Source organism: Lissotriton helveticus, chromosome 5_1, assembly GCF_964261635.1.
Source record: "Lissotriton helveticus chromosome 5_1, aLisHel1.1, whole genome shotgun sequence".
Taxonomy (NCBI): Eukaryota; Metazoa; Chordata; class Amphibia; order Caudata; family Salamandridae; genus Lissotriton; species Lissotriton helveticus.
In genome coordinates, this window is record NC_136065.1 from 655,646,549 (window position 1) to 655,790,727 (window position 144,179).

Consider the following 144,179-nt stretch of genomic DNA (forward strand, 5'->3'; position numbering starts at 1 on the left):
TAAGAATGTAACTCCCATTATAGAGTCTTTGAAAGAATGGTTCTATTTCTGTTGCAGGTGCGCCTTGCTGGTGACATGAAAGGTTGTATGAATTCCCTTCACAGGCTCCATGCAAACTAATTCCGTTACACAGAAGTGTGCCACTTAGTGACATCGCACAATTGTTGCCACTGAGAAACACTTTCTGTCCTTTATTACTGACACATGCATGTGAATAGGGCAGGTTCCATGTTGTTTTAAGGTACCCCTTTCCCAATTTTTCGTACATGCCAGCCTGTATATATTTTTGGCAGTATTGAAACCTGAAGGTTGAGATTGGAATATTTATTATCCCATGTATTATCCATTCACTGACAGGTCGTTCTGACATTGTCATTGGTAATCTTTCTAGTTTTTCAATGCTCAAGATTGTATAATCAGCACCCTTTTGTGCCATACCGATTTGTCTATCAGTAAGGTTAAAGATTTGGAATAGTGACGTTGTGTTGATTAAACGCCAAGGCACATAGCCTGAACGCAGATTTTGTAACGTCCAGCCAAGCTGTACAATAGAACGCAATTGAGACTGACCGTGTTGTAATAACAGTAAGTCCTGCGATAATATGTCGATTGCTGAAGACACAATGCTGTCCAAAGAAAAAATTCTGGAGGACAGAGTCATTAACCCATTGTCCACTACAGAAAGTGATTTTTCCAAATTAATACGGTCAATTTCCCGTATTCTCTCTGCTGTTTCAATTTGAGTAACCTTCCAGGCCTCATTATATGCTGCATATACAGAGGCTGCTATGAAACGCTTTTGACGCTGTTTGCGTGGTCCCAAAGTGAAATCACGCAAGTCAGCACCATCAGTAAGTAAAGTTAGGTGTTGCTTAATTTCTGCCAGTGTGGAAGTTTGTAGCCACTGAAGGCATAATTTGCCCACACTGTAGGTTGTTATTATCCCTGGGTGATGTCTTTGAGGATGTCTAGGGTCTGGCCTGGTCATTTTGAACCCCTGGGTTTTGTTCAGGAATCTGTCTTGACAGTTATTAGTATCTGTTGGCCAGATCAACCACTGTTTCCAATCAGGATGTGTTCTGTTTTGGTTTAATATATGGTTTACGTCTATCTCTTCATCTGTAGAAGTGTTGCTAAACATTGTTGGCTTTGGAATAGACGGTTTATTTAAATCTTTGATTTTGGCTAAGCCAAGACAGGTGGTTTGTTGAACAGTGTCATTTAAAAATATCATTTGTTCTGGGATCATGCAGGCTCTAAACAAAGCTTCTATACCCTGTACTTGCCATTCTTTTGTACCCCAAACACTTTTCAATTCAACATTTTTGTCCCAATAATCAAAACCAAAAGTATTCATTTTTTCAAAGAATGAGTCTGAATATAACAATTTTGTGTTGGTTATCATGGTTTTGGTTCCTGTTTTGTTCGACAATTTAAAATAAAATGTTTCAGCATTACTTGTGTTAAAACCTGAAAAATATGAATATTTGTCGTAAACGGTTCTTGAGCTCCCTTTTGGAGGTGTTGCACAATGTTCCCATTGATTATAATTTAAAACATTTCTAGGTTGTGCAGATCTATGTAAAAAATGGTTACCATAGTGGTTATAGCAATACATACTATCATAATTTGTAGAACCCTGCAAATAATCATGTTTGGTAAATTTAGCAGACATTACTAAGTCAGACATCATATTATTAATGCTTTCGAAGTCCCAATCATCAGCAAATGAGTTTGGTTTTGCAAAGTCACTCAAGGAGATCTTAATTTGGTGTGGATATTTCAGGATCTCGACCGGACCATAAATTTCATAGTCAGTGTTGTCCCAGGCTACCCCACCAGGTATCGGATTGGCTGTGAAGTTGGCTGAAGAAAGTTCTCTTTTCTCGACGTGTGAAGATGTGTGTGGTTTGAGGATCAAGTTGATTTTCTGACTTGCTGTGTCCATTTTAGCATATTTTCCCTCAATGAAGCGTCCCAAAGTAAGTACCATGATGAGCCAAAGTATGAGGATAAATGCACCAAAACCTACCCAAAATTCAACCCATGGAGAAATCAGATATGTTTCTTTCAGTTGTTTCAAAAGTTCCTTAGCTTTATCTTTAAAGGTTTTTGATGATGGCTGTGTCTTTGATTCACTGAGGCTTTCAGTGGAATCATTGAAGTTTATGAAGTAGCCGGATGCAGTTCTGTCAATTGTTCCAATTGGTTCAGGATTTTTGTTTCTTGCATTTTCACTTGGTACTTCATTGTAGATTGGTGTGTCTCTGCTAAATGTTTTTATTTGGGTTTTCAGAGGTCTGAGTTCTATTGCATTGTTGCATAGTCCTTGTTGTTCTTCTGTAGGCGTTTCGAATGTGATGAGCCTCTTTGTTAGGACCTCTGTACTGGTAGCAAACCTTGGTGTTCTGCTACTTATTGGGAGTCCACTTGGCCTACTGTTTGTTATCGGCCACATGTTGTGGTTTTACCAGGTCGATGGATACAACTCGGTTCTCCTTTTTTCCAGCAAGTGGCGGTAGTACAACTGATCTTGTCCCGTTGACAGACAAGACAGGAACTGCTTTTCTGTAAGAAGGCCCAAATTCCTTCTTTACCGCGATCTTTTCCCTGACTAGATCCCCGACTTTTGGAATCCAGACAGGTCTTGCTGGGACAGGTGGTGGTTCTTCAGTGGTTGTTGGCTGTTGTTTCAACTTTATGTTGCTCAGGTCTTTTCTTGTTTTGTTTAAGTCCTGTAAAATAGCCAAACGGTCTTTGATATCAAAGCTTTTTTCTTTCACCACTGAAGTCTGACTATCAATGTCAGAGATCATCATCCTAGTTCCAAATAATAATTCGTACGCACTGAAGCCCTTCAGAGAATTTCTTGGCAAGTTATTGAGACTACGTTGGACACTTATTAGATGTTTGACCCACCCAGCTCCCGAACCTAATATCCTTTCCGTTATAGATTGCTTTATGCCTTGGTTTTTTCTTTACACCGTCCCGTACCCTCAGGAAGGAAGTGAGAAGATTCCCGCTGGACTATGCTCATTTGGCCATGTTTCCCCCCAGGCTGGAGGGCCTGAGTGGAAACAATAGTCAAACGTAGCATGCGCTTAGCGTATATGCCATTTAGACCCGCAAATCTTTGTATAACAGTCCGGACGTCAGCCGAGTGCTGGTGATCTACATTATAAGTGGAACTAGCCTGTATATGTTAATCGCAACCCTTCCTTTTTACTCCTGATTTTTCCTGGAGTAGAACGACGAGGTATTAAACTGTTTCTCTCCCCACTGCGATCTCTGTTGCAGTTTGGGCAGCGTTTTACAAACATGGTGTGGCGCAGGCTCATGCCTGGCCACCAGTACCGTGATTGTAATTCTTCCAGAGAATCTTTTAGTTTGTGGTGTCTGAGACCCTCGCCCATATGTGCGTCTGCGATTAACAAGTTTCTCCTGTCCATGTTTGGAATCACTCTATCCCCCACTCCAGGGATTCGAGCAAAAGGGACGGAGTTTGCATCGATTATGTATGTATAATTGAGTGGATAGTTGATCGGTAACGCTGAGCAGTCGCCTTTTGATGACGTATTCACCGCCAGCACTGTTTCACCGTCAATGTATTTTAATGTACACTTTTTTCGAACTACGGGAGCCGATTTAGTGGCTGCCGCGCTGGCTGTTTCAGCCAATGAATTCCCTACAACGTGAACGCCATCACGCTGATGACTCAGTGAGTGTGTCACGTGAGTCTTTGGTAGTTCTTTTTGTAAAAGAGCTATTTGTTCCCAGAGCAGTTTCTGCTTTATTGTTGCATCTGTGTCATCTTTGTAACCGTTTTGAATCCATGTCTGCAAATCGCTGTTATATGATTTGACGCAGTAATATGAATCTGACACTATAAGTGTCGGGAATTCGCGATCCGCATTATCCAGCGCCATTTTCAAAGCTAATATTTCAGTTTGTTGTTCTGAATTACTTTCTACTGAGTGTGTTTTTGTTAATAGAGGTCTTAGTTTATCTCCACGCCACACTTCTTTTGTAATCTCACATGTGGGGTTGTATGCTTGTTCTCCCCAAACGGAGGGTTGAGCATGTCCGTCTGTATAGATTACACAGGCGTAATGTCGTAAGGGCAGAATGTCGATTGGCAGAGGGTATGTTTTTTCATATTCTAAATTTTCCATTTCTTCTAGTTCTGGATCAAAGTAGTAGTATACTTTGTCCGTCGTGATTGAATTCACCCATTGTATCCATTCCGGATTCAATGTTGTTGTTGGTAAATTACACGGTGTTGTTAATGCCTCAAAGGCTGATTCAGCTGTTCTGACTGTGATATGTCTACCGTCTGCTTGATCTTTCTCTCTAGCTATTGCGGTTTGAACTGCATGAACAATTTTTTTCTTTGTTGCTGAATTTCTGTTCAGCTTCTGTGTACAAGTGTGATTTGAATGCAATTGGTACCTTTTCTCCCTCATTAGAGGTCAGGTATGTGAATCCGCATCTCCCTGGGATGACTCGAATCACAAGATTGCGTGTGTTATCACGTGTTTCTAATTTTGTTTTGATTAGCATGTCTGTTTGTAAGGATCTCAAAATTTCTGTGTGTATTTGAGTCCAATTGGATCTTTTAAAATCTGGTTTAATTAGATCATAAAGGGGTTTGACCCTTTCTGCGTAATTTGCAATGTATGTTCTTCCGAAATTTAGGAAGCCTAGAATTGACTGTAGGTTTTTTAGTGTTCTAGGTGCTTGGAGTACGGCACATTTCTCTAGGAAATTGTCAGCCAGGCTTTTGCCTTCACTTGATAATTCATATCCTAAGAATAGGACTGTCAGATGGGCAATTCTGGATTTTTTAAAGTTGAATTTGTAACCCTCAGCTGCGAACCCAAGTATTATGGTGTTTACTCTTTTCAAGTGAGTCTCCAAGTCATCATCTGTTAAGTAAATGTCATCGACATAAGATAATGCTTCATCATCATATAGTTGTAGTAATTCTGTTACTCTCGCTGAGAACACCCCCGGGCTGTTCTTGTACCCCTGGGCTAACCGACAGAATTGTTTTTGAGTGCCATTTACTGAGAATGCAGTTAAATATCTGCTCTCTGGTGCTATGTTTTGACAAAAGAATCCATTAGAGATGTCTAAGGTTGTTTTGTATTTTTTGCGCACTATGTTATTCATTAGTGCAGCACTGTGTGAGTTTTATTTATTTATTTATTTATTTATTGTGACTTATATAGCGCACTATAACCCAGGGGTCTCTTTGCACTGCAAAAGTTTTGCAACATGTGTTAAGGTGTCGGTAATCCAAAACTAGACGATATGAATTGTCTGGTTTGGAGACCGGAAACAAAGGGTTGTTCATTTGTGAGGTGCAAGTTTCAATCACCCCCTGGTATTCTAGCTGATCTAGTATTTCATTTACCTGTTTTTTAGCTTCTTGCTTAATTGGGTACTGCCTTTGTGCAGTTGGTTGTGATTTTAACTGGATTTTGTGAGGAGGAGAGTCCTCATCCCATCCCACGTGATTTTTATATAAAGCAGGAGCTAGAGCTACTGCCCACTTTCTGGCAAGTGTGTATTTTTTATGAATTGGAATTTGATTTGAGAAGGCCGGCATAATTATTTCTTCGCCATGAGGGCACTCCCTGACAAACTCTGGTGGCCAGTCTTTTTCAGCTAGAAGGATGTCATAACCCTCGGAGAGGTTATCCCAAAATAGTCCCCTTAATTTCCTAGTCTTATCTCCCTCTATACGTAATGTTATCTCGTATATCTTGTGAGGTTTGCTAACCCTGGTGTCTGCAGTTTCCACTTGAAGATATTCATTCGTGTCCACTGTCTCCAGATGATTCATAAGGACTTTGCGAGCTATGCTCACTTCTGCTGCGCTGTCTAGCATTGTCTGAGCCCATTCCCCGTTTTTCAGTTGTGTCCTCAGTATTCTCGGCATTGTTAACTACCTTGATACTGGCTACCTTCTTTTTTGGAAATTGTAATTTCTTTTTTAGTTGAGCAGGTTCCTTGTCTTTGGACTTGGCGTGCTCTTCTCTCTGTTCTGATCGTCCTCTTCTTTCCGATTTCTGCGAGGAATTCTGAAAAGATTGAGAGGGACGTGTATCAATGTCTTGATATCTATCAGGTTTTTTTATATTATCCCTATTTCTAAGGTTATATCTTTTCCCAGAGGGGTCACTCTGGGGTGACCTGTGTCTTTGGTTCGGAGATTTTTCTCTTCGCCTAGGAGACCTTCCTCGGGACTGGAATTTCTTTTCTTTAGGATTGGATTGTTTGTTTCCATCCCAGTTCTTTTTTGGTGAATTATTATTAAAAAATATTTTTTCTGGACTTTCAGTCAGTTGCGGTTTTACTGGTATTCCACCTAAACTATCTCTACCTAGTTCCTCATAGGATTTTTCTATGATTCTGGCAATTTCAGCTGGTTGGTCTGCTATATCTGTCTCTTTTAACCTCTGGCGGATCGCCACATTTGCTGCTTCTCCTTTTATGTTGGCTAATAGTATAGCCGAGACCTGCTTGAAGTCTTTTAGTAATTTCATACCAAGAGTTAAAGCGGGTTCTGGACCATATTCGTCTTGAATTTGTTTTAGCACATCTGGTATCACCGAAATGGATGGAACACCGTGCGTTTTTGTGTAGATGGAAGCAAAGACTGTACCCCAAGTGTCACAGTCCTCAATGTGTGGTGCGATTCCCATTGGAAGACAGATAGTCAGAATCCTGTGTTTTTCTAGCGGGGTGGTGTCAGGAAACACCGCCTCTATTTGGGTAATTTTCTGTGCCAACCAGAATGGTATTTGTTCCCGTTTAGCCGGTACTTTACCTAGGCAAGACTGGATGTTCTGTGGTGTAATTTTATTTGTGTTCCCCTGGTGAGGGGTCAGCTGTGGAAGTTTAATCGCTGGCTGAATTGTTGAAGTCCGCATCACATACTGTACTAATTGTCTATGAATTTTTATTAATTGTTTTAGCTGTGTTAACAGCTCTGCTACAGACATCCCATTGATGTCTGGATGTGGTGTGTATCCGGCTAGGACCGGCCACGTTGCTCCTGGTCTACCTAAAGGACCGAGCCTGGTGATGTGATTATTGTGTTTTAGGGCGCCATCAAATAAGAGCAAATGCTCTTGGAATTTGAGTGGTACTTCCACCTCCTCGAAAGGAGTGTACTCATTAGGAGGTTCCTCTATTTTGTAATAGTGGAAGTACTTTGTTACAGCATTTGCTGCTGGAAAATGTATCCATGAATAATATACCTCTGTCTGCCGATATTCGTGTGCCTCAATTACGAATATGACTGTGCCACCTCTAGGTGTCAGTCCATTTTCTATAAGTTTTAGAGTTATAGATCTCCTTTTGATGACCGGGATGAGTATTATATCCCCGTCCGCATCTAGTGCTGCAGCATCAGCCGCTGCGAGTTCAGCTGCTAATCTAACTGCCTCTCTTTCTTCTTCATTGTCTGACATTTTACTGTCCTGAAGATTATTTTGTTTGTTTGCAGATCAGGTTTCTTATGGAAACAAAGATTAGATGCACAATATTTTGGAACAGTGTATCCTTCAACGTTGACTATACCAAGAACCATACATAGGAGTTCCCTCCTGCGAGGTTTTGGAGGATATAACCTTTCACCCACTCCAGACGTCTTTGGAGTATTTGGGAAAAGGGGTCTGAGTGAGAAAGCACGACTGAGTTACTCTAAATGTCTTACGTTAGTTTTATCGCCCTTTCCAAACGCGTTGGGCGCCATGTAGTGTAGTTCCTATCATCCCAATAGGCTCTGCGCATTGGAATAATACCTACAGCAGTAAAGGCCTAGGCCAGACGTTAACTAGGTCTACTACTGTCGATACTAGACTTAAAGTTTTGGGTTTGCCAGCTTAGCTCAGAGTTCACTAGAAACTTTCTCGAATGTTCAAGGAGGACTTAACTTCCCTGATTAGACAAGAAGGGATTTAGTTTCTGACAACCATAGAACATGACAACTTTGCTCTCCCCTAATCAAGAGTAAATCTCGAGAGTCGTGTGAACAAAAGGCAATTTATTTTACTCAGTCAGTACGTGCATTCTTAGTCTCATCAGAATGTAGAGAAAAGGAAGAGACGCGCGTGTTCAATAAAAAGGTGTTATTTATTGATCAGTCTCTTTTCTCATACAAGAGAAATGGATCGATATTATTGCAATACTTATAGCTAAGTAAAGTGCATACATTAAAAGCAATAGTATAAAGTAATACTGTAAAAACATTGATATGGTTTCTAAGCCATATGATGTTTTAAAATGAATAAAATATATTACATACACATATACATTTGACTAAACGTACTCAACTGGTGTTTCTAAATACGCCTACCCCGTGTACCTGACCTAAGTCTAATACGAGGGCGGGAATAGAAAGTTACAGTTTAAGTTAAGTTTGTTTTTTGCCAAGTGAATAACTAAAGAATTCTCTGTGAGGGGTTATTCAGTTCTGTACCTGGAAGTTAGGATGAATGAGGAATGGTATCTCTCTCTCTGGTCTCGATATTCCAGGCTGCCTGCGAGGGCTACCCAGAAACGCCGGGGCTGGATTTCTCGGCAGGAGAAAGCAGCGCGTCTCTCAGCGCGTCAGGAAGGCGGGGCTGCTGCCAGCGGGGTCTGCTCTGCTCTTGGCTTCGGCAAGTATGGCTGCTCCGTCTTGTCACCACGCGTGTGTTTGCATAGGGCAAGATCGGTAATATTTATACCTTTAAGGTGCCGAGATTGACGTAAGGATGGACATAGATACGTCAATAAAGATGTCATACGACTTGCTCGTTAGCACATTCTTTTACTAAAGTTCTCGGTGAAATCAAAACAATGGCCGCAGGGTTTTGCCCAGGTTGTCATAGGTTTGATTTGTTATGAGAACTCCGTATGCCTTATCAGGGACTGGAGGAATATCGCTTGTCTAATTAGATCGCAAGCGTTATGACCTAATCAGATAACACGTTCCTGTGCCGTAGTGTGACTGCGTCAGATAACGGTATCTGCATCATGGGGGTTTTCTGCCTCATGGGCTGACTGCTAGTTAACTTGTTGGTTTGTTTAACTAGAATAGGGTCAGGAATAGGGGGATCGATTCAGGACCTATAGGAATACATGACAGAACCTTTCTTTCAGAATCTGTGAAACTGGATGAGAGTAGCAGCTTCAAGCCATCTGCTTGAAGGCTTTCAACTTTTGTTTGCAAGGGTATTCCTCATGTGCAGTTTTCACAGACATGATAGCCAAAGCTATATCTGCATAATTCCCATTTCTTTTAGTAGAATTACAGGTATTATGGGTGACAAAAAGTTTACATTTTCACTCATTCTATTCCCTGTGCATCGAATGTGTAAAGAGAATTGTCAAAAACCTTTTGGCACAATGCATAGTCATCTTGTGTGTCTGTGCACAGCAACTGAAGAGGCTCCCAATACAAACAGCATTGACAATAAGGATACTCCCCTTGCCGACTGAGAATACAAATTGCCATGGTCAACCCCAGTGTCCATTGCTGCATTGCTCCCTCTTAATAAAGGACATGAGGTTTCACAGCCATGGATCAATCAGAGAGAAAAAGTTCACAGCCAGTGAGAAGGGAGAATCTAAGTGCACAGAGCTAGTGAGAACTGAGCACTGAAGAGTTCACAGTCTGGAAGTGTTGAAAGGCACAAACTACTAGGTGTGCAAGAGTTTAAAGCACACGAGCATTTAGCAGTTAAATACTAGTGCTTACTGAGCATGCCTAGATTCATGGCCAATCATCCCTATGCTCATAGGGGATCACAGCCAATGAGCATGTAAGCACTCCACAGAAGTGACCAATGCACGTGTGATAGCTATTAGCCAAGAAGCACTGAGGGGCTTATTTACAAGCCCTTTGCTCCACTGGTGCATCACTTTTTTTGACGTACCAGTGGTGCAGTGTGCTGGCGCATATTTACAAGGGCACGCAAAGCCACCTTGCGTGGCTTTTTATGGCCTTGTAAATACAGCCCCTTTTCACGCATCAATTTGCGTGAAAGGGGTGTGCTCTGGGTGTTGCTCTGGGTGTTTCCACGCAACACCCTTGGATTCTGCCGCATTCCCAGATTTATAACATTCCATAAACCTAGGAATGCATCAGAATCCTAGGCCTCCCCAGGGGAGGCGGTAGGAGGCGCAATGAGGAGAAATACTTTTTATTTCTGGTTGTTATTTCCTCTTTTTATGCATGCTGCATTCTGCAGCACACATAGAAAGAGGAAAACGCATTCAATGATTGTTACTGTGCACAAAAACAATTATCCCTGCAACGCATTGGCACAGGGCAGCCAATAGTGCGCCAGTGCAGGGGAAAGCACAGGGATGTGTCATATTGTTGCAAATATGATGCATCCCTGTACTTTTAAAATGATGCAGCTCGACACAGCAAAATGGCTTGCAGTACTGAGCTGTGTCATTTTGTTGGTAATGTGGCCCTGAGTTTGTGTGATTTTATGCTGTCTTTCTCGGTTTCTAACTCTCCCCATTTTAATCTCCATTCAATGCCTGGGCTAGGTAAATGAGTCTAAGGCAATCTTCTTTGTTGTGACAAAAAGTAAAATCAGGCCAAACCTCAGACATATGGCAAATCCACACTGTTAAACGTCTTCTCAGCATCCACTGGTCTGAGACCGGTATCAATATTTTCAAAAGCTCACAATATCGATTTATCAGTGAATGGCATCTCAGATATTTTCCAAATTATATGTGTATGAAATGGTGTTAGAACTGTACCATTGAATATCTTGATAACTGTGAGGTAACCAGTCCTGTTGTAAGGGATGCAGGATGCTCAAGATGCTGAAGCATGCTGAGGAGACTGATCCAGTGATTGGGGTCTTCCTGGGGCCACAAACATGGTGGGTTGACTTTGGCCATGTGGGTCAATGTCCGTCAAAGTCCGGGTGAAGTACAGCCACAAAACAGTTGCCATTTGTCTACTGATCTCCAGTTACAGAGAAACCAGCAGTTCCCTTTAAGTGGTGATAATTTCCTTGCTGGGCAACCTAACTGCATTCTGGCGACTCTCCCAGGTGCAGCAGACTTGGATGCAACTTTTGAGGGTTAAAACTCTGTTTCACATGCTGCACCTCCATGATCAGCAGCTGTCAGACGCTCTTGGCTACCAACTCACTAAGGCATGCTTCTTCAGCTTTTGTGACCCTGCAGCTGTAGCTGGAAGTCAGTCAACTGTCTCTTGGAGTCACTTTTTCTGTCTGAGGCTTGGAGATTCGTTTCCCTTGAGCACACCACCAAAGACACAGTCTTCTCCTTGCAAGACCAAGGAGCAGCAGGTGCAATAAAGTCTTTTGGTGCCGTCTCCCTTTTCTGGGTCCAGTGATCAGCAGGGCAGCCCTTCTTCTTCTTCGGTCCTCTCTTCAGCACAGATTTGATTAGAGGTCTGAGTGGTAGGGGTGCCACTTTTATGCCCAGCGTGTGCTCTCAGGAATGTGGCGACTACTAGCCAATGAGCTACCAGTTCCCTTCTGCCTAGTGAAAGCTTCCTCTAAAGTGTGGCATCTCACTAGCCCAGAATGCACTACTCCCATCATGTCAGTACCCTTGTGTTGGTGAGTGGAGCTCCCTAGCCCATCCCAGAGGTGTGGTTTGCTGGAACGCCCATGGAAAAACTGATTTGGCAATGGCTTCGCCATCTATGTCCCCAATGCCAACCAAGTCTGCAAGAGTTGAAGACCAGCCCCTCTCAGGGGTGTGTCCACCATTTGCCCTTCAAATGCAGCTCTGAATCTGAAGCTCCCCTTTTGGGCTCACACCCTCTTTGGCCTTCCTGCCAGGGAGAAGTGACACCTGTGCCAAGGGCAGGCCCTTTGTGTTCCTTCCTGAAAGTTGTTGTTCACACCTTCCCCCATGAGGGCAGCTACTGCAAACGAAAAATGTTAGGCAACATTGTGGCTACTTACTAAAGTTGCAATTTGTGCAAAGGTTACATGAAATCTGACTTGAGCATCAAGTCGGTTTGATAAAAGATTATTTTGATACCTTGAAGTGCCATATTTAGTAGTCCCATTCAGACGTTAGCACTGCTGACTGGTCAGGGTGTAACCCCATTTTCGCCAATGAGGCTACTGTCCTTTATACATTAATAATGGCAATGCAGGAATGTTACTGTAAGGACATATAAAGTTAAGAACCACTTGTCCAACTCTTTAATATATTGCACACTGCCTTTAGGACTCAGTCGGCCTGCTTAGAGGGGACTTATAAATATTAAAAGAAAGGTTTGGGCTTTTCTAGTTCTTTGAATGGCAAAGTCGAGTTAGCAGTCAAAACCCGCTCTGCAGCCAGCCATACTTTGCTTTGTCACACATATGGTGGCACTATATGTGTTGCAGTCCATAAGAGACACTTTAACTCACAGGCCCAGGGTACCCCTGGAACCATATACAAGGGACCTATAAGTGAGTTAACTTAGGCTAATTGTTGGTGAACCAATCAGACATATATCTTTTTTTTTTTTTAGTTCAACAAGATTTTATTGAGAGAAATAAGGATCCAAATAATAGCAGTCAAAATACAAAAAGGTGATACACTCCAATGTGAGTAGAACGTGAAAAACCAAACATGGATATCATTTGATCAATAATTCAATTATATGGAAATAAAATTAGAAAGAAGGGAATCAATAAGAAGTTACTAATATAAGTCAATAATGGGTATATCGTGCAGAACGTGGAACATATCAGCCTCTGAGATGAGGGAGGGGGGAGGGGAAGAAACAAGAGCAAAAGGAGGAAGGAAGGAAAGAAAGGGAAAAAATAGCAGTAGACAGAAAGAACGGGATGAGAGGACAGGAAAGAGGGAGAAAGAGAGAAGGAATCCCACAGGAATAGCCCAATGCAACGTAACTAGTAGACCAAACATTAAGTAGACAAACCAACAGGAAAACGAGGGACTACACCTTGCAAGGAGAGGTCCATGTATTCATCCAATGATGCCCAAATCCCACTTGAAATGTAAGGCGATAGGTGTGCTAGATCTACTGAGGTGTGAGCACTGCGTAAGAAGGAAACCCATGCCCACCACGTATGGTAAGAGACTGATGAGAAGGATTTCCAATCCATAAGGATAACCTTTACCGCAATAGATAACAGAAGATCTAACAGCTGTAGTTGTAACAAATCAAGGGGAAGGGGCGTAGGAGCAGCCCAGGGACCTAATATAACTAGAGGAAAAGAGAGCTGGAGCTGAATGTCAAAGATAAGAGATAAATGTTGCTGAATAAGGTCCCAAAAAGGTTTAAGTAAGGAACAATTATAGAACATATGAGGGAAATCCCCCGCCTCCAGGCCACAACTCCAACAGAGATCATCTTCTTTAAGGTTGAGAGAATGAAGACGTACAGGTGTCCAGTGGAGTAAGTGAATCGAGAAAAACTTGGACTGTATAAGGGAAGGAGCTATTTTGTTACGAAGCGCAAATTTGCTAATGGATTGCCAAGCTTCAGAGGACAAATGATCTGTAATATTGTGATCAAAATGACGCATCCATTTTTGTTGTGCAACCGTCTGGTCAGGAAGCGAAGTAGAAGATAGAAACTTGTATATGTGGGAGGCAACATGACCAGCTTTGAGCCAAATACAAAATAGCGAGACGGTAGGGGAGGAGGGGTGAAGACGAGTTTTTGAGATGGCAACCTTGATTTTAAGAAAGGTATAGAAGTCTAGATTAGTTAGAGAGTGATTGAGCGCTAAGGTAGAAAAAGGTAAAGGCTCCCCAGAGTCACTATACAGATGTTGTACAAGAGAGACACCTTTCGTAGCCCAATATGACATGAGGGTGGGAGTGATATTAAGTTTAATTTTGGAATTACGCCAAATGGAAGACCATCTAGTTTTGTGCAGAGGAAATGCCATCTTCCTGTCTACTCTCTTAATTGCGGAAATTGTATCAATAATTATAGAGCGGGAAAACAGAATGTGGAAAGTGGAAGTAGTACAGAGAGAGGCAATTGGTAGAGGTGCAGCTAAGTCCTGTTCTATGTGTAGCCATAAAGGAGTATGATGGGATGGAGGAGAAAACCATAAGGCCCCCTGAGAGGCCAAGAAAGCCGTCTGATATTTTTCCCAATCCGGAAAATTACACCCCCCCATATCACAGGGTCTACGTAAATATTTATATGCTAACCGAGCGCGTTTACCATTCCAAAGAAATTTGGCGGTGATCCCATCGATTTCCCGAAAAAAAGAGTCGGATAGTTTCATCGGAATCATGGATGAGACAAAATTAATAATCGGCGTGATCATCATTTTTAGGGTTTGTAGGCGACCCCACCACGAAATATGTTTCGGAGACCATGTATCCAGAAGATGACGAACCTTAGTAAGAGTTTGAGATTCATTATAGGCAACCGTGGTATGTAGCGTGGAACAGAAATAGATGCCGAGATATTTGAGATGGGTAGATTGCCACTTAAAGCCAGCCGAACCCATATGAGCAGGGAAACAGTAGGCATTTAAAGGAAACATTTCTGTCTTATCTCTGTTTAGAGTGTATCCGGATACTTTAGAGAACAAAGAAATGGTTTCAGAGATAGCAGGGATGGCCAACGCTATATCATCTGAGAAAATGAGAACATCGTCAGCGTAGGCAGCCGTTTTAAGACAATGAGGGCCAAAGGAAAAGCCTTTGATATCAGGATGTAAATCAATCAGCCGAAGGAGAGGATCGATAGATAACAGAAACAAGAGAGGGGATAAGGGACACCCTTGCCTCGTGCCCTGGCAAAGATTAAAAGAAGAAGAAGTAGCACCATTAACTCTAATGTTAGCTTTAGGTTGGGAGTATAGAGACATAACCATGTTAATAAAAGAGTCTCCGAGGTTATGTGCACATAAGACAGCTCGAAGGAAAGGCCAAGAGACCTTATCGAAGGCCTTTTCCGCATCGAGGGCTAAGGCCGCGGCAGGTAATTGGGACCGCTTAGCCGCTCCAATAATATGACAGAAAGTGCGGATATTGTCTCTTGCCAGTCTACCCTTAACAAATCCAGTTTGGGAGGGATGTACTAGATTAGGAATAAAAGATTCTAGACGTTTAGCCAAAATTTTAGCAAAAATCTTCGCTTCCATATTAAGAAGCGAAATAGGGCGGAAATTCTTAGGATCTGAATGATCCTTACCTTCTTTCGGGATCACTACTATTGTGGCATCAGCAGCTGTACCAGAAACAGAACCATTACGAATGAAAGTGTCAAAGACAGCTTGTAGCTTAGGAACAAGTAGCGGAAGAAAGGTTTTATAAAATAAGATCGGGTATCCGTCTGGACCAGGAGCTTTCCCCGAGCGGGTGGCCTTGATAGCAGCCGCTATTTCCTCCGGTGAGATAGGAGCATTCAGAGTAGAGCGATCTCCTTCTGAGATTGATTGAATCGGAATTGATTTTAAAAAGTCTTGGCAATTGTCAAAAGAAGCCTGGTTAGAGGGGGTGTATAATTTATTATAGAAATCGCGAAAGACTTCAAGAATCTCCTCAGTTTGGAATTTGGTAGAGCCAGTGTGGTCTTTAATAGAAGAGATCTGGGAGGACTTATAGGAAGAGTCTTGGAATTTTAGCGTGGCAGCCAAGAGTTTCCCAGCGCGATTCTTTAAAAGTAACTTTTTGGACTTTTGCGCCTGGAAGCCGATATGAGCTCTGTTAGTGACAATAGTATTATATTTGTATTTTAGGAGCTTAATTTGTTGTAGGTTAGTCGGATCTTTAGTATGTCTAAAGGAGGCCTCCAGAGTTTTGATGTTAGAAGATAAGTCAGTAAGTTCCCTCTTAATCGTCAAGTTGCGTTTGGACATGCATGCTAAAACTTGGCCCCGAAAAGTACACTTAAAAGAGTCCCATAGAATTATTGGAGAAGATACCGAGTCCTCATTTTCACGGAAAAAAGTGTTTATGTCCGTGGAGAATTTATCCACTTGATCAGAGTCATGTAACACTTCCGTATTAAGCCTCCAGGAACGACCACGCGGTTTCGGCGCAAAGGACATAAGCGTAAAAGTGACCGCAGCATGATCGGAAATGACAATGGGATGAATCAGCGGAGAGGAAGAAGCTGAGACAAGAGAGGAGTGAACCAGGAGATAATCAATACGAGAGAATGAGGAATGAGGGGAAGAAAAGAAAGTAAAGTCACTGCCAGTGGGATTATGGAGACGCCAAATATCATGTAATTGAGCATTGGAACACATGTTAATCATCTGCTTATGTGCTTTAGGTGGACGAAACTGGAATGCAGAGTTCCTGTCTAATAAAGGATCCATTGGTAAGTTAAAATCGCCACCAACAATGAGATTGCCAGCATGAGGGGTGTCATGCAATTTTTTAGAAATGGATTGCCAAAAGGCTGGGTTATCCACATTCGGGGCATATATATTCATAACAAACAAGTCATGTTGTCCATCCGACAATTTAGATAGAAGCCAGCGACCCTCAGAATCATGTTCAGAAGAGACGATTGATAATCCTGACTTCCTTGAAACTAACATAAGCACACCATTGCGTTTACCAGAAGCATCAGAACAAGACACATCCGACACCCATTCCTTCTTTAAAAATAAAGCTTCTCTACTGGTAATTTTAGATTCTTGAAAGAGGACTAAGTCTGCCGAGAGCGACTTACAGTAATCCAGGATTTTAGATCGTTTTACTGGATGATTTAATCCCTTAACATTAAGGGATAATACATTTAAACCTGACATGGAACAAAGGGGGATACAAACGGAGACAGCATTGATGACAAACAAAAAACGGGGTGCAAACAAACAGTGGGCCAGCTATTAAGCAAAATAGATGTTACTGGAGCCACCATGTGGGAGAACCAGGAAAAAAGAAAGGCCAGAAGAGAAGAAAGACAAGAAGAGAAAAAGAAAAGAAGCAGAGGGGGAGGTCTAAAAGAGACCCACATCATGCAAGGGAGAACGTGGAAAGGGCGAGTAGGGGACCGTATTAAGAGCAAAAAATTGGTAAGGAGAAACAGCCCAATTATTAGAAAAAATCTCACGAAAATAAATAAACCACATGAAGAAACAGCCGAACTCAGTGCAAAAACATTTTGAAAATGAGGAGCTGAGACGCTATAAGAGGAATAACACACTTCAGGGTAGATGAGCGATACCATAACATGAACAAGATCATATAATGAAGAACAATTGAATCAAAAATGCAAAAAAAACTTAATTACGCAATAAACAACCTAAATAATATGTAACTTTACATAACTATAGTGACGAATAGTCAGCTACTTCACATATTAATAATAACAAGAATTACATAACTATACTATAGAGTGAAACCGTAGAAGGAGAAAAAGAAAAAAAAAATAAGTGCAAGAGAGGAGCATGTAGAGACAAGGAAGAGACAGATATGGAAAAGGGAAAGGAGCAGAAACCGAAAGGAGAATACTACTTCGCTATACTAGCACAATAACTAGCATAAGGTAAAAATGTGAAGAAAAAGTGCTAGTGAAAAAAGAAATAGTATATTAAATACAAGCAAGAAATCTGCACCCAATAACTATAACAAGGCCAGTATCATGCAAAGGATAGACCAGAAAAAGAGGCTGAGAGGACCGAATTGAGAAGGAAGAAGAGATTCAAGAGTAGTATGGAGAAGAGAAAGAGAAGAAGAAAAGTACAATAGCAGAGAGGTAAATTAGCGTGTAAAGACTACGAAAAAGAACGAAGAGGGAGTCATCTTGAAAACAGTACAACCACAAGTATAGAGATAAACAGATCAGGTCACTGAGGCCCCAGGAGCCTGTGTTGTTGCTCTTTGAATCTCCATCTCTATTTCCTCCTGGTTGTCTAAGAACGTTGTCAAGTCTGCCGGTTCATCGAAGATCCTGGTACGTCCTTTATAAGTGATGCGAAACTTGGATGGACCTGAAAAGGAAAAAGGAATGCCCAGATCGGTGAGACGCTTCCGAAGATTCAAGAAGCCTTTCCGTCTTATGACTGTGTCTCTGGCAAAGTCTTGAGAAATGGAAATGCGATGACCCTCCCAGTTGAGTTGTTTAATCTTGCGCATATGAGACAGAATCAGTTCAGTGTGTTGATGTCTTAAGGGTTTAAAAATAATTGCTCTTGGCTGGGTGGCTGCCTTAGAACGAAACGTAGGAACACGGTGTGCCCTTTCAATCTCAAAATCTCTGTGAAAAGATAGTTGGAGTGTATCCGGAATCCAATGAGATAGAAACTCAATCATAGAGGAGGATGATTTCTCTGAGTCCTCCGGCAAACCAAAAATACGGAGATTGGATCTCCTATTACGGTCTTCCTGCTCCGTGAGGTCTCTGCGCAACGCCACCATAGAACGCTCCAATTGAGAAAGGGACCTGGATTGCTTTTGCATCCCATCCTCTGCAGAACTTATTCGTGTTTCCGTCGCTGATACACGAAGAGAAAGGGCTTTAAAATCATTCCGGATAGCAGACACTTCCACTTGCAGTAAGTCAGTGTTAGTCTTTGTTGACTGCGCAATTTCATGAACTTCATTCAGGCGCGCCAAAATGGTGTCCAATGTGGAAGCATTGTCTGTCTGAGGAGATTCAGGCGACGGAGAGACTGACTTAAGTCTTTTTAAAGATGCGCTCAGTTCCTTAGAGTCCCTGCTGTTCAATGGTCGACTCATAATGACAAGTGACGTAACAGGAGCCTGAGAGAATACACTGGAATAGGCTGGAACACCAAAGTTGCGCAAAATATGTAGACTCAGTGTAGAACAGTGACAGTTTGCGCTCAAAACACGCAAAGCAAGAGAAGCTGTTCAAGTATGAGGAAAGTTGCGCAGGAAATCACTTCAATAAAACAGAGCGGACACCTCCATGAAGAATGTGAGAGAAAAAATAAAAGCGAGCAGCTCAAAAGACCAGCCAAGAAGCAAGAAAGTAACATTCAAGGAAAAAGCATAAATGTTACCATTTCAGCCGTCGTGAGTAGAAACCCTCAGCCAAGCGCTGAAAACCGCAAGTTTGTATCCGCTGCAGCGCCTCAGAAGCCCGATGACAGGAACGTCATGCGCGACAAAATGGCGGTCGCTCTTCAGGAATGCGAGCGCCTGTGAAGAAGAATTCAGGAAACATGTCCTCGGTGGCTGATAACGCGGAAAGAACAGCGTCGTGAAGGTCACCGCATGTTCCGCCGCTGGTACGTGAAGTTTCAGGTCGCAAGGGCACGAAGAAGCGGAGAGAAACGCTCTACGGGACCAACTCACCCCGGAGCTCAAGCGCGGCACGCCATGCAACAGCGGCGCGCAAGCCACGCCCCCCTCAGACATATATCTTTTAAGTGTCAGAGCAATGGCCCTGTGGTCTGTTTAGCAGCCTCGGTGCAACTTCAAAGTCACAACACCAGCAGCATCAGTCCAAAAACATGGGAAAGATCATGCAAAAGAGGCATTTCCTTACAATAGCATTTTATATTCAATCAGTATTGCATGCCAAAGATGGACAATATGCTGAGAGTGATATAATGCAAAAACAACAATTGATAGACAGAAGGCAGAACAATGTCATATATTCACCCCAGTACAGCTATCCGGGCTTAAATCCATATTTTTTTTTGCTCCCCATGCCATTCCCCATGCCATTCCAGGTTGAACCTAGCCATATGCAAATCAGTCTAGACCCTGCTCCCAATGGAAACAGTCCAGCCCGAACTGCCATGCAAGGTCCTCCCTGGACTGGAAACAAGAATCCTAGGACTGGTTTCGGGGTTTCACCCCTCATCAGCCAGGAAAGCTTGATTCCAGTGGCATGGAGAGCACGGGACCCAAGTCTGGGCATACCTGTCCCACTCTGAGTGACAAATGCAAAAACAACAAGTGATGGACAGAATGCAGAACAATGTCATACATTCACCCCAGTACAGAGATCTGGGCCTAAAGTTTTTTTGCTCCCCATGTCATTCCAGTTTCAACCCAGCCATATGCAAATCAGTCTTTACACTGCACCCAATTTGAACAGTCCAGCCCGAACTGCCAGGTCAGGTCTTCCCTGGACTGGAAACAAGCATCCTAGGACCAGTTTCGGAGTTCCACCCCTCATCAGCCAGGATAGCTTGACTCCAGAGGAATGTAGAGCAAGGTACCCACGTCTGGGCACACCGGTCCCACTCAGGGTGACAAATGCAAAAACAACAATTGATGGACAGACTGCAGAACAATGTCATCCTTTCACCCCAGTACAGAGATCTGGGCCTAAATCCATCATTTTTGCTCCCCATGCCAATCCAGTTTGAACTCAGCCATTTGAAAATCAGTCTTGACTCTGTGCCCAATGGGAACAGTCCAGCCCGAACTGACAGGCCAGGTCCTTCTGGGACTGGAAACAAGCATCCTAGGACCGGTTTCTGGCTAACAGCCCTCTTTAGCCAGGCTAGCTTGAGTCCAGTGGCAAATTGAGGCTGGCTGCACCTGCCCCCCAGCAGCCCTTTGCAGCAGTGGGAAGTTTTCTACTCCTGCAAATGTAAGTAAGTAAGTAAGTAATTGTTTATTATGCATGATTAATTAAAACCGTTACATACATTAAATAATCTTTAAAATCAATATCCATTATTGTAAACATTTGACCAGTTAATAAAATAATTCACTGTTGCAATAGAAAAATTCATCAACTTTAAAATGATCCAGTCTGTATCTTACATCAATCTGTACAAAATGTAATTAATATTCTTGTCAGGATAAAAGTCTGTCTCATAAAGGTTATATTATTGAGCAGTTCGCCCACAGATTCCGTTGTTGAGAGTTTTTTTATGCAGTATGTTAATGTCTTTCTCCATGGAGTTCCCTTACCACTCTGGTTATTCGAGGCAACAAAAGCAGCATTAAGATGTCACTGCTGGAGTGGTCCTAATGTTATGCTTAAGTTATTAAGGTTAGCTTTCCTCGGCTGACTAGTTTAGATCCGAGGACCATCATGTAGGACTAGGCATAGGTTAGTACAGATATGTTTTTCGGTCTCTGTTCAGTGAGATCAAAGAATTTTGTAAGGCGGTAATTCAACTGTGTTGAAGTTGAATTGAAGCACAGGATTACCACCGGTCTGCAGGACCTGATGCCATGCTGGTTGAAAAATGGCTTTAATAAAGTTTTCCTTATATCTTTTTGTTTGTTGCAGATACAAATGATATGGATGAGGTTCTCGACTCCACGAGCACATAGCCTGCATAGTTGATCTCCTCCTCTACTTTCCCAAGGAGGTAAAAATGGATTAATTGAACCAACTCCCAGGCGAAGCTTCAGAAATTTAACTTAATTTAAATGGCAGATTTTTATCTTACTCACCTGAGCCAGGCCTGGCAGTTCATGTTGGATTGCTCACATTGGAGCAGGGTCAAGTCTGATGTGCATATGTCTGGGTCCAAAAAGAAGTGGCACTGTGTGCAAAATAACGATGGACTGGGGTGCGGCACAGAGTAATTACCAATGGCTGAGATTAATTCAAAAATTCCATTCATCACCTTTTTGTATACTTAAGTGTGTCATCCCATGTGGGATGGGTATGCCCAATAAATGGATTATATGCACACTGTGTCACCGGAACCAAACTAGGCCTGGCTGGTGATCCCTAACTAGGGCGAAACTGGTGCTGGTTGCTTGTTTTCCTGTTCAGGGAGGACCTGGCCTTGCAGTTCAGGCTGGACTGTTGCCATTGGAGCAGCATCAAGACTGATTTGCATATGACTGGATACAAACTGAGGTGACATGCTGTTCAAAATAACAATGGGCTGGGATACAGTCCTGAGTAATTACCAAGGGTTGATATTAATTCAACCATTCCACCCATCACTTTTTTGTGTACTTTAGTCTGTAGCTTGGCAAAGTACAGAAGACCAAAACTGTTACTGCCCAGATTGATGAATGATGATTCTCTGACCACTGAAGAAGGATCTTCTGGGCCAACACCCTCATCACACAACCAAACCCTGTGGTATCAGAGTAAGATGAGTCTGTCTCCCGGAAGAGAAGCAAGAACCAACCTCAACTCTAGCAGATGCCCTCCTACTACAATCATATGCTTGCATCATAGTGAAGTTGGAGATCGAAAGTGAGTACCAGCAAATCAAGACTTGATGTACATTTAGTCAGGACCATAGCTGATGCAATAGGATGACATGAGCTCCTGAACAGGGTGCCATGTCCAAGCCGAAGTCCGTGAGGATGTGCTGTCCATGGAGAAGAGCTGCTTACCACAATGTGCTCATTTTAAGGAGGCACATCATACAATTTACAATGAAAGGTTCCTTATCAACCACATACATCAGAAAAGTACAGCAGGTATATCAGGAAGAGTAGAAAATAAGAGAGTACAGAAGACACCTACAGTCCTGAATATTTAAGGGGAAGGATGAGAGAGCCAGCCCTACAGTATGAGGCAGTACCATCCATTAGGATGGATGCCCAAGTGACATTTGGATTGTAACCTCAATCAAAACCAGATGAAGCAATGTCAGGAGAACAAGTAATAAAGCCTCCAGAAGGTTGAGGGAGACCCTAGAGTACCATACGGGCTCTAGCAGATGGACCCCTTATTTGCCTTCCTTAAAAAAATAATGTCTGAAACATGTAATTTCCTTGTGGCTGAACACCATCTGGGACAAACATGTGTCACAAATGGAGATTATGAAAAGCTTCCTTTAGTAACCACGTCCTGTTGTCTATTTCTACGGCCTGTGCTTTGTTGTGATGTTGTGCAATGCCACTGAACTCAATGATATATCAGCTGGACTATGGAAAAGACCCAAGAGTCAGACAAGAGTGCCCCTTCTTTATGGCAGGAGCAAACACCTTTCAGGAAGCAGGGCTGGAGGTACTGCACACCACTTAGTGTGGTCTTCCAAATACACTCACACTAGACTACTTTCAGCAAAGGGCGGATTGGTGGGTGGTTTTCACAGATTGCTGGCACTGTCTGGACTGACGCTGCATGTACGCAGAGGATGCAATGCATGGCAGCATCCTAGCAATGCCTAAAATGCCATGAACTCTGTTGTGTTCTAGAAAGTTGGGACTATCTCAGATAATCAAGTGTAACTCTCCTTGTGGTTCATGGTGTCCTTTGCTAGTCAAGATGAAAAACACTTGCGGTGTTCCCCAGGGCTCCTCACTCTCCCCCACTTATTCAATCTATACCTTCTCTCACTGATCCATGCACTAAAAGAAAGGAAAGTCTAAACCTTCAACTACGCAGATGATTTTCAACTAATATTCACGATCAATAACTCCCCCACCACTGCCCATGAATTCCAGACGGCAATGTTGTTCATCCGCGACTGGATGAACAGCAGCCACCTCAAATTAAACCCGGACAAAACGGACGTCATCCTCACAGGTGGCCACTCGAACCCCTGGAGCTGGGACAACCCCGTCCCCTCTACTTCTGCTAAAACCTTGGAGGGTCATAATCAAAAATGACCTGACCATGAAAAATCTAATTGGATCTGTGGTCTCAACATGCTGCTTCAAGTTAAGAAAAATAAGGAAAATCAGCAGGTTCCTTAATCAGGAAGCGAAAATACAGGCAGTTCTCGCTATGGTAATATCGCACATCGACTATGCCAACTCCTTTTATTTTGGCATTCCGGCCTACCTCATCAACCGCCTTCCAATGGTTCAAAACCAAGCGGCCAGGCTGATACTTCAAGAAAATAGGCGCCAACATATTACCCCTCTGCTGAAAAAATTACACTGGCTCCCAATAACCCAGAGATGCGCCTTCAAAGTGGGATGTATCATCTTCAAATCCCTGAATAACAAAAACCCCAAATTCATCAACAGCTTGATCAATAGGTTCACCCCGCCCGCAACCTGCGATCTGCCCATATGCATCTCCTGATCACACCTCCTTTCAGGCTAAAACGCGAAGGGGGGACAAGGTTCGCCACTCTAGGCCCCAAATACTGGAACTCCCTGCCTCTGGAGATCAGATCCTCCACAGACCTCATGAGCTTCCTCAACTCCTGAAAACATGGCTATTTAAACAGGCATACTAGTAACACCTTAGTCTAACACCTTCAGAGCAGTGCCAAGAAACCAACCTGGTGTACGTGTGCTCTACAAATAAAGCTTAACATAACATAACAATCGTGCTACAATAGTACTGTCAGGATTCTGAGTACGGAACCGACTGAAAGGCCCTGCCAACCCTTAGGTACTTTAATGGTGAACAGAGTGATAAGTATCACCCGACACAGCAATCAAGGGAGCAATAGGGAAAAGGGGCAAGAGAGAAATCCAGGACTGGAGCTCACTCAGTGTCTGTTTAAAAGGACAGCACAAGTCTGCCTTCATGGCTTGAATTTTGGATACAGGTCAGGGGTTCAGAATAGAAACCAGCTAGAATATAACATACAGGTGACAACTGAAACAAGGTTATCGGATGCAGGAATGAATGATGCTATGAAGGGCCTGAAACTGGCCAAGAATCAGACGAAGGCCCCAGGATGCAGCTGGACACAAACGCTTGAGACTATACAGGAAACCAAAGTTCACAGGTAGACAGCCAAGAGTACAAAACTAAGGAGAGTATTAACAAAGGGCCCAAGGGAACCAAAAAGAAGAAAAACAGCAAACTGTGAGGGACACCATAACCATAGCGAGGATTGGAAAAACAAGTTGTTGCCAGGCACCGAGCTAAGGATTCAGGAAGTGTAAATAGGGCTCTATCCCTCCTCACCTGGAAAAGACCTTAACCCAGGAAGTGAGTGAGTGTGCATTTCAGGAGAAGCAGTCTAGTGCTCCTGACTATCTAAGATTCCATCCATTCTTCACTGCTTCCAGCACTTCCGTGCCTGTCGCTTAACCCGATTCCTGGATTTCCTTGCAAAGAACCATTGCTTTTTAAATGATTGTTTGTAGTGAACAACTTGATTACAGAGAAGTAGCCTTAAAGTTGTGTTGATGAAAACAAACAATCGAACATGTATCTGGACTACTAAGAATGGGGATTATTCTACTAAGGTTGCCCTGCAAAGTAACAGAAAACACTCTTAGAATAGATTATTGAGTGTGTGAATACAGGAATGTTATGTAACATGTATTAGAGTTCTAGTAAACACAATTGCTAAGAGTAGGGAACAACATGATGTAACCACTACTGTATATTTTGCAGCGTGAACTTGGACTAGCTGTTGTCAAAATGGAAGAAGACAAACCTCAATCTGGAGTGGCTAACCATCATCAAAATGCTGCATGTGATGACATTGATATATACAGCAAGATATTTCTCAAGGGGTGAAGGTCAAGACAAAGGGGCACATGCATCATTGTAAATTGCATTCGCAAATGGTGTGAATCGCAACATTCGGCCATTTGCGAATGCAATTACAACTTTTGGGATGCATCATCATTTTTGTACTTTTCGCAATTTAAGAAATTGCAAAATTGCGATTTCTTAAATTGTGATTGCATTTAAGGAATCTCAAATTGAGATTCCTTAAATGCAATGCATCAAACTTAAAAAATTAGCGATTTCGCTGATAAGGGGAGCAAATTACCATGAAGTTGACCTTCATGGTAATTTGCGAAAACTTTGAAAAATGCACTAAAGTGCATTTTTCAAAGTTCCATTTTAACACACACATGCCCTTGGGGCATGTGTGTGTGCAAGATGTACTTATAGGCAGATTTCAGGGGTGCAACAGTGTGTCCTTTGGACACCCCTGCACCCTTGAAATTGCATTCTCCATTTGCGATTCTCAAATTGAGAATCGCAAATTGAGAAGGTCTTCCCATTCATTCCTATAGGCCTCTAGGCCCATAGGAATGAATGGGGAGGTATTTCTTAATTGCGATTCTCAATTAGAGAATCGCAATTAAGGAATTTTAAGAAATCGCTATTTTTTTAGCGATTTCTTGATGCATTGCATTTTGCGATTCCTTAATTGCGATTCCTTATTTTTCGCAATTAAGGAATCGCAAAAAGCAATATTGATGCATGTGCCCCAAAGTGCTACAAAACATAAGAGGTATCAAAGGATGCATACTGACAATAACTTTTTAAAACATATATGTAAAAAAAATACTGAAAAACTCAGAGGAGCCAGCAATGATATTGAATGGAACCTAATATTTTTCAAATACCAGAATGGGCAGTCAATTACATACTAATGCCAACACAGAGCAGTGCTGTTCAAAACCAAACTCTATGGGATGCAAAACAATTGTCTCAAAAGCAAGTTAAACCAAAATAAAAAGGAATCTAAAATGATGCTACAAGTATCCTTCTCCAAAATACTGCACTCGACTTGGCCATCAGGAAATGGGAGTAATGTAACAAGGCAGCAGGCACATCCTTTAGTTTTGAGCCACTAGTAAAAAAGTGGAATAAGATGGATCAAACCAGACTCCACTAGATCCATAGCCATTGATATAGTGGCAGAGAATATGGAGGAATGGCTAGATGTCAGCAGTATGGTTCTAAAATATCGGCTGAGTCCTGTAGCCATTCTAGCCTCTGAACATTTCAGTGCACCTAGGCTTATTGCCAATGCCAGAGCGTCACATGTTCTCAAAATCCCTACATTTTAAGAGCCTAACCATGCTTAAAATGAACAGGAAGTTCCTGCCAATTGATTATACATCACCACCAGAAACATCACAGGATCATTGAACTTTCAAAATTGCTAGCCGAACCTGAACCTAAAGGTGTGAATCCAATGATAGAGAAAGGAACATTGTCTACAATTTGCTTTATTTACCACCATGCCCTTGTAACGGTGAATATAGATTCTGGTTAGCCCTAAATATTTACTATTCTTGGTGGAGGTAAACGCCTTAGGATAATGTAAAGAGTATACTTGTGATGTGTATTCTACTCGTAATGTAAATTTCACCCAGGCTTGGTATAATGATCACCCTGACAATACCCTATTGCTGCCAAAAATTACTCTCTCTCTTTCCGGTGCCTTTTTACGCCAGCATTGGCGACCTCACTCAAGGGGGCACATTAGTATGGCGGGTGGACTTTGTCCGCACACCATACTAGTGGGAAATGGGAGCACCCACAATGCTAGAGGCGGTCCGGCACATCCCATTAGGATGCGCCCACCACACTGGTGGGAGCATCCCGCATTTTTAACATTGCGGCGGGCGGTGCTGGAAGCACCACCTGCCACAATGCTAAAAATGCATGTTGTGCTTTTCAATACACAACCTGACAGGCACAACGTGGTGCCTGCCACGTTGTACATTGAAATCCAGGGGGTACCATAGGTACCCCCCCCATGTGCACCCCCCACCCCCCCCGAGTCCCAGGGGGCCCGCAACGGGCCACCGCAAGAAATCCCCGCATGCCTTTCCGTGGCGGCAATGCCGCCACGGAAAGGCATGTCACCACCCTCATCCTAATATGGCTGGCGGAGTCCCACAGACACCGCCACCATATTGATCCCTTTCCCGCCTGTCGACTTGTCGACCGGGCGGAAAAGCCGTCTGCCGTGGACCCCCCAGCCATGGTAATATGGCGGGGGGGTCTTAGCAGCAAGGATGGCGGGTGGAAAGCCCCCGCCAGGCCGGCGGGGGGCGATCCGCCCGCCATCCTAATGGGGCCCAAGGTCTCTAACCAGGAACTCCTCATCTTTTCCCCTTGTCAGCTCCCCATACTTGAGGTAAGAAAGTGAACTTAAAATGCTGTTTCTCCCATCTGAATTCACAAGGTGTCCCTGTTTTTTTCCAAAATTCACCAGGTGTCCCTGTTTTCTTGGGATCCTCTGCATAGATGATGGTTGCCTGTATTTATCAACCTGGGCACCATTCCTTGTCCTGCCAATTATCCCGAAGCTTGGATGCTGTGGATACATTTGGACCGACAGTGAGAGAGTGAATTATGATAGCAACCGGCCCAGCCAAATCCGTACCTTGTATTGCTCCTTGGAGAATTCAGAGCCACCTTGAAATAAGTTCCGCAGAAAGTTCCAGACGCGTCTGTCTGATGGAGTGCGTGTCGCTCTGACGTCGCTCGTGGCCTCTGCTAAATCAAGATACAGTGGCGGTTGAAGGCACAAAATATAGAAGGCCCGCGCAAGCGTCGTCTTTTTGTTCCTTTCTTGCTGCTTTCTGTTTTTTTACTTTTCCACATACACCTATTTTTGCAGCCACATTTTTTTCCTTTAAATAATCTGCCTGGTCTCGCTGAGCGTAGATATAGCAGGGCAGAAATTTCTCTAAAAGTCATGGACTCCGTCAGTCATGGATGAAAGGTTAAAAAGCCCGTGTCAACTGAGGCGAGAAACAGCTATAAATGTGTAAACAACAACGCCTCAGGAAAATAATTACAGGGGGGAAAAAAGCCACTGAAGTTTTCTTTAAAAAAAAGTGCTGCAGCAAGTGCTTTGGAAGCGCGAGAGGCAAGAATTAAGTAAGAACAACAGGTTTCCGACCTTATCATTCATCTTGTGCCTTACCCTGGTCGTCATTTCCAGGAGATGTTGGTGGGATCACATTTGCACTCTGTCTGTTTCATTATTTCGGCCTACCCTTCCGACGATGCCAGACACGAAGGTACACACGCCTCGTTTAGCATTTGCACAAACATATCCGAAGAGAAGCACAGTCACCGGGCACAGGCTGCTCTAAAAATACGGATATACAGCCCAAAATTGGGTAACATCTGAAAAACGACCAGTACTCAAAATTGTACTTGTGCCAATTTTTCACATTGCCTAGAAACGCGATTCACTAACAGTGATAGTGCTTTTAATGGGCAGGTACTATCTGGTACTGAGTACCTATACTTCAGTTTGAAATGGATAGTACCTGCACCTCTCAGCACTGCTGCAATGCATTTAATGAGTGAGTACCATCACTTTACAGGAGCAAACAAATACTGTGAATAGTGAGTACCTGTACTTCTATATTTCCACTAAAAGCACTGGTGATAGTACATATTGTGCTAAAGCAGGTGATGTATGCAAGTCACTGAGTATTGAAGCATGTAAATATATGCAAATGTAAAAAAATATGCAAATGCTTAATGGTGAGGACATATGCGCACATGCACATGTTAACAAATTTCAAAAGATTTTACACAAGCAAATGAGAAAAACAAAACCACCAACAGAAAGTGTTTCTACCACACGTGCATTATCTGTGTGGTGATAAGAATAAAAAACTACTGCCACTCGAGTTGTTCCACTACTCCCGAGATGAAGCATGAGATAGAGGTTCATGAAAGAGGTCTCTCGTTTAGATTTTTGAAAACTAAGGTAAATTGGAAAAACTACTTTAAGAGAACACACATAGATGACAATATTTAGACAGAAAGGTTTGGAAAGATGTCAAAAGTTAAGGAATACTCTTGTAGTCCAGTGCCAATCTCATGCTCTACTTGCAAGTTAGGACACCAATGGTTGATTGCCGTAAACCCCTAACCTCTGTCAATATTAGAGCCTCACGTTTTAGGAGGCATCAGTGGCATACACATATTATTTTAGGTTTTCCTGGTGATAAGTCAGGCAATTGGATACCTCAGGAAACCACATACATTGTGCCATATTAGATCTAGAGTTCACAATCACATGAAGCCATTAAAACATGTGTTTCAATCCAGATCAATGAATCCAGGATGGACCGCTTGCCATCCACACGCATGATAAAACACACATGATAAGACAATCTTAACAGTCAAGATCAAAATTAGGAGCAGAAAAGGGACATTTTGGTAGTCAATGAAAGGCAGGCTTGAGGTTCTTAACCAAAGCCATTGCACATTATGATGGGAGGTAGGAGTGTGGAAAAACGCCAAAACAGACCAAAATGTAGTGGTATTATGCAAGCTGGTACTTCCTAGTTAGCACACCAATATATAATGCACTTCATCTTGGAATGCTAAAGCTGGTCACAAGACAACCGCAGGTACAGAACGCCGTAGTTTTAACAGGAGTGCGATGACATCGATTTCCACATGCTCTCCAAACACTACCTGAGCAAGACTGGATGCTAATAACTAAATGGTCACACTTAGTCTACTTGCTCAATTGTGCAACAAGGCTGTTTCATGCACTGTCCACACATGCGGTTGCCTATGGTGCCACCTGCAGGGGCCACCACTTATGAGCCAAATGAATAGGGATGTGACATCATTGGTAATTCCAAGAAAAGGAAGAGCTTCTCCTCAAGCCTTGATACGACCTTGGACCACAAAGCCATATAACTGCAGGCCCCTACATCTGAAGAGAAGGGTTATGGAAGAATTCCCCTCAAAGCAAATTACAATAAAAAACAACCATCAACTGCACATATAACAAAAGCAGAGTGAGTGAAAGACCACTTAGTGACCCATGCACAAAGACTTTGCCGTGATCTATTTTTTATGGTACTCATGTTTTAGTAATGTATTCTAGGAATAAGCCAGAAGAAAGTCAAGAGTATCGCTAAAATTCAGGAGTAGTCACGAGTAGGACAAGAGTAAGTCACACCTACTCGCAGCAAAATCTTAGTGTAGTGGAAGCAAAGGCACGAAATATTTTGCCAAAAAAAACTCAAATAAAATATTTTAGCTAAAGGAACTCCAAAAACCATCTGTTCTGAATCTGGAACCCCAGATTAAATGGTGTGTTTGTGCTGACCCCAGTCTTTCCCTGAATTATAAATTGTACAGATAGTGAAAAAACAAAATAACATATTTACATTGTTGAGTACAAGGACAGAGTACACATATAGAAACCAAAAAAGACACATGGAACAACATTCAGAGACTCTTTGTACACATGTTGATGATGTCACTGACAAATAAATGCCGAACATGTGCATATGTGGGTAGGCTTTGTGCTGATTCAACTCTTACTACTGTATCATACTTACAGACTTACAGAGCAGGCCGATGACTCAAGACAAAATGAAGGACAGGCTCTCTGGCGTAGGTACATGGACCGAAACGGTATTATATCTGCAAACATGAAGTTCAAAGAGCCATGTTTCAGGATCAAGCACTTTTTCATATGTACGGTTAGCTTACTTCACCAAAGTTCCTCCAGTCACTCTTGGTGGTGAGCAAGGATGAAGGTACTATTATGTATAGCACCCCCTGGCCAACATGTTGTTATCAACTCTAATGATGAAAATGATAGCAACCTGACAGGATCTTATGCACCATCCATGGCAAGAGACTCACAAGCGGCAAGCGCAACTTCACAGGCAAAAGTAACCTCATCCAATAGGGTGAGAAGCTTGTTTAGGGTCAAGCCGAGTAACAAACATAAAGAAAGGATGTCACTCATATTGACAGCTAAGAGGATACCTCAAACTTTAGGACAGAGGTGTTGGGAGACACATATCACCTCATAATGAAGATGAAGAATGCGTATCTTACACAACTTGCAACCACACTGGCCATTCATGTCATGACGTAATCGATGAAAGGGACCATGTGGCGCGGGTCACTGCAAGGATCCGTTGACCAAAGAATGTAGTGCAACTATGAATGTCACATGCAGGGATACTATGACCCAGGATGTCACTAGTGATGGTGTTAAGGAGTGCTACGGGTATACCTTGCAATTGAAGTTTTGTCTGTGTGGACCGAAGACCATGAAGAGCTTGTGTCAGGGAATGGCGACGCCGACTATGGACTGGAGAATGAGCGGTATGACTACACCAGGATGCTGGACCTATGGCTTCAATATTGGTGAGTGACGATAAGTCTACAAGTCATTTAATAAATGGAGAGCCTACATATTGAAGTCATGCGTCATAATAAAAAAAAGGTCCTTGTTTGTATGTAACTATTCATAATAGTGTAAGCTAAATGCACCTTAACTTTATGTACCCTCTCTGTATGTAGATATGAAACATATTTTTATATTTTGTATATGGGGAGAGGCTAGGGCGGTCGTCCTCAAATCTGCGGAACTGGGTTCGTGTCCTCATGTAACTGGTGCTGTGTAAAGTGCCCTGATACCCAATTCGGGTCAAGTTCGCGCTATATAAAACTATGTAAAAAAAATGTGAACCTTCAGTGTATGATCAGTGAGGTGCCACAAAATGATGGGGCCCCCAGCAGAATGTGATGAGGGGCCCCAGAGTCTCCCATTTCTTAGAGATATTCATTGGCCTATGGGTGAATAGGGGCCCCCTTGAAGGGTTGGGGCCCCTCTACGGCGAAGGGGCTGAAGGGGACTGCGTTATGCCCCTGTGGATGCACTCAAGGGTGCTTCCATTTCATTGGCTGTTTCCAGGTTGATGTGAAGCGAGAAGCTACAGTATCACATGCCCGCCTACTCGGCTGAATTAGTCATTCTTACCCATGTGTCTTTCTTGCTAGAGCTTAACGAACAGTGTGATACTTATTTGTCTCTCATCTCATTGTTAGGATGTTTGGCTGCGTAGTTCTGTGACTTTCTGACTGCGAACACATTTGTGGTTGGTAAATAGATTGTTTACTTTCATTGAATCCCAGGGTCCTCAGGTGGTGAAGGTACTGGAGGGGTCACTGCTGCAGAGATATTTGGTCTATGCCAGTTTTAACCAAGACTGGAGATGCATTTACCTAGCAAACCCTTGATTTTTGCAACATATTAATGCTTTGAGGAAATGCATATTTAATAAACCGTGCACGCTTATGAAATATACACCATGCTTTCCTGGGAGATACTCTTTAGATTACATTAGGCAAATTACATACTGCTTGGATTTTCTCTGGTATCTAGAGAGCCATGTGTGCAAACGTTTATAGAGGTCCCGTTCCCCCGACGTTTTCTCATGCTTGTTGCACAATAGAAAGTTTTATTTTGGAAGAAATACACTCAACCGAAATTTACACTGACTGTATTCCTAAACGTAATCCTATATAGCGGATTTAATCATTATATGATGGACAAGTTCACATTTGACTTCATCCCTGTATCATCTTATTGTCTGCCAAGGGACACCATTTGCAAAGCTTGTTGGCCATCAGTTGCCAGAGAGGGCCTTGGAGGAAACCCATTATTCACAAATGGAAATGTCCATGCATGCTCCAACTAAATCATTACAAATATGAAAATGAGAGTTCAAGTAAAGCAAAATGTCAAATGTGCACAGGTTTTTCGCTGCAAAAATGTCCATTGTTGGCTCTTTGAGAAATTGCATTTCTCAAGGCCAGCATGTAGGCCACGTTTTCGGGACATACAGAAACCACTTGTCCAACAATCGGTCAAGTGTATTCATGCCAGTCATGAGTGGATATTGACTTGAAACCAAGTTAAGATGACCACCTATTTTAACTTCCAAATAAATTGTCCTGTGATAGGTCATAGGGCGGGCGTCAACAACAAGGAGCGTGAACGTATACACCGTAGCTCTGTAATTGTCTGTCTTGTTGATATAGCAATGTGCCATTCAACTCCCTTTTGCATCAACACTGGTCACATAAAAATACAACAAATATTAACAGCTTTTTCCCATATTAAAAGTGACGCACTGGCAGCGCAAGGGGCTTGTAAATAAGCTCCTTAGTTGTTACCCTAAGGTGCTATCTCAAATTCCTAGAGCTCCACTGCTGTGCATTGTGGGATACCAGTTGTGGCATGCCCAGAGGAAGCGCTCAAAAAGGGGCCGCGAAAAGGAGTGCTCAAGAAGGACTCCCACTTTTAACGGTGGAGGAAAAATGGAATTGTCATAGCAGAATGGATGAACTGTACGCAGTTTTTCTTTTGCGCGTGGCAAATAATTAAGATAGATGGGCAGATGAATTAGCTGTCCCGCAAGGTCAAAAGTGGATTGCCTTATTACTCTATTATTTCACTGCTGTGGAGCTATCACCACTAACACCTTTTTCATGATATTTTGTACATCCGCGGCGAAGAAGAAAAAAGAGATACAAATTGATCGTTTGGCGGTCAGATCAGTCTTAGTCATTGCCGGCAGTGCCTGGATTAATGGGATTGAAGGCTGCTGCAGTTTGCGGCAGAGAGACGGGCTGAGAAAGAAGAAAAATTGGTTTGGACCCCTGGGAATGGAACTGATGTAAAATGCACGAAAGCCGGTCGCCTGGGATATTTTGAAGCAGGGTTTGTGGATCATGCTCACAACAAGCGGTATTTGTTTTGCCTCCGCTGGGTGTGGGCGTGTTGGTTTTGTTGGTGGGAGGAGGGATTAAGAGATCCTCTAAGAACATGATTTTAACCTCTTAAAATCAATCAAGAGCTAGAGAGCGCTTCTTTTTCCAGTCAGACAAGGGCTTTCTACAGTTTATCAGGGAAGTTGCATTGCAGGCCCACTTGATGGACTCTATATGGCTCCTTTGAGGAAGGCAATAAACAGAATATATGATGGTTGCAATCCTGTATGCCATGTTATTCAACGACACTCTTTTGGAGCTGAGAGGGCTATAAGTGATCAGAAACAGCAGCACAATGGGTCATACATTGCAAATGTGTCTGCAGATTAATTAATGGATGCCATTTTGTAGATCCCATGCAAAAAGAACAATTGATGAACAGAATGCACAACAATGTCATACATTCACCCCAGTACAGAGATCTGGGCCTAAATCCATTGTTTCTTTTGCTCACCATGTCATTCCAATTTAGCCCCAGCCATATGCAAATCAGTCTTGACCCTGTGCCCAATGAGAACAGTCCAGCCCGAACTGCCTGGCCAGGTCCTCCCTGGACTGGAAACAAGCATCCTAGGACCGGTTTCAGGCTTTCAGCCCTCATCAGCCAGGATAGCTTGACTCCAGTGGCATGGAGAGCACGGGACCCATGTCTGGGCATACACGTCCAACTCGGGGTGACAAAGGCAAAAAGAACAATTGATGGACAGAATGCAGAACAATGTCATACATCCACCCCAGTACAGAGATTTGGGCCGAAATCCATTGTTTTTTTTGCTCACTATGCCATTCCAGTTTGGACCCAGCCATATGTAAATCAGTCTTGACCCTGCGCCCAATGGGAACAGTCCAGCCCGAACTGCCACGCCAGGTCGTCCCTGGACTGGAAACAAGCATCCTAGGACCAGTTTCGGGCTTTCAGCCCTCATCAGCCAGGATAGCTTGACTCTAGTGGCATGGAGAGCACGGGACCCACGTCTGGGCATACCTGTCCCACTCGGGGGGACAAATGCAAAAAGAACATTTTGTAGATCCCAGCCAAAGAGAGAGGCAGCAAAAAGGCACACAGACAGTTAAGCATAAAGACCGTTTTAGAATGCCAAATGTTTGGAACCACCATGGTGGGGAATGTGCGGAAACCAGCCGAACTATGATTCGGGCTATACAGTTTATTACACCAAATTCTAATGAACGGTTGCTATGTGGTGTCTCCTTAACACACTAGTTCTTGAGCATGGGCGTAGGCACAATGCTTTATTAACTGACAGGTGTAGTAATAGGGAGGCATGCTGAGTCTAGAAGACCACCTTGGTACGGGGATGCTGATGCTGTATCAGAGCATTATTTAAGCTATTCATTGTGTCACTCTTTTTTTGCACAAACCAGCAAGGGCTTAAGAAAGAGGCGCAATATGCATTAAAGTACCTTGATAGATTAGAAAAGCTATAGAAGTGTCCTATCCTGCAGTTAAGTGAAAATGGATTCTGAGAGGAGAAAAGACCATGGCATGGCTTATTAATCCATAGGCCTCTGTCTATTATCAATGCAGTGTCAGCCATGAAAATATGCAATTTGTACATTGACTTTTTCGCAGGGTTCCAGGCATGGCATTTACTGACTTCAATTTACAATTTCAAATGTCTTTCGTGCCTCTGAAGGAACTTTCATGTGCTGCTTCAAATTTCAAGATATGACATTCAGGGTAATGTTGATATGTTTAATCTGTGTAATGTAATTGCCTTTCTATACTCCATAGATTAGCAGTTATACGTAGTTTTAAATCAGTACATTGCTAAACAAATGGAAATCCATCAAGTTACTTAGCAAAAATCTCTCTCTCCAACATACTGCAACCTTCCCAATTCCACTTCTGCAAGACAACATCTCTAATCCTTCTAATTAATCCCATGATCATTCAATCAGAGATTATTTCAGCCCCGCATCATTGGTGTTTTGGACGTCACTATCATGAAATTATAGGTTTTGTGAATTTTGCTAGCATTTATTATATTTCAGTGACTTGCTGACTTCTAGGATGACAAAATTCATGGGGCATACCATTGTTCCACTCCAACGGTATCTGTTTTTAGATTTGTTGATGTCAGTTGATTATATCTGTAAAGAAGACCTGTTGCAAAGCTCACTTTCATAGAGGCACATCATCATGTCAAGATTGTTTTATAACAGTTTATGAAGTGGTGGAGAACCATTGATTCCAGTGTTATTCTTACCCATCAGTGGGTGCAGCGAAAGAATATCGATGTAAAAATATCGACTTGAACAAATATCGAGGTAAAAATGTCGTTGGTCAGAAATATCGACAGATAAAACACCGTGGTCAAGAATATCGATTTTAGGTAAGTAATATCGATATTTAAAATATCGGTGTTTAGTATCGTTTGCAAAAATATAGTTGTTAAAAATATCTAATTTTTTAATGTTATGTATTTTAGTATGTATTTTATATGTATGTAATGCATGTTTTTTTGTATAAGAATTATTTGTATTTTTATTATATGAGTTAAAAATGTGAGTAATTATTAAAAAAATTATTTGAATTTTGCGTTTTTAGTTCCGTGGCGATTTGTGAGTTTATAGGGGAATAGGGTGGGAAGTAATTTAATTATATAAAATATATAAATTATTTTTAGTTGCTATTAATATTATTTTATTTGAATTTTGCGTTTTTAGTTCCGTAGCATGTTTATAGCGGAATAGGGTGGGAAGTATTTTAATTATATTAAAGTTATTGAATATTTCTTTATTAATATTTGTTTAATTGAGATGTTATAGTGTTAAATGTGTAAAGTATTTTATTATGAACTTATTAATAGTTTGTAGTTAATTAATTTTAATTAATTATTTGGCAATTAATTATGGTAATTGTGTAATTAGTTTTAGGTGTGTGTTGTCATGTTTATAGGTGTAAATGGTGGGATGGGTGGGAAGTAATATATTTGTAATTGATGAATTAATAATTAGTTGTTTAATTAGAAATTAATTATGGTCATTGTGTAATTAATTGTAGATGTGTGTTGTGGATATTATAGTTTTAAACATGTGTATTTAATAAATGTTTATTAATAATATTTTTTTATTGATTATTAATTATGTTTATTATAGAAATAAATGTAAATACAACTTTTGGCGTTTTTTTAATTGGTGTGGTGTTATAGGGTAGGAAATAAAATAAATGTAAGCTTTAAATCATTTTTTGTTTGTTAATATTCGGTCCTTTTAAATAATTATTCTTTATAAATGTATTTATGATTTTTTTTAGTGTAATATTGTAGCTTTTTGTTACATGTAATGTATATTATAATATGTATTCTTTTCATATGTTAAATATATTCAATTGTATATTTTTCAATATTGTTTTTTTTGTATTTTTTCATGATTTTTTAAAGTTTTTATATTGGTTAAATGTTAGTAGTAATTTTTGTTTCTCTGCTATCCAACACTTTCTCTACAGTTGCACTCACTGGAGTGGGAATAGTAATTTTTACCCCTCCACTATCCATCACTGTCCCTACTATTGCACTCACTGGAGTGGGAATAGTAATTTGTACCCCTGTGCTATCCAATACTTTCCCTACTGTTGCACTCACTGGAGTGGGAATAGTCATTTTTACTCCTCAGCTAACCACACTTTCCCTACTGTTGCACTCACTGGAGTGGGAATAGTAATTGTTACCCCTCCGCTATCCAACACTTCTCTACTGTTGCACTCACCGGAGTGGGAATAGTAATATTTACCCCTCCGCTATCCAAGACTTTCCCTACTGATGCACTCACTGGAGTGGCAATAGTATTTTTTACCCCTCTGCTATCCACACTTTCCCTACTGTTGCACTCACTGGAGTGGGAATAGTAATTTTTACCCCTCCGCTATCCAGCAATTTCTCTACTGTTGCACTCACTGGAGTGGGAATAGTAATTTTTACCCCTCCGCTATCCAACAGTTTCCCTACTGTTGCACTCACTGAAGTGGGAATAGTAAATTTAATTCCTCCACTATCCAAAACATATCCTACTTTTGCACTCACTGGAATGGGAATAGTAATTTTCACCCCTCCGCTATCCAACACTTTCCCTACTGTTGTACTATTCAGAGTTGGAATAGTAATTTTTGCCCCTTCGCTATCCAACAATTTCCCTACTGTTGCACTCACTGGAGTGTGAACAGTAATTTTTACCCCTTCGCTATCAAACACTTTCGCTACTGTTTGTCTTACTGGAGTGGGATTATTCATTTTTACCTCTTCGCTATCCAACACTTTCCCTACTGTTACACTCACTGGAGTTGGAATAGTAAATTTAATTATTTTGACATCCAACATTTTCCCTATTGGTGTATTTATTGAATTGCGAAATGTAAGTTTTAATTTTTTTAAATAATGTAATGTTTTAATTTATTATAGAAAGTTTTTTTTATTTTAAATTATTGATATATATATATGTTTTATTTTTATATAATTTTAAAGTTTAAACATTAAATAAAGATATTGAAATATGTGTATACGTGTAAATTATTATGTTTGTTTATTTGAGAGCGAGAACACTGCGCACCACTGGGGAAGTAAAATTGAACTCGAAAGACCAGCAGGCCACGGGAGTGGCCACGCCCACCAGGGCGGGAGAAATTTAATTTAAAAAGGTGTGTTCTCCCTCTTGCATGCCTGTAACCCCTGATGAAGTGATCAAGTTCACGAAACGCGTTGGGAAGGACATTTTACTCATGCGAGGCACTGACAGCCGCTTGAATATTGTATGCCCTCCAAAGAATAAAATACGGCTGAAACTGAACTTACCTTTGATGGGTGTTTCTTACAGCAGGCAACTCGATGTTGGATGTGAATGCGGCCCCGCCTGAGCCGCGAGGAACGCCCCGCTGCACCTTGTGCAGTTCCGCTTCAGTGTCAAACGGCGCTGAGGCAAGAGGAACAGGTCAGGCCTTGGAGATCTGTAAAGGCATGACAAGTCTCTTCAGTGCGGAGCAACCCACTTGGGCTTATGAACTTTGTTTATTTGAGAGCGAGAACACTGCGCACCACTGGGGAAGTAAAATTGAACTTGAAAGACCAGCAGGCCACGGGAGTGGCCACGCCCACCAGGGCGGGAGAAATGTAATTTAAAAAGGAGTGTTCTCCCTCTTGCATGCCTGTAACCCCTGATGAAGTGATCAAGTTCACGAAACGCATTGGGAAGGACATTTTACTCATGCGAGGCACTGACAGCCGCTTGAATATTGTATGCCCTCCAAAGAATAAAATACGGCTGAAACTGAACTTACCTGTGATGGGTGTTTCTTACAGCAGGCAACTCGATGTTGGATGTGAATGCGGCCCCGCCTGAGCCGCGAGGAACGCCCCGCTGCACCTTGTGCAGTTCCGCTTCAGTGTCAAACGGCGCTGAGGCAAGAGGAACAGGTCAGGTCTTGGAGGTCTGTAAAGGCATGACAAGTCTCTTCAGTGCGTAGCAACCCACTTGGGCTTATGAAGTTTGTTTATTTGAGAGCGAGAACACTGCGCACCACTGGGGAAGTAAAATTGAACTCGAAAGACCAGCAGGCCACGGGAGTGGCCACGCCCACCAGGGCGGGAGAAATGTAATTTAAAAAGGTGTGTTCTCCCTCTTGCATGCCCGTAACCCCTGATGAAGAGATCAAGTTCACGAAACGCGTTGGGAAGGACATTTTACTCATGCGAGGCACTGACAGCCGCTTGAATATTGTATGCCCTCCAAAGAATAAAATACGGCTGAAACTGAACTTACCTGTGATGGGTGTTTCTTACAGCAGGCAACTCGATGTTGGATATATATATATATATATATATATATATATATATATATATATATATATATATATATATATATATAAATATATATATATAAAATGAAGCAAAATGTAAAATTAAACATTTGAAAATGTTCTACAAATATAAAGGAATTTGAAATGTGGGGCTAAAAATTAAGGGGCCGATTAGGATGGCGGAGGGATTGCCCCCGCCGGGCTGGCAGTAGCCACCGCCGGCCCGGCGGGGGCAATCCGTCCGCCATCCTCCCTGAAATGACCCCCGCCACATTAGGATGGCTGGGGGGTCCGCCGCTTTTACGCCGTGGTCGCCTTGCGACTGTGGCGGAAAAGGTCTAATATGGTGGCGGTGTCTATCAGAAACCGCCAGCCATATTAGGATGGGCTTTGGGGAATGCCTTGGAAAGGCATACGGTCTTTGCTTTAGGGGTCCGTTGCAGGCCCCCAGGGTGAAGGGGGGTGGGGGGTACCTATGGTATCCCCCCTGCATTTCAAAGTACAACATGGCATGTTGTGCTTTGAAACGCACAACATGCATTTTTAGCATTGCGGCGAGCGGTGCTTTCAGAACCGCCCGCCGCAATGTTAAAAATGCGGGATGCACCCGCCACTGTGGCGGGTGCATCCTAATTCAGCGCACGGGACCTCTGCCATTATGGCGGATGGTCCCTTCCACGACAGGACATCCTAATCGGCCCCTAAGTTAGTATCCTTAATTTAAGCAAGTGTGCTAAAAACAAATGTAGTATGAATGATATGTGGCCTCAATTGTATTTAGGAAAGTTCTAACCTTCCAACTACAATTACAATTCTAATCTTTAATTATTTGCTTGTGAATTAAATAAAATATCTAATCATTGTGTTTTTGTTTAATGAATATTTGTTTCTGTATTTTTGTGTATTATATATTGGTTCAGATCATTGAAATGCTTAGGCTAGGGTCCTCTGCTTCCAGTAATGACTCAGTGGGGATGACACAATGGGGTTCCCTGGTTTCCAGTATGGTAAATTAGGGGTCCACAGAAGACAAATGGTTAAGAACCACTGATCTAGAGCATGGGTCTCCAACTTCTCTATAACAGGAGCTACTTCTAATCAATCAAAATAGTCCTTAGCTACTAATGACTTTGGGCCAGATGTAGGTCGCCCAATAGCGGCCGGTAACGGCCGAAATTACCGTATTTCGGCCGTTACCGACCGGTATTTGGCATTTGGAATGTAGGTGGCATGATTGTAGGATTCGGTATTTTACCGAATCGGTAACTTAAGGAATCAGTAAATTACCAAATTTTTAACATACCGATTCAGTAAATTACTGAATCCTTAATGTAGGAAGCACTCAAGTGAGTGCTTCTTACATTTAAGGATTCGTTATTTACCATCAACTACAAGTTGGTGGTAAATAACGAAAACCGTTAAAAAAGCAATTTTGTGCTTTTTTAACAGTGCCATGTGGCAGACATACATGCCCTTAGGGCATGTATGTTTGCCACATGTGCACCCGTGCACTATTCAGGGGTGCAACCGGGTGTCAATATGACACCCTGCCACCCTTGTAAGTCTACCCCCTATTACTGATTCGGTATTTACCGAATCGGTAATTCTCATTCATTCCTATGGGCCTCCAGGCCCATAGGAATGAATGGGGAATACCGAATCGGTATATACCGAATTCTACCGATTCTGTAAATTTTACCGAATCATTTGCTACATACCATTTACCGATTCTAAAATACCGAATCGGTAAAATTTGGTATTTTAGAATCGGTAAATGATATTTGCCTACATCTGGCCCCTAGACAATTATTGCAGCAGTGACCACATCAGAGACAATCTCAGCAATACTTTGCAGGATTGCAAGTAGTGAGCACCCTGATGCATGTCACAGTTTGAATGATGCCAGAATATATTTTACAGAACATTGTGTAATACAATATCATGAAGGTAAATACATAGGTAAGTAAAGATTTACTATTTTAATCTCCACATCTATATACCTTGAAGATACAGTTACTCAAGATAAATAGATGTGGAGTTAAGGACATAAATAAAACTAGACTTATCTTTATATATTTACCTTCATGATATTGCGATAGTCTGTCTTCTTGATACAATATTTTTGCTGCACAATATTTAAAAGTTGATATTATAGTAAAACACCTATCACCACAACATATAAGGTGGGGTTACTACTGGCAATGTCAAGACAGCTTTTTTGCATATTAAAATGCCTCCACATATCTAATGACATAACAGTCACTGCAGTAAGTGCCCACTGGCACAAAGGAAATAATAAAAGATATAAATCTCCCCATCTCGATATGAACTGTGATTGAAAGAGCAGTTTACATATGTTTGGATTTCCAATCATTTTGTTTTCAAATACCAGTTTTTCAAAATACATGATTTTTTATCAAATATGCATTTTACATTTTGAGTGGACACACAAAGAAATCTTGCCTTTTTCTTGCAAACTAAACTTCTTCATTGTGTCCTGGCCAGTGGAGACCCTCTGAATTAAGTACTGTGCTGGACAGCAATTCACAGAGCTATTTCAAGTGTACTGGTGACCTACCAGTAGCTCCCAAAGTACCCGTTGGAGATCCCTGGTCTAGAAGGTCCTTGAGTGACAGATACCCAGCAGATCCTCATGCATATTTTTGTTTGTTATGCCAGGACATTCACTTTCGGGTTTCAGTGTCTCTGTGTGTGCTGGTTGCTTGTTTTGCCACTGAATGAAACAGTAATGCCAATTCTGCCAACTGTACAATAACAGGTTATGGTTCCACAGGGTATGCTTGTGAGTTGCAAAGTTCATGTTTCCTGTAACCTATACTGGTATGAAACTAACTCGTGTGGATGACCCTCCATGTGACATGGATTTAGGGCTCCAACTATTTAGTGGTAGTAGTAGAGTACGTATGCATTGATCATCGAGAGGGCTTTTGGAGGGCTATTAGCCCAAACCTTGCAAGAACTCCTTTCATGGAGAACCCTAGACTAGACCAAACAACTGTGTTCCATGAGGTTATGCACTTAGACTACCTCACAAATATTGACTAAAAGGTCAACATTTTCTTTCCTCATTGGATGATTGTTTCTCCAGTCATCTATTGAAATACTCCAATTTCCCCATCCTAGGAGACTTGAACAGTCATTTGGACAACATGGATGACCACCATGCCTGCTCTCTTTTGGACACTATGGGATATATTTGCAAAGAAATGACGCTTTGCGGCACAGTGCTGCAAGCAATTTAGCAACATTGCGCTGTGTCATTTAAAAAATGAAGGGATGCATAGTATTCACAATAATACAGTGCACCCCTGTGTTTTCCCTTGCAAGTGGACTAAAAAAAGCTGCCTTGCGCCAACACAGACAACCTTGTGCCATGGTGCAAGGGTGCCTGTGTTGCAGGGAATACTGTTTATGTGCAGGAAGGGACACCATCCTGCACATAAACAATAATTAAAGGCGATTTGCTCCTTCTATGTGTGCCGCAGAATGCAGCACACATGGCAAGACCAAAATACGAGGAGAAATAAAACAAAATTCTCCTCATTGCGCCACTCTAACACCTGCTTTTCAGTGGCACAGCCTAAGATTTACACATCCTTTTAAATATGGGGCAGCATAAAAAAGCAAAGTGAGCTGTGGTTGAAAGCCCAAAGCAACACCCATTGCACGCCCCTTTCATTCAGATACCTGTGGGAAAGAGTATGATATTTACAAAGTGGCATTAAGCCAGGCAAAGTGGCTTAATGTCGCTTTGTAAATATGGAATATGAGACAATTTGTGGACAAACCTAGACATTCCGCAGGCCCCCTACCTGATCCAATTTTTTTATGGCTGTATCGAAGTCACATACGTTATACGTAACATCTGTTCGGATCATTCAACAGTCTACTTCGGCTGGGCACTGGAGCAAGGCCTGATATGTTGAGGGCGTAAATCGTCATTACCGCATTGTATATGAGATAAAGCCAAATTAGAGGAAATAGTTTAAAAAAGTGGTCCACTGCTACCAGGAAGGACTCATTCTTAAGCACTGGCAGTCAGTGCCTGGTTGGGTAATACATCTGACCAAGTGACACTCATCAAGTCAAAGTCTTGGGGCCTGACAGTTCCCCTAGCCCCCTGGTTTGTTGAGGAGCTTAGATCTATGTAACAGAATTGCAAAAGGCTTGAAAGATCCTGACGTAAGTTTAATTTGGTGGAGGATAAAGAGAGTTAGAAAATGAGCTGCAGTCTTAACATAGGGAAATAAAATAAGACTCAAGCAAAATATTGCCTCGTCTAATAACAAATCTAGAGAGGTTGTTAAAATAACAAATCAGTTTGTTAAACCCTCCTCCCTTGCTCCAACCCTGGAAGCCTCTCCGAAACTCTGCTCACAACTCTCAGATTTTTTCGAGAGTAAGATCTTGGATATTGTAGAGACACTAAAGGTTGTTGGTACCAGCAATTAAGCTGACTCTAATAGGTCTGAGGGCCAGGCTGTACCTGCAGTTAGTGACAGTAATGAGTCCAATCAAACCTGGGGGTCTGCTCTAATTAACGTCAACCCACACTACTGCTCTCTGACAGAGTTTACTACCATCTCAATGGAGGACTCTGAGAAATCTCTCAAAGCTTGTAAGTCTGACTCTTGCGATGACCCGTGCCCCCCTCAGAATTTGCCCACTAAAACTGAGGCCATAAACCCTACCTTGAACTCCCTTCTGAATGACAGGTAATTGTTCCCAGCTCCTTGAAAAATCATTGCACGATAAGTCAGTATTGGCTAATTATATGCAGATTTCTTTGCTGCCAGCATTTTCAAAGATCCTTGAGAAGCTGGTCAATGTCCAACTATCCTCATACCTTGAAGCCAATAAGTTGCTGCATCCGTCGCCATCGGGTTTTTGTCCAGATACAGCACTGAATCTATGCTGGTAGAGATTTCTGATGCTATCGGATTGGCCGTAGACAATGGGAAGAATGTTGCCTTGCTGTTATTGAATTTCTATGGCATATGACACAGAAACCCATCCTATCATAATGCAACCCTTATGCGACATCGGGTTGTGTGGAACCGTGTTGGCTTGACTGAGCTCTTTCTTAACGAGGAAATGTCAGTCTGTATGGATGCCGCCTTTTGTGTCGGACCACAAACCCCTTTCATTTGGGGTTCCCCAGGACTCTGCCTTGAGTCCGACATTGTTTAATGCCAATATGTCCCCTTTGGCAATGCTGGTGGAATGTTTTGAAGTGCAGGTCATCACTTATGCTGACAACATGCAGCTCCTCTTAACTTGGGACAGGAACATCTTGACCGCCCAAAACAGATTTCTGTCAATGTCTGTCAATGGTGTTCCAGTGGATGCACTGGAGTGACTTCCAGTACAACACGAGCAAAACTGAAGGGCTGGTCTTTGGTTCCCCTATGCCCCTCCTTTGGGATTGTGGGGTCTGGCTTACCTCTGCTCCTTCTACCCCGACTCTGGCATCAGTAGCTTGGAATCTTGGAGTGAAGTTTGATAATAATCTGTCTTTCAAACTACAGGCAGAGAGTGTAGTTGGGACTTGCTTTGGCCTCCTTCTGTTCCTGAGGAAAATATTGCTACTGCTCCCAGCTCCGTGTCAGAAAATGTTAGTCAATGCCTTTATAGTATCTCTGTTGGACTATGCCAATGCACTCTACTACTGTCTCCCTCTGTACTAACTTAAGAGACTCCAGCTGGTGCAGAATGCTGCAGCTTGACTCCTGCGTAAGATACCTAAAAACATCTCTATACAAGTACATCTAAAAAAGCGGCATTGGTTGCCTATTCAGCAGAGAGTAAAGTTCAAGGGTCTCGTGTTAGCCCACAGAACGTACTATGGTCTAGGTCAGGGGTCTCCAACCTTTTCTGTAGTGAGAGCTACTTCTGCTCAAGGAAAGTCTTCCTGAGCCACTAGCAAACTTTATAACTGTAAAATAGTGACTACAGTATTACCATCCTAAGCAGGATTATCAGTAGTTACCACCCAAGTATTCCTGGTGCGGTTACCATCAGAAATGCCAGGAAAACATTCATCAATATAAAATGCCTCCACCTGACTTATGAAGTAACATTAAAATCTAGACATGCCCTATGGCACAAAGTATATAAATACAGCAGTAGGTCTCCCCTGCTCAGCTTGAATTATTATTCATCAGTTTCTTAAAGTGCACTTCTTTCTATCAAATACCACTTTCCACTGTGGGCAAACAAACTCAATTTAACAGAAGAAAATCCATTTTTGAAAACAAAAACGCCTTAAAAATATCCGTTTTCAGATTTTAGGAAATGCACAGTCCAAAAACATCAGCTTTTCATTTTCCTCAAGTACTCCCATGTACAAATGCCTCATATGTACAGACTACTTTCAATACCCAGGTATTACAGTCTTGTGCCACAGATGCTCACACAAACAAATGATGGATGGAAGGCTGAATGAATCATACATTCACCCTTAGTCAAGAGATCTGGGTTAAATCCATCGTTCTTTTGCTCACCATCCCAGCCCAGTTTAGATCCAGCCATATGCAAATCAGTCTTGACCCTGTGCCTCATGGGAACAGTCCAGACCGAACTGCCAACCCAGGTCCTCCCTGCACCAGAAACACGCATCCTGGGATCGGATTCAGGATATGTCACCCTTCATCAGCCGGCTACCTTAAATCGAGTGGCACAGTGAGCAAGGGACCCACGTCTGAGCATACCCATCCCACTTAGGGTGAAAAGTGCTAAGCAAACAAATGATGGACGGAATGCTGAATGAATCATACATTCACCCCCAGTCAAGAGACCTGGGTGAAATCCATCATTCTTTTGCTCACCATGCCACCCCAGTTTAGACCCAGCCATATGCAAATCAGTCTTGACCCTGTGCCTTATGGGAACAGTCCAGACCAAACTGCCAAGCCAGGTCCTCCCTGGACCAGAAACAAGCATCCTGGGAATGGTTTCAGGGTATATCACTCTTCATCAGCAAAGCTAGCTTGAATCCAGTGGCACAGTGAGCAAGGGCCCACGTCTGGGCATACCCACCCCACTTAAACTGAAAAGTGCTATGTCAACAAATGATGGACAGAATGCTGAATGAATCATACATTCACCCCAGTCAAGAGATCTGGGTTAAATCCATCGTTCTTTTGCTCACCATGCCACTCCAGTTTAGACCCACCCAAATGCAAATCAACCTTGACCCTGTGCCTCATGGGAACAGTCCAGACCGAACGGCCAAGCCAGGTCCTCCCTGGACCAGAAACAAGCATCCTGGGACAGGTTTCAGGGTATGTCACCCTTCATCAGCCAGGCTAGCTTGAATCCAGTGGCACAGTGAGCAAGGGACCCACGTCTTGGCATACCCATCCCCCTTAGGGTGAAAAGTGCTACACAAACAAATGATGGACGGAATGCTGAATGAGTCATACATTCACCCCAGTCAAGAGATCTTGGGCAAATCCAGTGTTCTTTTGCTCACCATGCCAGCCCATTTTAGACCCAGCCATATGCAAATCAGTCTTGACCTTGTGCCTCATGGGAACAGTCCAGAACGAACAGCGAAGCCAGGTCCTCCCTGGACCAGAAACAAGCATCCTGGGACCGGTTTCAGGGTATGTCACCCTTCCTCAGCCAGGCTAGCTTGAATCCAGTGGCACAGTGAGCAAGGGACCCACGTCTTGGCATACCCATCCCCCTTAGGGTGAAAAGTGCTACACAAACAAATGATGGACAGAATGCTGAATGAATCATACATTCACCCCAGTCAAGAGATCTGGGTTAAATCCATCGTTCTTTTGCTCACCATGCCACTCCAGTTTAGACCCACCCAAATGCAAATCAACCTTGACCCTGTGCCTCATGGGAACAGTCCAGACCGAACGGCCAAGCCAGGTCCTCCCTGGACCAGAAACAAGCATCCTGGGACAGGTTTCAGGGTATGTCACCCTTCATCAGCCAGGCTAGCTTGAATCCAGTGGCACAGTGAGCAAGGGACCCACGTCTTGGCATACCCATCCCCCTTAGGGTGAAAAGTGCTACACAAACAAATGATGGACGGAATGCTGAATGAGTCATACATTCACCCCAGTCAAGAGATCTTGGGCAAATCCAGTGTTCTTTTGCTCACCATGCCAGCCCATTTTAGACCCAGCCATATGCAAATCAGTCTTGACCTTGTGCCTCATGGGAACAGTCCAGAACGAACAGCGAAGCCAGGTCCTCCCTGGACCAGAAACAAGCATCCTGGGACCGGTTTCAGGGTATGTCACCCTTCCTCAGCCAGGCTAGCTTGAATCCAGTGGCACAGTGAGCAAGGGACCCACGTCTTGGCATACCCATCCCCCTTAGGGTGAAAAGTGCTACACAAACAAATGATGGACAGAATGCTGAATGAATCATACATTCACCCCAGTCAAGAGATCTGGGTTAAATCCATCGTTCTTTTGCTCACCATGCCACTCCAGTTTAGACCCACCCAAATGCAAATCAACCTTGACCCTGTGCCTCATGGGAACAGTCCAGACCGAACTGCCAACCCAGGTCCTCCCTGCACCAGAAACATGCATCCTGGGATCGGATTCAGGATATGTCACCCTTCATCAGCCGGCTACCTTAAATCGAGTGGCACAGTGAGCAAGGGACCCACGTCTGAGCATACCCATCCCACTTAGGGTGAAAAGTGCTAAGCAAACAAATGATGGACGGAATGCTGAATGAATCATACATTCACCCCCAGTCAAGAGACCTGGGTGAAATCCATCATTCTTTTGCTCACCATGCCACCCCAGTTTAGACCCAGCCATATGCAAATCAGTCTTGACCCTGTGCCTTATGGGAACAGTCCAGACCAAACTGCCAAGCCAGGTCCTCCCTGGACCAGAAACAAGCATCCTGGGAATGGTTTCAGGGTATATCACTCTTCATCAGCAAAGCTAGCTTGAATCCAGTGGCACAGTGAGCAAGGGCCCACGTCTGGGCATACCCACCCCACTTAAACTGAAAAGTGCTATGTCAACAAATGATGGACAGAATGCTGAATGAATCATACATTCACCCCAGTCAAGAGATCTGGGTTAAATCCATCGTTCTTTTGCTCACCATGCCACTCCAGTTTAGACCCACCCAAATGCAAATCAACCTTGACCCTGTGCCTCATGGGAACAGTCCAGACCGAACGGCCAAGCCAGGTCCTCCCTGGACCAGAAACAAGCATCCTGGGACAGGTTTCAGGGTATGTCACCCTTCATCAGCCAGGCTAGCTTGAATCCAGTGGCACAGTGAGCAAGGGACCCACGTCTTGGCATACCCATCCCCCTTAGGGTGAAAAGTGCTACACAAACAAATGATGGACGGAATGCTGAATGAGTCATACATTCACCCCAGTCAAGAGATCTTGGGCAAATCCAGTGTTCTTTTGCTCACCATGCCAGCCCATTTTAGACCCAGCCATATGCAAATCAGTCTTGACCTTGTGCCTCATGGGAACAGTCCAGAACGAACAGCGAAGCCAGGTCCTCCCTGGACCAGAAACAAGCATCCTGGGACCGGTTTCAGGGTATGTCACCCTTCCTCAGCCAGGCTAGCTTGAATCCAGTGGCACAGTGAGCAAGGGACCCACGTCTTGGCATACCCATCCCCCTTAGGGTGAAAAGTGCTACACAAACAAATGATGGACAGAATGCTGAATGAATCATACATTCACCCCAGTCAAGAGATCTGGGTTAAATCCATCGTTCTTTTGCTCACCATGCCACTCCAGTTTAGACCCACCCAAATGCAAATCAACCTTGACCCTGTGCCTCATGGGAACAGTCCAGACCGAACGGCCAAGCCAGGTCCTCCCTGGACCAGAAACAAGCATCCTGGGACAGGTTTCAGGGTATGTCACCCTTCATCAGCCAGGCTAGCTTGAATCCAGTGGCACAGTGAGCAAGGGACCCACGTCTGCGCATACCCATCCCACTTGGGGTGAAAAGTGCTACACAAACAAATGATGGACGGAGTGCTGAATGAATCATAAATTCACCCCCAGTCAAGAGATCTGGGTTAAATCCATCATTCTTTTGCTCACCATGCACCCACGTTAGACCCAGCCATATGCAAATCAGTCTTGACCCAGTGCCTCATGGGAACAGTCCAGACCGAACTGCCAAGCCAGGTCCTCCCTGGACCAGAAACACGGATGTCTGTATTATGCAAATAATACCCACCATTATACTAGGGCCACAGTTGGGCCAACGCTTGAAACCATAAAGGTCAAGGCAGAGACCATATATCAGTCATAACCATTATTACGCCAGGAATTCGTAAATGTAGGCCAGTCATTCTACCAGTATGTAAATGATGGCTGCCAGTACACCACAACTAGACCAAAAATACCCCAAATAGTCAAGGATGACCATTATTATGCCAGGGATGGGCACAATTATGTCAGAGATGACACTCTTATGATGGGGGCTAGCATAGACATTTGGTGGTCCTTGACACCAGGCGTAGCTTTCAAGAAGCAATAGTGTTTATTAGGGACGCACATAAATGAGAATGAGTCTCTTCATTTTCTCTGGTCTGAATCATGCCCTGTTCTCCTCAGGTCTTGAGCTGGTTATACACCCAACTGACACATTTTCACTCTGACTTCTGCAGTCCCACACTTTGGTGGGTCAGCACTCATTACTGCTCAGGCTACTACTGTTGTACTTCTTTTGTGGTCCACTGGTCACACACATGTTGTGACTGATAAAGCAGGGATACAAGATGGTCAATCTCCTTGTGGCTTAGTTGTATTGAGATTAGTTACAGACTGTCAAGTGGCAGGCCCTATAGGCTGATACTTTGTGTGTTTGAGTGTTTAGTATAAGTTACTGCCATAGGTTTGGTTGGCTGTCACTCTTAGGATCTTGAGATCAGCAGTGCTGCCTTCTTTAACAGGCGCCTACTCTCCGAATTTGATACTGGGCTTCGCTTCATCTTTGAGAGCTACTTTGAAGGTACTGGTGAGCTACCAGTAGCTCCTGAGCTACTCATTCGAGACCCCTGGTCTAGGTCCTAGCTATCTTACTAAGAGACTCTCTCACTATTGTCCAGCTAAAACTCTACATTCTGCTGATGCATTGCTGGCAGTGGGCCTAAGACAAGTGTTTTGTAGTTCACAGGAATCCCCAGGACCTGCGCGTTTTGGATGACCTAAACTGAGGACTTGGTGTCGCAACCACTTCCGGACACCCCCACAGGATATGTCAGCTGTCAGACCAGCTAGCTCTACAGCGCCACTACCACCGCCCTGTATCCTACAGTGGTGTAGGTAGTTTCTGCCAACCACTGAACATGACAACCCTGATTCCTCAGTGATCGTGGAAAACAGTACAGTACTTTTCGCTCAGAGCCTCGTGCTTGATTACTCTCAGAAAATACACAGGATGGCGATTAGGACATTTCAATAAGTATTTATTGGTCCAGCGACAATTTTGTGTAAAACATATGCGCTGTGACAGTTAGGTGAACAGAAGCATACATAGGAGATTGTAAGTACAAATATTGTCAATGGTAGATACATTTCTACGATGGTGCTGACAAGATTAACATAATCAGTTCAGATAAAAACAGTAGCACTTGCATATTCTTAAAATGTCCGCGCCAAGTGTTTTTCCTAAATGTACCTAGCCTAGATATGTATGTGTAGCATGTATATGCATATATGTATCTGTAGCCAAGAATCCCCTAGGGAAGAACCAGTCCCCTCACCTGTTGATTTAGAAGGAAGGACCTGTCTCTGCGTTGAGGATGACACCCCGCAAGGGATGTCAGACCGCTGCGTGTCGAAGAGTCAGCATGCAGGACCCAGTGTCAAAGTGGAAGGAATTCTCCTCTGATTTGTCGGGGGAATAAGGGTCTTTTATACTAGAGTGGTCATTCCAGGGTTTTCTAGAAGCAATATGTTTTTAAAACAACCATAAGTGTTTTGAACCAATCATGAATGTTTTTCTAAACAAATGTGATCATGCACAGCTGGCTGTTGGCCAAGTATGAAAAAAGTGGTAACCCTTATACAGAATAATTATACCATGCCTGAGGACATGTTTATGTGTGTCAGGTACAGGGATTATGACAGAGTACTGATAGCCTGGTGTCGAAGAGACAGGAGCAACCTACTAGGTAAAAAGTCACCTGTTTAGAATTGTTATTGTTGTGTGGAAGGGACAATGTATGTAAAATGGGGTAACATGATAAGACTATCCTGAAGGACAGGACACGAGGTAGATGAGATGGAGAGGCTATTCCTTCTCTGCATTGGCTGCTGTGGGCTGGCGTTCACTCCCCTTGCATCTTTGTGCCACTAAGGAGGTGGGTTCTTTCAAGAGTGATTTAAAGACCTTACTATTTACCTGTGCCTTCTAACTTGTTCCTTTTGAAGTGAGCAGTGGTTGTAGTTACCTGCAGTGACAGGACACTCTATGAGTAGCTGTGTGCTTTACACATGCCATTTATTTTATTTTATTTCCACTTTCTTGAACAGAATGAACAGTTTAAACGTTATGCTGCTTTACCAATAGCATGATTGGTCCACTGTATGAGCCAATATTTGAATAAATCAAATGTTGCAGTTTAACCAGCCTGCTGTTCTGAAAAGTCAATGGACCTTTTGAAGTGTCTAGTCAGAGAGGGTATTACGCAATGGCGTCCAACCCTGCTGCTCTCAGATCTTTCAGTTGCTTTTCTGCTAGTAGAAGAGTACTGCTCCTCTGCTATCCCAAAAAAGACAGAGTCTTGGATTTCAGAGAAATTAAATGGTCATACAAAGAGGTAGCCCTCGTTGATGGAAACTGGAAACGTGGTTGAAGAAATGATGGAGCCGCCACTCCAGTTCATTCTTTGCCTTGCAAGAGAGAATGCCCTGGGACAGTTCATGTAGCCATGCTTCCTCTCCTCTTTTTTTTTTTACCATCCCGGGGGTAGGGTAATTGGGGGGAGCACATGCAGGAGAAAGCAAGAAAACACATGCACTCACATGGAGTGCTTGGAATAAAAGAAAAAGAGTTCCTACAGCTAAGTTGTGAAAGATTACAATTTAACCGATCAGATCAATGTGAAATTGAAATGCTTCTGGGTGGGACTAACACAATAGGGAGGAAAGCTAACGGATCAGAAGCAGGGCAGTTAAATAAAATATGAAGCCATCCAATCTTGACCAAAGGGATGATACAGAGCCCACTCTTTAGCCCTGATTCTGAATTTGTTGGCATAGCAGGTGCTATTTATTGCACCTAATATAAAACGACACAGAGAGGGACTTGATGGAGTGCAAAAATAGTGTCTATTCTCAGTTTTTCTCCAAAAACATGCAGATTTTGGTTAATGCATTTTAGAGCCTGGTATCGAAAATGGCGTACACTTTTCCCCTGTTAAATTCCGGTAGGATTAACCTGCTAAAATTGAATGTAGAGTGAGGTTCTTAAAGAACCCAGTAATTGCTGGTCTTATTAAATACCATCCAAGTCGCAATTCTAACCACTGCACAAACAGGGGTTTTGCGAAGGGGTCGAAAAACCCCAAACAATTCGTAATCAGGGCCTATGTATATTGAAAACAACAAGCTTGGCCAACAGAGAAGCTAACACTGTCTATAGCTGAAACCTATAAAAGAATACATTTATAAGGAAAAATAATGATATCGAAATCATGAAAAATTCAGTTAATTAAAAAAAATACTTGATAAACTCTAGCTCAACCTGTGACAATCAAAACGTTGAATTCGGTGTCCATAAGTGATCAAATCTACACCTACTATGTCTATGTAAGGAGGTATATGATCAATCCAAAACCTAACCAGAGTAAATCGGACCACAGCCAGGCAAAGGAAACTTCATATTTGGGGATTAGATATTCAGTCAATCAATCAATCACTACATTTATAAAGCATGCTACATACCCGTGAGGGTCTCAAGGCGCTGGGGGGGAGGAGGGGCTGCTACTGGTCGAAGAGCCAGGTCTTGAGGAGTCTTCTGAAGGCCAGCAGGTCCTGAGTCTGTCGTAGGCTGGTGGGGAGAGCGTTCCAGGTCTTGGCGGCGAGGTAGGAGAAGGATCTGCCGCCTGCGGTGGTTTTCCGGATACGAGGAACTGTGGCGAGGGCTAGGTTGGCTGAGCAGAGGTTTCGGATGAGGGTGTGGAAGCTGAGATGGTTGTTGAGGTATGTGGGTCTGTAGGGCTTTGTGTGCGTGGATGAGGAGTTTGAAGGTGATCCTCTTGTTGACGGGGAGCCAGTGCAGGCCTCTCAGGTGGGGTGTGATGTGGCTGCGTCGGGGGGCGTCGAGGATCAGTCGTGCCGAGGCGTTCTGGATTCGTTGGAGTTGTCTCAGGAGCTTGGTTGTTGTTCCTGAGTAGAGGGCGTTCCCGTAGTCGAGTCTGCTGGTGATGAGGGCCTGGGTGACCGTTTTTCTGGTGTCGGGAGGGATCCATTTGAAGATCCTGCGGAGCATGCGGAGGGTGTTGAAGCAGGAAGCGGAGATGGCGTTGACTTGCCTAGTCATGGAGAGGGTGGAGTCGAGGATGACCCCCAGGTTGCGTGAGTGGTCTGTGGGTTCCGGGGCTGTGCCTAGCAATGTGGGCCACCAGGAGTCATCCCAGGCTGATGGGGTGAGTCCGAGAATGAGTTCAGCTTCAATCTGCTGTCCTTCATCCAGTCGGCTATGGCCTTCATTCCTCTGTGGAGGTTGGCTTTGGCGGTCTTCGGTGAGGGATATGATCAGCTGGGTGTCGTTGGCGTAGGAGATGATGTTGAGGTTGTGTTTTCGAGCGACGTGGGCGAGCGGTGCCATGTAGATATCGAACAGCGTCGGGCTGAGGGAGGATCCCTGTGGGACACCGCAGATGATCTCTGTGGATTTCGAGCGGAAGGGTGGGAGGCGAACGCTCTGGGTTCTGCCGGAGAGAAAGGATGTGGTCCAGGCCAGGGCCTTCTCTTGAATTCCAGCGTCATGGAGGCGTGCTGATAGGGTGCGGTGGCAGACTGTGTCAAAGGCTGCTGATAGGTCCAGGAGGATGAGGGCGGCTGTTTCTCCTTTGTCCATCAGAATCCTGATGTCGTCAGTGGCGGAGATGAGGGCGATCTCGGTGCTGTGGTTGCTGCGAAAACCGGATTGTAAGGGGTCCAGGATGTTGTTGTCTTTGAGGTAGAAGGTTAGCTGTTTGTTGACAATCTTCTCTGTCACTTTAGCCGGGAACGGGAGCAGGGAGATGGGCCGGAAGTTCTTGAGGTCCTTGGGGTCCGCCTTGGGCTTCTTCAGAAGGGCGTTGATCTCGGCGTGCTTCCAGCTTTCCGGGAAAGTTGCAGTCTCGAAGGAACTGTTGATTGTTTTTCGGAGGTGGGGCGCGATGGTTGTGCTGGCTTTGTTGAAGACGTGGTGAGGGCAGGGGTCAGATGGGGATCCGGAGTGGATAAAGTTCATGATTTTGATGGTGTCTTCGTCGGTGACGTTGGACCAGGCGGTCAGGCGGCTGGTGCGGGTTGTGGTCGCAAGGGTGGTGGACTCGGTGGTGGGTGCAGGGGTGTTGGAGTTAAAGCTGTTGAAGCTGTCGTGGATGTCGGTGATCTTGCGGTGAAAGAAGGCGGCCAGGGAGTCGCACAGGTCTTGTGAAGGTGGGATGTCATTTGTGTTGGAGCTTGGGTTGGAGAGTTCTTTCACGATGCTGAATAGCTCTTTGGTTTTGTGTGCGTTGTTGTCTAAGTGGTCCTTGAAGGCGGTCCTCTTGGCGGTCCTGATGAGTTGGTGGTGTCTGCGGGTGGCGCTCTTGTGGGCTGTGTGGCTGTCTGGTGTTCTGTCGTGGAGCCATTTCTTCTCCAGCTTCCGACAAGTGCGCCTGGAGATCCAGAGGTCTTCGGTGAACCAGGCGGCTTTCTTGTTGGTGTGGTTGGTTGTGGAGGTCTTGAGAGGGGCGAGGGTGTCGACGTATTTGTTGATCCACTGTTTGAGGTTGGTCGCGGCGGTGCCTGGGTCGGTGGGGTCGGCGGGTGGTCTCAGGGTGAGGGTGGTAGTCAGTTGGTCCTTGGTGATCTTGCCCCAGCAGCGGCGTGGCAGTTGTTGGGTGCGGTGGTGTGTGGTGGGTTTCCTGAAGGTGAAGTGGACGCATCTATGGTCGGTCCAATGGGGCTCGGTGGTGTGGTTGAAGGAGACATGGGGGCTGGTGGAGAAGATGAGGTCCAGTGTGTGTCTGGCGGCGTGGGTGGGTGCCGTCACGAGTTGTTTGAGTCCAAGGTTGGCGAGGTTGTCGATGAGGGTGGTGGAGTTGGCGTTGTTGTTGTTCTCGAGGTGGAAGTTCAGGTCCCCAAGGAGGATGTAGTCCGTGGAGGCAAGGGCGTGGGTGCTGACGAGGTCGGCTATGGAGTCGCTGAACTGTGGTCGTGGTCCGGGTGGTCTGTAGACGAGTTCCTCTGAGGGTGGTGTTGGGATCAGTGTGGATCTGGAAGTGCATGTGCTCGGCGGTGGTGAGGGTGTCGTCGGTGTTGGTCGAGACTCTGAGGGTGTCCTTGTGGATGATGGCAATACCCCCTCCCACTCCGTTGGTGCGGTCTCTTCGGGAGATCTTGTAGCCATGTGGGATGGCTATGGCGATGTCTGGTGCTGAGGTGCTGGTGCTGGCGTTCAGCCAGGTCTCCGTCAGGGGGCGGTGGAGTCTAGGAGGTCCCAGAGTTCGATGGCGTGTTTGTGAGCGGAGCGAGTGTTGAGGAGGATGCAGCGGAGGTGGTTGGGTTCTCTGGTTTGTGGTTTGGTGGGCTGGATGCTGGTGAATCTGCAGTTCCGGCAGGCGAAGGGCCCTTGGGTGCGCTTCGGGGTGGCTCGGTAGCAGAGGTGGTCTTGTTCGGTGTTGAGTACGTGGAGGGTGCTGGAGTCGTAGAGCAGCCTGGCGTTGCGGGAGGCACAGGGTCCAAGAGTTCTGGCGCTGGGCGTGGTCTAGGCGCGGACGGGCACACACAGGCTTGCCTTTGGCGCGCCCGCTGCATGCGTCCGCTGCGCGGCCTCCATAAGAGGCGAAGTGGGAGGGAGGAGCAGCTGGGAGGCGGGAGCGGGGCGGCCAATGGGCGAGGGCACAGGGTACAGAAAGGAAAAAGGGGGCGGGGCCATGGGGAAGCAGCGGTGGGAAGCGGGGAGAGGGGGGGCACAGAGGGCAGGGGCGCACGAGGAGTGCCTAAGAAACCACAAACCACAGAGACAATAATATTAAACAGGGGAGCAGTAACACAATCACAGTGGGGGAAAAAAGGGATGCAAAGAAAAACCTGGGGCACACCAGTGGCGAACCCTCGTCAGCACTCGGGTCCAGAGGGGTCGAGCGGCGTGGGGAGTGACCTGGGGTCAGGTCACACTTATCTGCGCCGCGCGGCCTCCATAAGAGGCCAAGTGGGAGGGAGGAGCAGCTGGGAGGCGGGAGCGGGGCGGCCAATGGGCGAGGGCACAGGGTACAGGAAGGGAAAAGGGGGCGGGCCACGGGGGAGCAGCGGCGGGAAGCGGGGAGCGGGGGGCACAGAGGGCAGGGGCGCACGAGGAGCGCCTAAGAAACCACAAACCACAGAGACAATAATATTAAACAAGGGAGCAACAACACAATCACAGTGGGGGAAAAAAGGGATGCAAAAAAAACCTGGGTCCACACCAGTGGCGAACCCTCGTCAGCACTCGGGTCCAGAGGGGTCGAGCGGCGTGGGGAGTGACCTGGGGTCAGGTCACACTCACCTGCACCTCGTGGCCTCCATAAGAGGCCAAGTGGGAGGGAGGAGCAGCTGGGAGTCGGGAGCGGGGCGGCCAATGGGCGAGGGCACGGGGTACAGAAAGGAAAAAGGGGGCGGGCCGCAGGGAGCAGAAGCGGGGAGCAGGGGGGCACAGAGGGCAGGGGCGCACGAGGAGCGCCTAAGAAACCACAAACCACAGAGACAATAATATTAAACAAGGGAGCAACAACACAATCACAGTGGGGGAAAAAAGGGATGCAAAAAAAACCTGGGTCCACACCAGTGGCGAACCCTCGTCAGCACTCGGGTCCAGAGGGGTCGAGCGGCGTGGGGAGTGACCTGGGGTCAGGTCACACTCACCTGCACCTCGTGGCCTCCATAAGAGGCCAAGTGGGAGGGAGGAGCAGCTGGGAGTCGGGAGCGGGGCGGCCAATGGGCGAGGGCACGGGGTACAGAAAGGAAAAAGGGGGCGGGCCGCAGGGAGCAGAAGCGGGGAGCAGGGGGGCACAGAGGGCAGGGGCGCACGAGGAGCGCCTAAGAAACCACAAACCACAGAGACAATAATATTAAACAGGGGAGCAACAACACAATCACAGTGCGGGAAAAAAGGGATGCAAAGAAAAACCTGGGTCCACACCAGTGGCGAACCCTCGTCAGCACTCGGGTCCAGAGGGGTCGAGCAGCATGGGGAATGACCTGGGGTCAGGTCACTCCCCACCGTAACGCAGAATAAAACTGTAATGCAGAATAATGCAAAGACTAGAAGGGTGAAACGTTTCCTAGGGATATCATTAATTTTGTAGAACACTTGATAGCAAAAAGTACTACTGGCGTATGTACTGCATACGACAATATTTGTGCCAACATTTTTAGAAAAATAGGATGGTTTCAGAGTATACCACGTTATCATACTCCGAGGTGAAATGTGTAGCATACAAATTTGTTATAATGTTATAATTTGAGTTTGACTAGCTTCAGGTACATAAACTGTGAAGAGAGAGACACAGTTTCCGCCATGATTATTAGTTCATCTATTTCTTCCATCCGCTTTTAATGTAAGGGCATCTTTGAAGACCATGTGAAAGGTTGATACCCAGCCCACTATTCCTTTTTTATGTGCCCGCGCGGTCAGGTGACTGCCAGCATCTAAGCCAACCGTTGACATGGGAGAAATAGGTCAACCCGAAAGAGTATCACTTGATAAACAGTTTTAGCATTACAAACTCCTTCCCAAGCCCTCCAGAGTTGTGCGTGTGACACTAAATGGAGAGATAGAGCTATTAGAAGACACAAAATGAGAGGCAATTGTGACAAATGGAATTGTTTCCTGGAGGGTTGCCCGAGCCCCCTCCTTTGCACGGAGGTATTGGAGGAAAAAAGGAAACAGGAGCGATTCTAGTCCCAGAGGTATTCAAAGACAAGAGCTCGCTGCATCTCTCAATCAAAATGGAGATACACCTGGGACGTGGGAACATTTTGTGTCGCTGTCTGGTAGAACAGGTTTGGAATTATGCCTGGAAGAGAAAAGATAGACAGGGCACATAGACATGGCTGTATGCATCAGGCTTACTCGTGACTGGGAATAATCAAAGTCTGGTGTTGTCATTAACCTCATTTCCCAAAGTACTTTCCTCGGCTCCCTCCCCTTTTCCCTCGAGTCACCTCAACCTGGAGCCTTGTGTGACCTGACTCTGTGCAGGAATGCGCTAAACAATGCACTGTGCTTTTTGAGGTTGAGCAAAGTTTTTTTTCTGATGTGCATTCCCTTCGGGTTACAGGAAAACGATATTTGATGCTCCAGTGTTAGGTTAGAACACAGAATAAGTCCTAGTCACTGGTTGGTGCAGTCTGAGAACTACTGACTTCTCCGGGAGACTGTCTGACGAAGACAGGGCAAAAGCAAAGATTTTAGGAAAAACAACATTTTACTTTCTTCGTCCCTTACCGAGAGGCCAATAACCTTCTAGGAACATTCTTACATTACATGTTTTTGGTGTCCTAGGCTGCGGTTATCTAGTAGTGCCTTTGCACAGCACCAGTCCACAATTTGAAATTGCATTCCAAAGGCCCATTAATGTACGAACGCTGTGTTTTCTTACACTTTTGAGTGGCATTTAAAATTATAGTCTGTGAGAGGATGGGCTTCATCTTTTTGCCAAACTCAATTGTAGTTTGTATATTGGATCATACTTTAAAATTCGTGGTGAACCATTCAACCAAAAATCGAATTTTTTCATAATTAATATGAGCTGCGCAGCAGACGCGCGCATCGGGGCGCTGGTGGCGTCCGACCGGGGCCAGGAGCCACAACCCCTGCCCGTTCCCAGACTTATTTTAGGTCCTATAGCCCACACTCCCTCCACAACCTAAGAGGAACGACATATGACAGCTGCCGACACTCCTGAAATGTTTGGAATGTTGCATATGAGCACATCAACTGTCCACACTGGGTTTAACTTCGACCGCCATTAACACACGGATCCCCCCTGCAAATCATTCCATTCTAAAGATGTTCCTGCTGAACTGCAGATCATTCCCTAAGCATGTCACTGATATCGCCTTATTATTGGAAGAAGTTAATTAATCTTAATGCTCTCTTCCTGACAGAAACCTGGCTCAATAATGAGTCCGAGCCAGTCCTCACTCAAACTCTCCCTCACGGCTACCTCATTCAACGAGAAGACCGCAAAAAGGTCAGATGGGGGGGCTTAGCAATTGTTTTTAAAGACCATTATAACTGTTGCATTGCCCCAGATCAGGTATCTGATTGCGAGAGTCTTTCCTTCTCCATTGATTTCTCCCCCACTATCAACTTCGCTGGGCTACTAATACACCGCCCACCCAGGGCCCTAGGTCAATTCCTCAATACCCTCCCGCTAACCATAGCGAATCTAGCTTGCTCGTTATCTAATTTCACAGTATTAGAGGATCTTAATATTCACCTAGACAACACCTCTGATCACACCATAAATGAGCTGATTATGAGCCTCTCCGCACTTCAGCTGAAGCAGAAACTATTTGGACCCACCCACACTAAAGGCCACTTACTGGACCCCGTTTTCAGCAACTGCACCGAACTTACAACAGGAGCACCGTCCCCGCTCCCCTGGTTTGACCACTTCCTGATCCCCCTGTCCTGGGATATCCCTGACCCCACCCTCCCACCCAACTCTACTTCCCACCGGTCCAAGCTTTCCAAAGAACTATGGATGTCAGCCCTCGAAACCACCAGACCTGACACGGGCCCTAACCCCATCTCAGCTAACAAGAAATGCAATTACTGGATCCAGAGCTCCCTAGATGATGTGCACCCCATGAGGCACACTCACAAAAAATGCAGAGCTAAAATGTCCCCATGGTACTCCCCAAAGCTACGGGAACTCAAACAACACTGCAAAAGACTAGAGAGGAAATGGAGACTGAACTATGCATTCCCCAGCAAATCCGCAATATAGGGAGGCAATGAAAACCTATAAAGACGAAATGAAAGCCACTCAAGCGGCCTTCTACGAGGAAAAAATTAATGCAGCTTCTAATTCTCCTAAGGAAATCTTTCGGATTGCAAAAACCCTCTCGAAACTGCCCAGAAACAACCAAATCCGGTTGATGCCCAGTCCCACTGCAACAACCTGGCAGAGTTCTTCTACCAGAAAATAAAAAAAATATACCCTACCTTTTCTCCAATCTTGTCGTAATTAACTCCGGTCCTCACCACTAGCATAGTATACGGAACGCTGGCTACCTTTGAGGTCCTCCCCCTCTGGACCTCGTAACCTTTGACACCATCATGCACCGGGTGAAATTGGGCTCCCCCTCAGACCCTGCGCCCCTCAGAGACCTGTCACCAGTCATAGTAAACAACCTACCAACAGCCCTTGACCTGCTTAACGCCTCTATCTCCTCTGGAGTGGTTCCCTCTGCATGGAAATGTACTATGGTAAAGGGTCTCCTAAAAACGCCCAACTTGGACCAAGACAACCTTAGCAACTACCGCCCTATCTCCCACCTTCCTTGGCTGAGTAAGATTTTTTTTAAAACACATCAACTCAGTACTGGTAGAGTTTCTAGAAACCAACAATCTACTCCATCTTTCACAGACTGGCTTCTGTCCCCAACATGGGACTGAAACCACCCTCCTCGCAGTAACGGAGTAGGCCAGGAAGATCCTGGATCAAGGGGGTCTGCCGCAATTATCCTTCTTGGCATAAGTGCCACATTTGACACTGTAAACCATGACACCCTGATTCATAGACTTGGAAACCTAGGATTGTCAGGCAGTACCATTGCTTGGATACAATCCTTCCTAGGTGAACAATCTTTCCAGGTCTTTGAAGGCGATGTTGTCTCCAAAAGTGTGCCCCTCAGCTGTGGTGTGCCTCAGGGCTCCTCCCTGAGCCCCGCACTATTTAATATCTACATGAGTCCCCTGGCAGAGATTGTCCGTCCATTTGGCATAAAAATCATTACCTACGCTGATGACACTCAGCTCATGGTGGCCTTAAACCACCCCGAGAAGTCACCAAGCAACCTAGGAAGTTACCTAGAGGAGGTAGCCAAATGGATACAACTCTCCTGCCTAAAGCTCAATAGGGATAAAACCAAGCTCATGCTTCTTGGGAACTTCCCCTCTTTTAACTCTGAGCTACTTTGGCTGAAATGCCTTGGCCCTGCCCCAGTCCCCAAAGACCAGATCAAAAGCCTCGGCATCTGGCTGGACCACTCCCTTAGTTTTAACTACCAAATGGCAAAACTTTCGTCCAGCTGCTACGGTCCGCTGAGGATGCTACGCAAAATACTTCCCCTTCTCCTAATTCAGGCAAGAAAAATCATGGTCCAAGGTCATATTCTATCCCGCCTGGATTACGGGAACGCCCTACATCTACGGGCCCCTCAATCCACCACTCGCAAGCTCCAGATAATTCAAAACTGTATAGCCTGCATGCTCCTCCAGACCCCCCACATTGACAATCAGTAACCTCTGCACTGAGGAGCCTTCACTGGCTGCTGGTTAGGGAGAGAATCCAATTCAAAGCCATATGCATTGCCCACAAGGCCTTCTGGAGGAATGGCCCTGCAGTCAGCCGATCTATGATAAATCCCTACCAACCTAATAGACACCACTGATCAGCTTCCTCCTCCTTCGCCCTACTCCCGAGAATAAAGAGAGCGAGATGTGGTGGACATTCCTTCTCCTATAACTCCGCCAAGGTATGGAATGCCCTTCCCACACGCATGCGGACAGAGCCGAATCTCCTATCCTTCCACAAACTCTTAAAAACTCTACTTTTTAACAGCTGCTTCTAAACCACCAAGTTCTTTTCTTCTGTCCGCGTTCATCTGCAGCACTGGGATGCCTCAGGTAGCTTTCATGCTATATAAATGTTTATTTCATTTCATAAGCAAAACGTAAAACATTAGCCAAAAACATGTGTGATGCATTTTTTAAGTTTTAAATTTATAACATATATAATATTATATTTGTTTTCTGAATAAAACTATAGCCTTAGGAGCAGGGGGTGGGCCCGAGATCATATCGTCTGGGCAGGCTTTGCGTCCAACCCCCCCATGGGCTGCTGTCCATGGGCTTTGGCCATGTGCAGATAGGCTTAGCTGCGTGGCCTCGTCGTCTAACATGCCCTGTGACCAATCCCCAATACACAGCAGAGGTTATCCATGGGGCCTCACCCGCATCAGAACCTTGCTTCTAGACTGCTGCTGGCGTATGAGAGACAAGCTCTTTTTTTGGTTCGAAATTGTGGTTCTAAAAAGAACCTTTTGATTTTTTGATATATTTCTCTATTTTTGCTTAATATTTTAGTTGAGTTGGGTATGAAAGACCCCCTATTTTTTAAATTTTGACCCAGCCAGGTGTATGGGGGTAATTTAATGTACGTAAAGTTTTGTTTTTATTTTAAACAGCCATCTAATGTGCCAGTAGGTCATGGAGTATTTTATCGTGGCTACGAAATCCAAGCACCTAATACGGTATAAGTAGTCACTAGCCTCAACAACCGCAGATCTGTTACACCTAAGATGGCGCCTAATTTCAGTGACCTTTCTTCTTGTCAAGCAATCATAGTCATATTGAGTCTGTGGTCTAGTTGAAAAGTCTGCAGACTACTATCACCATTTTAAATGCATGGAGATGGTGGCCACAATAAATTGGAAAAGGACTTTCACACACACACATTATTTTTTATTTATTCTCTTTTGGTAGGCCCATTGATATTCCCCCCACTAAGGCCTGAGGGTCAGGACCTACTTACCCTGTCCGTTCTGTAGCCTTTAGTATTGTTTTGGATGCAGGGACCATGCTTTGGGGTCCTGCAATAGCGGCCTCAAGGGTAATGTTTCTCTTTCAGTGAGCCAGTTACTGTTGTCAGGTCCAAAGCCTTGCATTTATGTCCGCAGACTCTAAGTTGTCGATGGAAGCTAAAAGCTCCCTCGACCTTTGGGAGTACTTCATTTTTAAAGTTTTAGTCCTTGGACTATGCAGGCCACGTTCTTGGACCTCTAAAGGCTTCAATCATTTTGATACACAAATTAGTTTTTTTAATATACCTTGAAAACTACTAAATGACCAAATAACAAAAAGGACTCTTTCTGGACCAGGAGCTATCTTTGTGCCAAATATGGTGTAATTGTGACCAGTGGTTTTGGCTGTAGTTGTGTCTAAAATCTCTATGGGAATTAACATAAGGAAAAAGCGTTTGGGGACCACCCCCTTTTGGCCCCCGCTGAACGGATCTCTCTCTCTCTCTCTCTCTCTCTCTCTCTATACATACATATATATATATATATATTTTTTTTTTAATCTCAAAGTTCCTGCATTCGAAGGCGCATTCCAGAACAGTAATTAAAGGCGACCGGCATTTCCTTTTCCTTTATTTCATTAGTGAGGCCCAAAGCGTTTCGAAGACTTCCCTTCTTGTTCACGGGCAAAAACGTCTGTGGTAGCTTAATCATTGATGAGCACTCCCCTTTTAATGCACATGATGTCACCGCCCTCAGGTGGGGCTTTTCATTGTTATTCACTGATGTGCTGCATGCTGGGGTGTGTAGTACATAGTGCCTCCTTTTCCAAAGTGGGTTTTAAGCTGCTACAGATTCTTTATCGTTTACATTCTTTCCATTTTCTTCTCGGCCCACAGTGGGCTTCAGGAAACTAACATCCAGTTCACTAACAAGCCAAACTGCTCTACCATGCACAGACTGCGAATAGTTCTGTGTCTGTGTGGCCTCTTGACTCACGAGTGGTGCTGTCTTCACAACTGGAATCACTGTTAATTATTTTTTATCACAATATTCCTGCATTCGAAGGCGCACTCCAGAGCAGTAATTAAAGACAACTGCCATGATAAAAGGCAGGTGATAGGTCAGTACATATCCCCAAACATTACCACAACAGTGTCTGCCACAAACATCTCAACTGTTCCGATAGTTTCTCTTACCCATAAATTGCTCCCCCTTGTTTTCTTTTGGCAGAGAGCTAGTCTTGTAATAGGCACACTTTACCTAACCTGAGATAGTACAAAATACTACACACTACAGGTTTTAACGAAGATGCAACCGCATTGGACCCACACATCCGAATAAGTCAGTCACCACACAAGCAAGAATCTACCCTATCACGTGGGCTGACACGTAGCAGACATCACTTGATAATACTGAAACACCTAGCTTGAATAAAAACATACAAAAGAATGAGCTCCTGTGAACAACTGTATACCAACCAGGCAACATAGTGATTGTCCTTCTCATGAGCATTTCACTGAATGTAGACAGAATGGCATGTTACGTGAAAAGGTAGAAAAGTACGTAGACATTGGCACGATACCAAAAACATATATGTTGCAAATAGAATTTTAAAAAAATCAAAAGAGATTGGGTGGGCAGAGTGATATTCACCAACATTCTCCACACTGATGGAGATACATTTGCAACCCAAAATATCTTTAATAAATGTGTAGAGGCTATATTGGTACATTATAACCCCTACCCTGTAAGGTAATTACATCATCGATGGACACAGAATGGAGTTATGTGTATGCTAAAATAATTAGTAGCATCATTATTAGAGCATCAATCTATGCTCAAAATACCAAGAAATCTGAACTATCTAGAGATCTATCTGTTTTGGGAGAACCCAACTTATAATATGGGCAATTGGAACCGACCACCTGACCCTATATTGGATAGAACTGGAAGAATAGACATTGCAAATAACAATGAATAGCACTGCTGGGAGATATAAAAGGGCACGGCGGTCTTTCAGACATACTGTGACACACCCACCCCAATGATAAATAATATACCTTTCTCTCATGTCCACATGTGAAAAGGTCAAGAAAAGAGGATTTTCGTCACACAAAATAACTGAAGTTACTCTGATTACTCCAGGGAAGTTTTGCCCGCTTCGCTAATAAACAACAGAAAAGTTACAATGGAGATACAAGGGAGTAGGCAGAGGAAAGATGGGTGGATGACAAAAACAAAGAGGAACACCATGAACATAATGTAAAGAGAACTATGAAAAGCTGATAAGGAATAAAGAGTAGAAGAAAAGAAAAGGGAAAAGCAATAGCCTAAGTGGAAATGTTTCAATAATTGATAAACTGTTAGAAATCCGTCTGTTTATTAGTAGTTTCTGTTGATTCATTCTGTAGCAGCTACCTGTTTTGGTATCCTGCGGGGACTGAGGCCTGTCCTTAAGTTCTTCGACCCCCCCACGCGGCAATTGGTGGTTCAGGCCTCCATCTTGTCGCGATTGGACTACGGGAGCGCTTTGCTACTTGGAGTGAACCAGGCTGAGGCTTCTAGGCTTCAGATTGTGCAGAATGCTGCTGCACGTGCCATTGTGGGCCTTCCGAGGCGGTGTTCTGTTTCCACTGTTCTGACTTCCCTTCATTGGCTTCCGGTCAGACAGAGAATCAAATTTAAGGCTCTCTGTCTGACATTTAAGATTCTGAAGCTTTCCTCCCCTCCTGCCCTTGCGGGCCTTATTGCTCCGTATCTGCCCACACGTTCCCTCAGGTCTGAATCTCACCACCTGGCGATTAAGCCTAGGTTCAGACTGAGTAGGATGGGAGGGCGCTCCTTTCGCGTCCTGGCAGTTGACCTATGGAATTCTCTCCCTGTACACATCCGTGCCCTGGATAGTCTTATTCTTTTCAGGCGCGCTATTAAAACCCACCTGTTCGCTTCTGGCAATTGATCCCCTCTTTCCCCGGCTCTGATCTGTTGTGTTGTGGTATCTGGACAGGCGCCAGGACGCCCCTTCGCTGGGGCAGCTGTGCGCCGAATAAAAGTTATTAACATAACATAACATAACATGATTGTTTAACAAAGAGCGCAAAAAGCCACTGTCCCCCTCGTCCCCCCTCCTCCTAAACTATCCCCTTCCCCAATGAATGCTCCCTGATCGGCTCCTCCCTTTTAAATCCCTATTGTGGAAGTAATTTTTTTGAAGCTAGGGCATTATGATTTAAATCGATAGGCGAGAATAATCATTTTATTTAGGAGGACAATGGGTAGTTATTGGTAAAGTTGTAGTAGCAAGCCTACTTAGTTCACCTTACGGGTTGGAATGTATCACAAACATTGTATACCACGTAAAACAAAATGTAAAAATATAATGTTAAAATACTTGTAAATTTCAGTTAAGAAACACACACACAGGCAAAAAGATAAAGAGGTCCAATATATATGAGTGACTGTGTGTGGTCTCTTGTATTACCACAGCGAAACTTGGGTTTTATTTTGCTCTTGTCAAGTTTACATGCGCGTTGTGGGAGCTACAGTAGGGTTACAGCACTAGGTGCTCCCTGAAAAAGAGGGGACGGAGCTGATTATTAAAATCTTCAGCAACATTGTTTAGATAGCCCAGAAGATCTGTATTAAGTGCCTATGTGCTTCTGGGTGGTCACACACGTGATACTAATGTTGCTTTCCATGGTGCTAGAAGCGGGATAAATCAGGCTTTTCTCAATCCTGAGAAGTTTTTGAGGATGACCCGTTGCATTACTGAGCTTCAGTTCTCAAAGGTTGTCTTTCATTCCATAACCAGGCCAGTGCTCTCAATGGTATTTTTAAGCAGATGCCCGGTCACAATCCAGATGTGATGTGAACCACCGACACATCTTACAAACTATTGTATTGTATTGTATTGTAATTGCATTTATATAGCGCTTACTACCCCTGACGAGGCGTCAAAGCGCTTTTTCGGCGGGTAGCACGTTACTCCGGGACCCATAGAGGATTAGTGTTGAATTAGTATAGTGAAACATGCAAGTACAGTTTAAGTGGTGGATAGGTTAGTCAGTTATTTGGATTTGGAATGATAGCAGAAGGACAGAGGAGGACAAAGGTTTGTATTTATTTATCGCTCGCTTGTTGACGCATGCTATTCAGGAAGCCTTTACTTCATGATCCAGAGTGCCCTTGAGTCCCATGCGTGCCCTGCATAAGACTTCTATCCAGGGCTCTTACTTGCTTAGGGTGGGGTGTCCGAGCCAGTGTTGCTTCATTTTAGAAAGTGGAATTGTGATATGGGATCCTCTATGTGTGATGTGTTAATGTCCACATGCTCCCCAGAAGCATTGACGTCACGAATAAAAGCTCAGACCATGATACAGTTATTCAAACAAAGAGGAGACAAAATTAACGTAGGTACATGCTTGGCATGAAGGAGAATTGAGAGTATGGAAGGAAGAATGAGTGAGTGTGAGTGAGTGCAAGTGAATAAGAGAAAGTGAACCAGCGACTAGGATCATTTATATAGTGTGCAAATTGTCTTGTAAAAGTCCAAATGGTATGTGTTGCATTCCAGCATTGCGAATGGGAAAAACAGCTTTTAGTGGCAGTTGTGCATAAATCCTTCCGATGAGATAAAAATTCTAAACAACATAGAAGTATAGGGGCAGATTTACAAGCCCTTTGCGTCACTTTTACGCCGCCGTTGCATCACGTTTGTGACGCAAATGCGGCATAAACAATGTGCCACTATGCGACATATTTACAATGTGACGCATCTGGTGAGATGCGTCACGTTGTAAAGCCCTGCGCTGTATAATGTATGCAGGGTGGGCGTTCCGTCGCAAGGAAGCCCCGTAAAAGTGACGCCGTGAAATCTACAAGATTTCACTGAGTCACTTTTACGACCCTGCTGCGTCAAAACCTTACGCCTGCTTGTAGCAGGCGTAAGGAGTGACGCAGTACAGCAAGTGTAGGGCGCCCCTGAGCAGTGCTGGGGTTGCGTCGCGCTTGCGACACAACTCCAGCACTGCATCATCTTTACGCCGTCAGATGCGTCACGCATCTGCCTATCAGTGCGCCACGGTGCGCTGCATTGTAAATGCAGCGCATCCATAGTGGCGCATGGGTAATTTTGTGTGACGCATCTTTCTTGGCGCATCCCTGCTGATTTGCGGGGATGCGCCAGAAGTTGTAAATCTGCCCCCTAAAGTATAACCATCAAAGAATTGTATTTCCCTTTGCTCTTGGTATTACATTGTACATGTATTGAATCAACCTATTCTCACTATTTTCTCATTTTAAAAGATTTATGTGAGCAACCAGTGTGTTGTTATGCGTTTTTTTCCTTCTCTAGTTCCTGGTCGTGTGGTGGGTGTCACAAAATCGCAGTCTAAGCATCGACCTACAAAAATATCACACTCTGTGCATCGAATACCGCACTAATGTGAATGTATATAAATGTGGAGCTAAGATCAGCCAAGCGATTTTTAAGGAAATATCCTTGGTTTGTCTATAGAGAGTGATAGTCGATAGTGTGGATGCACTATGTTATTTAGAAAGATCGTTCGGCTGGGAAATGGTGACATACGACCTCAGCTTTAAATAATACAATTTGTAGTGGGTAAAACACGTAAAATAAAGAGTAAGTTCATTTGTGACTTTATTGGAAACTCCAAGGATACAAGATGTATGATGTTTCCACGTAATTAAAAATCCACCAGTCCATTACAGGTGTTCATTAATGAGTTGACATTATTCGGCGAGCACACGCAAACACCCTTCACCCAATAGGAAGTGGTGTTGCGAATTCTAAGTCTCGTGGCGCTTGCTCACGTGCTTCTCTCGTTACTCTTGAGTACAGGTAGCTATTTCCACGCGCGCGCGACAGATCCTACTTTCCAGGGTTTGTCGCGAGGACGCATGAGTACCCAAGCCTGCACGCGGCGCCAGGAGGCAGGTGTGAGTTCTCCGCGCGCAGAGTTATTTATCAGGCAGGTCTTGCATGGGACAGACGTGCGCTTCAGTGAGCTGCCAGCAATACGAACTGGAGGGAACCGTGGTGCAGAGCGCTCCAGAGGCGGGAGGTCACTGAGGGTTCGCGACACGGCGATGGCCAGTGGCAAAGATTTATGAAATAATTCTCCCTGCGCCTTTTGACTCCATGGCCGACCTACATCCCACTCCGTGGAGGGATGACGACCAACAAGGGCTTGTCACCGCATTTATTGGATTCGTTGACACGTGCTAGTGGCACGTCACGTTTAGGATCATCCACCGTAATACACATTTATTTATCATCATTTTAGTTTGTGACATGTATCTGCTCTGTTTTCTTGATCCATGCGTTTGGTATCGATAATATTCTGTCACTCATTGTTACCTACACCAGCCTCATCAATAAACCCTAAATATTGATAGAACATGCAGATCAAAATTAGATGGACTTATCCCGAAATATAAATGCTATTGGAGGCTGTCGCTTAGGATGACTGCTCAGCAGACAGAAAGTTGTGCTTTAGGGGATATTACGTGAGGGACATCCTGTACTCACCATTGGTCGGTCAGTGCCACTTAAAAGATTTAGATAACAACGGGGTTGTGATATTTTGCCGCTGTCACTCTCCTGTGACAACAGAGCCATATTTGATGCTCCCAGGGTCAGATTGGTGCCACCAATGTCCTGGTGTCATAGGCAGCACTGCAAATGTGGCTTAGGCAACAAGGACCTGTTATTGGACAGCTTGTGTTTTTAATTCAGCTCTCAATCGATCAATCAGGAGTTTGTAAAGCACAGCTACTCAAATGTGAGGGTCTCAAGGCACTGGGGGGCGGTTTGCTTATCCGTCTGGGCGTTGGGGTTCAGGCGAAGAGCCAGGCCTTGAGATCCTTCCTGAACTGGGAATTTGGATTGCCTGAGGTGGGGAGGCAGGCTGTTGCAGGCTTGGCGTCAAGGTAGGAGAAAGATCTTCCTCGCGCTCTGGTCTTGTTGATCCATGGGATGGTGGCCATGGCCAGTTGGACGGAGCGAAGGTTTCTGGTGGGTATGTGGAATGAGAGGCGTCGTGGAGGGCTTTGTACATATTTTGCATGCATGAGTTCACCTTATCACCGCACCACATACAACATGGAAACATTTCCCCCACAAGATCAAACAAAGATAACACACTTTCAACCGCACACCATAGCATGATACTGATGTAGGCAAGAGCTTCACCACCCACTTAGGGGTAGTAAGAGGTATATAAGTGTTGCATTATAATACAATAGACAGTGTTCATGCACAGGTGTGGAGTGCATAGTACGTGTGCTCTGGGTTTCTGCATGGTCGGCATACTTCACACATCTACCTGGAGGTATCTGCATGAAAATATAAACTGTATGCGCTCAAGGTTAAAATTTTCCAAAGATATATACAATTTTAGAAAAAAGGCAAATTCCATTCCCAATGTAAACAATTAGAATGATTACCTCAAAATGGCCTTTACACACTTGGATTTTTTGACAGAATTGTGGAATTTTTTTGCCAGAATTGTGGAATTTTCCTGTCCACAAATCTAGTAGCAGGGATGGGATTTTTGCCCTTCCTTAAAGGGTCCACATTCAAAAGCAGCCGAGTACTCATGCACTCAAAGGATTATGAGTGATCAACAACATTTTGGAGTTGGTTTCCCAACATGCAGACAGTCACACACTGACACCTCAGGCACAGGGCAGAATGCATCTACCAGACTAAAATGGAGGGAATATCCCAAAAATGGATGGGGGTCTAATTAAAGAGGTATCCACAAGGGGAACAGTCTTTTCCTTAGGGAAAACAAAAAAACTGATTTACAAATGGAAGAGCACGTTTGCATTCCACGCTGTGTTTGCAAATGTATTGCTATTGCTTTTGTATGCAGAAATAGCTCCTAAGCAATGCCTGTGAATCGAAATCTTGCAATAGTAACTCAGAGGCAACAGTGTCACGGTGGACGTAGACAGAGGGCAATATTCATGCGCCTTTGGTTCTACTGCAGCAGCACAATTTAATTAGCAAACCCCGAGTGTCTAATACTTTCGATTTAGGTCTAGCTTCTTATTCATTTTCTGTCTCAAAGAAAAGGTCAAAATATCTATCTAACGTATTGCTTAATCCAGCCCTCCCATTTATCTATTGTACATAGAGTGGAGGAAATTCTAGACCAGCTATCCTACCAGCACCCCAGGCTGCTCCCACCACTGTGCACCACCCATATCAAAGGCTCTCCAAGCCTGCTACTATCCATGTGCTTCTTGACTCTAGGTCTCTTGCACCAGAACATATTAAATGTAATGTCATATGAAAAAGCCAGGCCCCCATCCCACCTGTCTACCTGTTAATACATACTACAATGCTAACAATTGTGTATTGACTAAGGGTGGGGACACGTTTGCCTGCTTCATTTATATTTTTTAAATATATGAATGTATATTGTATTTGTATAGTGCCAGTCAATATCGTTATTTTGGCCTAAGAGCCCATTAAAGAGCAATATAAATACATAAATAAAAAATATATAAAAGCAAATAAAAATAGAGAGGATATTAAACGACCTGATTCCTGCCTCTCTCCTGGAGCGCGGCAGCCCCCGCACATACAGAGGGGCTACCGCCGCAGAGACAGGGATCTCTGAGGAGCCTTTTGACTTCACCTGGGCCCTATCCTGGGACTCGGGACTTCCGCTGAGACTCTGTGGTGAGCGCGGAAACACGTGGGGCTCTCTCCTCTCCACACAGGGAGGTCCCGCTCACCACACCGCGCACTTCACTCCTTTCCCAGGGATTCTCCTGGACGATGGCTGGCCCCACCCACAACCAGGCTTAGGCTTCAGGGTCACCGCAAGCAGCGCGGCGGCTCTCTTCTTGTTCTTGGCTCGGTTTGTGGCGGTGATTCTGGGGGATTTAAAAGTGCGGAGTGGGCTCCTGCTTGTTTAAGGCATCCAGAAGCGACATACACGCGGGGTGGGCTCCCGCTCTAGTTTAAAAGCGTCCATATGCGGGGTGGGCGGGGAACATCCTTTACAACGCAACTTTTACAACGCACTACCATTACGACGCAACTTTTACAACGCAAGTTATTACAAGGCATTGCGCTGGGGGGCGCTCTAGGATAGGGAATAGTTTAATTACTATCCAACACCTTCCCTACTATCCACGGGGACTGGAGTTGGAATAGTAAATTAAACTATTCACTATATAGCGCCCCCAACGCAAGTCGTTGTAACGACTTGCGTTGTAAAACCTGCTTCGTAATGGCATGCGTTGAAACGTCATACATCCGGGGTGGGCACCCGCTATATTTAAAGGCATAAATGCGGCGTGGGGCAGCCGCGATAGAGCTGCATAATGCGGGGTGGGCTCCCACTGAAGAACACAGACAATGAGGGGTGGACTCCCGCTCCGCTCACAAAAATGCAGAGGAATCCCTACGCCGGGTATTCCCTGTTCATGATGAGCAGCTCAGCACAGCAGAGCCCATGCGCTCCTCAGACAAGAAAAGCGCTCTTTAAAATAAAAGCAAAGGGCTCCCAAGGCGCTGGAAGTGAAGTCCAAAGGGGCAAAGGCTGAATTCAAGAGTCTTTGGTGCTGGGGAGACTCCAGCACAGCGCAGCCAGGCAGGCCAGCACACAGGGACCCCGAGGAAACAGCAGCTGGGTCCTTCGGCGGTTCCTCCTGGCAGAGTGTACCCCTAGAGTCAGTACAAGCACAACCTTTCATGGGTTCACAGCCCCTTCCTTTATAGTACACATTTCCTTTGTCTGAAAGTACAGGGCTGGGGAAACCAGATGCAACTGGTTTTGTAGCACTCTGTTTACCAGGCTCCTCTTTCCTATTGTTAGGTGGGGGATTGTCCTCAGACACACCACAGGGGGGCAGGGCCAGCATTCACCAGAAGGCACAATCCTATTCAGGGAACAGAGACCTCCCCTCCCACTACTCAGAATGTAGATGTCCCATTCAGCTTAGTGCTGACACACTCTGCCCCTCCTGGAGCAACCCACGCCCTCAGCTCCTGTCAATCACAAGCCAGACATGCAATTCACATCATGCAGGCAGACCCATAGCACACAGAAATGGCAACTTCTAAAAGTGGCATTTCTAACATAACCACAATAAATCTGCGCACACCATTGCGCAACATTTATTAATACCATTACATACCAGACTTGACCACGCTGCGCCTCTTGTATCAGGATTTACCACTGACCCACATTCATCAGGGAATCCCCAAGCATTCCTATGAGAGGATAGGCCAATCTCACTAAATGTAACCCGGAGCACACACACTTTACACTGGACAGCAGTGATAAAGTGCCTTGAGGCCTGAAACCACCAACACTAGACAGGGAAAAGGCTAGGAGACAGGCAAAAAGTTTAGGGGTGAACCTGCCAAAAGGGCCAAGTCCAACACAACCCCCTTCCAGCCAAAACGCAGGGCAGACCGGTCACCACTGTGATGGGCTTCCCTGCTTGGGGCGATAGAACACAGACGCGGACCCGCAACTGACACCCTCCTGTTCTACGCCACTGTGAACCCATGTGGTTCCTTTGTAAAAGCTCTCAGGACCAACTAGGCTACCCCACTGGTACTCCCTAGCTCTTCGAGGTCAGGACCAGGCCTGAGGCCACTGGTCCTTGCCCATCCACAGAGTGGGGTAGTAACCCCTGGCACATAGTAGCCATTCTCCACTCTACCCCTCATCAGGGTAGTTCTAGACTGCCAGTGATCCTCCAGCCTAGGGTCCGCACCCTCAGGTTGACCAGAGGTCACAGGCGAGGCTCTCCTCCCCCTACCTCTCCTCCTAGGGTCCTGTACTCTCCTCCTTTGAGAGGCACCCTCAGAACACCATGCTCCCACCAGTTCAGGACCTCTCTCCAGCAACTGGTCTCCCAACCTAGGGTCTAAACCATCAGGTTGCACCGGGGTCAGAGGTGAGGGGTCCCTCCCTCTGCACCCCTTTCAGAGTTCTGCACCCTCCCTACTGGAGCAGCACCTCTGGAAGCCAAACCCGTCAGGACACTGGTTACAGATGTCCCTCCCTCCAGGTCAGGCAGATCCTAAACCTGTCCTCCCAACCCAGGGACCAATCCCTGCGGTTGAACACTTGCCTGGCACACAATGACGTCTGGGGGCGCACACAGCCTCAACCCCATGAGAGTAACACATGACTCATGTGTCGTGTGACAGTCTGCCTGGCGCAGATCTCCCGACCCCTGTCCATCTGACAGTGCGCGAAGATCCCCCAGGATAGAAGTGGTGTCATCATGGTCACTACTAGGAGACTAATGCCCTTCTGGCTGGTCCCTGACCCACTGGTTCTTCCACTGGGGAACACATCCCCCACTCACCCCTCACTCTGGACTTCTGTACCCTCCCAACTGGAGTGGCACCGCCAGCCACCAGAACCACTGGAGCTCTACAGACACTCCATGTTCTCCAGACACTTGGAGCTCCCCCTCAAATGTTCTGACAGTACAACCTAGGCCCCCAATCTGGTGTTCCCCCAGGGAACCCTCCAGGTCCTGAGACTGGGTTTTGGGCACCTTGGGACACACAGTCCCACACTCACTCCTACTCTACTGAGACAGGACGTGAGCCCCTACACCCCTTCCACTACACTGGAACCTAGCTGGTCTACTCTGAACCTTTCCCTCCACACAGGACTTGAAGATACCTGAGCCACTCCTTTTGGAATCACTACCGAATGCCTTTTCAGAACCTTGGGCCTTCACCCATTGGTCTGCTTCCCATGAAAGATCCCATGGATCAGAAAACTCACACTCCAACAGGTGTTGGCTCAACCCCAGAAAAAAATAACTGAGCATGTGCTCTCTGATAATCAGATTGAACAGTCCTTCAAAATTGTGTTCCTTGTTAACCCTTATGCATCACTACATTCATCCAAAAACTCCTCCCAAGACTGGTGAGACAGTTTTTTACTGCCCCTGAATTTCAACCTGTACTCCTCTTCTTGGGAACTAGGTACCATGCTCTGGGATCTGGGAGTGGGACTTCCTGCACTGGACTCCATATTGCTGCCAACACTGGACCCTACCCTCACTGGTGAATCCAGACAACCAGGACTATATTCAGAGGACGTACCCCCAAGAGCTAATTTCTCGTTGGTGAAGGCCCTCTCAGCCACCGCCATCCTCTCCTGCGCTAAGATCCTTTCGGTCTCTAGCTTTTTATCCTCCACTCTCAGCTGCGCTATCTCCTTGGCATGCTCTAACCTGAGCTTCTCCAAAGCCATCTGATGCTTCCTTTCTTCCCTCCTATCTACCCACTCCTCAGGGGAAAGGGGTGGGGCACTGCTCCCGACACTGGACCCAGCAAGAGACTCCTATCTATGGGGTCCTCACTATCTACTGGCGGCCCTGGCCTGTCATTTTCTAACTCCTCTTCAGACTCCTCAGGGCCCCCCTCAGACCCACCACCCTCTTGGCGTGCGGACAGGGCCCTCTTCTCCTCATTGCGCTCACGTTCCCATTCATTCTTTTGCCATTGGATCAGGTTTTCCAGAAGTTTTGACTTGGCGTCTGACCCACTCACTGCTATGTCTCCCTCCTCACAGAACCCCACCAACTCCCACACACTGTATCTAAACATACCATAAAAATTAACGGCAGACTCCATTTTGGCAGGACCCTCAGAGACACGTGCAATACAGGAGACCTAGATGCAAGAGCTGCAACAGGGGTACGTAATTCAGAAATTACACTTTTAAGAGAAAAATAAAATAGAACTCAGAAACAATAATCCCCAAACACGTGATTATCTAAATGCAGAGTTTGTAGTGCAACCAGTTGTCGCTGTGGTACTGCGCAAACACAAGTCCTACCCTCATCGCTGACCACCAATGTTAGAAATGGGATCTCTGGTTGGCTAGGGCTTGCCCCAAAGCCAGGCAGAGACCACCACTCTAGCCGGGGCAAGGGAGTTACACGCCAAAGATAACCCCTGCTCACCCCCTTGGTAGCTTGGCACGAGCAGTCAGGCTTATCCTGGAGGCAATGTGTAAAGCGTTTGAGCAACACACACACTGCAGCAACCCACTAGACTCACCATAAAAGGAACTCCAACAAGGTAATATAAAAAATAGCCTTTGTATTATCATAAACACATTAGAAGCATAATCACACATTTACATTGTCCCAACTGGCACGGGCAATATTCACAGGGGATTATATACAGGACCAGGCCAATCGTGCCATGGTCAGAACCATCAGAATGCAAATGTAAAACGCAACCAGGAACTATTGGTAAAATTAGGAACTTGGCATTAGATTCTGCAACATAAAACAGAGGATACATAAATCACCTTACGCATGAAACACATTAGACATCAAACTACATTATGCGCCAACCTCATAAACATAACTCATATGAGGTAATACGCAACACCGGTATAAACACATTGGCCCCCAAATTAGGGCCCTGCGCCCTACCACCACTCCACTGACCCCCTGGCCAACTGGCCTTCCTATGGGGCTCAAATGCCCTTTTGTCCAGAAATGTCAGGGTGTAATCAGAGGACCTCTCACAGGCCCTCGGGCTGCCTCAGCAGCGAAAACAATGGGCACAAAGCACTGTGACCGTTGGAGCCCCCTCTGGAACTCTGAAGTTAAAGATATGCCCAACCGTTGCAGCTGCCCGCTTCTGCGGCGCAACTGTGATGAAAAACAAATACGGGCGCTCCTGGTTCCACTCAACGGCACAAGGATCAAGCACAAGGATAGCCCCACTCACCAGGCTCTAAAGTAAAGTGCCTAAAATGAAAGTATCCTCATGTAACGTAACTGGTGCTATGTAAAGCGCTCTGATAACTGATTCGGTTCGGTTCTAGTTCGCGCTATATAAAACTCTGCAAAAAAAAAAAAAAAAAAAATGACCCCCAACACAGTGCAGCGGCCCGCAACTGCGGCGCTGCTGTGCAGTTTCAAAAGCCCTGGCACCGCAACACTTGGAAGGTGGCCCCCACCTCCCAACAGCCAGAGCCCAGCTCCACTCACCACTCCTTGGAGCTGGGCAGATGAGGTCAAAGCCGGACTCGCTCTCCGCTTTCCTCCGGCCTGATTCCTGCCTCTCTCCTGGAGCGCGGCAGCCCCCGCACACACAGAGGGGCTACCGCCGCTGAGACAGGGATCTCTGAGGAGCCTTCCGACTTTACCTGGGCCCCCTCCTGGGCCTGGGACTTCCGCTGGGACTCTGTGGTGGGCATGGCAACACGTGGGGCTTTCCCCTCTCCACACAGGGAAGTCCCGCTCACCACGCCGCCCTCTTCACTCCTCTCCCAGGGCTTTTCCGGACGACGGCTGGCCCCACCCACAATTAGACTTCGGCTTCCTGGTCACCGAGAGCAATGCGGCGGCTCTCTTCTTGCTCTTGGCTCGGGCTGTGACGGTGATTGTGGAGGATTTTAAAGTGCGGAGTGGGCTACTGCTAGTTTAAGGCATCCAGAAGCGGCACAAACGCGGGGTGAGCTCCCGCTTTAGTTTAAAAGCGTCCAAAAGGGTGGTGGGCACCCACTGTATTTAAAGGCATAAATGCGGCGTGGGGCATCTGCAAAAGAGCTGCATAATGCGGGTTAGGCTCCCGCTGAGGAACACAGACAATGCGTGGTGGGCTCCCGCTCTGCTCACAAAAATGCGGGGGAATCCCTACACCGGGGATTCCCTGTTCATGATGAGCAGCTTAGCGCTGCAGAGCCCACACGCTCCTCAGACAAGAAAAGTGTTCTTTAAAATAAAAGCAAAACGCTCCCAAGGCGCGAGAAGTGAAGTCCAAAGGGGCAAAGGCTGAATTCAAGAGTCTTTGGTGCTGGGGAGACCCAGCAAAGCGCAGCCAGGCAGGCCAGCACGCAGGGACCCCTAGGAAACAGCAGCTGGGTCCCTCGGCGGTTCCTCCTGGCAGAGTGTCTCCCTAGAGTCAGTACAAGCACAACCTTTCATGGGGTCACAGCCCCTTCCTTTAGAGTACACATTTCCTTTGTCTGAAATCACAGGGCTGGGGAAACCAGGTGCAACTGGTTTTGGAGCACTCTGTTTACCATGCTCCTCTTTCCTATTGTTAGGTGGTGCCTCGTCCTTAGACACACCACAAGGGGGAGGAGCCAGCATTCACTAGGGCAGGCATAATCCTATTCAGGGACCTCCCCTCCAACTACTCAGAATGTAGATGTCCCATTCAGCTTAGTGCAGACTCACCCTGCCCCTCCTGGAGCCACCCACACCCCTCAGCTCCTGCCAATCACAAGCCAGACATGCAATTCACATCAGACAGGCAGACCCATAGCACACAGAAATGCCAACTGCTAAAAGTGGCATTTCTAACATAACCACAATAAATCTGCGCACACCATTGCGCAGCATTTATTAATACCATTTATACATACTAGACTTGACCACGCTGCGCCTCTCATATCAGGATTTATCACCGACCCACATTCATCAGGGAATCCCCATGCATTCCTATGGGAGGGCAGGCCAATCTCACTAAATGTAACCCAAAGCGCACACATTTTACACTGGACAGCAGTGATAAAGTGCCTAGAGGCCTAAAACCACCAACACTACACAGGGAAAAGGCTAGGAGACAGGCAAACAGTTTAGGGGGGAACCTGCCAAAAGGGCCAACTCCAACAGAGATAAAGCAACATTTGCCTGTTATAAGCTATATTTACCAGATGTGTCAAGAGTGCTGGTATAGTAGGAGTTCCAAGGGCTCTGCTCAATTATTTGGTTCCTCATTTCAGCTTTAAGGCAATGCAGTCATGCAGAAACTGATTATTTCTTCTGTACTAATCTTCAACTTCAATCAAGAGCCACAAGATTGCCTAGGAGGAGGAGTTTCCCCTTTGTGGGGCTTTTCTCCTTTGACCTCCTTGAGGAGTCACGTTGACACATTTCTTGCATACTATTCGGAGCAGTGTGCATCGCGGCTACTAGGAAGAGTCACCCCTGTTGTGTCTTGCAGGTTCTTGCTCCACTACCCTAGTCCAATTCTTGCTGTGTCCTTGAATCTCGTTTCAGGGTTAGGTACAGCTGAGGGTTCTGATCCTGCCATGACCTCAGTTACATTTTGTGGATGTGGTGACAACCTTGAGCATATGGGAACTATTCCTTGTGATGACCTAGCCAGAGGTTACTCACTGCTTCAGCAGGGTGAGAACAGACCAAGTGGAATAGGAGCTAAGTGACCTTCTGCTTAGGGGATCAGTCAATATCTTGCTAAAATCTAGTGAGATGGGCAGCATGTATGCTGCTCATTATAAAAGCTGCACTCATTCCAGAAGGTGCTTTTGGTTCTATTGAGACACATCGGTGCCTTCTGTACTGCGGCTTTCACCTGAGTGAGAAAAGACTATCCACAAGCACATGAAGGCTGCTGATGATCTCTCTGGGCCTTACAATGGAACTTAAAGCTGTAAGAGAAAAGAAAACGAACAGAAGACAACAATCAGGTAAAGAGTTGTGCAACACACACTTGTGTCCCTCCATCTCTGCCAAAATGACACTCATCAATGATTCAAGGTTTAAAACAAATTAATTAGTGAAGCACGTTGTGCCTTAATAAAGCTCCAGGTGCAATTTCTCTAAAAATGTACAGTCTTCTGTGAGCTGTGTGGATCCTATCCTCCGTGGCATGATTTGAACAGACTCATTGTGTACTACAGGAATGACTGTTGACAAAAAAAGGTTACACAAGTGTAGACATTGTGTATGTTTGCTACTTTGTACTGATGATTTCTTACATAGGAGGGGATGCACCTGTCTGTGATACCCAAACAATTAAAGGTAAGAACAAGAGTAGTGAAGAATCTACATAAAGATCCTTGGGACGACAGAGGTGGGAAGGTGAATATATAACATGTTTAAGACTACAAACGTGTAGTGGAGGGTATTTACAGAAGCACTGAAGCATGTTTCTCTTCCCAGTAAATTACCCACGAACAGGTAAAAAACCAATTGATGATGTCTAGCAAGGATATGAGTTTTTCCATATATGCATGTAATAAGTACATAACAATTAGTTATTCAATCTTGAAAGGAGAAGTGTTTGTTATTTCCTTGTTCTTCTTCATATTAGATTGCCATCATGACACGTCACCAGTTGAGAAGACACCTGGAATCTGCCTCACAATTTAAAAAACTGAACCACCAGCTTATTTTGCAAAACCTGAGTTGCACCTGGAACTGAAATTCTCTCTTTCCTATTTCTCCCACCCATCCCTCTCTCTCCCACTGGGTGTAGTGATACTATGTTTCAGTTCAGGGACTCAGACACAGCGAGATTGTGTTATGGCATTTCATCACTTGCACTGTGAACTGGATGAAAGGTTAGTGTATGAGTTGATTGTCGGACAAACAAGAATGAAACTTGGTAGACCTTCACAGCATTCAATACTTGACATGATGTCATTTTATAGATAGTATGTCTCCCCTTCTACTTACAGGGACCACATCCGATCATTGCCTGCTTCCATCTTCGTTGAGTGTGGACCACTTATTTAGATTTATTGGCCTACCATAATAGATGTGTGTTTATCTTACGAGGATATCGGTGGCCCACAGAAACTATTGGATGTTCTCCATTGGTAGTTACCATGAGTGTCAGTTTCACAGTTGCAAAGGAATAATGACTCCTGATGATGCAGCCGACCCGGATAAAAAAAGCTTGAAGAGTTTGGCTCATTGTTTTCAAATGTTGCTTTTGGAAACTACACTCTCAACTAAAAACAGTCAGGTAGAGGATCATGTTCAACAACTACATTTGCTTCCATCTGGAATTACAACATTTTCAACGACGAGTTGGTTTCCACCCCATATTTATTCCAGATCAAAAAGTTACATTATCTTCTTGGATACATGTCACCCTCTATGTCGGCCTTTTCAATTCCCCCAGGCCAACTTAACGCCACCTTACTGTCCAGAACACTACAATATCCAGTTATATGGAAGCATGCCTACCACGTGGGTTAAAAGCAACTACAATTAATCCTAATGGGAATTATTTTCTTAGTGGGTTATCTGAAATTGTGTCTTGGAACCATCAGCCCATTATTGGCAATCCACATCTAAAAGTTAATAAAATTGACTGTTAGATCTTAAACCTTACAACTCCCTATACACAATGTGATCACCAGACATACATTGCCTGAGATGATGCTGATGAGTTCATAGATCACAGAAAATTGCAGTCCACAATGGGACAGATGCCATTGGTAACATTCTAAGATGCTGGATAGAACACAATAATATAACTCCTGGCGCACACGAAAACTGAAACCTTTGAATGGATACAGAGATGCCATAGAAAGCATGGCAAAATGCATAAGCAGAAGGCAAAAGGTAACACTTGACCTTCTGTCCTTCGTGAAGAATACACTTTTATATGCACATGCTGAAAGGTGCAGTTCACATTGGAAAGTGCCAAGCAAGGCATGGTTGTGTGGAACAAAAATTCAGGCAAAAAACTTTAAGTGAAACAGAAAACTTTCTGAGTTGGAATTGAGAAGTTGTACATATTTCCAAGATTTTGTATGCACGTCATCCATTTTTTTTTTAATTCAGCCTACTTGAACTCAAAGTTTTGAAAATGTTCTTCAAGTTTTCTGAGAACAATTTCGTACACCTCTAGGGTTGGGTAATTCTTCTGAAAAACACTACGATAATTGTATACACCAGTCTTAATTCCACTGTAATATAAACGAGATACATAAGAGCCACAAAAACTTATGGACGAGTGGAGAAATGCAGGTAACACGACATTGACCACTGACTGAGTGGCCAGCCTGTCTGATATTTTACTTTCACAAGCAGTAAACCACCACCAGAAACAGGAACTTTCTTTGATTCTCTGCAAGTAGGGATCTGGAATAAGTTACTCATTCCTCTATGTGTGCCACTGCCTTTGAAGCTATCCCTCACACCCAATTCATATTCTGCTTCATGCATAAGATGCTGCTACTTGCACCCTCAACAAGTCTAGACTGCATTGTCACCATAACACACTATGGATAGGTGACACATGTATCAACACTTTTCTGTGACCGTGCATAACAAACAGAGCAGCTACTTATTCAAGCAACCAGAAAGTGTTATAGATCCCTTCAAGGGGTAGGCAAGCGCTACAGAAATTCAGCAACACTAAACAACTTGAAAAGGTGACTTCATCGAGGGAATCTTTTAGGACTTCTAATAATACTGGAATGCCTTATCTTTCCTGAGGTTTGTAGCCATTATGCATTTTCTTTTATTCTCCTAGAGTTCATTTTGAGTGGGTGCCCATGTTGTGCAGTGACCACTGCACACCAGCTCAGCAGATAATTGAGGGAAACTGAAGAGGAAAACATGAAGATTGCTGAATAATAATAATAACACATACTATCCAGGATAGGATCATAAGAGCAAAGTCAGAAGTGCTAAAACTGAAAAAGAAAACCTGAAAGGTGAACCCCCACAAAGAGACATACCAGAGGCTGATTATGGCACACTGCAATTGGGGTAATGGATGATTAAATAAACAACCTCTTGATGAATGCGGGGAGTTTGAAATAGCTCTGAAATAAGTAAAAAATACATCCATATGAGGTACAATCAGTTTGATTTACTCCTGCAAATGATACTGGGAAGTATGGGGATATGACACAATTTTAGAGCACCATCACGCTAGACCTGCCAGGCAACAGAGATTAAGACGAACTCAGCATGGATAAATAGGGAAAACAGGAAAGGGTATGAAGTCGACAGGCAGCAACATCTACATGAAACTTTGAAAAGTGTACTTTTGTGCATTTTGGAAGTTCTTGCAAATTACCCTCAACTTTGAATTGATGGTAATTTGCTTTCCTTAATTGCAAAATCGCCAAAAGCTTTGGGTTAATGCATTGCATTTAGGGAATCACAATTTGCGATTCCCTAAATGCAATTGCAATTTAAGTAATCGCAAATTAAGTGATTACTTAAGTTGTGATTTTTGATTTGGGATGATGCATCCCAAATGCAAAAATACCTATCACATATGGGACAGATTTTTGACCGATATTTTGTATAATGCATGCAGCCCTTAATTTACACCACTGCGAAGAGTGAATAAAGACATTGATCAGGTTATCTCCCTACATAGGCAATGCTTAAGGAAGAGAGAGTAATTAGATAATTATACGGGTCAACACTATACACAACGAAGTCCCTTGTCCTCTGAAGGCATTTTAGTTCCAAATTGATGTACAACATTAGCTATATAAGGTAGATTGTGTCTCAGAAGTGGGATAACAATTACAGTTGGTTTGTTGAACATCTCGAATCAGGTAGGAAATGGGAGCAGGGGCTTCTGGGCAGGGCATGGGTGCAGAGATGTGAATGTAAAGGGTAGGGAACGTCCTGGCAAGGAGGGAGCATTGCAGGGTAATGAGGACGTATGTAGTGCTTTGTTTGAATATGTTTTAAATATTTGAAGTACCACAGACCCAGTTTAAGGGGTGTTTTGAAGAAAATAGTTTTTACTCACTGGTGTAACGAAACTTGAGGGGGCCTCCCTGCAAGAAACGTGGAGGGGCCCCTTCGGGCTCAATCAGGAGCTCTCCTGCCAGAGTGCTATACTGAGGGGGCCCCTGGAGCTTGGGGGCCCCCCACACCACTGGGGCTGCGGGGGCCTGTGTTATGCCCCTGGATTTACTGTAAGGGGCTGTAAACAACAAACATTAAAGGGGCAGATTCTCAGAATAATGCCTTAACCGCAGCAGCAATTCCACCGCAGTGCGGGCGTTCTAAAGGGTGGGCGGGGCTTCATCGGACATCGGTCGTTCGCAGCACCGGGGAGGGAGTGCTCCCGTCAGCCGTTGGCCGACGGGAGCACGGAACAGGTTGAAGTTGTGCATCTATACCCGGACCTATCCCCCTAAGCATGGGGATATGTGCATAGCTTTTGGGAATTTATATCCATTTCCAGCGATACGCCTGCAATGCTGAGCGAGTCTCCGCTTTCCACCCAAACTGCTGAGAATGTCGTGTGACATCTGCTCTTTCCCACTACAGCATTGTATGCAGGGTACAACTCTGCACTGCGGACGAGTAGCCCACTTTTTATCCACAGGGAAAACATTTTCCCTCATGGAGAAACCCTCTTTCTCTACAGCCTCACGAAATTTGGGGACGCTTGTTTCTTCTTCCTAACCAGGAATTGGAGTGACCTCATCTCCTTGCTGGACAAAGTGGACCTCATTATGAGTACTGTAACAAATCCATAAACAAAGCCCATGGGAGTTACTGATTCCAGGGGTACTGGTCACTTTAAGGTGATAGAGGAAGCAGAGGGTTACAAGGGAGACCGTTTGTGACCCGTAACCCCTTGCATGACGAGCTGAGCTCGTCATGCAGCACAGTGCTCCTGTGCTCATGACGAGCTGAGCTCGTCATGACCACACCCGTTTTTATTGTTGTACAGCACAGCAGGGGAATCGCTCTAGCAGCGATGCGGTGTAAAAATGAAGAAATACTAGAGGCATCGAAATTTCCACACCCTGAAAGAAGGAGAAAGGTGGCAGCATGGTATAATTAACGCTGCACTAACCAACTATACACTCTTATAATGTAAAACACAGTTTTACTGTTACCCACCACCAAGGTCCACTGCCAATAGACCTATCTAATGTAATAAAAAAAGGAAGCACAGAGAGGCAACACAGAAGTAAAACAGCACAAATGCTAAACAAAAAAAGATCTCTCCGGACTCTTCAATGATGTTAGTCAAGTTTTTTAATAGTTGCTTGATTCAAGGCAGCCAAGCGCCAATGGCTGCATTGGCGCTTCACTGTCTTGAATCAAGCAACTATTAAAAAACTTGACTAACCTCATTGAAGAGTCCGGAGAGATCTTGTTTTGTTTAGCATTTGTGCTGTTTTACTTCTGTGTTGCCTCTCTGTGCTTTCTTTGCATATTTCCGCACCCGATTGTCCCGATAACATCTCATTTTCCCCTGGTTTCTTTATGGCGATTGTTTCTGCTTTCTGATGGCGAAATCTCCTGGAGGAAACAACCAGGTCTGAGATAAAACTGCATACCTTGTATTTCTGATGATGCTGGTAACTAGAGGTACAGTTATCTTAGGAATTAACTAGCTGCTCATGATGAGCCCTTTGTTTTGTTTTCTTTGGGTTCTGCCATTGCTCACATACTAGCTGGAAGCTTACTTTACTGTAGTATTATTCTTTCTGAACATTTCTGCAAAGGCTACATTGAAAACACATGAGGCCATATTTACAATTAAATGGCGCCGCACAGCCCCACACGCAATTTTGCTGCATCAAGCTGCGTCATTTAAAAAATGCAGGGATGCGCCGTATTTACAAGAATATGGAGCACCACTGTGATCACCCCTGCAGCCCAGTGTCAATGCAGGCACCTTTGCACCAGGGTGCAAGGGTGCCTGCATTGCAGGGATGATTGTGTTTGTGCAGGAAGAGACACCTTCCTGCACAAAAACAATCATTAACTGTGTTTTGCTTCTTCCACGTGTGCTGCAGAATGCAGCACACATAGAAAGAGCAAGAAACGAGGAGAAATAAAAGTATTTCTCCAAGTTGGCCACTTTAACACCTCCCCTGGAAAGGTGTTAGTTTTTGGTGCTGCCTCAGATTTATGAATCCTTGTAAATCAGAGTCAGTGTCAAAAAACGACGGGTGTTGCGTGGGAACACCCACAGCAACACCCATGACATGCCCCTTTGACGCAGAGTACTGTGTGAATGAGGGCCATATTTACAAGGTCGTGAAAGGCCACGTAGAGTGGCTTTGCGTGGCTTTGTAAATATGGGCCAGCACACAGCGCCACTGGAGCATAAAAAAAGTGACGCTTCAGTGGCTTGTAAATGTGCCCCATGGTCACTGGAAAACCCGTATGCCGTTCGCTTTTAATGCGAAGTGAAAAAACACCTGGGTACAGTCTAGGCAGTTTTTAGAATATGCTGATATATGCTTGTGCTTGAGTCTTAAAGAAAACAGATTAGAAAAGAGCAGCAGCGATGTGGTTATCACTAGTGCAGCTGGTGCAGTTAGTCCAGGGTGTGAGGTTCCCATTGCTCCCCATTTGTGGCTGCATTGCTACTCAACTGGGCCCCTGGCAGCCTCTCTACACCACTGGAGGTAGTGAAAAAAAGCTGTTTTAACCACTGACACAGTGGGTTGTTTTTATTTTGGTAAATAAATACTGCCCATATTCCTGCCATGAAAGTACACTTCATAAACAATTATCAGCTTTGGCAATGAGCATGGGCATTCATTATCCCATAGGCATTGAATTGTGAGGGCCTCCATTGGAGGGGAGGGTATATCAATGCCAAGAGAGGTTGGCAAAACCTCAAACATGAGTAGTACAATTTGCAGCATCCACCCAAGCTCTGGAGCATGAAAATGACTGCGCCACACACAGAACTCTGTAATACATGTCTTTATTCTTTGCCTTGCAACCGTTAACGGAACTCACTGCATCATAGATTTTATTGACTACACCCAGACACAACCAAATACCTCCCAACTGATTACGTAACTTTGTAAGGAGACCCATAAGGGTCCTACTTCACATGATTACATGAAACTACATCTCCTCCTTTGTTAAATAAAAAATAAGGACAACATAAATATTTATATATCAAGGGCTGCTATGACAAATTCAAAGACCAGTCACTCGACTCCGAAACCACTTCCTCCTCCAGCAATGCCAGCCAGTCCTCCATCTCCACTTGGATCCCAGTCACCACCGAAGACAACGCAGCAAACATGAAAGGCATTCACTCAGGAGCCGCCACGGACCCCTGCCCCCGCACATCTTCCACAGTGCTGCCGCCATCGCACCAGAACTACGACGCACCATCAACGCCACCTTCAAAACTGGCATCTTCCTGATGACTAGAAACGTGCAGAAGTCAGACCCCTACTCAAGAAGCCGTCAGCAGGTCCTACGAACCTCAAAAACTACCGACCTATCTCCCTCCTCCCCTTTGCAGCCAAAGTCACTGAGAAGACCGTCAACGTCCAGCTAACGAAATTCATCAAAGAGAACTCCATCCTCGACCCCTCCCAATCCAGATTCCGCAGCAGTCACAGCACCACGACCGTCCTACTCGCCGCCGCAGATGACATCCGCACCCTCCTCGACCATGAACACACAGCCGCCATGATCCTACTCGACCTCTCTGCAGCTTTCAACACCGTCTCCCACCGCTCACTCACCACCAGACTCCATGATGCTGGCATACAGCAAACTGCTCTTGACTGGCTCCACTCCTTCCTCACAGGCAGAACCCATGCTTGCTCTCTGAATCCACGGAAATCAACTGCAGTGTACCCCAAGGATCATTGCTAAGCCCCATGTTCTTCAACATCTACATGGGTCCCCTTTCCACCATATCAGACAACACGGACTCAGCATAATATCCTACACCGACAACACTCAGCTCATCCTCTCCCTCCCCAAGGACCCCATCAGCACCAGACTCAACTTCCAGGAAGGAATGAAGGAAGTCGCATCCTGGATGAGCAGCAGATGCCTGAAGCACAACTCAGAGAAGACAGAGGTCCTCATCCTCGGACCCTCGTCCTCTGCATGGGACAACTCCTGGTGGCCCACTTCCCTTGGCAACCCCCCACCCTCACGGACCAAGCCCGAAACCTCAGCATTATATTGGACTTCACCCTCTCCATGATTCGACATATTAACGCCGTTGCCTGCTTCAACACCCTCCTCATCCTCCAGAAGACCTTCAAAAGGATCCCCCCGAATCAAGGAAAACCATCACCCTTGCACTCATAACAAGCAGACTTGACTATAGAAATGGCCTCTATGCCAGGATCAACAAGTCTCAGCTCCACAAATTCCAGACCATACAGAACACCGCAGCCAGGCTCGTCCTCGGCATCCCTTGACACGAACACAACACCCAACACCTGCAAAAGCTCCACTGTCTCCCCGTCGAGAAAAGAGTAACTTCTAAGATACTCATCCATGCCTACAAATGCCTCCACAACACCAGCCCCCAATATCTCAATGACAGAATCTCCTTCCACGCACCCAAGAAGAACCTCCGATCCGCTGAACTCGCCCTCACTGAACCCCGGCGCATCTGCAGATCAAGAACGGATGGAAGAACCTTCTCTTACATCGTAGCCAAGACCTGGAACAAGCTCCCGATCGACATCAGGTGTGCCTCCACCGTGCACATCTTCAGGAAGACCCTTGAGACCTTGCTCTTCAACTGACTGGAGCTGCTCCCCCGTGCCTTGAGACCCTCACGGGTGAGTAGTGTGCTCTAAAACCCCTGATTGATTAATATATATATATATATATATATATATATAAGTTCTTCAATGAGCCGTTGATGTGCTCGCACCAACCTTCCAGATTGAGTTGTACGAGGTGAAGGAGTTGCACTCCATCACCTCAGATGACTCAGATGCTTAACTTGGGCACTCAAGTGGAATTTTCTCACTTGTGAAGTCTGGAGCCGAGGAACATTGAGGCAGATGTTTGAAATGGGATGAGTTTCTCGTAATGGACTTTCTTGGATGTTCAGTGGTCACCATATGTTCTTTACTTGTCATGACTTTCAATGGATCAGCATCAAATGGAGCACCAGTCTTGCCTGTCCATTTTTGTTTGACTAGGCCCCGGTCTCCTTCGAAAACTGTGTCCCTAGTATATCTGCTCTTATTTGTATAGACCTTAATCTTTCTTTTTGGCCAAGTGTCCATGACAAGATTCTCATCAGTATCTCGTACACAGCTCATAGTCATTGTGGTAGCTCTGTCCAAATGGCTCTCCCAAACAGCAAGGTGGCATGGCTTTCACCTGTTATGTGAATGGGGAGTTGACCGATATGCATGAAGGTCGGGCCACACAGCTGACTTGAGATTGATTCCTGCAAGAGCAGCATGCTGAACCACTTTGTTCAGAGTGCCCATAAATTATTCAACAATGCTTTTTGTCTGTGGCCAGAAAGTTGTGCTTTTCTGATGCTCAGCGTTCAAACGAGTAAGAAAGTCCTTAAACTATCTGCTATTAAAGGGAGGACTGGTGTCAGATTTGAGGATGGAGGGAATACCCCATACTGTAAAAATATCATCCAGTCTCTCAATGAATTTGTCATGTGTGGTCAATGATAAATATTCTACTATGGGAAAACATGAGTACTCTGGGTAAGGACTAAGATAATGCAGACTTATGCTATGGCAAAGATTTATACCCACAAAGGACTCAAGCAAGGCTATCATCCCCACTTTGTTTATCTTATAAACAACAGACTCAGGTGTAGAATTACTGAAAGGGAGCACATTTCCACCCAAATTAGGCCAGTTGAAACTTCCTTTACTACAGTGCTACTACTAGATGAAACTCTTATTGGAATGAAGAAGGCTTTAGATATACTTCATTCATACAAAACGACGAATGCTCTGCAGGCGAATGCCGACAAAACTATAGTCCTTATTTTCTGCCAAAGAATAAAAAATCACCAACTTGAATGACAACTGGGCCTGCTGAAAATATGTAGAACAAGTAAATATAATTATCTTGGTGTTTGGCTTTCAGAAACTGGTGGACCTTCTCTGCATGCCACCGCATTGGTAGGAAAAGCAGCCAAAACCAAGTATGCTGTATCCAAACTACAGCATTAATTAAACAGTCGCTCGGTGAGGCAATCCAAAGATTCAGAAGGGCAAAATTACTACCCACAATAAGTTATGTCCATCTTGCTTTTACCAGCAGGCTCACTAACCTACTAGAGTGCAGTCATACTGCTTTACAAAGGAAAATATTTAGCATCCCAAAAAAACCCCGGCACTCATAGATTCATCTCAAGTTTGATTTGGTGAATATGGACATTGAGTGCAAAATATATATAATTAAGTTCCATTACCTGGTGACCAATATGGATTCAGAGTCCTTGCGAGGTGCATTGAACGAAATATTTCTGGATAAAAAAAATAACTGGGCAAAGTAGCTTAGCAAGGCCAGAGTCACACAATATATCCACTCATAACAACAGTCTGAGAAAAGGAAACTTTAAAGGAACACGACAAGAAGGCCTCAAGAAAACTTGACATAAAACGAATCAGAAAAATTAGAAGAGCAGTGGGGCTTGCGACATCACTTGAAGTTACCCTACGCCAACCTTATCTGAAAGAAGACATTGGAAGACAAGCGTTAAAGAACATACTAACAACCAGGCTTTTAACAATACCTATATGGGATTACAGGACCCACTGGAAGAACTTGGCCCAAGGACGTGGGCAACGCAGGCTGTGCCAGTACCACTCTGAATCAGCTGCACTCATTGTATGCTGTTGTTTCAGTACATCAGAGGCAACCGTACCTGAGGCCAATCCTCATGCAGCATGGGACAAGAACATGCAAAGAGGTGCTGGCACTCGTTTACACTACCGTAGTTCCAATGGAATGAGCCCAGTTTGGCATGTTCTTCTTGGAAGACGGAAAGCTCCTACAAGAAGCCAGTCCATCAATGGAGTCTGCAATTTGAGAATATTGAGCATATAATTGAGCGCTCACAATTATGAAGAAAGGTCCGGACTGCAAACTCCAGTGGACTGTCTGCACACTCATAAATCTTTAAAAATCAGTACAAGATCAGATTTGTCTAGAGTTGCTGATTATGTTTGGTCAGCAGGGTATCTTGCATAATGTTTGCTGAGCACCTTCACACTTGCATCTGTTGCACCAGCATGCGGCACATTTGACTACTGATCTAGCATTGCTTGCTTAGGCCTATACATTATGGTACCTGGTAGAGTGAATCAACGTCTGTTGCATCAGCATGTGCCACTTTAGAGTACCGCCTTAGCATTGCTTGTTTAGGCCTATACATCACAGCACCTTGCACTTTGACAGCCTAGTAGATAGGTAGATCGTATTTGCACTGGTATGTGGCGGATTGTAGCACATCAGTTGAATTATACATCACAGCACCTTGCACTTTGGCATGAATGTACATAGGTGGAGCATATTTGTACTTGTACGTGGCGGATTGTGGCACCTCAGTTGGATTACTAGGCCTGAAATTTGCCAATACAATCAATATTTTCATACTAGCTTGGGATAACCTTGTTGAGGACTTTTTATTCTTTAGTATTCTTAAAAAAGTATGCAGGTCTGCTTTAAGAATATACTTGAAACAGTGTGTGGCTTGTTTGATGAATCTACCATGGTTGGTAATGTGGCCCTCACAAAACACAAAAGATAAGGACCATATTTTATTGAGAACATATAAGTAAAGATTTTAAGTAATCATGCACATCATATAGTTACCATGAGATGATGGCCATTGTTTCACCCGTTTGGTGCTGATGACAGCTCCCGGCCTTTATGAGTTACGGTGGGCATGTGCTGATGACGGCCGGGAGCCGTCATGACCAGGCCCGTGATCGGAATGTCCAGCACAGGCGCGGAATTCCGGCCACAGCCAGGGGGTTAAAGGTCTAAAGAATTCAACTGGAATTTTCTCCCACGCTTGTTTAGGAATGTCAGACATATTTAGTGGATGCTGTGTTGTCTTGGGAGACAAGCAGTTACATAGGTAACATGCTTTCAGTTCTTTCACAACTTTTTGTCAAGGTGCGGAAACCACACTCAGTCTCTGAGTGGTCTCTTGATGGCTACATTGCTATGACATCCTTCATGTGCCAGTTCAATAAGTTGTTGTCTCAAGTTCTCAGGTATGGCAATTCTCGAACCTCTTAGTATAATACCTTCTTGAGTGACAGAAAACTCTTCTTGTACATTTTTTATTTTTGATATTCAACATCATCTGTGAGAGGTCGAGTATGTTTTCCCCATGATTGTGTTGCAATTATATCTTTGAGTATGAACACGTGTCTGTATTGGTAACAGCAAGGATCTGCTCAATGGATAGAGCTGCAGGGGTGCTTGACTTTACTATGACATTGATGTTTGCTTTCAATCGCTTTAGACGTTGCACTGTGACAATGTTATGGCTCTTGTGAGAAGTAATCTGTGGAGTGTTGATCCTTCCCCGGCTTATGCACAATAGTGTAAACATACTCTTGCAATTGCAATCCCCGCAGCTCGATGTGAGGGAGCATCTTGGTTTTCAGATTTCTGAAAATGGTGAGCCCCTTGCTGTTTGGGAGAGCCATTTGGACAGAGCTACCACAATGACTATGAGCTGTGTACGAGATACTGATGAGAATCTTGTCATGGACACTTGGCCAAAAAGAAAGATTAAGGTCTATACAAATAAGAGCAGATGCACTAGGGACACAGTTTTCGAAGGAGACTGGGTCCTAGTCAAACAAAAATGGAGCTGGTTGTCAGTGACAAGGGTGCAATGCTTTCCGTACAGAAACACATGAAAATGTTCACAAGCCCACACTACAACCAGGCTTTCTTTTTCTGACTGAGAATAGGCATGTTCAGTCTGAGATAGACTTCTGCTGGCATAGGCCACAATCTGTCACTGAGCATTTGGATGTCCACTGTGTTGAGCAAGGATTACGCCCAACTTCAGGAGCTTGCTTCTACAGCAATCTCAGTAGTAACTTTGAATCCAAGTAAGCCATTTCAGTTGCATTTTCAATTGGCTGCTTGATTTTCTTGAAACTTTGGTCACATCAGAGGACCACAGGAAAGGAATAATCTTCTCTGTCAACTCTCTTAATGGGGCACTCACCGTGGCTAAAAAACACAAATGAATCTTGAGCCATAGTTGGCCCTGCCTAAGAAGGATTGCAGCATAGTCACATCTTGCGGGGAGACAAGTGGATGACAATGCTTGTACTTTTTCAGAGTCAGGAGTCATTCCCCCGTCAGGGGAAATATGCTCAAAGAATTTGAGTTTGGTTTTGTGAAACTAACATTTTTTTGCATTTACCGTGAGACCTACATCGACAAACAAGCAGTAAGAACTTTGTCATGTTCCTTTCGTGTGGCCCCAAGCCCTAATATATCATCACTGCAGTTAAAAGCACGTGTGTCAGGTTGAATTACTCAGCGAATGACATCCTGAAATATTTCTACCACCAATGACACACCAAAACGGAGTCTTTTGTATCTGAGCAAACCAACATGAGTTGAAAAAGTAGTACTTTATCTACAGTTCTCGTCCAGCTCGAGTTGATGTTATCCTTTGTTGAAATCAAGACGGGAGAAGGCTTTAGCATCATTCAACTGTGTAATCATGTCCACTATGTGTGAATCTGCATGTCTTTCGCTCTTAATCGCTTTGTTGACCTGGAACATATCAACACAAATGCTCACTGCACCTCCACTGTCCTTTATTGGCACTACCACTATGGGCAAAACTCATAGAGCTGGACCAGTAGAGCACTTAATGATGTCTTGCTTTAATAATGTTTCTAGTTTTTTCTCAACAGCCTCCTGTAAATTAAAAGCAATCCTACAGTGTCACTAAACAACAGGGCTAATGTCCTGATTAATGTGAAGTTTGACTTTCATTGTCTTGGGTTTCCCTTGTCCATGAATCAACAACAGGAATTGACTCATTATTTCATAATGTGCATTGACGTTGTAATTGATGGATATCAGTCCCATGTTAGCAGCAGCTGTGAAATTGAGTAAACATTCACTCGAAAAAGTACCTTTGAGAACATGAATTGGTGTTTGTACTGTTGTTTTCTTATGCCTTGTGCTTGCTACACATGACCCTTGACTGTACAATGGTGTAGCAGCAGCCCATGTGTACACGTTTGTTGTTGATGGCGTTAGACGTGGTACGGGAGACAGTTCATTGAAATTTTCTGTGGGATGATATTGATCGATGCACCACTGTCTATAATGAAAGGTGTAGGTCAGTCATTCACCTTTAGCGTGATCTTGTGGCATTCGTCAAATGAATTTGGTCACTTCATGTAGCGATCACTCTTTGTCTTGTGTTCTTCTTTCTAAGCAGTCAATCCTGCATATGCATGTTTTTCTGTGGTCAAAATTATCATTGCACATCCATCTTCTTTAATGTTGCTCGATGATGACGCTCAAGAGCCTTTGGTAGATGATGATGCTAAAGAGCCTTTTGAAGATGAATCTGAAGGATATTGACTCTACTTGCCTCAATTGATATTGCTGTTTGGTCTTGTGGGCATGACTATAATGCTTCTGGAACATTATGACACCCATTTTCTCTTCTCGTCGTGATGCACTTAGTTCCTCTTTTGCTTTGCATACCATTATGAAATTGTTTTCTCTCCCACAGCCTATGCATATCTGTCCTACAGCGGACATTTAGCTTTGTTTAGAAATGAGAATCCACACTGGAACCGCAATTTCTTTTTCTTCATCGACATCCTCATCTGGATTTCGACTTTGTGTTTTGGCTTACTTTTCAATGCGGATTCTTTCTGGGTTGTTATAGATTTTGTATCAGCAGCCAGTCGGTCTGCATGTTCCTCAATCAATCAATCAATCATAGCATTTGTATAGCGCGCTACTCACCCGGAGGGTCTCAAGGTGCTTGGGGGAAGAGGGCCGCTACTGCTCGAACAGCCAGGTCTTGAGTTGTCTCCTGAAGGTGAGGTGGTCCTGGGTCAGCCGAAGGTGGATGGGGAGGGAGTTCCATGTCTTGGCCGCCAGGTAGGAGAAGGATCTGCCTCCGGCGGTGGCTCTTCGGATGCGTGGTACGGCGGCGAGGGCGAGGCTAGCGGACCGTAGCTGGCGGGTGGGCGTGTGGAAGGTCAGGCGGTCGTTGAGGTACTTGAGGCCCAGGTTGTGGAGAGACTTGTGTGCGTGGGTGAGGAGCCTGAACGTGATCCTCTTGTTGACGGGGAGCCAGTGCAGGTTCCTCAGGTGGCCGGAGATGTGGCTGCGTCGAGGGATGTCTAGGATGAGTCGGGCGGAGGCGTTCTGGATGCGTTGTAGTCTTTTCTGTAGCTTGGCTGTGCTTCCGGCGTAGAGGGTGTTTCCGTAGTCCAGCCGGCTGGTGACGAGGGCTTGGGTGACCGTCTTCCTGGTTTCGCTCGGGATCCATCGGAAGATCTTGTGGAGCATGCGGAGGGTGTGAAAGCATGAAGAGGAGACGGGGTTGACTTGTCTGGTCTTCGAGAGTGAGGAGTCCAGGATGAAGCCCAGGTTGCATGCGTGGTCTGTCGGCTTGGGGGCGGTGCCCAGGGCTGGGGGCCACCAGGAGTCGTCCCAGGCGGTGGGTGATGGGCCAAGGATGAGGACTTCTGTCTTGTCTGAGTTAAGTTTCAAGTGGCTGTTCTTCATCCACTCGGCGACGTCTTTCATCCCTCCGTGGAGGCTGGTTCTGGCGGTGTCGGGGTCTCTGGTGAGGGAGAGGATCAGCTGGGTGTCGTCGGTGTAGGAGATGATGTTGAGGTTGTGTTGGCGTGCGATGGCTGTAGACGTTGAAGAGGGTGGGGCTGAGTGATGATCCTTGCGGGACGCCGCAGATGACTTCGGTGGCCTCGGAATGAAACGGGGGGAGGCGGACTCTCTGTGTTCTTCCAGCGAGGAACGAGATGATCCACTTCAGTGCCTTCTCTTGGATGCCGGTGTTGCTGAGGCGTTGGACTAGGGTGCGGTGGCAGACAGTGTCGAACTCGGCGGAGAGGTCCAGGAGGATGAGTGCCGCTGTTTCCCCGTTGTCGAGAAGGGCTCGGATGTCGTCGGTGGCAGCGATGAGGGCGGTCTCGGTGCTGTGGTTGGCTCTGAAACTGGACTGCGAGGGGTCGAGGGATCCATTTGTCTCGAGGAAGGCGGCAAGCTGTCTGTTGGCCATCTTCTCGATGACTTTGGCAGGAAAAGGGAGGAGCGAGATGGGGCGGAAGTTCTTGAGGTCGGTGGGGTCCGCTGTTGGTTTCTTCAGTAGGGTGCTGAGCTCGGCATGCTTCCAGCTCTCCGGGAAGGTGGCGGTGTCGAAGGAGGTGTTGATGACATCTCGGAGTTGGGGTGCGATGGTGGAGTCGGCCTTGTTGAAGACGTGGTGGGGGCAGGGGGCAGTCGGAGATCCGGAGTGGATGGTGTTCATCGTGCGGGCTGTGTCTTCGGTGGTCACTGCGGTCCAGGTGCGGAGGGTGGCAGTGGGGTGCATTGGTTCAACGATTGGGTGCGAGGATGGTGCGCCAAAGCTGTTGTGGATGTCGGCAATCTTGCGGTGGAAGAACGAGGCGAGTGAGTCGCAGAGATCTTGTGAGGGGGTGATGTCGTTGTTGCCGGTGCTGGGGTTGGAGAACTCCTTGACGATGCTGAAGAGTTCCTTGCTGTCGTGGGCGTTGTTGTCCAGTCGATCCTTCAGTGATTTCTTCTTGGTGGTGCGGATGAGCTGGTGGTGCTTGCGGGTCGCGTGTTTGAGGGCGGTCATGTTGTCAGTGGTCCGGTCGAGGAGCCAGGCTTTCTCGAGGGTGCGGCAGGTCTTCTTGGAGTCCTTGAGTTCGTCGGTGAACCAGGGGGCCTTCTTGCTTCTGGGTTTGCTGGGAGGGTTCTTCAGTGGTGCGAGGTCGTCAGCGCAGGCGGTCATCCACTGCGTGAAGTTGTGGGCTGCTTCGTTGGGGTCCGGTGTGCTGGCAGGTGGGTTCTGGCTGAGGGAGGCGTTGAGCTGGTCGGCGGTGATCTTGCTCCAGCTTCTGTGAGGAACCTGTTGCGGGTGGTGGTGGGTGGTGGTTTTTCTGAAGCTGAAGTGGACGCAGCTGTGGTCGGTCCAGTGAAGTCCGGTGGAGTGGCTGAAGGCGATGTGCTTGCTGGATGAGAAGACGGGGTCAAGCATGTGGCCGGCGTAGTGGGTGGGGGTGTTGACCAGTTGCTTGAGTCCGAGGTTGGAGAGGTTGTCCAGTAGGATGACGGTGTTGCGGTCCTTGTTGTTCTCCAGGTGGAAGTTGAGGTCCCCTAGGAGGATGTAGTCGGCGGAGGGGAGGGCGTGTGGGCTGATGAAGTCTGTGATGTCTTCGCTGAAATGTGCGTGTGGTCCCAGGGGTCTGTAGATGAGGGTGCCTCTGAGGGTCGTCTTTGGGTCGATGTGAATCTGGAAGTGGAGGTGTTCGGCGGCGGTGTAGGTGTCTTCGGCGTCGGTCGTGATGCGGATGGTGTTCTTGTGGACGATGGCGATGCCTCCTCCGGTCTGGTTGACGCGGACCCTCCTGATGATCTTGTATCCATCCGGGATGGCGATGTCTGGGGCTGAGGAGGTGTTCATCCATGTTTCAGTGAGGAAGGCGACGTCTGGGGATGTGGTGTCGAGCAGGTTCCAGAGTTCAACGGCGTGTCTGTGGACGGAGCGAGTGTTGAGCAGGATGCACTTGAGGTCGCTGCTGGGGTTTGGCTTGGCGGGTGCGGTGCATGTTCGGAGACAGGTGAACTTCCAGGTTGTGCAGGTGAAGGGTCCGTGGAAGCGTTTCGGGGTGGCCTGGCAGCAGGTGGGGTTCCGGCCGGTATTGAGTGCGTTGAGGGCGGCGGCGTCGTAGGTCTGTCGGGTCGTCTTGCGTCGGTGGGGGCCAGGGGTCCTGGCGCTGGGCGCGATCCAGGCGCGGACGGGCGCAGACGGGCTTGCCTTTGGCGCACCTTGGGCGCACAATCTGCGCGCTCACTGCGCGTGGCCGCTGCGCGTGGCCGCTGCGCGTATGCGCTGTCGCCATTTATGGCGAAGTGGGAGGGAGGGAGGAGCAGCTGGGAGGCGGTAGCGGGGAGGGCACAGAAGGAAAAGGGGGCGTGTCTGCTAGGACGGCGGCGGGAAGAGGGAAGCGGGGTGGGCAGGCACAGGGGGCTGGAGGACAACAAACAGTTCAAAACTACAACGTGCAAGGGGACAACAGTCACGATTGTACGGGCAAATAAACCAGAAAGGAAACAAAAAAGTTATTAGGCACACGCAAATACGGCGAGATCAGCGAGTGCAAGGGGACATTAGTCACGATTGTACAGGCAAATAAAACCAGAAAGGAAACAACAATTTATTAGGCTCACGCAAATACGGTGAGATCAGCGAGGCAGGCACAACGAGGGCAGCAGCGAGGGGCACACACACAGCTGCTGGCCGTGCGGCGCAGGGGTGTCCTGAGAACAGTGACTTGGTGCTAGTTATTTTTGGCTTCTGCGCACTTTACCACTGTGTCCCAGGGTAAAGTGCGTGCGTGTAGTGAGGTTGGCCTGCCCTACCATAGGAATGCATGGGGAATGTATGTGTCCATGTTAGTTCCTGATGCGTGGGGAGTGCAAGTGCGAGTTTGATATGTGCGGACTCGTGTGATTAAATGCTGCGCGATGATGTATGCGGCGTGAATGTACCTAGTGTGGAAGTGCCACTTCTAGAAGTTGGTCTGTCTGTGTAAATTATGTGAATTGGCTGTCTGGCTTGCGATTGGCTGGAGATGGCTGGTGAGCCTGGCTCCAGGAGTCAAGATGGGTCTGCCCCGGTGGTGAATGGGAGATCTGCATGTTAATGTGAGGAACGTGTGCACCTGGGACCTGAATAGGGCTGGGCTTTCCCCACTCAATGCTGGCTCCGCCCCATGTGGTGCGACTGATGACCCTGGCCTGACTAGTGAATGGTGAGAGGGGCTGAGCATAATAGAGTGCTCTAAAACCAGCTGCGACTGTTTTTCCCCCCACCCTGCAGCCTAGGCAAAGGATTTCTTGGTATAAGAAGGGGCTGCGTTCCCTTAAAAAATGTTCAGTTCCTGATCCTATCTTAGAAGGGGCCTGCTGCTGCTGTTGGGCACCAGGAGGACCGCCACTGGGGACTGCCACCCTGCCTGAAGGGCCCTGGGAACTGGCCCCTGGGCCCAGTCATGCCCCCGCCTTTCTAAGGACTTGTTCCTGAGCCTTGCCTGCTGCACCTAGAAGCGCTTTGTTGTTTGTTGCTCGTTTTGTGTGTAGGGGGGAAGCAGGTGCCCACCTTGCATTTTGCCTGCATTTGAAGCCGTCCTAGCAGGTGCCCACCCCGCATTTTGCCCTTATCTGTGGCGCGGGTGCCTACCCCGCTCATTGCCGTATTTGTGCTGTGTTTCTAAATCCCTGGCAGGTGCCCACCCCGCCAGGAACCAGGGGGCTGATTGCCGGGTGCCTACCCCGGATTGCAGCCGACAGAGAACTCCTCACTTCGGGCCGCCGCTCTGCCCACGGTGACCCGAAAGTGCCCCAGCGCGACCCGGAAGTACTGCCTGCCAAACAGGAAGCCAGCCCACACTCCTGTACTCTGGGGAAAGAAGTCGGCTTCTCTCCCCCGGGGCTCCCAAGAGCGAGGGAGAGCCCCGGAGTACCGTTGAGGAGGTGCAGAGAGAGAGAGACCCTGACGTCCGTTGGGCCCGAGAGCAAAAGAGAGCAGCTGAAGGAGCAGGTGGGGCTCCAGTGTTGAAGGAGAGCCCCGCGCTGCCCAAAGAGGGACCGGGCAAAGAAGAGAGTCCCCGCCGGCTGCAGATAGTTCCTACACCGGCCAGAGGAGTCCGGAGGAGTCCTGCAGACCCGGTAAGTGGGGCCCGGTGTTTGTTATTGAAGAGGAGGGCGTCGGGGCACATTGCCGGTCCCCGCCCCTCCCCTCCAGTGCGAGGACATTTGTGTAGAGCCTGTCGGACTCCATCGATTGAGGGCGCATATTTGATACAGAGCCCTGAGGGCTCCACCGGGGCATAGTTGGTCTTCCGAGTCCCCAGAGGGGGGACTCCAACGATTGAGGCATATTTTATTCTAGAGCCCACGAGGCTCCAGCATCTTTGGGGACATTTCTAAGGGTAGAGCGGCCCCGGGTTGGCAGCGGGCCGCTCCCCCAGCAGGCAGCATTGTTTCAAGAGCCCACGAGGCTCCAAGGGGGCCATATCTGTTTATCGAGCCCTTGAGGCTCAAAGGGGGCATTTTGTTTTATTCAGAGCCCACGAAGCTCCCACGTTGCTTTTGGGGCATTGTTAATTAGAATTCCAGAAGAGATTTCCAGCTGCCCAGCACTTAGTGGGCAACTGCTCCGTTTAGGCCTGTTTCTTTTGCGCATTTCTCCTTTTGCTGCCTGCGCAGCCTGCCCTAACATTTTGGACACAGGGCGTTTCAGCCCCTGAGAGGCCAGTTGGCCTGGGGGACAGTGCTTGTGTTGTGCCCTTGCGTGGGGTGCATGTTTTTGGCCCTATGTGATCTTTGCGCAAATTGTGAATACCTGCCTAATGTCATTTTTGCATCATGTGTAATGTCTTTGTGCCTATACCTCTGAATGTATGTGATGCTTAGGAGGTTGTTTTTCATAGTATAGTTATGCTAGCGAGTTCATGATTCCCTGCGTGATATTTTCCTAAGGTAGTTAGGGTTGCGTAGGTGGTACTTACCTCTTACCAGTGGTTACTGGTTGTGTACTCTATTTTCTAATTTTTGCTAGTTATTATTGTTCTATGTTCTACAAAGCGCTATTTCTAACAAGTATTCTGGTTCTAAAAGTGCTTATTCCTGACAGTGGTCCATGTGGCCCTGTCCTGTACCTATATCCCCTGTGAATTCTGCCCGTGCCTGTTGACACATTGTAAAGTGTGTGTTTTTATCTAATGTGTTTGCTATAATACAAAGGCTATTTTTATATATAACCTTGTGTGGAGTTTCCTTTGTGGTGGGCCTTGGGTGTTGTTGCTGGGTGCGTGCCCAAATACTTAACTTACATTGCCTCCGGGATAAGCCTTACTGCTCGCGTCACATTACCTAGAGGGTGAGCAGGGGTTATCTTTGGCGTTTAACTCCCTTGCCCTGACTAGAGTGGTGGTTTCTGCCTGCTTTGGTGCAAGCCTTAGCCAACCGGAAATCCCATTTCTAACAACAGCGCATTGAAAAACTGGACCAGTTACCTTTCAATGTGGCGGAGTCGCCATCCACAGAATGGTCAATCCATGGCCATATAACATTACTGGTCACAACTTTCCGGTTTCAGTATTTCCTAGAACAACAACAGGCAGGCAGATATAAAGTGATGGGTTGGGAATTCATCAAAGTATCTTGGGAATTGACATACAGATTTCAATGTAGGAGTGGGGACATGGAAGTGTTTCTAAGTGCTACAGACTGCGAGAATGCTGTGAGTGGATCTCTCATATGCCAGGATATCATGCTTCACAGGGCCTGTAATGGTTCAGTTGCAAACTTATCCTGTCACTTGAAAGGGTCCCTGGCTCCTGTGATTAATCCGGTATTCCGGTTGCTCTCAAATGGGAGTTACTTGATGCTGAATAATCAAGGTTGTTGTGGGATGCTTCCGGGCATCGCATATCTTGTCACTATAAACTCCAGGGTTACTTGTTCAATGCAAGTATTGTTTCCACCGACCCACACACTCAGGGAGGCGCCGTTATGGCCTTCTTTGAATGTTTCCTTTTTACGGTTTGATACTCTGAGCTGAAATAATGCCATGCTTTCACAGAAAACGGTGCCCTTAACCTCCGCCAGAGAAACTTATAATCTTCAGGTTGCAAGGTCCTCAGCTGAAATACAGGCACTAGTACGAAGGAACTGCCCTTTCCATTTCACAGAAATGGTACAATATATCTTTAGCATGTCTGATATGAAGTGTATAGTACACCTATTTAGGACCATAGGTTCTGGACTGTTAAGCACATTTCTGACAGTCTTTGGAGTAATTCATAACTTCATACACTCCGTATTCTGAACCATTTTTGGAGGGCTTCCACTGATCCTGTTCCTAATAGCATGCACCCTGATTGTTATTTTTCTGCTCTGCAATGGGCATTCCAGTCACAAAGGAGATGGAAAAAAACGCACTTGGAGCGCCAAGATTGCATGGTACTCCAACTAGGCACACCTCACCTTTTCAAACTGAGCGGGTCTTGGTTCCTGTCATTTAGAAAAGTCTGGACAGACTGTGTTCTGCCTGTCCTCCGAAGCCTGTTCTGCAGACAAGAATGCATGTTGGATCTCTGTCTTACACTTCCATTGGTTGCGCCACCGGACATTGATGCTTTACTGGACCTTATAACGGTCCATGTTCTGCTGTGTCCTCAGCATATTCTCATGTTGATGTCTGCATTCTTAGAGCCACCACATGATGCTTCAGCTCCTGGTGTAATGGGTATCGGCTCCTCAACAAATACTTAGGCATTGGATGTCACACAGGCTTCCCCAGCATCGGCTGTGGATAGTGCAGAAGATCATCTGTGCTCGATTGACCTAATCTGTGAGGTGTTGGAGTGATCATCGTCTGCAATGGCAAGCAACAGTGATGTTGCGTCTCCCAGCCTGGACACATAATCATTTTGCTCATCCTGTGCTGGGAAAAAATTGCCAATTTTCAAAACAACCAAATTTGGAATTTTTAAAATAGACACTTTTTACTGAGTTGCAGGGCTTTCAGTCACTCATAGTTATTCGAACTATATATACTGACAAATTTTAGTAAAGACTTTTATCGCTTAAACTATTATTTTAGCATTTTAAATAATTTTTTACAATTTTACGCACTATTTTTATGGATTTATTCGTTGTTTGCGTACAACGCCTACAATTACACTAGAATTTTTAGTATGTCGACCAGTCGGATAAGGAGTGGGTGTTATTTTTCTAATAGGTACCCCAATATAGGCTCAGGTAGTAACCTATCCTTTCACCTACATTCTCCACTACCATTACACTCTATAACGGTTCTTGGGACTGACTTTTACCCAGTTACGGTACTACTTACAGGATGTGGGGTTTCCCTGGAAAACTAGCCTCATCCATTATGAAGAGGATTCTTGAAAACTCACCAGGACTACCATCTTCTGCATAATAACTATGTATACGGGTCATTCCTTCCCTCATCCTAAATCCGACATGACACAGCAAGGTCGAACACTTGAGGGTACCAATTTGGGTATATAAACACCATATCTGGCTGAGGCAGGCAGAGGAGAAAAGAACTTCCATGCTGACACAGTGACCCGAGACGCTGAGGTTCCTGCCAGCAGACACTCTAGCTCGCATTGGTCTGACATCCCTGGCAGGGTGTCCATCTCAAGACCAAGACGGGGTCCCACAGTCTTTCACTCCAGGTAATGGGGTTGACTTTATCGTAGAGGGATTCTTGGCTCTACACCTATATACATGCTAGGTACACTTAGGTACATCCAGTTAGAGTTGCATCATAGGAGTATGCATTTTTCCTGTTATGAATTTTTATACCTGCCTGTATTCATTGTTTTAGCACGATGGTAGAAATCTACCATACTTTTACTCTGTAGGTGCTTATAATCATTTATATCTGTTTCTGTCATCTGGTTGTTTCAGCACACCTATTTTATACTAGAATGACACTGGTTCAATGAATGCTTATTGAAAAACAACCCCACCGTTTATTCTGTCTATCTCTCTGAGACAAAGTGAGCATGAGTGACTGAGCGAAAAGTACTGCACTGTTTCCACGTTCCCTGATGGGACCGAGTTGTCATGTTCGATAGTTACAAAGAACTATTCTCTCCTTGGTAAGAGGGGTTTCTAGTGGCACTGTGAGCTGGCTGGTATACAGGCAAACATACTCAGTGGGGGTGTCGGGAATCAGTCTGGACACCAATCCCACAGTCTATGTTATCTAAACCCGCAGATCCTATATAGGTTTATAGGAACTACACAACATGGGACACGTATGCCTTACTAGTCGTCAGTAGTAGCATCCACCCTACCTCTGGAGCACACAAATGACTATGCCATACATGGAGCTCTGTAATACACATCTTTATTCTTTGGCATGCAAACACTCTCAAATGCCTCTCAAATGATTATGTAACTTGTAAGGAGTCCGCCTAGGACCACAACGGTCTTAGTGCACATGATCACATGACACTACACAATTGACATGCAGAGCAGTATGCCTCGAAATAGAGCAATGATATTTCACATGTGTCAATGCACGAAATTCAAACCATTACTGGTCCCCAAGCGCAGGCTACTGATAGCATCGAGTGACTGACTACCTGCTGCTAAATTTAGGGCCACATTTAGGAAAAAGTTGCGTCACTGGGAATGGGCAGGAATGCACTGTATTTAAGATAATAAGGCACATTCCTGTCCTTTCCCTGCACAGGTGCACAATGGGCTGCCTAGTGCAATGCAGGTACCCTTACACCATGGTTCAAGAGTGACTGTGTTGTATGTAGGATTGTTTTTGTGCGGGAAGGTTCCCCTTCCTGCACAAAAAAAATCTGAGAATGCAGCACACATAGAAAGAAGAGAAATAAAGACATTTCTCCAGGGCCGAACTGGCCGTAGCGGGCACCGGGCAATCCCCCGGTGCGCAGCACGGGTGGGGGCTGGTTTTTTCTCCTCGTTACACCTCTCCTGAGGAGTTGTATATTTTTGCTGCATTCCCAGGCTTACCTGTTCTTGTAAATCTGGGAATGTGTCAAAATCCATGGACGTTGTGTTGGAACACCCACGCAACACCCATGGAAATGCCTCCCTGGCGCAGAGTAATGCAACGAGAAATGTGCGCAATGTTACACTACTCGAGGTTTACGAAGCCACGCAGGGCCACGCAAGGTGTCCTTGCTGGGCATCAGAAATCTCATTTTTAATTTGCGTCGCTCTAGCACCACATTGCGTGGTGTAATACAGATGCAAAGGAGCTCATAAACAGGCCCCATAATCTTTTCCTACATACAAACTGACCCCAACCTCCTAAAGTGGCACCTCTAGCCAGGGCTCGAGTCGGGGCACCACGCGGGTGGACGGCATCCCCCCACTTGTTTTACCAGGAGCTTGATAACTATAAACTGAATCTGAGTGCAAGCCACCTTTCCTGACGTCACTTTCTGCCGTGACGTCAGCGTCCCCCCACTTCTCTTTTTTAGGACTTGTGCCCTGCCTCTAGCACCACTCAAGCCGCTGGAGTAGAGTTGAGGCCTACAACACACGTGCAGCTTCCTGCAGGGTGGAGAGAGGCGCCAGCAGCAGCAGGCACCTGAGCCAGAAGCGGCAGCAGTGGCGCACTCCTCCATTCCTGGCCAAGAACCCTGTGAAATTAATCCACATCTCTGCTGAAATCCTACCCCGCGTTCGGGTCACTGCCTCGTTCCGGCACCGCAAAAGGCAGGGATCCCGCGATGATTTATTACCAGCCCCAGCGCACATATTATTATGAAATGAGTTTATTAGACTCTAAATCTCCTGTTAATGTGCTACTGTTTTAATCCCTTTATCCAATTTTCAGTCTATCAGGCTTGGCTGCTGTTCACTTGCACAAAACTCTCCATTCTGAAGGTTTTATTGTACGATATCCATATTCATTTACCGTCCTTTCAAGCTAGAGCGTAGAGGCTCCAGAGGGGAGGAGGGAAAGAGCGCGCAAGGAAGGGGAGGCGCAAAGGAGAGCGAGCAGCCGGGCCTGGAGGGCTCACGGCGAAGACAGAACCTGCAGAAGGAAAATGGGGCATACCTGGCTCTGGGTGGCGTAGACTGAAGTGAGAAGCCCTCTGGGTGAGGGCCGGGGAAGGCCGAAGGGACGTAGAAACAAGAAAGCATGGGTTAACGCCATTTTACCACAGGAGCATTGCTTGGAAGATGTGTTTTGGTCTGACAAAAATCATTTTCCGCATTTAAGGCATAATTTGATCTGTCTGACAGTCGCAGTTCGCCAGTTGTGAGAGCTATCAGCTAGTTACAAAGTGTGCCGAGATTTGATGAAATACTGAGCAAAAAAACATAGGAATCAAGGCAGAAAGGCGGGCTCCCAAGTTATTTCCCCAAATTCGGTAATCAGGAATATTGGTGCCAGCCCCGGAGTTACTGATGCGCCCGGTATTGATAATTCATGGGGCGGGGAATGGGGTCGGGTAAGGCAGACAGGTGAATACCATTTAAACATTTGCCCACCTCATAATAAAGCTCTAAATAGTTTCGAAAGGTGAGGCGAACTCGACAATGTATGGGCCTACATTTGGATCATTTTGTACCCATATTTAGAGTCAGTCTATTACAGTGCACTTTATTGAACGGTTTAGAACGTTCTGCCGTTGTCCTACAAATTTACCATCTCAGCAGTTTTGATAAGTTGGCAAGCAAGTGACGAGGCGTGACTGGGTATTTAACCTTTATGCGCGTTTTCTACTTTTTCTCTCTGTTTCGAATATGCTCTCCAGCAGATTTTGTGGTTTCAGTCTCTCCTTCACCCATTTTAGGAGATGAGTTGGGAAGATGTGTAGGGCGAATGGAAGCGGTAGCAACATAATCATGTCCAACAGGCTTCCATGCCCATCTGAACCTTTATGCTCACCACTAGACAGTAGTCGAGTCAGAAAAAAAACCTCATCCATAGTGTTAAAAAAACACATTGTGTAGCTTCTCCCACCACATACATCCCAATCTTCATACTCCATTCATGCAAAACACTGCTCCAGGGCAGTCATAGCAACAAACTCTTTAAATCCACATAAAGTCCATTGCTAATAAACACTGCTAACACTACACCGTGTTACCAATGCAAGCAATGCACAGGCACTCATAACTCTCCACATTGATATTCATAAACAGGATGTATGACATTACAACGCATGCTTTTACATCGCATGCCTTTACAACGCGGTTTTTACATCGCAAACCTTTACAACGCATAGCGCTTTGGGGTGCTGGATAGTGAATAGTTTAATTTACTATTCCAACTCCAGTCCCCGTAGACACTGTAGTGTCGTCCTGCCTGGCTTCCTGTGTGAGACAGGACAGGCAGCAGGAAAAGGAAGTGAGTCACAGGAAGGAGTTTTAGTCTGTAAGCCAGTGTGAGGCTGGCAGGGAATAAAGTAAGACGTACATTCCTTACCTCAGTGTCGGTGTGTGTTTTGCAATGGGCGCCAGCGCTGCGACAATGGCGACGAGGGTGGGATGCTTGTAAAGCCCACACGCAGCATTGCCCAGCCACCTGACGTGGCCAACCACCGAACCCTGCAGCGGAGAAAACCGCCGAAGCCAGAGAATTCCTGACTGCAGCCGGCGAGAGACGCCACCTGCCTGCTGCCGGCGAGAGACGCTCGTCGCTATTGCCTGGAGAAGAGAGGCGCGAAAGGACCAGAGCGCGGGTGCGCGAACGACACCCCAAGCACCCGACTGCTGCACCAGGAGGTAGGCGCGTATGCCAGAGCGCGGCCCCCACGTGCCCAGAAGACGCAGCCGAGTGTGCAGCGCCGGAAGACAGCGCCCGACCCCAGAAGCAGGCAAGGAGAGAAGAGCCAGCACGGAATGCAGCGCGAGGAGCGAGGGTGAGTCCAAACCCTGACGCTTCCCTCACGCGCTGTCTGCAAGTCTCAGAGACACGAGGTCTACTGTCCCGCGCGGCGGCCATTTTGAAGTCAGGCGCCCGCCCTTCAATGAACCTGCGCTCTCTCCATGGCGGCCATCTTAAAGTCAGGCGCCACTCGTAAAATAAGAACATTGACAAGATAAAAGGTCAACCAAGATACATGAAGGCTCAAGGAGCTGATTGGTGACAAATAAACACTGCATGCTGCTAATACTCCGCAAATAAGCACTAGACAACGCTCTTTACAGCTTTTCAGAGCCAGCTAAGTGCAGATGTCCAACCCGGGCCCTGATAGCTCCTCGGGCACTGCCACCACAGCATCAAGTGCATCAAGCACAGCGAGTTCAGGAAGCCCAGCTCCTAGTACAGGAAGCCCAGCTCCCAGCACAAGAGGCCCTGCTCCCCCAGCCACGGTACCTGCAATGGCGAACAACCCAGTGGGAGCCTCCTTCATGCGCCAACCTCAGCCTTTACCACTGACGCCAGGCAACAGCATGGGCCCATCGTGGAAAACATGGAGTGAAGATTTTGAGGACTACATGGTCGGATCCCTAGTACAAGATAACAAGCAAAAACTTGTGGCTCTGAGAAATCTGATTGGTCCGGACATTGCACAAATCATCAAAGAACTGCCTAATGCTGCAACAGCCACCTATGATGAAACCAAAGCTGCACTTGACAGACGTTTTCTCCACAAACGCAATGTAGATTATGAGCGCCATACATTCAACCTTGCCACGCAGGAGAAAGATGAATGTATGAGTGACTTCATCATGCGCATACGTAGACTCGCACGATACTGCGATTTTGACAACTTTAAAACGGAAGACGCCTTGAGGCTCCGCATCATCGACGGCTGCTCATCTGAAACCTTGCGCCGGAGACTCCTAAAAAAACCATACACGCTAGATGAAATCGAGGAACTGACAAGAATTAATGACCAGGCGGAGGACTACGCGAAGCGGATGGGGACACAGAAATCATCGGATCACAAAGACCATGCTTTGCGCATTCAGGCACACAGGTCCTCCAAGTCCACCAAGCCCACTTCCAAGTCCCACAGGTCTCAGCCATCACGTCGAAGCTCGCGACACACGAGGCCCACAAAAGCCTCGCCTACCTGTTATAGATGCGGGCAGGACTACCCACACTCAGGACAGTGCCCAGCCATCGGGCAACGATGCCACCGCTGTGGGAGAGACAATCACTTCGAGATTGCATGCCAAGCCAAGCAACCAAGTCACAGATCTTCAACCAAAGGGCATGAGTCACGCCACCACGCCCGGGCCATAAAAGACAAGGGACGCAGGTCCTCCAGCTCGTCCAACTCCAGCGTCCAGTCAGCATACTCGCATCAGTCAAGAGGTCGTTCCGGAAGTAGCCATCGCTCAAGACGTCATGTGACGGACTCCTATCGGTCACACAGAGACACATCCAGTGAGTCACCATCGCGCACCCCCACATCACAAGACAGTGATGAATACATATGCATGGTAACAACCCCGGATCGCGATGAGTACATATGCATGGTTGCCGACCCGGATCGACTGAAGCGATATCCAAAGCTCGACATCCTGGTAGGCGACCACCCAGCTAAATTTGTTTTGGACTCTGGAGCATCCTTAAACTACATCTGTGCTCTAGAACATCAAAACATGAAACACAAGCCCAAACTGGAACCAGCTGCTGTTCGTGTCTTCACGTGGATGTCACGCAAGCCACTGCCTTGTCTAGGCCGTTTCCGCACCACTCTCACGTTCAAGGACCGGACAATTGATGCCTACATTCATGTAGTGGAGGGACCAGATCTGGCAGACTGTCTCCTCAGTCTCCCCACTGCAGAAAGACTCAAACTCGTAGAACTCCTCTACATGACGGAGGACACTCCCGACATCGTTGCGAAATTTCCCAACTTATTCAAAGGACTCGGGAAGCTCAACCACTTCAAAGTAAAGCTTCACATCAACGAAAATGTGACACCGGTTGCCCAACACCACAGGAAGGTGCCATTCCATCTACAAAAGGCCGTTGATGACGAGCTCCAAGACCTCCTTCGAACAGACATCATAGAACGCACGACGGGTCCCACCCCGTGGCTATCGCCAGTTGTAGTAGTTCCAAAACGAGGAGAAGACAACAAGGTCAGGCTGTGCGTTGACATGCGCGCGCCCAACACTGCCATCGAGCGGGAACGCCATCCTGGGCCGCATATCAGTGACATGATCACCAAGTTGAATGGCGCCACAGTATTCTCCAAGCTCGACCTTAATAAAGGCTATCACCAGCTGGAGCTCCACGACAAGTCAAGATATATCACGACTTTTACCACGCACCAAGGCCTATTTCGCTACAAACGCCTGAACTTTGGCATATCCTCGGCTGCCGAGATCTTCCAGGAAGCCATCAGACGAGTCATCCAAGGCATCCCAAATGCCTTCAACTATAGTGACGATCTGCTGGTATTTGGGAAGGACAGAACAGAACACGACACAGCCCTGGACAGAGTCTGCCATGCACTGATGACGGCAAACCTAACACTTAATGCCAGCAAGTGTGAATTTCATAAAGACACCTTAAAATTCTACGGACACATCTTCTCGAAGGAGGGCATGAGACCGGACCCTGAGAAGGTGGCAGCCCTGGCCGACACTCAGAAACCCCGAGATGTCACTGACCTACGTTCTTTCCTTGGCATGGCAAGCTATTGCGCGAGGTACATCCGCGACTACGCCACAATCAGCTACCCACTGCGAGAGCTCACTCGCCAAGGTCAGCCATTTGACTGGTCGGAAGCGTGTCAACATGCATTCTCCGTCATCAAACATGCCGTGGGGTCAGCTATCAATCTGGCGTACTTCGACACGAAGAAGAAAACTGAAATCACAGTGGATGCCAGTCCAGTGGGCCTGGGTGCCATTCTGGCCCAATACCGCGAAGACTCAGACCAACGACACATCATCGCTTACGCAAGCCGTAGTCTGACGGATACAGAAAAAGCATACTCCCAGCCGGAGAAGGAAAGCCTAGCTGTGGTGTGGGCGTGCGAACACTTCCACCTTTTTGTTTATGGCAAACATTTCACGATCATTACGGATCATCAGGCGCTCATTACAATCTTTGGCAACCCCAATGCGAAAATGCCACCACGCATTGAGCGGTGGGGCTTGCGCCTCCAAGACTACGTCTTCTCCATCATCCATAAACCTGGGAAAGCTGAAAACCCAGCTGATTTCATGTCATGACACCCGCTGGCGGGTGCCCGCTCTGCACTTTCTGTGGCTGACGAATATCTTCACTTTGTTGTTGACGCTGCGTGTCCTCCCACTGTTCCTGTCGAAGCCATCCAGGAGGCGTCTGCACTTGACCCCCTCGTCCAAGCAGTGATGACCCGCATTCGCTCCAACTCATGGAGAGACGTGAAGCAGTCCTCCTTCGAGTCAGCTCAACTCCGACAGGACCTAGCCGCATTCCAACGAGTGCGTGAAGAACTCTCCATCAGTGACAATGGTCTCCTTTTGAGAGGGGGGAGGATTGTGATTCCTCTCAAACTACGCCAAGGGGTCATCAACCTGGCACATGAAGGACATAGAGGCATCAATGCAACCAAGAAAGCTCTGAGAGAACGAGTCTGGTTCCCCACCCTTGACTACATGGTCGAGACAACCCTGAAGGACTGCATCACATGCCAAGTAGTCAGCAAGGAAGAACCACCGGCACCGTTACAAATGTCAGAACTACCAGATGGAGTATGGCAACAGATTGCGGTCGACTTCTTCGGCCCACTACAATCAGGACAGTATATCATTGTTGCCATGGATGAATACTCCCGCTTCCCATTAGCACAACTGATATCATCAACTAGAGCAACGACAGTAATCCCAGTGCTTGATGAGATATTTGCAGCCTGGGGCATCCCACTGCGAGTAAAAACAGACAATGGACCTCCTTTCAACGGTCATGAATTCACGAACTTTGCAACCCACCTAAACTTCAAGCACCAGAAAATCACTCCGCTATGGCCACAGGCAAATGGCATGGTGGAGCGATTTATGGGGACACTAAAAAGAGCAATCCAGCAGGCAGAACTGACTCACCGAGACGTTCAGCAGACATTAAATGAAATACTCAGAGCGTACCGGAATACGCCGCACAACACCACAGCTCAGTGCCCAGCAACTGTAATGCTAGGAAGGACACCCAGGACAAGACTGCCCATGCTAAGTGAAAATCCGCAACAACGGACAGTCACGGTCGATCACAACACCCTTGTGGACATTGATCACACCCAGAAGCACCGAATGAAGACATATGCTGATCAACGCAGACATGCCAAAGACTCCAACATACAAGAAGGAGACTGGGTGATAGTGCGAAGTGATCGGCGATCCAAGGCAGACAGTCGATACCTCGACATTCCCATGCAAGTCACCAAGAAGAAAGGAACCATGGTCACAGCCAAAGCTGACCACAAACAAGTGACAAGAAACATCTCACACTTCAGGAAATGCAACCGACACGGCGGCCACGAGACCGTGCCAAATCCACTCTCAAGTGACTCTTCCAATCAGAGTGACAACAGTGACCCAAACCATCATAGCCCCGCGCGAATGGTGGAAACCACAGTCCCCACAGTCCCCTACCGAGACACACAGAACGACCGCAACGTCTGATCAGGAAACCCCGACGTCTGGTCGAAGAGATATAGAAGAAGTGAGACTCTGCAAAACAGGGGAGATGTAGTGTCGTCCTGCCTGGCTTCCTGTGTGAGACAGGACAGGCAGCAGGAAAAGGAAGTGAGTAAGCATGGGCGGATTTTGCGGATCCACGATTCACAAATTTGCGAATTCACGGATCGTGGATCCGCAAAATCCGCGGATTTAGCGGATCGGCGGATTTGGGGGCGGGGCTTCCTCGAGTGGGTGGGCGGGGCCAAACGGACGGGGCTTCCATGCGAGCGCACATGCCTCTTGTGTGTATAAAAGGTCAGAGACCGATCAGAGCAGCAGATTAAGAGACAGAAGCCCCTGGTCACAGGAACAGCACGGGGATTGCGCTCGTGAAAGTCAAAGATGCAAATGCCTCTGGCCAGCATCACAGCGGATTTTCGATGGTATATTTGGGAAGAAGGCACATCTGCCCAGCCTCCCAACGCTCACGATTTTTTTTGGGCTGATGAATGAGTCACTGCATTTGCGCTTCAACTAGTTCCAGCGACCAAGTGTGTGTTACTATGCAATCGCGCCGAAGTGCGCGGATTGGTGTCACTACAACGCATGCTTTTACCACGCATGCCTTTACAACGCGGTTTTTACCACGCAGTCCATTACAACGCATAGTGCTTTGGGGCGCTGGATAGTGAATTATTTAATTTACTATTCCAACTCCAGTCCCCGTGGATAGCAGGGAAGGTGTTGGATAGTATATTAAATACATTCCCTATCCTAGAGCGCCCCCCAGCGCATTGCGTTGTAATGGTTTGCGTGGTAAAAGTTGCGATGTAATGGTAGTGCGTTGTAAAAAATTCGTTGTAACCGTGCTACACCAAGTGCGCAGGGGTCCCTTGAGTGAAATGTCCATCATAGCGGGTAAATGGCGGGAAGACGGTGCACACCTCGAGTGTGTGGGCGGGGCCAAACGGACGGGGCTTCCATGCGAGCGCAAATGCCTCTTGTGTGTATAAAAGGTCAGAGACCAGCATCACAGCGGATTTTCGATGGTATATTTGGGAACAAGGCACACCTGCCCAGCCTCCACAACGCTCACGATTATTTTTGGGCTGATGAATGAGTCACTGAATTTAAGCTTCAACTAGGGCACATGCGTTATTGATATCTGCAAGTGTTTCCTGTTGAGGTTTATTTTTTGTGCCAGGACCGTCGTGCCAGAATGAACCCTGCCCTTCATATTTATTCAAGAAGACACCATGTAAATAATTTACGATGGCGCCGGCAAGCTGCCAGCGCCATCCTGCAAAAGTTACTTAATTAGCTTCAACAGGAAGCTCCAACTGATAAAATAAAGCAGGCGCTCGAGCCCCTGCTTTATCTTATCTGTTAGAGCTTCCTGTCGAAGCTAATTAAGTAACCATTTGAGGATGGCGCTGGCAGCTTGCCGGCGCCATCGTAAATTATGCATTAGGCTTGAACTTTTGACCGCAAAATCCGCTCCGATTGCGGATTCTCGGTAAATTCGCGAGAGTTCGCGGATCGCGGATTTACCGAAAATCCGCAAAATCCGCGATCGGAGCGGATTTTGCGCTCATGCTTAGAAGTGAGTCACAGGAAGGAGTTTTAGTCTGTAAGCCAGTGTGAGGCTGGCAGGGAATAAAGTAAGACGTACATTCCTTACCTCAGTGTCGGTGTGTGTTTTGCAATGGGCGCCAGCGCTGCGACAGACACTAGGGAAGGTGTGGGACAGTAAATTAAACTTATTCCCTATCCTAGAGCGCCCCCCAGCGCAATGCGTTGTAATGCACATCAGCATCATACATATATATTAATAAACACCACACGCTCATGCTACTAAGAAACTGTTAAAACAATTATACCTAACTGGTCATTTAGAATATGGCATGCAGCCTACCAGCTGTCAGGGTTGACAAAGCCATTATTTCTACCCTGGGCCTACAGCCTCACTCACCTTTTTAAAAGTTCTGCTGCTGTTTGCTTAACTCACCCTTGGCCTACATCGGGTAGATGTGGAGTGCTGCGCAGTGCACGAGCAGTGACTCTGTGCTGGTTGTATGTGTGCCTCTAAAGGGTAACGTACAAGGATAGAGCGGTACTGTGTAGTATGTGTGGTTAGTGCATGTAGTGAGTATATGTATGCCTGCTAAGAATAAATTACAGGATAGATGTAGTTCTGTGCAGTGCATGCACAATGGCAGCATGTGCTGGGTGTATGTGTGGTTGCATGAAATACAATACGTGAAGGGTGGAAGTGTACAGCACACATGATGAGTGTGTGTCTGCTGGCAGTGTGTGTTTGTAAATAGCTCACCCTGATACCTTACAGAAAGGCTACAGTACTGATCAGTGTGTGCATACTGAATGTGTGTGCTGCATGAATGGGTGTCTCTAGTGGAACAATGCAATAAGGTAACTGTACTGGAGTGTAAGTGTGCAGTGCAGTGAACGTATACTCAGTGCAAGTGTGCTTACAATAGTACATTGCATGGAGGATCCTTGGATCCATTTTGGGAAACCCAGGCCTGCCTGATGAAGACATGAGAAGGAGAGGAACCCCTCAGACAGATTCATGCATTTCTGCTTTCTTGTGTGCTGGGTGAGACACACGCTGAAGGAAGGGAGGAACAGACTCTCCCTTTACACTTCCAGAGGTTGCTATTTTTATTTATTTTTTGCTGAGTTTTATATAGCGCGAACTAGACCCGAACCGAATCAGGTTTCAGAGCGCTTTACATAGCACCAGTTACGTTACATGAGGAAACACTTTCATTTTTTTATTTTTTTTTAGGCACGGGGAGATTAAGTGATTTGCCCAGAATCACAGGAGGTTTTTGGCGTCGTTACCGAGACTCGAACCCAGATCCCCAGGTCCGAGGTCGAGCGCCTTAGCAGTTAGGCCAACCCCTCTCCCCTGTTTGATTCATCGATAGTTCACAAGGAAGTGGCCTGGGACAAATCTCAGGAAAGGAGATGGGGCTGATCAGATAATCAATAAGATGAGGGCTGGGAGCCTGGAATTAACCTTTTATGTACATCTCACAGTGGCTGGCATCCAGGTTTGAACTCTGGTCACTCCCATGATGTGTTTTGTGGGTCAATCAGCTTCAGAGTCTTGCCTGCAGTGACAGACATCCTTTAAAGAGGAAAGAAGAAAGGGAGAATGTACATTTTAAAAGAAGCACAACCCCAACATAAAACTTCAAAGCCTCACACCCTAAATCATATTTGGTGTCTGGAAAAGGACTATAAGAAAGGGAGATTGAGACCCCAAAATGTATCGTTTACCAAGTGGCCAAGTAGGCTGTGTGAGGAGGAAAAACCCTACAAGACTTCTGCCTGTGACCAGGATTGGGGACCAAAGCCCACTAAACTCCTTGCTGGGTGAGGGGTCATCTCCGAGGGAAAACCAAGATGACCTGCCCTAGAGCCTGGAGCATCAGCAACCGCCTGCTTGCCAAGACCATTGTGCCCTGTGAGGAAGAGGAGAGAATTGGAGGGAGCAAGGTCCAGAGGGCAGTCCTACTGTGAGGACTTCATGTGCGAGGTTTGAGGATTGGCCTTTGCACTGATCGGGTCCTAGCATTTGTACAGGATTGTTCTTGGTGACCTTCCATATGCAAGGTGAGGGTCACCGAAGATTCAGCTGTGCAATGAGTGCTCTGCGGGTAGCACCATGCACATACCGCCTCGTAGCGGTGACCCGTTTGCCAGAGGAGGCCACCATGGAAACAATTGTGTGACAAGTGTGCCAGGACGTGTCACCACCTTAGTAAAAACCTTATGTGCCAGGAGGGGCCACCGGAATGTGGACAATTGTACCAGAGGAGTCTACATTGTGTCCAGAGGTACCACGGCAACCCTGTATGCCAGGAGGTGCTACTGGTGTAAATCTGCCAAGGATTTCTAGTCATCGATCAGGACAAAAGTGAGGCTGGGACTAGTGAGTTGACCCTGCCCAATGAGATCTGCCCTGACTGACCACCATGGTTAAGGAGGATGCTGGGGAGGATGTTGCACCCCTTGCTTGACTCTAGTCAGGAGCTGAAGAGTTGGGAATTACCCTCAGCACTATGTCCATAAATCAGATGAAGGATTTATGTAGGGGCAGGGGATGGAAGATTCACAGGAATATGTTATATTCTAGGGTTTACATTCATATGTAAATCAGCCTAGGTCCTCCTAGCTGCTCAGCCAGAGTGAGAGATGGTGACGGAATGTTGGTTTGACTGTGATGAATGGAATGCCTGGGTGCCTGTGTGGATGAGTGGTGACAGTTGGAGATGGGCTGAGCAGCTAGGCAGGCTGCTCCTGGTGGGGCTGGCATAGGAGATATGGGAGCTGGATTAAGAGCTGTTACATGGCAGATCCTTGTTTGATACCACTTGACATGGATTAATAAAGAAGACTTTAAGAACTTACAACCTGGCTACCAGTGTCTTCATGTACAAACTACAACATATTTTTGTCGACGAGCGGACCTGGACCCAAGCGTACATATGGATTGAACAGAAACCCAGAACCTACATAGAAACCAATGTAACCAGCGCAACTACAAAGAAAAAAGAAAGAAAAACACATGAAGAAGAATGGAGTAAAAGGCAAGCCAGCCCCACCAGTGTCCTGTCATCGGACGGCCCCAACCTGTATCCTGCCTGATCTTGCTCCATGGACTTGACCACTGGTATGGTCTGTATGTTAGGGTATGAATGGACTGAACTTCACCCTACCACATCCTTTTGTACACCGTATGGATGTATCTACGGCTTAAAGGGATTGTGGCTATACATTAAGGCGAGTTAAAGATTAACTCTGTGAATATATTCACATGTACCACACAGGAGCGGTGTGGTTATGCCAAGTTTGGTGTCTTCAGTATGCATGGAAAGTTGTAATTACATTTTACATCTCAGTCAGATTGGAAATACTGCTTTACATATGGAACTGTGAGTTGGAGGTGTAGTCACTACAGCCAGATTTGGTGTTCCAGCCACAACGTCCCCTACAAAAGGTTCAGTGAGTTGGAGGAGTACTACTACAGCCTTATCTGGTGTTCTGTCACATCATTTTAAAAGATTTTCAAAGAGTTTCTGACTGAAAATTCCAGCAAAAGTTCTATAAGTCATCTTTGTGTATGCTCGTGATGCTCTGTTTCACTTTCATCATGTGTGCCCTGGATCAAGATCGTTTCTACTCTTAGTGAAGTGGCTGCACAATGTGTAAGATTTTCTCCCAGCTCCGCTCTGTGAGTTTTGTTCACCTAGCAGTTTGGCATTTATATCAAGGTGTGCTTGCTGTCACTCAGTAACAGTGTTTTCTGTGCCCATCAGAAGTCAAGAGAGGTGAGACTTTTATTGACTTTTATTTTGGAACTTGGTTTAGAATTTTTGTCTGCTACGTTTCGAATTTAAAAAAAAATGCACACGCTTACCTGGTCATCCTTTTTTGTCGCGTGCAGTCTCTTCTGCAATGTCTTCATTCATTTGTTTAGTCGAGCTTTCAACTGTGACGTGCGTCCATGCCTCAGCACCTTGGAATGCCTTTCACGTTTTGGTGCATGCATGCACCGTATGCCACTCTGCAGCGATGTCCGAAGCGTGCCGCCATCTTTAGGTTGGCTTTGGCACATGGAAGTTGTTGGTGCTCAGCTTCTTCTTGCCAACCAAGTTCTCGGTTGCCACACACGAAAGGAGTTGACGGCACGGAAGACGCTTGCTCTGACTCTGCAGAATCACAAGTACGCTTTGTGCTTTTTAGTATGTCATCTTTGGTATGAGTGCAGAGTTTGTGGCAGGAGCTCCGTCTTCCAGTGATCACGTTGGACTTTGGCAATCGTTATGAAACACAATGGAATGCCCGGTCTGGGTATGTTCTCCTGCCATTTTCAAGTTGCAACATATTTGTGGTAATAACATAACATTTACTTTTAATTTATACTGATGGCGGTCTAGATAGTTGTCCCAGTGCCCAGCTTTGGTATTATCCTGCTGTGTCATGTTGCATGTGGAGTCATAGGAAAGTATACACAGGAGGAAATGTATTGTGTATCATCTTCAGCCCGTTTTACAAGACTGTACTCACAGCTCTAATCACCATTAGGACAGACTTTTTGAGAACTTTGTTGTGACTCTATGGTTTAACTTGTTACACACTTGATTACATGTAAAGGTGTTCTACTTGCATTTAATTGTGCTGTGTTTTATATGCTACACTTCTGCAACTTTGTCATGATTTTCTATCTCTAGCTTAATACAGTGAACTTTAGTCATCACATGCAAGGGTAGTTGTATTCGGGTGAGAGTTCGCTCACCGGCGTGGGGCATAAATCACTAGTGTTCTATAGTGTTCTACAATGATTGGTATAGTACTTGTATTCACGTGCAATGTTATTATGTTGTGATGCCGTAGTTTTACGCTGTTTATGTTGGCACGTCCTAGTCTCCTGGTGGGTGGACATCACAGGTTCCCGTAGATGTGGGTCATTCTGGTCTTGGTGGGTGGTTCCCATCTTCTTGTGTTGTGTTGGTAAGTCGCCTTGCGCTGCACGTCTTATGTGTTTGTATGTGTGTAAGTCGCCCTGCGCCTCACATGTTGTCCTGTGTAAGTCGCCCTGAGCTTCAGATGTTGTTGTGTGTAAGTCGCCCTGCGCATCACATGTTGTCCTGTGTAAGTCGCCCGCGCTTCAGATGTTGCTGTGTGTAAGTCGCCCTGTGCCTCACTGTGTGTACCCTCTATGTGGTCCATATTGTGATACACGTGTATTTGTAGTGTTGGTTCACCCTTGTTGTTTGTTTATGGCCTCGGGTGTAAGTTGTGGGGTGTGTGCACCTTTCACTACATTATTTGCTTTGGTGTTTTTGGGAAAGGATGGGGTTATTGCTAGTTTCAAATGTAATATTGCTTGTTTTTCCTTCCCAATTTGACATTGTTTGATGGTTTATATCTAATTATTCTTTACAATTTTCATGAGGGAGGATGGGGGATTATGATGCATGTTTTTAATATGTCGTATTATGCTCATCTTTTCTTGTTTGCTTTGTTCTCTCTTTGGTGAAGTTTTGAATTCATTTTCATCCCTTAGTTATGAACATTATCACCTTTTGTGTATATTTTCTTTCTTTAAAATTGTAAGTTTTGTATTCTTTTTAAAAGGAAAGGGATAATGTTATATTCTAAGGTTTACATTCATATGTAATTCAGCCTAGGTTCTCCTAGCTGCTCAGCCAGAGAGAGAGATGGTGACGGAATGTTGGTGTGACTGTGATGAATGGAATGCCTGGGTGCCTGTGTGGATGAGTGGTGACAGTTGGAGATGGGATGAGCAGCTAGGCAGGCTGCTCCTGGTGGGGCTGGCATAGGAGATATGGGAGCTGGGTTAAGAGCTGTTACATGGCTGATCCTTGTTTGATACCACTTGACATGGATTAATAAAGAAGACTTTAAGAACTTACAACCCGGCTACCAGTGTCTTCATGTACAAAGTACAACAGAATAGGGACAGAAAGATCCTTGCTAATTTCATTTGGGATCCGTTTGAGATAATGGGTGAAAAAGATGAGGCTGTATTTGACTTTGGGGAGGGAACCATGGTAGGAACTCGGGAAGAGAGCGCGGTGGAGTCAGGTTCCAGGATCGACTTAGCAGAAATATATCTGAGACATTCCAAGTGTGCTGCCTAATCCATTTTACAGAGTTTCACCAAGACAGACACCACCTTTAGTTTCTAGATTATCTCTTGTTCATACACCATCTTGAGTAACACTGTTACCACTTCTAGGAGTAAATCCCTTGGCTAGGTTGAGTTTACCAGAGACCCTAAGCTTGGATTTGGTACTTCAGAAACCTAAGGCTGGAGAAAAAGAAAAGGCCAGAGGGTTCGAGAGGGCTAAGCTAAAACTAAATCATGGGGAACTAGAGGATAGGAGGGGAAAAAGACTGGAAGAAGGGGCCTGGGAGAAGAAATTATGAGTGAAAGAGAGAAGAAACAGAGAGAAAGGGAGTAAAAATACAGAGAGAAGGAGGATAAACTGAAGGAAAAGGAAATAAAGCTGGAAAGGGGAAAGATAGCATTAGAGAGAGAGTAACTTAGGATGACAGCAATGACAACTCCATCTGGGATAAGTGACTGCTTCCAGTTCAGGCCGGGTTGTGGCCAACGTTTCAAAATATATTGTGCATGTGTATGCAGAAGATCAAGATATTTTGGAATCGTTTGTGGGATCTGAGGTTGCTGGTTACGTAGAGGCCTTAAACAAGGGGTTTAAGGCAGCTGGCTTAAGTGCATGCCATCGGACGGTAAAGACGTCATTGGAGAATGCCTGTGGAAGACCAGATGGCCTATGAGCCAATGAAGGAAGCTCTAGTTAGGTGGTTTGGGCTGAAGCCATCTCAATGCCTGCAGAGATCCAGTGATGGTAAGAAAATGGATGGTGTTCTGTTTGAGGCTTGGATTCATGGTATTTCGAAAGATTGGAATGATTGGGAAAGAGGGATGGGGACTTAGGATTTTCAGTTCCTTTACCAGCTGATGGTGGCAGAGTGACTCAAAGAGGAGTGATCTACCCCACTTAGGCAATAACTGTTTGATCTGACAGAGGGGAATCCAACAAAAGTTGCAGTGTTAGCTGATAAGTGGTTGACGAACAGGGGTCACAAAGGGCCGGAGCATTATAGTTCTAAGCCTAAGGGGGGGGGAGAACTCTCCACAGACTGGTTCCAAGCTAGAGGGTAAGGGCCAGAGTAATTGTCATGGGACTTGAGGTAGGACCAGGAAATTATCTTTCTAAGCCAAAGGGGAGAAGAACTCTACACAGACTGGTTCCAAACTAGAGGGTAAGAGCCAGAGTAAATGTCATGGGACTTGAGGAAGGACCAGGAAACATGGGAATGGTGTATCCAGGAAGAAGCATCACTAGAAGGAAAAGCAGGAAAACTCTTCGAAGTCCAACGTGGTAATTTGTTTTATGTGCCACAAGTTGGGACACTACAAGAGAGACTGTCAAGAGAAGGAACTTGACCCAGCAACACCTATGATAGCAAGAACGTTACATGTGGGTGAAGGTAACAGAGAGGGACGGTTTGAGAGAGGGATCCAGATGATGTGAAGCACATTCATATGAATACAATGGGATTTGTGCAGCAAGTTATTATCAATGGGAGATAAGTGCCTGCTCTTTGTTATACTGGAGCGCTCTGCACTGTAGTTGAGAGGAATAACCTTAAGCCTGAGGAGATACTCCCTGGAACCAAGGATACATAATTTGAGGCCAGTAGAGAACGCATGGAGTATCTACTTGCCAGGGTTGAGACTGAGCACAATGGCAAGGCTGCCATTATTTTTGTCGTTGTAAGGAAAAAACGGTCCCAAGATGCTTGTTTCTGGTTCAGGGAAGACCTGGCTTGGCAGTTCGGGCTGGACTGTTCCCATGAGGCACAGGGTCAAGACTGATTCGCATTTAGCTGGGTCTGAACTGAGGTGGCAACGTGAGCTAAAGAACGATGAGGCTGAGATCATCTCTGATTTGCAGGGACCAGGACAAAGTTGTTTGAAGGAAATCGTAGACTCCAGGAAGGCAGTGGCCATGGCGGTCATAGCTTCTGCTCCAGAGGGAAGGGAGAAAGAGGCTCCAGCACCGTACCATCTACTGGAGGCTACATCGCTTTTAGAACTGCAGGGTTTGTTAGCTGTTGGGGGCCCCCCGGGGAAGATATCCGCAATGCACAGGAAGAGGGTCCTATACGTTTAGGACTTCAAAAGGAAGCCCAGGAACAGGTCAGCAAAGGAGAGGTTGGAAAGCACTATGTTGGCTGGGAGGATGGCCTACTCTATAGTGGACCAGTAATCCTGAGCCAGGAAATATCAAGAGGCTAGTGGTTCCATTAGTGCAAAGGAACTTCCTGTTGTCCCAGGCCCATGAAGGGCCTTTAGCAGAACACTTAAGGATTAGAAAAACCCAGGATAGATTAGACACTCTGGTCTCCTAGCCAGGGATGGGCAGGGACACAGAAATGTTCTGTGTGACATGTCAAGCTTGCCAGATGAGTGGTAAGACAGGAGGCAGGACAAAGGCACCATCAGTGCCTTTACCAGTTGGTACTTAATACTAACTTATGTATGGAGAGTGGCCTGATACTGAAACCAAAAGGGACACCGCAACTCACAACGGGAAATAGTATTGATATTTATCACAAGGCTAGGACGTTGGAGATAGACAGTAAGATCAATACAGAAAGATGCAAAAGGAAATGTTTTAAATATAACAATCTTATATATTTGGAACTTAGTGCATTGAAGTCCTTAAAGGATAATAAGGATCTCATCATCAGGGAAGCTGATAAGGGGGGCAATATTGTCCTAATGAATAGAGTTGATTATGATAAATCCGTGTTGTTACAAATTAATGACCCAATCTATTACATGAGATTGGATTTGAGCCCCCTTGCTAAGATAATGATGGCAATCAACAAAGATCTGAAACTTTGGCATGAACAGGGTCTTCTGAGTTAAGCTGAGTATTTATATCTGCGGGAGACTCTCTTTCCTTCACTGCTGCTGAACCGGGAACGAGGACTACGGGTCCCAGTGCACTCTGCGGCCCCTCAGCCTGCCGCTAATGAGACTCACCTGGGTCAGGAGGCCCTTTAAACATCCAGCAGCTCTCCCGCAGTGCGGGACACTCTTTCCTTCAATGCTGCTGAACCGGGGACCAGGACTACGGGTCCCAGTGAACTCTGCGGGCCCTCAGCCTGCCGCCAACGAGGTTCTCTTGGGTCAGGAGGCCCTTTAAACATCCAGCAGCTCTCCCGGAGTGCGGGGCGCTCTTTCATGCACTGCTGCTGAACTACTTGTCCCAGTTCACTTTGCGTCCCCTCAGCCTGCCGCCAATGAGGCTCACCTGGGTCAGGAGGCCGTTTAAACATCCAGCAGCTCTCCCACAGTGCGGGACACGCGTGGGTGTGCCAGGACCAATGGTGGGCCCGTTTGCGCCCGTCATAACCCGGAAGAGGCTGGGCTGGGCCACCCCCGATTATTGTGTCACTGCCCTTCATTGACTACACTCTTATTGGCCACCCGCCGAAGACTGAGAACTGTGGATTACAGTACTGTTTGTCTATCCCCACTGTCCAAACCACAGAACTGTCATTGTTGTACTATCTGACAAGGGTTTCTTAACCTAAAGTGCGACACATTAGTAGCCTCAATGGGAAAGCAAAAGGAGTAGGAGGAAGGCTCCAAAGCTGCTAAATATAAGAAGTTCAAAATTGTTATAGTTGACCCTGAGTTATGTATAGCAGGGGGAAGTGGAGGTGGTGTACTTGATCAAATTGATAATCTCTTGTCTGAATGCAAACTTATCCATGAATCTAATACTCTTGGTAATTTGGATCATAGCATACAGACACAGGCAGGTCCCACATACAACACATTCAATGGCCGCAATTCATTATCCCATAGCGCAGGGAAAGATAAGACCCACGATTTAGCCGGAAATAGGAGTAGCACAGGGAGGGTGTGAACAAAGCCACAGTAAAGGAGGCACCTATAGATGACCTCTCAATCTTCCAGTGCAGTACTAGTTATACCCCGCTTTCTGATGCTGCAGACGCTTTAGATACGCCTTCTCGTTACGAAAAGTAAGCCACAAAAGGGGGGCCAAAGGTTATAAAACAACATAAAAGGAGAGCAAATCTAGTCACAGATCAATAGCCAGCTCTAGGGGAATTGAGGCCTATCAAAGTGACACAAATGACCAACACTCAAACTCCGCTCGTAACAAACAGTCGGCATCAAGCTCTTTAACAGCTCAAATCCAGAAATTGACAGAAGAAATTAAAACTACTAGTGGGCTGTTTTTCTGTTTCCTTTAATAAAGTTCTTAACGAAGTTAAGCTTATAAAAGACAGTCTAAGTACTTAATCAACCACACATACCCATTACCAGGGTGGGATGGTTAATGATCAGCCTATACAAAGAAACCTCCGATCCACTGATAACAAACAAGGTAGTACCGCAGATAGGCGCAAAAACCCAGGGTTGGGTAAGAGTGTTAATTCTCCATTTAATAGGGCAGTACCCCACACTTCATCTATATCACAATTAGCAACAGCACTCTCTCAAAGCCTCTGATGTCCTAGGGCCCCAAGATACCGGTCAGCTCGTGGAATGACCCTTATGATAGTGATATCAAAGGAGACGGACAATTTATTTGACCAAAATACCTAAGCCAGCACCTGGACTAAAAATACAGGATGGGGTCTCCCTGATTAACAAATCAATCCATGGGATAAGGCTAGTGCGGGGATGTAGATCTGTTAATAGGGAAGACACTGTTGGGGCAAGAAGGCTCTCTACCCCAGGAGAAAATACCATAGCTCTCACTTTAATACATCATGACATGGTTGAGAGCCTTGTAAATTATGACTTACGGACACAACACCTCTTCAAAAAAGGTATTTGCTTCAAAATTAGCCCCCATAGTGGTACAAGCAAACTCACCCCACACAATTCTGACTCTTCCCAACCATCTGTATCCTCATTAAATGAGGCAGATTGACAATCACCCTCGACATCTAGGGATAGCATCCAGGCTATATTAATTGAGCTTCCCAGTACGCATCCTATTCAACTTACACCAGTGATTCCATCAATAAAGATAGGAATATATGAAAGTTTTCAGACCCAGCCACTTCGAGAACCTGATCTTACAGTCCCTACTCCTCCCAGGAATTTAGACACACCTCAAAAGCTGAGGACCATCTCCTTGCTATCCTGGAATATTGCTGGATTGAGGAATAAGAGTGATGACCCCAACTGGAATAATTCAATAGGGAAATATGACTTCTGTGTTTTCCAGGAAACCTGGTCAATAGAGCCGTTATATCACTCAGGATATCTAAACTATTATATTCCAGCCACAAAGGGTGACAGGGGGCGGCCATCAGGGGTCTTACAATCTGGGTTAGACAAGATTGAGGGCTTAAGATCCGGGTCCTACCTACGAACTGCCGTGACATTCTGGCAATCAGGGTGGCGTTTGGGCCGCGTGTACACATTAACATCTTTAATGTTTGCGCTAGGGGCCGGAGAGGGGGGAAAAGTTCTGACACAGTCAATATCCTGGGAGGGCTTTTATATTACATCCCAGTGGTTGATGGAGTCATAGTGGTCGGGGACCTAAACACGACTTTAGAACTGCTCGACGGTGAGGATAGGGAATTAGCGAGGGAGGAGGACGAACAATGGGGTGTCCCACTCTTGGAATTACACCCAATCAAACAGTGGACTGAGGCCACTATTCAGCTAAAAGCCTTTTCCCTGGAGCATGGCCTTAGAGCTGCAAATGGGTGAACTCCTTCTCACAGACTAGGCTCAAATACGTTCAACAATGGTTACCACGCTAGTCGCATTCACTATCTGCTAGTCGGTCTAAACCTATGGTACACCCTTGAGGATATGTCTATTCAGGCGTGCCTAGAGATTAACCATGATCCCCACTGCTCTCTGTTTACATTTAAGGACCTAAGTGAACAAGTCCAACCAGCCAGCCTACCCAACACTTGCGACATTGTAGTTCCAAACGATACGCGCCGAGTTAAGTGGTCCAGGATAATAGCCTGCCCAGAAATATTAACTACCATAAGTAGTGAGCTTGAGTGCACTGTAAGACTTATGGAGATTAGATCCACCTCCCCTCAAACGGTAAATGATCTTACAATGTTGCACAGTACACTCTTCTTAAAAATTCAAGGGCACTTTCTGAAATAGAGTAGGCCCAGGGCAAAGGCTCCCATGCTCAACCAACATTCTTGGTACAACCAAGAATGCAGGCAGGCTCGTAAGGCGCTAGGAGAAGCAATGATACCGGAGCCGTGGAGAGAGTACGGTCCACACTGATTATCTATAAGGCCACTGTTCATAGGGCCAAAAAATCCTGGGATGAGAGTAGGTGGCAGGAATTAAAATGTGCCAGTGACAGTAACAACCCTAAATGGTTCTGGAATGTGGTAAAATGGGGAATGGGTGGGATGGCACGCACACCGGAAAATCACATTGAACCCGATGCATGGGTTAGTCCTTTTTCTACTCAATATGCTGATGACGAGGCTGATGATAATTTACCTTTTCCAATCCTTCCCTTCCCCGCTGGTGGGGTATTCAATGAGGCAGATGTTAGTGGTGCACTCACTGCCGTAACAGAGGGAAGGGCACCCGGGCTAGATTGCATCCCCGCTGATGTTTTCCTGTACGACAGACAAAGATGGACAATTATATACTACTACTAGCCAATGCTATAGCCCAAGGTGCACCACTAAAAGCTATCTGGCGGGGGTGGAGATAATCCCGATACATAAAAAAGGCGACAAATCTATACCAGGCAACTATAGGCTAATAAGCCTCATAGATTCTATATAGAAAGTGATCGCTAGGCTTGTTTTGGCCACGGTCCAGACACAGATTGAGGCAAATTCTATCCTTACCCCATTCCAGGCAGGTTTCAGAGCCCACATCAGTACTTCTGACCAGGTTTTCCACTTTGTTTTTATATATTGGCGAACCATTGTTCTCGGCAAAGGCAGCATGTATGCTGCCTTTGTCGACCTTAAATCCGCCTTAGTCCTGGTCTCAAGAAAGAAGTTGTGGGAGGTCCTGAAGGAGCTGGAGAGCCACTGGATTTCCTTTCCCTAATTGTCCATCTCCACAAGGATAATCTTGCGCAGATACCCTGAGGGATGGCGGGTAACATCCGCCATGTTACCTGCCTTTTACGATCCTTTTCCTGTGTGAAAGGGTGTCCACCAAGGATGTGTGCTGGCTCCCACATTGTTCTCCCTTTTTATAAATGGAGTTACAAACTTTCTTGATGCTATTAACACTGATGCTCCTGTCTTTGCTGGTAAAAAAATCCCCATTTTAATGTTCGCGGATGACACACTGATAATCTTGAAAACGCCAGGAGGATTGCAGCGTGCCCTCCAGCGTTTTGAAGAGTTTTGTGTTCTGAGGGGGTCTTATAACCAATTCCGCTAAGACCAAGTTTATGGCATTTAAACAGCATAGATCGTTTAAAGGGAGAATGATGATGGGTGGGCTACCCCTGGAGCAGGTTGATGCTTTCATTTATCTTGGCATCAAACTGCAAAAGGATATGAGGTGGAAGCCGCACATTGAAGCCATGACACTAATGCATAGGCAGCTAGCTGGAACCCTTAGGAAAGAATTTAAAACTTCTTTTGCAAAACTCCTAAGTCCGGTGCTTCAAATTTACAACACCAAAGTGGTGAGCTCAGTTCTCTATGGGGCTGAGCTGTGGGGTTTTGGAAACCTATCCCAGCTTACAATAGCGGAGAAAGCGTTTCTCCATGCAATTCCTAGCATGCCACAAAGTACACCCATTTTCCCTTTAAGGAAAGATTTAGGAAGAAAAGCCCTGAAGGACCTGGCCAGACTACGCCCAATGCTTTTCTGGCATAGAATCTGGTGCACAAAGGAATTGGCCGTGTTCACACAGGCCCTAAGGAATATCGTAAAAACGGACGGTTTCCATAAAATTAATTGGCTGGGCGCACTGAGAAGTTTGCTAAATAAAATGGGACTGCAACACCTATGGGATTCACCCTCCACTGAAATAATCCCAACAAAAAATTGTCTTAAAGAAGTTTATTGGTAAATGGTGCTGCATGATGAGTTTAGGCGCCATGATATGACTTCTCTTTCAGGGCTTTTTCTTCAGTCTAAGCCATGTCCTGGCCTTGCACTGTATTGGGATATTATCGAGAAACCACTGGATCGCAAATTTATTTGTTCAATTTAGATCTGGATTCCTCCCATTGAAGTGTTTTACATCTAAATGGTCCGTTATTAGGGCTAACGGATGTCACTTATGGACTACACAGGTAGAATCATTTGCACATGTGTTTTTTGTTTGCCCTGCATACATTAGATCAGGGAAGGTTTGGTTTGTTTAGCTATGTAAGAACCTGGGCACAAAATCACATGTTGTATCCCTGCATTTCCTTTGCACAGATCTATCTCCCAGGTATGCAATTCTGGTGGCAAGATTTTTGAGGTGGATGTGGATTATACTTTCTAAACAAATCAACGAGGGATAAAGAGCAGGACGGCATGTCCCATTAGTGTGTATGATTGAGCTCACGTGGCCCTGCAGGCTCTTCTACCCCTACCGATGGGCTAATGATTGTTTTATGTGTCTTATTTAACAATGTTTCTTTTTTTAATCTTGTTTTTATTATCTTATGTGTAATATAATGACAGTCCTGATTGCTTATTTGCACAATTGTTTAATTCAGATCTTAAATTTTTGTAATCATTGTCCCATGTTTATTAATTGCAATACGTTTATGACTTGCATAGTCGAATAAAGCTTTCTTGACTTGACTTATATCTGCGGATTGAACACCCTCATTTTCTGTGTCTGTATACACTTCCAAAAGTCCATAAAGACCCAGTGAACGCTCCAGGGAGACCAATTGTCTCTGGTATTGGGGGTCCCACAGAAAGGTTGTCTGAATTCGTCGATTTTTACTTGACACTACTAGTGATGAAATTGCCATTGTATATTCAGGATACAAAGCACATCCTTAACCAGCTGTTGGACGTAGTTTGGGAACCAGGAATGAAACTAGCAACTATGGATGTGGTTTCCTTGTATACTAATATCAGACATGACATGGGAATAGCAGCTCTAAAATACTTTCTGCAAAATAGACCGGTGGAGTTCTTACAACATACTGAAATGTTACTGGGTATGACGAAACTGATACTTGAGAACAACGTTTTCTTGTTCAATGGATAGTGGTACAAACAGCTACTTGGGACCGCCATGGACTCCAGATTCGCTCTGTACTATGCCAACCTTTTTATGGGGTGGCTTGAGGCGGAGAGGATCTGGGGTACCATGGGGGCCAAGTGGGTGGAATACATATATTTTTGGGGCAGATGCATAGGTGGCTGCATTTTGATCTGGACAGGCACAAAACAACTGCTTTTGGAATGTTTCACCTATTTGAACAATAATGAGTGGAAGCTATTGTTTACCCACCAGTACAGTTATGAAAGTATTGTTTTCCTTGATGTGGAATTATTTATAGTGGGAAACAGGATATGTAGTCAAATATGCAGAAAGAGTACTTTGTGTAATGATTTACAGCATGCATCCAGTTTTTATCCGAAGTCTCAGATCAACTCAATCCCCTTTGGTGAAATGGTCAGAGCTCGTAGAAATTGAGGAAGCAGATTTTAAGCTAACTCTGACAGACATCAGAACCAGATTCCTCAGGAGAGTATATTAAGAACCCATTGTTACAAAAGCAGCTAAAAGAGCGTGGAGCTTACCACGTGACAGTACATTTAGACCAAAACAAGCTTCTATTAAAAGAACCAGCCACTGTGACAAGGTGAGACTTGTGACAAACTTTTACCCACATTTCAAATACTTTATTCGGTTTTTCATGTTAAAAACCATAAAAGCAATGTTACAATATAGACATAAAACTTTGTTAATAATAGGAGTTTTAAACAAAATCCCCATAGATTTTATACAATTCATTTCATATACAGAAGTATAAAATACACTGTTAAAATACAGCTAAAAAGGATCATCACTCTTCTCGCCTATTTCTAATTTTTAAAGCTGATTTAAGAAATCCAACCAGATATAAGGTGCTTTCAGGTTTTGCCATTTGTAAGTAGCACAGAGCCGGGCGGACCTGTTTAAAATTTAATCTTTTTAGTATAGGCTTCAGAACCTACGGGGAACATCATAGAAGGGGCGGATGAATAAAAGTGTACCACATCCTGCGGAGACAAATTGTCGCAGCCGCAGGAGGGTAACACTTGGCCTCTGTGTGACCCCTTGGGAACAGCTAATAATAAGTGATAATAATCCAGCCGGAACCTTGTTAGTAGGAACCGCTCGTGACTTGTTATAGGCCACGATAAATAAGGCTCCATTAAAGGGGTAGTTTTAAGTATAGCAAATTTACGTATGCTTGGTTTTCTCAAGTCTGCCTCTTCACGTTCCAAGTTTTTCCTTAAAGAAAAACTTCTTTTAACAAGCTCTACATCAGCCTTTACAATCGTGCTTGGGTTAAGAGACAGGTCCGGGCGTGCGTGATCTTGAGAAAGCACTTCCCTTAGCAGCTGGTGGTTGAGAACCAAATCTTTATTCAGCCAGCACTTAAGCCAAAACAATAAAGGCCGTGATGATATGGTATCACCAATAAAAGGTGTTCCAATTTCCTCATGGACTATTAGGTTAGCTGTTGGAAGTCCCAATAGTTGCTTCAGGAAATTGTTCTCAGCCACCTCAATACTTTTGACTGGAACATAGCCCCATAGTTCACTCCCATAGCTGCCCAGTGCCACACTCTTTGCTTGGTACATCTTCAATAGTGCGGCTACCGGGCATTTGCCCATTTTAGACGCAAAATTAAATATGGCTGCATTTGCCCGTATTAATTCTCCTCTTTTCCGCTGTACCGACGCGGCCCAGTTTTACTGGTCGTCAAACAAGACACCCAGATACGAGAAAGTCGTGGATAGAGGTACCTTTGATAGAGCGCGCGAGGCCACCCGACCAATAGTTTTCGCCGTTTCCGGCTTCAGGGCCCATATACTTTTCAAATCACCATATACATCGATCAGGTGACTTCACGAGCTCTACCAAGTTGGTGTGTGTGTGTTCCCTGCTACCAATTTTCGGTGCACCCGACTTACCATCCACCGATGCGGGTGCCTAATGACCACAATGAATCAGGGAGCTAGCTGTAAAAGAAAGGCAGCAAAATACAAACCCAACCAATAACATTCAAATACTGTTTAAATGACCACGGACAACTGGAAGTTTTAAAATGTTTATCTAAAGTTCATTATTTTCTTGCATGAGGTACAATAAAACAAGGCAATCAATAACCAAGATGACGTAAATTATATAGGCATAAAGAAATATTGACAGAGTAATCATCAAAGTACTAATAAAATGTAACGAGAAAAGATGCTATGCAAGTCAGTATTATCTAAACAGGGATAGCCTAAGTGTGAGTGACTATAGAAGAGCTTATAATGAATAACACGCTTCACTTAAGGTGAATGGGCCTTTGAATAATCTAGGCAATGAAGTTCTAGACCATATCAGGAAATGACACACTGCTATGCAAAATATAATTTCTAACAAATGAGAAGACATAGGAATAAACTTATGGAAAAATATAAATGACTTTCAATAGTTGCAGAAAGGCATGGAAAATATCACATGTGCAATGTTGAACTTTATTAAAGCAAAAGTTAGAAATTCAGAAGGTGCAAGATTTTTAAGAGTTTTCAGAGCAATATTTACCTAGAAAGGTGTGGAAACCAAACCCTGGCCACGGGTCAGTTAAGGACAGGAAACCCTCCAGGAAGGATACCCCTCAAAGGACAGCAGGTGCAGAATGGACACCCAGGATAGGACAGGATACCCTCGGAATAGGAATCAGGACAGGACCCTCAGGACAGGACAGCAAACCCTCAGGACAGGACCCTCTTCAGGACAGGACCGGAACCCACAGTTCGGAAGCAACGCCTGCGCTCCACCCGCTCTGCAGCTATCGATCAAGACCCCGATTGGGTCAGCGAACTCCCAGCTAAGTGCTTTGCCAGCACTTTAAGGTTCAGTAGAACCTTAGCCTATGGTCAAATTCGGACAGAGTGCTCCGCAGCGCTCTGTATCTTCAGTCACCTATTGAGTGCGTTGGGTCAGTGACAGGTCAGCTAAACCAGACAAGTCGGACGGTTCACTAGGTGAACCCAGGGTAGATATACAGTTTGGGGACAGTGTACCACCCCCCAATGTTGCAAAGTGTCAGAATCCCTCAATTTCGATTGGTCCTAAGGTAGGATTTGGGTAACACACCAATCACAATACACGATTTGAAGCCTTCATTAACATATTTGGGTACCGCCTAGCAGGTTTGGGGTTCTCATGAGAACTGTGCAGGAAATTAACATTGTAACACATGAGGAGCAACATTCGCCGTTCTCGTAGCGCAGAGGTGGCTTTCCCAGGCGCATCTTGACTGTGGCTGCCAGCTGGCTGAGTTCCACTGTCCAAAGTGGCCACCTTTCAATGCTCCCTGGTCATGCGCAGAAGAGACCGTCAATATGGCTCCCAATCAGTTTGGACCCCCATTCCCCGCGGTACATGAAAAGTAAGCGAAAACAAGTTAATACATAATAATGTCATTATGAAAATACATCATAGGGTTTGTACTTTTAACTCATCATCAAGAAATAAAATTATTGCATTAAATGTTAGCTACATTGACACAATCACAAGAGCAGTGGCACGAGCAGTACCACATGATAAGCACAGCTATGAATTACGCATGCGCATAACTTTCCCTCCACTTCTGCAGACGCGTCAGGACACGTGAGTGTGGCTGACGCATGCGCAGTAACTAAAATACAAGCGGCGGCCATATTAGAGGACACGGATTAAATTCATTAGAAATACACATAGGCAAGCTTCGGGAACTTTGCCTAAACAAAATAAATGTTAGTAAAACATACGCTTTTGTTACCTTATTACACATAAACGAGGTTCTTGACTTCGGCAAGCCGCAAAATATGCGAAGCTTTGCTTCATCAATCCCCTCTTTGATGATATTTACTATCATCACAAATTATAATGGAACCAGATGCCAACTTTCTTTCATACCTTATAAAGTTCTATTTCTTCCAGCAACCGTTCTAACTTTTCTCTCTCAGTTTTAGCAGGGTGAGAAGTCTTCACCTTTTTGTATATCTGATCATTCACTTCTTCTAATTCAATCTCATCCACACTTCGTTTCACTCCTCTTGCATTTACCTCGTGCTTTTTGGTGCGCTTGCGGCATTTACAGCATAAGAAAATGGAAAGTATAATAAGACCTATAATACCAATTGGCATCAGAATTTTGAATAATAAGCTTTTACCTATGCTAGCAAGCCAATGACCTACATTTGAGAGACCATCTACCAGTCTCTTCCAGGCACTATCAACCTCGAGTGGTTTGAGTTCCTTTGCCAAATTAGTAATGTTTTTCACATATCTTTTGATCTGTACACTTTTATCCGGAATATAAGTGCAACAATGTTGCGCCTTCAACATCCGGCAGACTCCGCCCTCTTTCGCTAATAAGGTGTCAAGAGCAAGTCGATTCTGTAAAACCATTGATCTGATCGCAACCATTTCGGTATTGACCAGCAGAAATCCATGAGCTGTTTCAGTAGACAGCACATCTACTATAGTAGACAATTTGCAAATTCTGTGAGTGTTCAGAACCACTCCCACTCCAGGTATCAGTGCACTGAAAATACTACCCATAATTTCACCTATACTTTCTCTTTTACTACGCACTAAGCCATTAGTATCTTCATTGCTTCCAGCTTTTCCATTCACATGGTATATTTTCGGGAAGACAATGCCAAAGTAGCAGCTTCCATACCAGTGATCCGGCAATTTGAAATAAGCCTTGTCCCCACAAATATAATAAATTCCAGGAAACACAGGCTCTGACCCATTTTTGAAACCCCAACCTCCAATTACCTTGTAATTATGTTCGCATTCACTGGAACCAATGAAAACATTATTATAATAGCTAGTCTTCTCGCGGTGAAGACATAGCTTGCCTTTCTTTTCAAAATCCAGCAACAGAGCAGGACCCGCTCCACCAGATGAGGTGCCTTCCATGTTCTCTGCCCACTTTGGCTTTTTCTGACTTTCGTCATTAGCCTTCTTTTGAATTTTAATTCTCCTTTTCTCTGCCATGTTCAGGAACATCTTTTCCTGCTCACGCAAAGAACAAGTCAAGTTATCTCTGTGTGCGTCTGCTATGTCAATGTTACCTATAGTCAGAAAGTAGTCTCCCATATATCTTATGGTGTCAGTTTTGGTATGTACAGGATTCAAATTCCCACGTATAGGAAGTTCAGAAAAGATCACGTCATTGTTAGAATAATAATACTGTAACGGTCCCCTTTTGTAAAATAAACTGGCTAAAATGCTACAGGAGATTCCATATGTCAATGGCAGGTGATGGTATGTCACGCCTTCAGCCACAGAAGTAGGTAGCTTCATGCAGACATAGCAATCTTCAATTTCCATAGTCTCTACATAGTGTATTAATAAGTTTGCGAAAACGTTTAAGTGTGTCTTGTTCTTAACTCCATGATAATGTAGTCCTCCCTCATCTGATGCTTCTAAATTCTGTTTTGTTTGTCTCAAAGCTCTTTCATGTCGTGCTACACTCTGTGTTGTTAGCTCCTCATTGTCAGTATTTACAACTTCAGTAGGGACAATGTTAGTATCTTTACTTACAGCAAAGGGAATGAAAATTGTTAATCCTATCCAAATAACTATCAGTACTACTATACTACATATACACACCTTGCAACACGTCTTAAAACGGCTGCAACTAGGTCTACCATTCACCGTTGAATCAGACATTTTGGCTCAGAAGGAGTGTTCTCACCCCTCTTTTTGGCTTTTTACACAACTAGCTTACTTTGTGCAAATTCACGGTGGTTCGTCTTCTTCTTCAGCTGAGTACTCAGGGACGGGCTCTCCGTCGCTCACGTCAGTTATATCAAGATCTTCAAGCTCCTCCAAAACCAGTGTCCATTCAGGAGACTTGTACTTTTTGTTTTGTCTTTTTATTCGCTCACTCCTTCTTTTGGAAGAGTCTTCTTCTTGCTCTGCTATCCGAGCACTTCTTCTTGCTTCTGCACGTTTTTCTTCCACTGTCTTTATCCTTAGTCTCAATCTTTTTACAAACCTAGGCTCAAGGTTGTTTCTTTTCTTTAGTCTCTTAGTCGGTACTTGGACTTCACTTTCTTTTCTTATTCTCTTGTTCTCCTTATCTTGTGGTAATTCTTCTCCACTTTCTTCTCCTACTTCCCTTATCTGGCTAGTTCCAGGGCTAGCATCAAATTCTTCTGCCTGGTTGCTAATCTGGCCTTGTTCAGGAATATTTTGTTTTTGGCTTTCGATTGTCTCTGTTTCTGTTTCTGTTTCCTGAACCCGTTCTTTTAACCCTCTCTGATCCTGTTCAAGCACTTCGATCTCTTGATTTTCTTCTGCTCGAACTATCACTCTATTTCTAGTCTCTCCCTTATCTGCATCAGGTGTTAGCGGTGGTGTATCGAATACCTGCTCTGTCCCTGTCTGACCTTCTCCTTCCTCAGTTTTGATGTGAATCTCAAGCGGCTGAGGTTCTTCGCCTGTGCCTTGCTTTTCCTGACTAGTCCACTCTCTACCTTCACTAAGTCGTTCTCTTGTTCTGATAGGATCTTCGGTCAGATCAATCATCGGTATCCATTCTTCTGGCCATATGCTTGGCAGCTCGTCTTCAGCTACTCCTGGCTCAGTTTCCTGGACCTCTTCCACAGGCTGGTTTCTTGGCAGTTCGTAGTCAACTACTCCTGGGCCAACGTCTGCTGTTCCTGCAACCTGACTGGTGCTGGGCTGCTCGTTGTCAGTTGCTTCTGGTCTGGCTCCTTCAGGGTCCTCTGCTGGTTGCCCTTCTTCTTCAAATCCTTTGTCTGGCAATACCTTCTGGGTGTGTCCAGCGTGGATCCACTGGGGAACACCTGCGACCTTCACTGCAGTGGTTGTCACCAGGATTACTTGGCGTTTCTTTCCCCACCTTGGTGCCAGACAGCTCGATCGAGTGTGCTTCTTTATTTTGACCCAATCTCCTGGAACCAAGCTGTGGAGAGGAGTCGTTGGATTGAGGATGCCGTCGTCTCCAATCTGGCGAGAGATAGAACGCACTTGGTCACCCAATCTTCTGCAGTATTCAAGCACCAAATCATCAGTAATACTCAACAGTTTGCTTCCTGGCACCCATGCTTGTCTCATCACTCTTCCCATAATGATTTCATGGGGACTTAGGCCTGTCTTGCGGTCAGGAACACTTCTCAGTCCCATCAGGACCAGGGGCAGGGCTTTCACCCAGGTCATGCCAGTAGCATCTGTCAGCTTTGCTAGTCTGTTTTTGATAGTTCCATTTACTTGTTCCACTATTCCAGAAGCCTCTGGGTGGTATGCACAATGGAGTTTCTGCCTTATTCCAAAGGCCTTACACAGTTCAGCCAGTATTTCATTCTGGAAATGTCCACCCTTATCTGATTCAATAATGCATGGTATTCCGAATCTAGGTATCAGTTCTTTTAGTAAACACTTCGCTACTGTCAGTGCGTCACTTTGAGGAGTAGGGTAAGCTTCTACCCATTTTGAAAATACGCAAACAATGACAAGGACATATCGTTTCCCTTCACAACGGGGCATGGTGATGAAATCAGTCTGTATCCTTATAAAGGGACCCCCTGATCTCCCAATCCTGCTCAGTTCAACCATTGTCCTCTTGCCTGGGTTCATCTGTTGACATGACAGGCACCTCTGGCAGAGGGACTCTGCTACCTTCCTGAACTTTTTACTGTACCAAGTCTGTTGAAATACCAGAATCATGGCATCCCTACCAATGTGTGATCCTTCATGTATTAATCTTGCCATTGTGCCAAGCAAGTGTCGGGGTAACACAGGCATACCAGTTGGGCCCAAAATCACACCATCCACACGTCTCGGTCTACACCCATCCTCCTTCCATTTCTCTCTTTCTTGCCAGGGAGCCGATTCCTGCCACTCTCTCACTTCATCCCAAGTAGGCACTTCTTCAAACACCTGAAGCTGGCAGCTGGTTCCTGGCCCCCCTCGTTTTGGATTTACAATATACCGATCTTTGGCACACCATTGGGCCACTCGATCAGCATAATCGTTTCCCAGTGATACTTTGTCCATGCTCCTTTGATGAGCAGCACATTTTACCACTGCCAGTTCTTTGGGCAACTGGATGGCCTCTAAAAGGTCATGAACAACCTTCGCATTCCGAATGGGAGTACCTGAGGAAGTCATGAATTCCCTCTGTAGCCATAATTGGCCAAAGTCATGCACAACTCCATAACAGTACTGACTGTCAGTATACACTGTTATGCGTAAGTCCTTCCCAATTTTGCAAGCCTTTATCATGGCTATCAATTCGGCTACTTGTGCAGACTTGATGTTATATAGGTAACCTGCTTCTTCAATTTTTGTGAAAGACACTACTGCATAAGCAGCACTCAAGCCTCCTAGTTCATGTCTTAGACAAGAACCATCCACAAACAGTTCTTTATCATGTTCAGGCAATGGCGTTTCTTTTATGTCTGGGCGTGGTTTAGTACTGAACTCTGTCAGGTCAATACAATCATGTTCATCATCATCCCCACCTTCTATTTCCAAGGGGTCGGGGAGTAAGGTGGCAGGGTTCAGAATACCGCACCTAACAATGCTTATATTTGCTGCACCCACAAGAATCCTCTCGTATTTAGTCAGCCGACTAGGGGTGAGATACTGTGTTTTAGTTCTGGTCAATAGAATTACCACTCCATGTGAAACATACACGGTCACAGGATGTCCCATGACAATGGACTCACTCTGTTCCAAACTTGCACAGGTAGCAGCTACTGCTTTCAGACAGCCTGGTAACCCAGCAGCTACTGGGTCCAAAGTGGCAGAGAAATAGGCCACAGGCCTTCTGGTCGTGCCATGTTCTTGAGTCAGGACTGACAATGCGCAATTATCGCGAGTGTCACAGAATAGGGCAAACTCTTTGGAATAATCTGGCATTCCCAACGCAGGGGCCGTACACAGACAGTTTTTCAGTCTTGTGAAAGCCATTAGACTTTCATCGTCCCACTCTACAACATCTGGCATTCCTCTTGTGGTCATTTTTATCAAGGGCCTGGCTAAGGCTGCAAATCCCAGAATCCACTGTCTGCAGTACCCTAATACCCCCAGGAACATTCTGACATCTTTTTGAGTACGGGGCAACTGCATCTTTTGAATTATTCTCACTCTTTCTGATGTGACTTTTCTGACACCCTTTTCTATCTGGTGTCCTAGATATTTTACTGATTTCGCACAGAACTGTAGTTTGTCAGGGGCCACTTTATGCCCTTTCTCACACAGATGATTTAGGAGGGCAATGGTGTCAACTACACAGTCCCTGTGACTTTTAGACGCCAGTAGAAGATCGTCTATGTACTGCACTAACACAGAGTTCCCAGGTAAGATCAAAGTCTCTAGACATTTTTTCAAGATCTGATTAAAGATAGAGGGGCTCTCTGTATACCCTTGAGGGACCCGGTTCCAACAATACACGTGACCTTCGAAGGAAAATGAGAAAAGAAATTTGCTGTCGGGGTGCAGGGGTATCGAAAAAAATGCATGACATAAATCAATCACAGTGAACCATTCAGCATCCCAAGGAATCTGGTACAATATCACTGCAGGGTTCGGGACAATAGGGCAGCAAGGAACTACAATTTTGTTAACCTTTCTCAGGTCCTGCACTACCCTATACTTGCCACTAGGCTTTTTGATGCCCATAATCGGTGAGTTACATGGGCTGCTCATCACTTCCTGTATGATGTCTCCTTCTAATAATTTTTGTATTTCCAGAGTGACACCTGCTTTCACTTCAGCATTCATTCGGTAGGGCCTAGTGTTAGGATACACTGCATTGTCCTTGATGGCTATCTGTATGGGGTCCACATCTTTCATCAACCCCACATCTTTTCCAGTGAAATCCCACACCTCTGGCTTTACGGCTTCCTGGAGTTCTTGGGGCAAGTCCTGCAGGGTCAATCTTTTAATTTCTGAGTCAGGTCTAAGCAACAATAATTTATAAATGCCATCTTCATCTGGGGTCTGTATTTCAACACCTTTTGGTGTGCAAAAGATGGTACAGTTCATTTTGCACAGCAAATCACGACCCAGTAGATTCACTGGACTGGTGTCACAGACGACAAATCTATGCATCTGTTTAAAATTTCCAATTGAAATCTCCATTGGTTCGGTAACAGGAGTACTAATCAATTGATTAGATACACCCACTACTTGGATATTTTCTCCCGAGAGGGGTAGGTTTGGAACGTCCACTGTTCTTACAGTAGAACGGGTAGCGCCAGTGTCCAACAGAAAGGTGACATCATTTCCGTCAACCTTTCCTTCAATATATGGTCCAGACTGGTCTACCGGCAAGGAAGCGCCAAGTACGCACTCCTCGTCCTCCCCTCTCAGGCCCCGTCAGTCCTGATCATTACAAAGGAAGGTATCATTCAGCAGATACTGCGAAGTTGCTGTATTTCTGTTCTCCCCGCTTTCCCAAACCTCTATCTCTTCATCTTCTGCCTGTCTTCCCCTGTATACCTGCTTGGGTGCTCGAGGCACCTGAACTGTTTTTACCTGGGGTTGAGTCTTTCTTGGTCTTTCTTTCTGCGTCTGTGGAGTTAAATCAGGAGTTTTTTCATTAATATCTACTAATTGGGGACACTCGTTTCGCCAGTGTCCAATTTCGCCGCACTGATGGCAGGGAAATTTTTTCATAGCCTCTTCCCTGCTAAATTTGGGCCGGGGCTTTCCTCCACCCCCTCCCCCAGGACCTTTGTTCTCAGCATTTTTAACCATGTTACTCAATTGTTTTTCCTGCTGTTCTGCGAGCTTCACCTGAGCCCACATCACCTTTTCCTTGAGGGCCTTTTTCTTTTCTGCCATCTCATCCTCGCAGTACTTAGCGTACCGCAGGACCTCATCCATTTTCTTAGTATGCCAACAGATTTTATTATCTTTTATCCACTGACAAATTTCAGGTCTTAAACCATTTACAAACCTGTAAATAAAGTGCGTCATATCCTTCAGGTCGATGTTATCAATACCACTGTATGTTTTAAATACCTGCAATAACCTCTCATAGAAGGAGTGCACTGTCTCGTCCCTTTCCTGTGTTGTTCTATCTATTTTTGTCCAATCAGTTTCCTTTGCGGGCACCTTTTCTTTCAAGTGCTGAATTACCTGCTCATATTTTCGCATGACATCCTTTGATGGCTCCCCTGTTTCTTTATTTCTTGGGTACTCCTCACTCGGCCAGTCTATGTTTATTTTACACTGGGTCCATAAATCTACTGGAACCACAATGTCGAAAAACCCATCCAGGTCTTTCCACAGACATTTCTGTACCTTCACGAACCTTTCCACCTGCCTGTACCAGTCAACTGGTTTCTCTCGTAATTTTGGAAAATCGTTCGTGAAGGACACAATATCCTGCCTAGACCAGGGCACATGCACATATTTCCCTCCTGGAACTTCGCGCATGGGGCATAACTGCTCAGGTTTTTCTACCTCTCTTAAAGCAAACTCAGGAGTCACTTGTCGGGAGCGAACCTCTTCCCTCTTTTTCGCCCACCTGCTTCTCCATCTTTCCACATCTCCCCATTTCTGCAGTACCCCCATTAATTCTTTAATCTGCAACTTCTTCCCTGCCACATTCAGGTGTTCTATATCTTTGTCTGAGAAGTCTGCTCTGTACGGTTTCTGTAAGGGCTTGGATTTTGAGATATCTACCCCCATACTAACTGCTGTTTCGGTCAGTTTTTCGTGGAGCACTCTGGTGTTCCTTGTAAAGCTTTTACATATGAACGACAATTCTTCTTCAGAGTAGGTATTCAATCGATCCAACCCCACATTTCCTGCCATTAATTCTTCTATTTCGACCCTCAGCTTGTAGAGGTCTAAAGGTTTTGTTTGCGGAGTCTGCTTCTCTAATTCACGACTCCAACTCTCAATTTCATCCGGAGTTACCAGAGAGACATTCCTAGTACCTGTTGCTGTCTCTAATTTAATTTCTTTTGTATTAAAAGGGTTATGCCTCTGCTGTATTCCCTTTCCAGTCTGTTTGTTTGGTAATTCCAAGAACGCAACTTCAGACTCGCACTCACTGGACTGATCATCTATGATGATCGGTTCCTGTCTCGGGGTTGCCATGACTGGGGTCATAACTGGAGTAATCGGATTTCCCTGACTATTTCCGTATAACGGGACCACCGGTCCAATAGTTACTGGAATAGTCAATGCCTCAGGACTGGTATTTAACTGGGAGATTTTCTGAATTATTTCTGTCCTTTGTCTAGCTAGAGCCTCTTGCTCCTTTTCCACTAGTACCCTTCTTAAAGTTGTGTCATGTAATATCTGTGGGGTCAACGGAGGAGTAAAACTCGGGGCAGTAGGATGCGTTTCACTTGGTCCTCCCCCATAATTAGGTTTCGGGAATAAAGTTCCAGTATTAAAGGACCTGCGCTCTTCCCCATATGGAGGTTGAACAAAAGGCAGTCCTGAATTCGATGGTTTCTCTTCGCTTTCATACAAGGGTCTGGGAAAAAAGATTTTCGTACGTGAATATTTTTCTTCCTGGCTCGCGGGCACTTTGGGATATATATCCCTTGTTTCCGTTGGTTCGGGTTTTTCAGGATAGGGCAATACTTGACCACCCCCTCCCAGTCCCAGGGACCTGTCTTCTTCCTTTAGGAAGTGGCGTCGGGGAACATCTCCTACACTGGAAGGTCGGGTTCCCTCATTGTAGGGTGGCGGACTTCTGGTACAGATGTCATCTATTAGTTCATCATCTGAATCCCCCAGGGCCCCCCAATGCTTACATTTTTCAGTACTTTTTTCACCCGCTCCAATGTTATGACATGCCGGCATCATGGGAAACAGACCCTCAACAATCATGCTCTGCCTCCACTGTTTCATCCTTTTATCCCTGGATTCCTGTTTCTGCCTGGGGTACCACTTGGTCAAACCCTTGTCCATTCGGGGTCTTTCTCTTTCGAAAGCCTCAATCTCCCATTCCTCTAATGCCTCATACTGCGTTAGTCTCGGTCTGGGATGCAGTTCATTCATTCGGGTTCTTAAATTAAATAAGATCCTACCATTGAAAGTACCATCTAACGGAAAAGCCAATACTCCGTCATCTTTTGTGTACTTCACCCAATTCTCCAACCACACACAGGTATTGTACCCTCGGTCAAACATCATGAATGAGGCGGGAGTATTGGGTGCTGGGACAAGAACACCTTCCCTAGATTTAATCGGTTTGTCCGTTTTAAAATAATTTTTCACCTTACTTACAAGGGACAATTTTCTCTTGGTTCCGTACATAATATCGTATCTATTAGTTTTCCACTGATCCCTTTCAAACCCTAGGTGCCTTGGATCAGGTCGAGTTCCTGTAGTCTGCGAGTGCCACATACGACTTCTGAGCTAAACTTTGTTTACAAACTACCTCCAATCAGAACGCGCTTCAGAAATTCGTGCAACCAATGGGTGCGCGACACTAAATAAGCTCCGCCAATGGGTGCGCGGCCCCTTCGTGAGACAGTTCCCACGCTCCGGCGCTCACCCCTCCTTTACAATTCCAGCTCCGCTACCCGCCCGCTGCTTCTACCAATCCCAGCGCGGCACAGAGTGACGTCAGAGGCGCTTCGCGACTGACTCCCTCCCTTCACAAGGTAACGGAAACTTTCTTTCTTTTAAAGTGCTCAGTGCTTGGTTATTTTACAACAAATACACATTCGCCACAGTGCTCAAGTGTCTAGACAGAGAAAGAATTGTTTTACTGCAAGTAAACTACTTCCATTTACTTTTCACTCGCTGCGGGCAGATCTCTTCCGCCTACCCTTCACTCTAGCATCGGTGAACCTGTTATTCCCCTAAACTCATCCACTTCTTTCCGGGATATATTCCGAGTTTAAGGTTTCTCAGCGGACCCCTCTGCTTTCACGCTAGCTCCGAGGAACCTGCTACTCTTCCGATGTGACCCTTACTAGGTTACGCCACTATGGGAATTTTGCCAATGAACCCCGTTACTGTCATTTATTCACACATGTATTCAGAAAACCCTAGTTAGTGCTTCCCGGTTATCCTAACCTGCACCTAACTTTCCTCGAACCTGTGACCTCAGGACAATGGATTCTATTCACCACTTGCCCTTTCAATTCCCCGGGGAGTTCGGACAACATACAACTAAACGGTTGACAATTGCATGGATTAGTACATATAACAATATAAGAACAAGAATAATGGCAATACAGTAATTCATGAATTTCAGCAGCGTATTCACAAGAGAGTGATCAGTTCCCTCAGAACAGCCGCTCTTATAGCAGCATTAATATAATAGCAGCTTCCGACTTAACTAGTCCAACTAATCCCTGCCTTACTCTCAACTAGTCCCTAACCATCCTCTAGCTACCAGAAAACTGATAGAGCGCGCGAGGCCACCCGACCAATAGTTTTCGCCGTTTCCGGCTTCAGGGCCCATATACTTTTCAAATCACCATATACATCGATCAGGTGACTTCACGAGCTCTACCAAGTTGGTGTGTGTGTGTTCCCTGCTACCAATTTTCGGTGCACCCGACTTACCATCCACCGATGCGGGTGCCTAATGACCACAATGAATCAGGGAGC